At 41.5% G+C, this 109,999-nt stretch overlaps 7 protein-coding genes and 1 non-coding gene across 11 annotated transcripts; 2 read left to right on the top strand and 6 right to left on the bottom strand.

Annotated features, from left to right (window-relative positions):
• Positions 1 to 22,839: 22,839 nt before the first annotated feature.
• On the bottom strand, positions 22,840 to 26,363 carry sec22c (SEC22 homolog C, vesicle trafficking protein). Its single transcript, XM_085362917.1, has 7 exons — positions 26,171 to 26,363; positions 24,719 to 24,930; positions 24,329 to 24,492; positions 23,993 to 24,172; positions 23,719 to 23,837; positions 23,278 to 23,343; positions 22,840 to 23,177 (listed from the first exon to the last, which is right to left on the bottom strand). Exons 2-7 carry the CDS (start codon positions 24,898 to 24,900, stop codon positions 22,977 to 22,979), a joined length of 912 nt encoding a protein of 303 aa, XP_085219043.1. The 5' UTR covers positions 24,901 to 24,930; positions 26,171 to 26,363; the 3' UTR covers positions 22,840 to 22,976.
• A 149-nt stretch (positions 26,364 to 26,512) lies between these two features.
• nktr (natural killer cell triggering receptor) lies at positions 26,513 to 44,915 on the top strand. 4 transcript variants are annotated; one of them, XM_085362914.1, is made up of 17 exons: positions 26,513 to 26,581; positions 29,729 to 29,807; positions 30,357 to 30,431; positions 32,736 to 32,843; positions 33,348 to 33,392; positions 34,767 to 34,854; positions 35,664 to 35,693; positions 36,346 to 36,491; positions 37,213 to 37,432; positions 37,616 to 37,783; positions 37,904 to 37,991; positions 38,183 to 38,331; positions 38,436 to 41,093; positions 41,793 to 41,876; positions 42,079 to 42,138; positions 44,033 to 44,134; positions 44,373 to 44,915. In XM_085362914.1, exons 2-17 carry the CDS (start codon positions 29,750 to 29,752, stop codon positions 44,440 to 44,442), a joined length of 4,149 nt encoding a protein of 1,382 aa, XP_085219040.1. In that variant the 5' UTR covers positions 26,513 to 26,581; positions 29,729 to 29,749; the 3' UTR covers positions 44,443 to 44,915. The 4 variants fall into 4 exon arrangements, with proteins under 4 accessions (XP_085219040.1, XP_085219039.1, XP_085219041.1 ...); XM_085362913.1 differs by having other exon boundaries at positions 38,412 to 41,093; XM_085362915.1 differs by lacking the exons at positions 26,513 to 26,581; positions 29,729 to 29,807; positions 30,357 to 30,431 and adding an exon at positions 33,671 to 33,694 and having other exon boundaries at positions 32,825 to 32,843; positions 38,412 to 41,093.
• Positions 44,916 to 47,824: 2,909 nt separating this feature from the next.
• zbtb47b (zinc finger and BTB domain containing 47b) lies at positions 47,825 to 80,224 on the top strand. The gene is made up of 6 exons (XM_085362911.1): positions 47,825 to 47,998; positions 66,493 to 67,875; positions 70,349 to 70,496; positions 70,944 to 71,059; positions 71,881 to 72,025; positions 72,639 to 80,224. The coding sequence occupies exons 1-6, from the start codon at positions 47,996 to 47,998 to the stop codon at positions 73,085 to 73,087; spliced, it is 2,244 nt and encodes a 747-aa protein (XP_085219037.1). The 5' UTR covers positions 47,825 to 47,995; the 3' UTR covers positions 73,088 to 80,224.
• klhl40b (kelch-like family member 40b) lies at positions 79,412 to 83,516 on the bottom strand. Its single transcript, XM_085362912.1, has 6 exons — positions 82,234 to 83,516; positions 81,911 to 82,071; positions 81,704 to 81,811; positions 81,386 to 81,571; positions 81,055 to 81,204; positions 79,412 to 80,800 (listed from the first exon to the last, which is right to left on the bottom strand). The coding sequence occupies exons 1-6, from the start codon at positions 83,362 to 83,364 to the stop codon at positions 80,689 to 80,691; spliced, it is 1,848 nt and encodes a 615-aa protein (XP_085219038.1). The 5' UTR covers positions 83,365 to 83,516; the 3' UTR covers positions 79,412 to 80,688.
• A 1,468-nt stretch (positions 83,517 to 84,984) lies between these two features.
• hhatlb (hedgehog acyltransferase like, b) lies at positions 84,985 to 92,461 on the bottom strand. The gene is made up of 12 exons (XM_085362329.1): positions 92,306 to 92,461; positions 90,256 to 90,399; positions 88,890 to 88,957; positions 88,688 to 88,801; positions 87,546 to 87,740; positions 87,256 to 87,465; positions 86,823 to 86,994; positions 86,462 to 86,606; positions 86,341 to 86,376; positions 86,055 to 86,256; positions 85,820 to 85,961; positions 84,985 to 85,745 (listed from the first exon to the last, which is right to left on the bottom strand). Exons 2-12 carry the CDS (start codon positions 90,359 to 90,361, stop codon positions 85,534 to 85,536), a joined length of 1,602 nt encoding a protein of 533 aa, XP_085218455.1. The 5' UTR covers positions 90,362 to 90,399; positions 92,306 to 92,461; the 3' UTR covers positions 84,985 to 85,533.
• Positions 92,462 to 93,257: 796 nt separating this feature from the next.
• LOC146625612 (glycine--tRNA ligase-like) lies at positions 93,258 to 100,368 on the bottom strand. Its single transcript, XM_085362328.1, has 17 exons — positions 100,324 to 100,368; positions 98,835 to 98,936; positions 98,587 to 98,689; positions 98,314 to 98,455; positions 98,155 to 98,243; positions 97,474 to 97,550; positions 97,246 to 97,391; positions 97,013 to 97,162; positions 96,776 to 96,938; positions 96,476 to 96,640; positions 96,259 to 96,366; positions 95,321 to 95,466; positions 95,150 to 95,235; positions 94,914 to 95,023; positions 94,736 to 94,829; positions 93,465 to 93,655; positions 93,258 to 93,371 (listed from the first exon to the last, which is right to left on the bottom strand). Exons 1-17 carry the CDS (start codon positions 100,366 to 100,368, stop codon positions 93,258 to 93,260), a joined length of 2,031 nt encoding a protein of 676 aa, XP_085218454.1.
• A 1,844-nt stretch (positions 100,369 to 102,212) lies between these two features.
• Positions 102,213 to 109,215, bottom strand: LOC146625610 (glycine--tRNA ligase-like). Its single transcript, XM_085362327.1, has 17 exons — positions 108,956 to 109,215; positions 108,413 to 108,514; positions 107,574 to 107,676; positions 107,325 to 107,466; positions 106,907 to 106,995; positions 106,226 to 106,302; positions 105,978 to 106,123; positions 105,743 to 105,892; positions 105,483 to 105,645; positions 105,224 to 105,388; positions 105,029 to 105,141; positions 104,785 to 104,925; positions 104,612 to 104,697; positions 104,425 to 104,534; positions 104,044 to 104,137; positions 103,767 to 103,957; positions 102,213 to 102,711 (listed from the first exon to the last, which is right to left on the bottom strand). The coding sequence occupies exons 1-17, from the start codon at positions 109,205 to 109,207 to the stop codon at positions 102,586 to 102,588; spliced, it is 2,250 nt and encodes a 749-aa protein (XP_085218453.1). The 5' UTR covers positions 109,208 to 109,215; the 3' UTR covers positions 102,213 to 102,585.
• On the bottom strand, positions 107,073 to 107,209 carry LOC146625611 (small nucleolar RNA SNORA84). The gene has a single exon (XR_014906523.1). It is a non-coding gene; the product is annotated as a small nucleolar RNA SNORA84 (small nucleolar RNA).
• Positions 109,216 to 109,999: the final 784 nt, after the last annotated feature.

Here is a 109,999-nt window from a genome sequence, read left to right as displayed (position 1 = left end):
TTTGCTCTACATGGGCCTGATATCCACTTACGAGGACATTATACTGCTACTGTTCTATCAAAATTTTAAACCAATATCCTCATTTTTCTTAAAAACATAAATAATGTATAAAAAAAAAAATTGGTCATTCTTTTTTTTAACATTCATCGGGCCCAATATGCCCAAATATCAAAGAGAAATTAGGCGGTTAAGTCACTTATTTCTTTATATAACTCTGAGGAAGACTCACTTAAAGCAAGTTTTTCATGCAAATATGCTAATGCCTGCAATAAGAACAAAAATCTGCCCTCCTTTCCTTGTATATTTAAATATTCACATTTTACACCCATTTCCTCTTTGACCAGCAATTCTGATCATGTTTAGCAAATAAAAATGTGTCTATTTCAGGACAAATTTCAGCTAATATGAGTGCGTAATATCATCACAAGGGAGTACATTCGATTCTTGTGGCAACAGCGTGTTTGTAGCAGACAACCCAATGGGTTGAAAACACTCCCTCTCTGCACCCCACACAAAAGTATTATCCCATTAAATGGCTGTAGTTTTTCCCTTCATTATGTGCCGTTACAGGTCACAGTGCCCTGAGAAGAACAAAATATCTTAAAACTTACACAATACACTTTTTTCGCCTCCCGGGGCTTCAGCTATTCAGTTAAGCAAAGAAAGAATAATCAGATTTACATAAGTGGGCGACATATATTTATACATATATTTAGAGAGTATCTTCCACCAAGGGCGGGCCAGTGGTTTACAATGGAAGAACTCACTGAAATCTCACAAATCTTGAACAATCCTGACAATATAAACTTCTTGACATAAAATAATCATTTATGCCAATAAGATTTGTAAAGACTTGAAGAGTTCAGTTGTTTGACATCTGCGTCATCTTTCCACTGCCTTAAAGATGACAGTAATGGTCCCATGCGTTAGGAGCTAAGCAGAACAAACAGTTAATTATTGCTGGTGGGAAAATGGCTTTAAAATTCATTTTTAGCGTTTCATGTAGAAAATGTATTCATTATGTTTGTAAGATGTTGTTGCTCAATTTGGATACCCGGGTTAGTAGTACATTTCTGCACCTCACAAACATTTACACCTATTAAAGATGACAAAAACGTGAAAAATACAGGAATTTTGCAGAGGTTTGTCTTATGGATTTTGATTTTCTTAATCGAATTAAAACAGCTGATTGGCTACTGTGTCTGATTTTGTGTTTGTTACATTGTGTTGCAACATCAATGAAATAAAATGCTGCATTAAAAAAATCACTACAATTTGGCCCTCAGAGATATTTTTCTTTAAGTAAAAATATACATATATGAATGAAAGTAAAGATTCGTGCACCTCAAACTGATTTTCAGTATTTGATAGATATGACTGACCCTCAGAGTTTGCTTTTGTGTATAAAACTTCAGCTATTAAAGTTCATCCTTATGTTGTCCCTCATTTTAATTTCTACAATTCACTGACTTGAGTGTGGGGCACCTCGTGCGGAGTTCAGCAACATAAAGAAAAACAAATTCAACAAAGACAAGGCTCTGTGTGCCATAAAAGATTAACAACTACACTGCTTCATGCCCTGTTCCTCTGATCAGCTGCTTTTGGGTCTCATTTTTCATTAGCTCTGTCCATGAAGGCAAATTGAGCTTGCATATAATGTGATTACCAATGCACTGGAAAGGTAGCAAATGTAAATAAATGGATTAACCGGTTTGGAGGATTCTGCATGAAATTCAATGCAGAAAATAAAAAGAAGAACCTTGAGGCTTGTGTGTGATCATCTTTGTACGTTTATGTTTATGCTCTGCTGTTGAATATCGTGCAGTCAGATGAAATGTTTGGACTACTTTTGGTCTAGACTTCGAAATTTGTCAATGTAAGGTCACAGCTGTGAGATTTCATGAAGACAGCGTGGGATGCAGACAAGACAGAAGACGGATGAAGTTATTTTCAGATTCCCTGTGACTCTTAAAATGCGAGACAGGTGTCTTGCCTTTGAGCATCATTCAATATTCATAGCACTGGTTAAATATTCATGTGACAAATAAGGAGAAGCTTGGAAAGGTGAACGACTGAGCAAACAAGTGAGCTCTGTGAGGCTGTTTTGATCACATCTGCTGATTAAAAGAGACATTGTCTGCCAAATCCAACCTGATCTGTGGCTGAGAGTCAGTAATAAATACTGAAGGTTTGCCTACTTTCCACAGGTAGTGCAAATCTAGGACTGAGTTATTGTACCCCGTGTATGGGATGGCTCCAGTAACTGGCTGTAATTCACAAAAATATACCCACTAACTGATGACAAATGTTAGACTTTCTATGTCATATGAGGAGCAATAGCAGTGATTTGCATATAACAGAGAGTGTTACAATAAACTTTGATTTCTCACCTTGAACTTTATGACCATTTCACACATTAGCATGCCAACCATGACTTCCAACCAATGCATGGTGATTTTAAAGAACACAGTGGCCCTGAACTGACCCGGCTCAATGACCCCCAAAGATATTCTGCCACGTAAACTCCCCAGTAGTTTCCCTCAAGCAGCCACCTCCACACACTTGAGGCAGGACTGAGAAGACTGCCATGTGCACACACAGCAACAAAGCCACTGTGGACAAATCCATGAATTTGAATAGATTTATTTTTATTTACATGGTTGCGTGGAGTGTGGTCTGGGTCTCCGATGCAGAGGAAGGGTGGTGCAGTGGGTTCAGGGGCCAGTGCTGGGGAGGCTGGCTGGGGCTGATCTGGTAATCAGCCTCTCCCTATATCAGGAGGTCACTGATGAGAGAGAAATCACTGTAAATAAAATGTCACCAACCCTTCAATATTGTATACATGACAGGTCCTTTGGTCACAAACACGAAACTTTATTGTCATTTTTTTCAGGTAAATCGCCTAATAAATAACTGTATAGTATTACTTTTAAACAACTTTTTGACAGACATAAAAAAATAGTGTTTTCTTATTTTTATGACAGGTAGTCTAATAAATCAGTTACAGGTAAATTACTTATGTTGCATAACTGCCCTTACATCATAAATAAAGGCCATTAGGTCACTCTTTTGAAAACTCAATCAGTGCCACCGCCTGACCCCCTCACAACCAGCTGATTCACTATTTATTTATTTAATTAATGTAAAATAACTTTGGCATCTTTAAATAAACCATGAAAACTTACAGCACATATGGGTCAAAATTTTGCATTTTTTGAGTATCTTTGAGTCCTTGTCACTTTAGAAACACAGAAGATATCCACCTGAAATTCGTAAGGAGATGTTCAGTGCTAAAATATCTTATTTTTTTTCCAGCACTGTTGCACTAACATTATAATAATGGGATATATATTAGTTTAAAGCAGGGGTCTCGAACTCCAGGCCGGGCCGGTGTCCTGCAGATTTTAGATCTCACCTTGGGTCAACACACCTGATTCAAATGATTAGTTCATTAGCAGGCCTCTGGAGAACTTCAAGACATGTTGAGGAGGCAATTTAGCCTTTAAATCAGCTGTGTTGGATCAAGGACACATCTAAAACCTGCAGGACACCGGCCCTCGAGGCCTGGAGTTCGAGACCCCTGGTTTAAAGTAAACCTCCACCAGTGTGATGTCAAAATGCTGATTTAATGCTAAAAGTGCATTTTGTGTAAACTTATATCATCATGTGGGATACTAAGTGGTCGGTCAAAACAAGTTGCAGCACATGAAGGGACTCTTTTCATCTACATTTTGAAACCAGGCTCTATAACATAGAGTAACAGAAACAAGCAGATCGATCACTGAGGTCAAAGTTCAGTTTGCAACCTCTGACACCTGTAATGTGAGGTATAGGATGTCATTTTTCCTTTTGATCTCTATGGCTGCCGAGCTGCTCTTTCATCTTGCTTTTAAAAAAATAAATGCTCAGCTATGATTAAATCACACCCCAGTTAATTAGAATGAAACACATGTGCTCATATTCAGTATACATACAGTGATTTATCACCACCAGCACATTTGCCTGGTTGGGCATGAATCATGCCTAACCAGGCAGGGTGTAAACAAGCTTGGGAAATTACACCACACATTTATACAATCACGGGAAGCTTGATCTCACGTATGAAATGAATGCACAATTCATCAATGGAAATTATTACTCACATAGCATTTAAAGTCTTGTCTGGGTCAAGTATTTGTATTGTTTGAAAGTTCTTGTGCCTTCATGTGGAATTTCTTTGCCGCTAAATCAATTTAATTAACTCTTAACGCACAACTGTATCCAAAAATAGGTTTTTCTTGCATTATCAGATTTAGATTTAAAAGCCCTGCAGCAATGTCGTGAATCCACCAAACGTCCAACTTCAAATTAAAAAAAAGAAACTAAAGAAAAAACTAAAACACCTGTTTAAAAAGCAGACTGTGTTTTGAAATAATGACCTTTCATCTGATTGCTTTTCTAATGTTCATTTGCAGCAGCTTTGTAGATAGCTCACACAGGAGCGGTTAGTGTGGGACTGATAGAAGAGCCAATTTCTGTCTATCTCTGTGTTCTTATAAAAGGACAGGAGGTGGATGAAAGCAAAAAGAGTAAAGTAATGGGATTATGGGGGGTATTTTTTTAAAAGGCTTTACATCAACACCAGAAAAGGGCAAATGAAACACACAGAGCTCAACGCGTGCTCTTTACATGCATGAAAAGATGTTTAGAAAAGTGCAGACTTTCAGCTTTAATTCAAACGCTGTAGCAAAAGTATTGTAATAACCGTTTAGGCTTTACAGCCGTTTTTATTCGCAGCCCCCCGTTTTCAGAGGCTCAAAACCATCAGTATGCTGAGAAAAATGTGAATAAAATGGAACGCAACCCAAGTTTTATTCACAGCAGAACATAGAAATCATATCAAATGTTTAAACTGAGAAAATGCTGCATTTTAAGAAAAATATTACTTCATTTTGAATTTGATGGCAATAACACATCTCAAGAAAGTTGGGACAAGACTAAGTTTACCACTATGAAATATGCAGGGCCTTCTGCTTGTTAGGATGCCTGGGTCGTTGACCCAGGGTTTTGAGTTTATTATATTATTTATCATTTCTATTCTTTGGTGTCTTCGTTAGAGTTATGTCTTATGGTTTATGTCGCTGTGTAATCCTTAGTTGCTATATCCCCGTGTCCAGTCAGTGTCTGTCTGCCCTGGTCTGTTCCCTCTGTTGCAGTGCCTGCATGTGAGTCTGTGTCTTTAGTTCAGTCTGTGTTATGTTTTCTGTTTTATTTTTAAGGTCCATGTCTGATGTTAATGTATCTGGTTTTGCTTCCCCTTGTCTCGTTAGGCCTGATTTGCCCCAGCTGTGTTTCCCTCCTGTTACCAATTCCCTGATTGCTCCCTCTGTGTATTTAAGCCTTGTGTTTCTCTGTGTCCGTGTTGCGATCTACCCTTATCTTGCTGTGTGTTCTGTCTGCGTAGGTGTATTTTGTAGGCTTAGTTTTGTTACCCTTTTGAGTTCAGCATTAAAGCTGTTTTGAGTTACTTTCTGTCTCCGGAGTCTGCACTTTGGGTCCTTCTCCTGCCTGCACACAGCCGTCACATAACACTGCTGGGTGGGAGCAATTGTTGCTCCAAAACTTGAGTATACCTTCAGCACTGATGGTGCCTTTCCAGATTTAGAAGCTGCCAGTTTGATGAAACGTACCCACACTATACATATCAGTCATGCAGGCTTTTGAATTGAGTGCTAATGACAAGTGATGGTCCTTCTCCTTACTACAAAGTGATTTCAATGACAGAATCATTCCTGCTTTTAATGCAGTGCTATCTCAGGGCCTCATAATAATGGGCTTCCAATATTATTTTCAACCTTGCGCACAGAGATTTCTCCAGATTTCTGAATCTTTCAAAGATGTTATGTGCTGTGGATAACGAGAGATTTTAAGTCTTCATAATTTTTTTTTTTTATTATTCTGAAATAGTTCCACAATTTGTAGACACTTTCATTGTTGTTTTTTGTGTGTTGCTTTTGTTCTTTTTGCAGATTGCTGAACCTCTGTTCATCTTGAACTTCCTCTGATCATCAACTCCCCACGCTGCCACCTACAGAAGTTCTCTGACGACTCTGCCATAGTCGGCCTCATCACAGGTGAGGACGACTCAGAGTACAGACAGTGGACTCTGGACTTTGTTGACTGGTGTCAGCAGAACCACCTGCTGATCAATGCCGGGAAAACCAAGGAGTTTGATTGACAAAATGGCGCCGGTGAGGTCGGCTGCCGTGCTGGATGCTCTGCCCTAACTTCTCCACTTTTTGCAGTACACGAACATTTCATCATGTTTAACTCCGGACCCAACCTGGCCAAAGGAGATCCTGAGAGAGAACAAAGGACGCGACCCTAAGCGACGGCCTCGAGGTAAAAGAGCCGGCATCAGGAACAGGCTACGGGCTCGCGCACACCGCGCACCCATGCCCAGTATCCTGCTAGCCAATGTTCAATCCATCGAGAACAAGCTTGATGACCTCAGAGCCAGAATCAAGTTCCAGAGAGACATTCGGGACTGCAACCTCCTCTGCTTCACCGAGATTTGGCTGAACCCAGCGATACCAGACCACGCCGTGCAGCCGACGGGGTTCTTTTCGGTTTACCGCATGGACAGGACAATGGAGTCGGGGAAGAAAAGAGGTGGTAGAGTGTGTTTGATGGTGAACAACAGATGGTGCGACAGCACAAACATCTCCCCACTCACACGCTCTTGCTCGCCCAATCTGGAGCTTTTGATCGTTAAGTGTCGCCCTTTCTATCTCCCTCGGGAATTCACTGCGGTCATTGCCTGCACTGTTTACATTCCGCCTCACGCGGACTCGGACACTGCCTTATGTGAGCTACATGAGGCTCTCACACATCAACAAACACTTCACCGAGATGCCGCACTCATTGTTATGGGAGATTTTAACAGAGTGAATCTCAAACGGACATTTCACAACCTTCACCAGCACATCAACTGCCCCACCCGGGGCGCGAGGACATTAGACCACTGCTACACCCCGTTCAAGAACTGTTACAAGGCTCAACCCCTGCCGGCATTTGGAAAATCGGACCATTCCGCCATCTTCCTCATACCTGCTTACAAACAAAGGCTAAAGCAGCAACCACCAATCAGGAGGGAGGTCGCTCGCTGGACGGACCAATCGGTGGCCGCGCTGCAGGACGCACTGGATGACGCAGACTGGGACATGTTTCGGCGCAGCTCTGATGACATCAACATGTTTACGGAAGCGGTTGTGGGATTTATCGGGAAACTAGCGGACGACACAGCAGAAAGAACTATCATCCGAACGTTTCCCAACCAGAAGCCGTGGGTGGATAAAAACATCCGCGACGCTCTGAGATCACGCACCGCTGCCTACAATGAAGGGCTTGTCTCCGGTAATATGGACCTATACAAGGCTGCGTCCTACAACGTGCGCAGCGCGGTCCGAAAGGCAAAGCGGAGCTACGGGGAAAAACTAGAGTCACAGCTACGACAGTGCGACTCTAGGAGCCTGTGGAAAGGACTGCGGACTATAACGGACTATAAACGACCAGCTTCTTCAATGATGAATGCCGATGCTTCACTGGCTGATGAGCTGAACACGTTTTATGCTCACTTCGACGCCGCAGCAATTAAAACAACAAACGGCTGCGCGCGCTTGGAGTGCACCAGTGAAGAAAATGCATTCGTCATCACAGAGCATGCCGTGAGGAACACCTTCAGGAGGGTGAACACCAGGAAGGCAGCAGGACCAGCTGCAATCCCTGGCCGGGTCCTTAGAGCCTGCGCTGATCAACTAGCACCGGTGTTCACGGAGATCTTCAACCTCTCCCTGGCCCAAGCTGTGGTTCCCACGTGCTTCAAACAGTCCATCATTGTCCCTGTTCCAAAGAAACAACAGCCCGCTTGCCACAGTGACTACCGTCCAGTAGCACTGACTTCAATTGTGATGAAGTGTTTTGAAAGACTGATGAGAGATCACATCACTTCTTCACTTCCTCCCACCATCGACTCACTTCAGTTTGCTTACCGGACTAATCGTTCCACAGACGATGCCATATCTCACCTGCTCCACACATCCCTGAGTCACCTGGACACTGGCAGAGGGAATTATGTTAGGATGCTGTTCGTGGACTACAGTTCAGCATTCAACACAATAATTCCCTCTAAGCTTTTCACCAAGTTGACGGATCTAGGACTCAGCTCATCACTGTGTCAGTGGATCCTCAACTTCCTCACAGACAGACCCCAATCAGTGAGGGTAGGAAAACAAGTCTCCCCCTCCATCTCACTCAGCACTGGAGTGCCTCAGGGCTGTGTTTTAAGCCCCCTGCTGTACTCACTGTACACTTATGACTGTGTAGCCACATCCGACACCACCTCCATTGTCAAGTTTGCTGACGACACTGCTGTTGTGGGCCTGATCTCCGACAACATCGAGACGGCCTACCTGGAGGAGATTAGGAACCTGGAGACCTGGTGCCAGGAGAATAACCTCCTCCTAAACATCAGCAAGACTAAGGAGCTGATCGTGGACTTCACTACAAAGCAGGCGAGGAATTACAAACCCCTCATCATCAGTGGCACGCCAGTGGAGAGAGTGGACAGTTTCCGATACCTGGGTGTCCACATCACTCAGGACCTGTCATGGTCCTGTCACATCAACACCCTGGTTAAGAAAGACCGTCAGCGTCTCTTCTTCCTCAGAAGACTTAGAGACTTCCATCTGCCACTGAAGGTGCTCAAGAACTTCTACTCCTGCACCATCGAGAGCGTCCTGACGTCAAACATCTGCACCTGGTTTGGGAACAGCACCAAGCAGGACAGACGAGATCTGCAAAGGGTGGTGCGCTCGGCAGAACGCATCATTCAATCAGAGCTCCCTGACCTGCTGTCCATCTACACCAAGCGGTGCAAGTCCAAAGCTAGGAAGATTATGATGGACCTCTCCCATCCCAACAATGGACTCTTCTCACTGTTGAGGTCTGGGAAGCGCTTCCGCTCCCTTAAGGCCAAAACAGAGAGAATGAGGAGGAGCTTCTTCCCCCAGGCTATTCGGGCCCTGAACCAGGTGTAGGACTGGACTCTCCCAAACACGTCACTATAAGACTGGACTCTCACACACGTCACCACACGCACCACCACACATTTCCTATAATCCTATAATTCCTATAATTTATAATCCTTATCTTTATAATCTCTTCTGCTATTTGCACATTCTTTACTGTAAATTCCTAAGTTAATTTGTAAATTTTTGTAGTAAATTGTAAATATTGTAAAACTTTTCTTCTGTCATTTAATGGTCGGGCATTGTACAGCTACAAGCATTTCACCCCCATGTCATACTGTGTATGGTTGTGTGTGTGTGACAAATAAAATTTGAATTTGAATTTGAGTTGGTGGTGGACTTCCGGAGACGCAGACCCACCACACTGACACCGGTGAACATCCAGGGAGTGGACATTGAGATAGTGGACTCTTATAGGTACCTGGGTGTTCACCTGAATAATAAACTGGACTGGAGCCACAACACTGATGATCTTTACAGGAAGGGTCAGAGCAGACTCTACCTGCTGAGGCGGCTGAGGTCATTTGGAGTACAGGGAGCGCTTTTAAAGACCTTCTATGACTCTGTGGTGGCATCTGTCATTTTTTTACAGTGTGGTATGTTGGAGCAGCAGTTTATCGACAGCTGAGAGGAAGAGGTTGGATAAACTCATCAGGAAGGCCAGCTCTGTTCTGGGATGCACCCTGCACCCAGTGCAGGTGGTGGGAGATAGAAGGACTCTGGCCAAAATAACATCTCTGATGGACAGAGTCTCCCACCCCATGTATGTAAATGTTGCTGAACTGCAGAGCTCCTTCAGTGACAGACTGCTGCATCCTCGATGCATGAAGGAGCGTTTCCGCAGGTCCTTCCTCCCTGCAGCTGTCAGACTGTACAACCAGAACTGCTCCCAACAAACATAGATGTTTACATCAATGCTGTAACTGCAATAAGTTAATTAACCAATTCGCACCACAACCTGGTTTGCCTCTTACCTGTAGTTATTTTTATTTAATTTAATAACTGTACAGTACTCTATAGTAACCATTGTCCTTAATGTAAATATGTAAGAAATTTTGTATGTTTCTGTTCTGTGTCCTGTGTACTGTGTGTTTGTATATGTGTCTTTTTGGCTGCTGTTACAACCAAATTTCCCCTTGTGGGACAATTAAAAGATTATTCTATTCTATCTTTACTTCTGAGAAACCCTCTGGCTGTTTCATTTTAGCACCACTTAGTTTTCCAGCCTTTTGTAGCCCCTGTCCCAAAAATTCACAAATTCATCAGGGAACAATTAATTGAACAAGCAAATTACGATTTCAATTCACTAAACTCTATCACCATTCTGATTGCTCCAGCAACAGATAACTTGACTTTGTGGTGAAACTGGTTCTCATCCGCTGTTTCTAAAAAGTCAAGAATGAACTTTGAGGCTCAGCTTTACAGAGAACATCTTAAAGTCCTTAAAAAAACTGAATATTTGTCAGCTTCATGAGTTATAATATCAATCCATGGCAGACATGGATCCTTAGTCAACTCTGTCTGATAGGCTTCAAATCCAAGTGGCATAAAAATAAACTTGTATGTCTATATTATTCTGTGTAGAAATGGCCAAGCTGGATCCCTGAGCAAGGAACATCAAAGACTCAGGGCTTCTGAATTGTTGAACGTATGATAAGCATGAGGAAAATGTGGTTTTGCCTTAAGGTTTGGAGTCCCAGACTTAGATTCACCACATCACAGCTGGAACATGATGAGAATGTAAAACCTTGGCCATTATTTTTTGCAACAGTAGACATCTAAAGAGTGCAGACTGCAAAACTGAAAAGGTGTCTGGATGAAAATAATAAGTGCTTCCTTACAGAGACTCCAAAATCTAAAGACATAGGGTTTGAATTCGACAGTGTATCATGGAGGATTTAGATGATTTTGTGTGTTGATATGCCCCTAAGCAACCAAGAAATCTGTTAATTTAAAAACCTGCACTGTAGTCACAAATACAATAAGGAAAATGTAAGCTTTAAAGGTGAAGTTCATTGCTGCCCACAGCTAATAAAATAAAGAGAGAAGGAGAAAAGTTCATCATATTTTTTTACACTTTTGATATTGAAGGCCTCCACAGGGAGACTGTAACACTCATGGCACCTGGAATGAAAGATGAATGATGCGTCTGAAATTAATGGGAAAGGCTGTAGGCTGTCAGCTGAGCAGTGAACCTGAGACAAAGATTAAAAGGATAGAAATGGCTGCCAGGGTGACTCACCTTGATTAAATCTGAGAGTAATTTCATATAGTCCTACTTCAGAAGACCGGACCCTGCAATCACATTAAACAGGACACTTCTGAATAACGTTTTTTTTTTTGGTCATGTTAACCCTCTCGGACTGAAAAACTAAATTTAACCAAATCATGTCAATAATACACCTTTGAATGTATTTAAATGGACGTCATTATAAAAGTGTAAATCACAATCAGAACCTCTCTAAGTAATGTTTCCAATCCCACTGCTGATGTTAAGGTGGGTTTGGCCAGGTTTTAGGGGAAGTCAGATTTTACTTACTTATGTTTTACTTGTATGTTTAGAATTTATCAGTTTCAACTTATGATTCACCTATTTTCAGCAGTTTGATCAATACTTGGTACTCAAACCTTTTTTTTTATCTATACCTAAGAACACATACATTTTTTCAGCTTAAATAATTTAGTCAATAATTTATTTCAAATAATTATCTATAAGGGGAAAACAATTATCCATTATGTACCTTCTTCCTTTCTCTGCTTGCGATTTCTGACACTTAAGTACTCCCACAGTTCAAAGAAATGGAGTTAGTGGGGTTAGGTTAAATGATAATTCCAGATTGCCCATAGGTATGAATGGTGATCTGTCTCTCTGTGACAAACAGGTGACCCGTCCGCAGTAGCCTGCATTTCCCTCCATGACAGCTGGGATAGATTCCAGCCCCCTACGACTCTGAAATGGATACGAGGATAGATGAATGTATCTACTACTTTTGGGTTTTCTGTGTGAGCTATTTCATTGCTCTATCATTATTCTTCCTATTTTAAAATACACTCAACAAAAATATAAACGCAACACCTTTGTTACTGCTCCCATTCCCCATGGGATGGACGTAGAGACAGTCTGAGGTACACCTGTGCACTACTCATGATGTCAGATCAGCATCCTGATGTGGCACACCTGTGAGGTGGGATGGATTATCTCAATATGGCAGATGTGCCCACTACCACACATTTGGACTGATTTGTGACCACTGTTTGGGAGGGATGGTTATATTGTGTATCTGGAATGAATTTTAGGTCTCTACGTCCATCCCATGGGGAATGGGAGCAGTAACAAAGGTGTTGCGTTTATATTTTTGTTGAGTGTATATACATTACCTTCACAATACTGAGACAGCTTACTTCAACACTGTATCCACATTGTCCTGAAAAGTTATGCGTTTTTACTAATCTTCTATTATTTATTTGAATTTTGGGTTTTCAAACTTGTATCTATTGCCCTTTACTTATACTTGTTCAGTATATGCGATTATGGTTTGAATCCTGGACAAGCCCCCATTTGTTATGCCTGGCTTATTTAGGATGTAACAACAAAAGTAGAGTTACAGAGCAAAAATGTATTGATCATAATTCAAAAATGGTGAACAAAAGAAAACTGTCATGGTCCTGGGTCGGTGACCCAGCGCTTTTAGTTTATTATCATTTTCTAGTTTATTAGATTGATGATTATTATTGTTTGAGTTCTATGTGGTATATTCGGTCTGCCTCTGAGTCTGCGTCTGTGTCTCTGTCTGTCTATGGTGTCACCCCGTCTGTTTGTGAATCTGTCTGTTTAGTTCTGTGTCTTGTTTGGTTCCCCGTGTCTGAGTTTCCTGTTTTATTATGAAGGCCTCTGTCTGATGTGAGTGTGTTCAGTTTACGTTTCCCCTGTCCCGTCAGCTCTGATTCCTCCCAGCTGTGTTGCCCTCCTGTCTCTCATCCCCTGATTACTGGTGTGTGTATTTAAGCCCTGTGTGTTCTCCTGCCTGTTGCCGGTTTGTCTGTGTTACTCTGTGGTCCACGGTGTCCTGTCCCTCGTCTGTGGCGCGCTGCCTCTCACCCCATTCTGGTACCCTCTTGGGTTTGTCATTTAGCTTTTCCAGTTTAGATCTTTAGTTTTGTCTTCCCTCTTGCCTGTTTTGCCTTCTCACCACTGTGTAAATAAAACATCACCAGCATTATCATCTACTGCCTGCGTTTTGGGTCCTTTCTCCCTTCAATACCACACGGCTCGCCTCGGCAGCCGTGACAAAAACGAATCTAAAGCTACATGTGGCTTAAACTTGGAATAACTACAACACAGTCAAGCCAAAGCAAATAAAAAACAAGTGTTCCAGGAAGAGAGAGACACATTTCTGAAGGAAATCAGCTTGCATATGCTCCCAATCAGGTGAAGTCATTTCCTTTATTAGATGGGAGAGCTGCTAATTAGAACCTGCAGGAGAAAACAAAGGGCAGGCCTACTACTGAAGGCATAGGACAGTCAAAATACAGAAAAGCACGTAGCATGATTACCCCTGTCATTTGCAATGGAGCCTAAATGAGGCCAAGAGATAGCTTCTGATATACCCATCTTTCACACAGTGGGGAAAAAACATTTTTCTTGGTGTATATATATTTCTAATGGAGCTACTGACATGAAATTTTCAGCAGAAGCTGGTGAACCTAATTGATGACATAGAAAAAGGCAGTTATTAATTTGCACTGATAGAGGGCAGGATTGCTTTCTAAACATAGAAAGATTTCAGCTGGTTTCTTGAATTGCCCTTTTGCACATGCTTTTCTTCACATGTTCAATACTAATTCACTGTATCACTCCACTTTATCGCACATAACTTAATTTATAGAATTATTTGTTTTGATTTCTTTGCATGTGTGGATTACTCTTGTTACCAACATCTGGTGAAAAAAACAACTCAATAGCTTCCTTAGAGATACATTTACTGAAAAAATGTTTATATGTTTTGTACTTATTTTCCCCACTGTATGTGGGAAACAGGACAAGTGGGAAACCTACCAAACACTAGACATGCAAATAAAGAATAGAAAACATTAGTTTAATATTTACTTACCGTATTTTTCAGATAATAAGGTGCACTGTCGATGAACGGGTCTGTTTTCATACATAAGGCACACTGGATTATAAGGCGCATTAAGCAAAACAAAGCAGTCAGATAAGTCAAACAACTCAACTCATTCTTCTTGCTTCCTCCACTCCCGTAACATTGATTCATTAATGTTGAATTCTCTCGCAGCTGCTCTATTCCCATATTGTTGCAGTATATTAATGACTAACCTCATATTGTGGATGGATTATCTCAGTTGTTCTCCTGACTGAAGTTTGGTCCGTTTACAGCATCCTGCCATGTGATTGCATTTGTCCCTAACCATCGGGAATCCTCATGTTAACTTTTATAGAGTGAAAAAAAGTTAGCGTTCATCCTTCAGCTTCACTGTGCTAATGTTATGCTAACGTACCTGTGTCTCTAGTGATCACATAGCACATCATTATATACCAGCTAGTCCAACTTCAGTAACCCTATAAAAGTCACTGCTGTGCAGTTTTCTGTCTTCATTTATATTGGAAGTGATAGCAGAGCTGTAGGTTTTATTTTCAGAAATCTCTCAGTCAGAACATGCTATATCATGTTTAGGTGGAAACTAGCGAGCTAACTTTCTGTTAACTTCTAACTCCGTTAAATTTAATAAATTCTGTTTTCATGGATGCCTGGATGTTAAACTTAATTGTTACACCTGGTAAAGCAGCAACGCTGATCATTTTATTAAAGACAAAATAATTTAGACAGTTTGTAACTCTCAGTGATGCCGCAGTGCTCGTTTGACTTTGGGACCTGAAGAGGACAGAGTTTTGGACCCAGATTACTCCGTGAGGCTCCTGACTACAGTGGCCATAATGCTACAACAATCCATCGAGCGGTGCGGCTCCGTAGCTTACCAAAGTCGTACTAAAACATTTTTTGACAGATTTTTGAGCACCGTGTACCACATAAAATCGGTTCGAGGTCAGTAAGCACAACCAGAATTCGTACATAAGGCGCACTGTCGATAAGTGTGCCTTATAATCCCAAAAATATGGTAGCCTACTGAATAAACTGAAACGAGTCTATTGTCGATCAAACCACTAACACCCCCAAACTTACCTGTCTTTTATCCAAAAAACTAACCTAATAATGGAACTAGCACACACATCAGAAGGAATGTTTTTAGTGAATACTTCTGCGCTTTAGGTACCTGTGCAAAGGTTTCACAAGCCATGGTTGTTCCAACTTATTTGGAACGCTCCACTTGTGGCTCACATTTTACATGCACTCTCTCAACACATGTGTTAAACCAATTAACATTCAGATTTTTAAAATGTAATTCCATTTATATAACAATAAGGATTTTTAAGTACCCTGTGAACAAGTGCTCCTGGGATATGCAAACATACACTGTGCAGCAGCAGTACCTTCTTCAAACCACAGCTTGCCTTTTTTACTCTGTAAACTTGTTTATCACCCAAAGCGGATAAGGCAAACAGTGCTGCTGTTCTGTAAACATGTAGGAGGAGAAGTGCAAAAGAAATGTGAGCCATAAACACTTCAACAAGACCACCCAGCTGTTACGTCTATTTGTTAGGGGAAAGAGAGCTTCTCGACAGCAGTAGCCCCCGCCAATTAGGATAAAAGGGGTTAATCTCTGCTAATGAGGATAACATCTGACACTCATTGTTTAATTTAGATGCAATGTGGCACTGCAGGATTATATGTGAGCTCCTTTCTAGGTTGCAACTTCAAATATTTCTTTCTTTATTTGATGCGAGAACACTGATAAACACTTAAAAGACTGTGCTTTACAGAGATAACACAAATATGTCAGTGCTTTTGAATTAGTGGAAACAGAGACAATCTGTCAGAGTTGTAGGATACTTTTATGGGTTCAACTCTCAGATATTAAATAGACACTTGATATAGTTTTAGGCTAAAGATCTTTAAAGACCAATGCACATTTCAATGAAACTACTTTAGCATCACTCCCATCTCTGCAGAGCCTGGCATCAAAGGCTGAATATGTTCTGGACCAAATGTTAAGATTCAGACACCAACAACAAGAGAAGAACAGATACAAGACACTTTATTTTTATTTAATAAAAGACTGACAGCTTTTCTCATTACTCTCAAGGCTGGTCCTGTACCTTCAGCTGCATAAAGATTTAAACCCCTGAAAAGCACATCAATGACTCTGAACACTGACCCTAATGTGGAATGCTTAATTTTCCCAGACACAGCAATTTACTGTAAACAGCTTCTTTTTAAAAATCAATTTACATTTAGTCAAAGAAGCCTGATTTTTTTGTAATATTCTAAAATATTCATTAGAAACAAAGACTCTGAGGATTTAATATAAACATCCTATACAGTGCGTTTACACCCTAATCTTCTAAGGCTTCTTTTATGGCATAAAAAGCATTTTGTTTGTTCGAGTCAGCACCAGCTAATCTGAATCGACACATTCATAAGGTCAGGCTGGAGATCCTTCTGCATTCTGAATGGCCTTTATTCCTCACTAACACGTCATTGGAAACATTCATCACATAGGTTTAGTCCATGCTGACATAATAGCATCCCAGTTTCTGCAGATTTGTTGGCTGCACATCCATCCGTGACACAAAACACCCAAACCCAAAGGTGCTCTTTTGGATTGAGATGTGGTGATTGTGGAGGCCATTTGAGTATAGTGGATTCAGTCATGTCATGTTCAAGTAACCAGTCTGAGATTATTTGAGTTTTATGACATGTTGTGTTATCCTGCTGGAAGCAAGCATTACAAGATGGGTACACCGCAGTCATAAAGGGATGGACATGGTGAGGAAGGATACTTATTTATGCTGCGGTGTTTAAATGATGCTCATATTGTACTGAAGGGCCAAAGTGTGCCAAGAAAAATATCCTACACCAGTACACCACCATCAGCCTGAACAGTTTATACAAGGCAGGATGGATCCGTGCTTTCATGTTGGGGGCACGCCAAATTTAGACTGTACCATCCAACTATCACAGCAGAGATCAAAACTCATCAGAAGTTTTTCCAGTCTTCTGTTGTCCAATTTTGGTGACCTCGTGTGAACGGTATCCTCCGTTTCCTGTTCTTTGCTGACAGGAGTGACACCCAATGTCATCTTCTGCTTCTTCTTCAAGGTTTAAAGTAATATGTGCATATCTTGGCTGTAATGATCGGTTATTTGAGCTAGTGCTGCCTTCCTATCAACTTGGTCATTCTCCTCTGACCTCTGGCATCAACAGATAACTGTTGCTCACTGGATATTTTCAGACCATTTTCTGTAAACCCTAGAGATGGTAATGTGGGAAAATCCCAGTAAATCAGCAGTTTCTGAAATAACCAGACCAGCCCGTCTGACCCCAACAACCATCCCACATTCAAACTCATATAAATCACTTTTCTTCTCTATTCTGACTCTCAGTTGGAACTTCAGCAGATCATCTCCAATACTAAATGCACTCATTTGCTGCAATGTGATTGGCTGATTAGATATTTGAATGAACAACAATATCATAAAGTGGTTGGTAAGGATATATGTGGACTTTATTTACTCCATGTTTAACCCTTGTGTGGTGTTCATATTTTTGTTACTCAGCCAGTGTTCATGGGTCTGGTGGACCCGCTAGAGTTTTGGCTTTCCAAATTAACACTATCAAACAATTTTATGTTAAATTACTCAACAGATGTTTACTTCATCCCAATTACAAGCCATATGAACAGCAAACATGGTTAATTTTTTCCCTTTACCTTTGTTAGATCACATTTATGAATTAATGTGCTTCTCGTTTTTTTTTGTTTTTGTTTTTTTATAAAATGTTATAAAAAAATAAATCAGTTATAATCAAGTGGAGTGAGTGGAACACATTTACACGTGAAGCAATATGTTTCACAACTAAATGGGATCAGCTGCTCATCAATGGTGACATTAGGCCCAGGTTTGTAAAACAGGGGGAGGTGGTGCACACACTTATCCCACACTGTCCTGATGGCAGCTAGCTTGTCTCACTGCCGTCGAGCTGGTCTGTCGTCTCGGTTATCATAACGGATAATCCTGGAAATTTTGTGGAAGTTTTCCAGAGACACTGATGAACGGAAAGGTTCTTGCCGGTTTCTGCATCCCACAGGGATTCTGTGGATTCCCCTTTGGACCTGAAAACTCCTGCAAGGATAAGAACCCCAAAGTAGGCCTTTGAATTGAATTTGGTCCATCTCCTTCCACCTCTCTCCAAAAACACACCTTCCTTCTAGATTACTGCAATCCAGAATAATTTTCTGGATGGAATCTGGGATGAAAAGCTCAAATGAAGACTTGATGTCCTGCACATGAGTAACTGTCAGCCATGTTGGCCCTGGCTTATCACAGTAACAGCTCTGCAGGGTGGCTCATTTCTTGGGCAAGAAGACCATTCAATTTCACCAGTTATTGACATCCATATTTCTTCACTTGCTGTCTGGTGGGCTTGTTCTGGTCCTGGAGCTGGCAGCAGATGGGGTGCTCGTCTTCGTTTTGTTACTAAATGATGCTCAACCTCATCCTCTTCTTCAAAGTCACTGTCAGACTGAATTTTCAGAAATGTGAAATATTCTGAAACCTCTTTGTCAACATCATCATCCGAAGCCCCTCTTCCAAAATCAATTGGATGGCCCTCGCAGCAGATAATCTTTTGCCATCTTGATCAGTTGTGATAAGGAACCACACTGGCAAAGTCTTATTTATAGTATTATGCCCCTAATTTGCAGGTGGGACAGGGTATGAGAAAATAAAATTTGGATCCCTCAAGAAAGAGGGTAAAATGTGTGGGAATGTAAGAGCAGACGGTGTTGATAGTTGAATTTTCAACAATGTTGCAACTTTGTGCGGGAGCAGGAGGGGAAGAAAACACTATCAGCAGCACCAGAAAGGAGGAAGACAGAGTGTGGGAACACAGGACCTGCACTTTCAACACTTTTATTAGACCTGGGTCCAGTGGACCCGAACACCTTGTATGTAATGTAAATGCGTGGGGGGAGGTACAGTATGAGGTCATTGAAAATTAGTTCGGATTTATGTTCTTCACAGAAAATAAGCCAAAGCCAATGAATTTCAGGTTGAAAAAATAATTAATTGTTTAATTTTTCTTTTGAGAAAAACTGAAAACGGGTCTCACAGACCTGAACACCATACAAGGGTTAATGTCATAACTTTAAAGCTTCTCTATCAAGTGTGTTGTGTAACCTGTTGCAACACTAGTAGTTTTATGCACATTTTCTCCCTTCCCAACAGGCTTTATTCTATCTTTGATGTTAAATACATAAATAAAACTATATTTACTATATTATCTAGTGTCACAGGGCTGTTCCACAATATTCTCCATGTGTTTAAAAGCTTCAAAACATTTTTGAGTTTCATTTGTTTCTGTCAGTGACTGCAAGTCTCTTTGACACTGTAAGAGCTCCATCTGGTGTAATATTTGGAAAGTACACTCAGTGTGGTCAGTGTTTCAGGTGTGCTGTGGCATATTATTGGCATATTATTTCTAATTTGGTTACTTGGCCAAAATCTTTTTTGATTTGTTTTGCATGCAATTTCAGATTTAAAATTCTGCATATAGACATATATAAAAGTTAAATGGGCCCATTAGTCAAAGTAATTAACATTTTTCATGTTGGTACTGTTCAATCACTGCTGCAGGTTTTCCTGCCATGAACTCACAAAGCAAAAATAAGGAAATGGAAAAAAAGACACTATTTATTAATGAAATGTCAGTTTTACCAGATGGGGAAAATGCCCTGTAATCAAAAGCGTTTTTGGCAGTTACAATAAATGACACAGTTCCATCATTTTCAATCATTATAAATAGAGTCACAAAACAGTAAACCCACAATTTATACAAATAACTGTTCTTCATTTTAAAAGAGAAACCATCCAAGGATTAGAGACTCAGGCTGGTCTCGCGAACATAAAGGGTTTTCTAACCTGCAAACTTGAAAACTGTCACATTTCAGTTACAGGCTGCATTTGTACTGTATGTTTTCTTCTAAAAACAAACTTTATCCTTCGTTTTCATTTCAAGAGGAAAAAAAAAATGCTCCAAATGGTTTGGTTCAACATCTTAAAAACATTTTGTTACAAATCATTTGGTCAGCAGTGTATTTAAATACAGTTTCTCTACTGGAAAATGCTGAATCAGTAAAACCTCCTACATATCAAAAATATTAGCATCACCAAAATCCTACGCACAAAATATCCAGTAGCGGCTGACAGGCATAGGATTTTTAAAACCAATACCGAACAATATTTTTTCTTCTGGCTTCACAAAACATAAAGTTCCCGAACATTTGTTATCTGTAATTTCTTTATGAGTCCTTACTGAGATATCATGACAGCGTACTTTAAAAATAATCTTGCTTTATTGTCACAACAAGTTGCAGATTACTCGTTTATGCTCAGCCAGACTCTACTCAGATCAGCTGGTTGTGTTTGTGGCGTTCACACTAATGCTGCCCACAGAGATGTTGCAGAGGGTCCTCTGGTTCACACACTACACCAACATTCATACCATGGATGAAGGGCGTGTTCTCCATCTCTCCTTTACTTTTAAATTTTTATTTAGGATGGTTATACATAGATGCCGATATCAACAGCGAACATACCCGCCGCGCCAATATAACAGTTGGACTCAATTAATCAGTAGCATAACAATTAAAAACAAAATTATGTTGTTTGAACAGTTCACTATTCCCTAATCTACTTGAAACCTCGCAGCCCCAGTGAACTTCAGTGAATCTAAAGGCTTTTCATCAAGCAAATGCCAGGAGTTCAGGATAAAACAACCTTTTTAAGAAAAAAGTAAAGTCTAGCATTACTAAAGGGCACACATGTGTAAACTGAAGCTACTTTACAATAAAACTAATGAGCTTTTTTGTCCCTCTCTAACAGTGCAATAAAGTTAAAGACCTTCGGATTGATGTAAGAAATGCAGCCTTTAAAAGTCCTCGAACAAGGGATCAAACATTAAAAAAGAAAGGATGGATTTTACATAATTCCTGATGCTACATGTTTAACTAACTCTATAAAACTAACGATCTACTTCCTCTGATATTGAGTGCAACTTTTAGCCATTAAAAACGGAGTGCGTAAGAAAAACAAAAACTGACAGTAAAATTATTCTTAGTCTACTTCTTCAGCAGCACAGCAGTGGTATTTATCTAGATTTCTATGTTTACATCAATGTGAGAAACAAATATTGGATCTACTCCACTCCCTAGGAAATAGAGGCTTTTGAAACAAACCAACAGGTAAACAGAAAACAGGAACATATTCAAAGGATAATTTCCATAACTGTCTCCATAAATAGTGCAGTTTTTCTAACAAACTGCAATATAATCAGTGCTTTTACACGTTCACATACTTTCTCATATGTGGAAACATGAAATAGGAATTACACTGGAGAAGAAGGATTACTTATTGTTGGAAATGCGTACATTCAATACAAAATATGCTGTTTAATATCCTGTTATAGGTAGTTAAAAAAAAAAACCTTTCATGTTCTTGTCTATGAATTTTAATAATACCTTTATAAGAAGGGCTTGCTTCTTCTTTTTGCATCTTTGTGAATGCTATACTGCCAGCAGTTGTCCACGTTTGTGATTGGTCAGATACTGCCAACACCACCCCTTTCAATTGAAGGTCCAAAGGAGACCCTGGGTTAACTTCAGGGAGTCAATAATTAGCTTCACGTGACTGCTGAATGCCAGCGTTAGCAAAAGTGAACAGGTAGCATAAAGACACCCTGGTATGTTGAACTTTCTTCATAGTACAGGCCTCAGGAAGAACAGCTAAGGCCGACCTTAGCAATAGCTTAATAAAACAAGCATATTGATATCATCACAATTTAGAGATCAACAGCAAGCTTATTTTGGAGATGAGGTGAAACAACTTTCTTCTAACGAGGGGTCTAAAATGAGTCGTTGTTAAAAAAACAAACAAACCTCAAAATCAAACCACAGCTGAACATATGATTAACACATTCCCTTTCAGAACAGACTGTGAAGTTGCTAAATAACGAAGCCCTTAAATGTGAACCTTTGCAACGAGAAGCTGAGCACTGGCTATAAAATATATAACAAAATAAACCAAACCCATCAACCATATTTGCACTGCCACACAGAAAGAAGTAGAGCAACCATAGCTTTATATTTACACATTTGATTTTTTTTTTTCCTTTTTAGGCTATAGAGTAATTCAGTTAAGCTACATTAAATAATTTAGTTATCATACGCCTACCAGCGCAGGACGGACTATCTTATTTTCTGGGAAAAGTACAACTGAAATCAATTTTAACTTGATGTCACAGAGTGTAAAATGATTATGAAAAGCTAATCAGTGCTCTGTGACAACAGAAATACTGAGCTGGGTGTGAGAACAAATGCATTCAATTATAAACCCACCAACATAACGGGAAAAACTTTGACTGAAAAAAAGCTCTTCCATCTTCTTTCAAAACTTTTCCCAAAAGTTGGGCTTGACTGGGATTCATCAGTGTTGTTCTTCATATGCATTTTTTCCTGGTTTGAGGTTAATCGGAGCATTTTAAGAATCCAAAAATCACTGCATTTTCCGATATTCTTGTTGTACACAAATGTACAGAAAGTTGGAGTACATACTGCACATGAGAAAATACGAGCCTGTTATTGTACTTTTTCAATCTTTTGTTAAAAATCCACAAGACATCTTCGTTATCGTGGATCGAGCCGATTACGTCCTCGCTCTTTCTCGCCTGCACTGAAAACTGCAGCGGTGCAACAAATTTCGCTGTCCTGCGCTCCTCAGACGCCACAGTCGCTGGTTCTGTCTTGGACTTTGCGAGTCAGGATGAGCACGGTAGACAAGGAGGCAACGGAAACGTGGAAGAGGAGCTGCCACGCGTTTCTCAAGCCGAGCAGGTGCAAGTTGCATAGGACGATCACACTTAACAGAGTGAAGCACTTCAGTTTCTTCACAGATGAGTGGAAAAGGTAGAGGTGGCACTACGGAGCGATTCACACGGAGAAGCGTCAGAGAAAGATGGACGGCAGCATATTTCTGTTTGCAATCAAGAGTCAAGCTACTATGTGAACTACTATTTACCTGAAAAACACAGCAAGCAAATGCCAGGAGAAATGCCACAACATTCCAAATGCTTTCATAATCATCCTGCGAAAACAAAAATAATACATAAACTTTTAAAAAAGTTGATTTGTTTTCCGGTCTCAGTCGGCTTGCTGCGTTTATTTCTGATTAATTCACCCAATTTGTGCACACCTCATGATAACAACTCAGCTTTCACCGTAAAATGCTAATGCACAGCGGTCAGTTCAGCCAGCTTACCTTATCTGTAATTAAAATTAGCTTACGCAAGCCTATTTCCAAATATCCCGACTTAAACAAACAAACAAACAAACTGGTTTGCTATGCAAGAGAGAAAGTTACAACTTATGATTGTTTTTCACATCATTTAGACTCCCCAAATAAACAGCACCATTAATAATATTTGAAATGACAGTAATCAGATGCCAGCACTAATTGTACCTGGAACGTGTACTCCATGAGGTGAACCCCACGGATAACATTCAAAGACGCACACATGATATTGAGGATGAGAGAGAGGATGCCCGGGGCCGTCACTGGTTCCAGTCTTTGATTTTGACCTGTTAAACACAAGAAAGCGACAATATAAACACTTCAAAACAAGAAAACACAATGAGAAGCAAGAAAATATCCTCATTCCTGCATTACAAAGAATTCATACTGGCTGTCAAAGGCAGGAAGCAGAGTGCTCTGTTTCAAGTGCTTTTAGCCTTACCAGATCCAGGACCCTGCTCCATGTGCCCATTTGCAGTGCCATTGGTTAGCTCCACCTCATCCAGGTTTATTACTTGAGGTGGATGGATCCTCAGCTCCTCCTGGACTTCTGCCAAAGTCACCTCTAGGGCCGGGCCACCACTGTGGTTGTACTGCTGCTTCAGCTTCTGAATAATGCTGTCTGTCAGTTGGCAGCAAGATTCAGAGGTAAATTCAAAGATTTAATTTATTTAATTGTGTGTTAACACATCTTAAATTTAAAGCAAAAGAAAGAAAAAACTTTTGCAATCCCAAAAGACACTATCAAATCTATATGAGGCAATTTCGCTCCCCTCACCAAATTCCAAAAATGGATATGGCCTGGCTGCCAAGGCAACAACAGTGCTTTTGAAGCATGCTGTGAACTCCCAGCGCAGATCTTCCAGGAAGCAGAAGGCTTTAGCAACAGGGAGGCTGCAGTGACACACAGTCATGTAGGATACACCCTCTGAAGAGACGAAGCTGAACAGGTGAGAGGAGAAAAGGTGTTTAGTAAACAAACAGCCTGAAGCAGCGTGACGTGGATGCCCCTCTGTTCACATGGACAACACTGCGTATGTCGACCGTACCACAAAACCAAATACGTGCCGATTTGCTTTAAGGCTGTGTGTTGTGCATTTTTGCAGTTAGACAGGTTCTTATGAATCTGTGTGCTGCTGCTGCTGCTTTTCGTTTGTTGCGTGCTTACTATATATTGAGCTCCTGGCCCTTAATGGTCCCTCTGTCGGGGAAGCGGGCCAGCGCCTTGCTGATGGTCTTAATCTGCTGCTTCCTCTGCTGGAGCTCTCGGTTGTGTTCAAAGTCTGTGGAGGCTGACAGGGGGAGTCCATCCCTGACCCGAACCACAAAGGCAAACAGGATCACAGACATTATCCACTCGGTCCATGAAGCACACACTGCCTACGCAGAGCACAAAGCAAGATCAGATTACTGTTATCATATTGATTGGAATAGCACATTTAAGTTGGGGATATAGTGCTGATGATAGCTGTTATATAAACTGTCAGTAGTATAAATAAATACAGCTAGTATCATGCTAATAACACATAAAATAAACTGAGCTGTTAGTCTTACACTCAAATTTAGTATTCTATATTTTTTACACTACATTTTCCTTTCTTATCAAATTGTGTGTTATTATTCTATTATAATAAAATACTTCATGTAGAATATTTTGGTCACAATATTTCTTCTTCTTCTTCTTTCAGCTGCTTCTGCCCCCATCGGACCCTATCCTCAGAATTGTCCTCTGGCACACCAACTCTCCGCATGTCCTCTTTCACTATACATCAACAAAGCTCCTCTATGGTCTTCCTCTTTTCCTACTGCCTGGCAGCTCTGTATCCATCCACTACTCCTGCTTTCCACATATCCAAAGCATTTCAGCCTTGCCTCTCTAACTCTCTAGCTCTAAACCTAAACAAAATAAACCTAAACCTAAATAAAATCTTAACATTCTCACCTCTGGCACCTCCAGCTGTGCCTCCTGTTTTTTTGTTTGTTTTTTTGTCAGTGCCACCGTCTCCAAACCATAAATGAAAGGAGGTCTAACTTGCAAACCATCTAGTAAAACTTCCCTTTCACTCTTGCTGGTATCCTTCTGCCACTAATCGCCCCTGACATTCGTAACACTCCCACCCTACCTGCCTTGTTTTGGATGGTTGAATCCAGGTATGTAGCCCATCGACATTCATTACCTTTCCTCTCCCTCTTAGTTTACTAACTTTCATTCCTCTTTTCTCCGGACAATACCTGCACCTTTTCAGGTTCTCTCCCACTTGCTCTTTCCTCTAAGTACAAATCCCAACGTTGTCTGCAAACATCATATACCAGCGAGACTCCTGTCTGACCTCACCTGTCAATTTGTCCATCACCATTGGTAACGATATTTGTCTACGTGAAATGTGATATTGTTTTCATTAATTCTCCTTACATTAACTAACTAAATAAATAACTTTCCGAAAAAAACTAAACACTGCATTTCAGACTGCATTAGGTTTAGTTGGTGTGAATAGATGGTAACTGAACAGGGAAACTGCGTAGGTTTAAAATCTCTGTAGTCTCTGTAGTTAAACACCACTTAGAAATCTTTGAGCTAAGACAATTTAAACACTCGTGACAACATCTCGTTGCAGCTTACCTCATTATCATGGGTTTCATGCTGCACCTTGTCCCTAAGCTATTGTAGTTGAGCTGACTAATGCATCTTATCACAAACAAAAACACGCCATAAGCAGGCAGGAAACCCGCCCCAGCTTCGCGATGCAAAAGCAATCAATGATCGATAAAGAGAGCCGTCCTTAATAACGACTTATAATAGCGAAGTAAGACCTTAAATCAAAATTAGTCCAGCGAGCTAACTTCAAATGTGCTTCCTGATACAACAAAACCACAACAAATCTTCTACGGCAAGCCGAAAGGGACAAAACTACTAAACTGCCCACCCACCAGTCGGCTTTCTAACCAGCACTCGTCACTCAAAAAAGGGAACTCAAATGCTAAGTGGCGACCGTCAGTGACTAGCTGATTCTTGGCTAGCTACTGTACAGAGGTAAGTTACATAGATCAAAGCTTTTAATAACCTTTGGTAGGATTTTCAGCGTTGAAATAAATGCTAACAGTCTCTGCAAACGAGTGATTTTTTTTTTTACGTAAGCTGCTTAGCTAACTTTAGCCAGCTCCTAGCTGTTAGCTCCGCCGCTTTGGAAAAGCGCCTAACATTTGTGTGAACAGTGTTCTCGTTGTAGCCTGGGGAGATTTCACACCGTTTTAATACTCGCAGCATGGCTTAAACCCTCAGTAACCTTAGGTCGTTTTCAGATAAACCCGAGCTACAAGGTGTGCCGTGCTGGCTGCTAACGTTGTACAAGAAATGCAAAAGGACATTCTCGGTTTCTGGGTTTACAGCATTGTTTTAAGGTTTTGTGTTTTGTTTTTTGTTTTGTTTAGTTTTGTTTTGGGGGGGGGGGGGGGGGAGTGCGCTTTAGTGGTTACTGTAGTCTGCATGACATGCAAGGTAAATATCTAAAGAGCTCAGTGGAGGAGGGACTTCTCCAGAAGTTGGTTATTGTTTTCTATTCGTAGCAGCCACGATCTAACTGTTCATGCAGATGCCATTCCTCGTTAACCAAACATAGTCAAGGCTAGTAATATGACACGAGTTCTGCTGTAAATGCAATGCAGCTCTGCTTATCTGAAAAGACAGGCCTCTTAGGCGGCTATGTATAGATTCAGTATTATCATCTTGACACCTTGATATACTTCCTCCTGTGCAGTAATGCCAGAAAACACTCCAACTTAACACCAAGCTCACTTCTCTTCTTGTGTTCTGGGGGAAAGCTAAAGTTAAACTATAGCTAATAACACAAAACACTGCAGCTCATGTTCACTCACATCTCTGCACAGTTAAAAAAAGAAAAGAAATATTGAGCACATACCATGGACATGAAAAGAAGAGAATTTGATGAATGCACATTGCTGAGAAGTTGTTGTGATTTCTTTTTTTTTTCTTTTTTCCCCCCTCTTCCGTACTGTGTTGCACTTTCATTACTCGTAAAGCTCTTTGGCAGTTCAGTCTGCTCACCCACACAAATTCCAGATAGACCAAACATTTCCTTGTACTGTAGCTGTCATTAAAACTGCATTGCTCAGACTAAAAACATTGTGGTTTTCCAACTCATGGCTCAGCAGTAAAGCTCTTCAACAAGTTGGTGCATGGTTTTGAGGAGATTTCTTTTTAATGTGTGTGTGTGTGTGTGTATATATATATATATATATATATATATATATATATATATTTATTGTCACATGATGAAGGTAAACATTGGGATCTATTGATGGTGCTTGCTTTAATTGTCTGCTGGGTGCTTGTCCATATATAAATCAAACATGCTCAAACTAAAAGCTGTAAATACACTTCCAGGTAGGGCTGGGCCATATTATACCGTTCACGGTAATACCGGTATAATGTTAGGCAACGATAGGAAAATGAAATATCGCGATAGAATATGAGTAAAACGCGCATGCGCAGTGCCTTTGTTTTCATACGCACATGGCCGATTGTTGAGTGAAACAGATGAACCAGAATTGGTTTGTAAAAATGGTGCAACTTCCGTGATGTGGAACTGGTTTGGTGTTTGTCCGTCAGATACACAACAAAGCACATTTTTTTGCAGAACATGCAAGCGGCCGTTCTAAGATGCTCTTAAATCTGGGAGTAATCTGGGTCCTAAATTCCGTATTCTTCAGGTCAAACAACACTGCAGCATCACTTAGAGTTAAAAACTGTCTAAATTCTTTCATCTTTAATAAAACGATCAGCATTGCTGCTTTACCAGGTGTAACTATAAAGTTTAACTTCCAGGCATCCATGAAAACAAAATGTATTACATTTAACGGAGTTAGAAGTTAGCAGGAAGCTAGCGGAAGTTAGCTCGCTAGTTTCGCTAGTTACCTAAGCATGATATTGCATGTTCTGACTAAGAGATTTCTGAAAAAATTCAAACGTACAGCTCTGCTATCACTTCCAACATAAATGAAGACAGGAAACTAAACAGCAGTGACGTTTGTAGGGTTACTGAAGTTGGGCTAGCTGGTATATAATGATGTGCTACGTGATCGCTAGCGACACAGCTATGTTAGCATAACATAAACAGTGAAGCTGGAGGACGAACACTAACACTTTTCCACTTATAAAAGTTAACGTGAAGGTTCTTCATGGTTAGAGACAAATGCAATCGCGTGGCAGGATGCTGTAAACGGACCAAACTTCAGTCAGGAGAACAACTGAGATAATCCATCCACAATAGGAGGTTAGTCATTAATATACTGCAACAACATGGGAATAGAGCAGCTACCAGAGAATTCAACATTAATGAATCAATGGTACAGAAGTGGAGGAAGCAAGAAGAATGAGTTTAATAAAGTTTGATTTATCTGACTGCTTTGTTTCGCTTAATGTGCCTTATAATCCCGTGCACCTTATGGTCCGAAAAATGCGTACTGCACACTGCAGTTTAATGTTGCAAAGCACCTCTTTTTAACTTCAGTGGATATTATACATGGTTATGCTCAGGATATGTCAGCCCATTTCTACTGGAAATGCCTTTTGGTTAAACTTTCAGCAAGGAATTTGCATTTGCACTGTTACATTTTTATAAAGCTTTAATGTACATAAAAACCAGCTTCTTGTTTAAGTGAAAATAAATGGAAGGTTGTCTTTTTGCGCTAGTAATGTTGTGGAGTTGTATTTTGTCTCACATCAATTATATCGTCGGTTATATCGTTATCGCAAATTTTCAAATATATATCGTGATAAATATTTTTGGCCATATCGCCCTGCTCTACTTCCAGGTTATTGTTAATGTTACAAAGCAGGCTCAGCCAGAGTGGTGACATTTCAGTGTTTGTCACAGAGCAATAAATATACAGTAAGGAGTCTGTGGTGCGCTCTGCTCGGATTTGCATAGCCTCTGTATGTCCCCACAGACTTCTCTCTCTGTCTCTCCCCTACCATTGCTCTCTCCTCCCCTTTCTGTTTCTTCCTCCTTTGCTGTCATTTAGTTTCTCCGTTGTATACAGCCTCTTTCCAATGTGCTGTGTCTCTGTTGGCTTAAACATACGTATAAAAAAGGGGGGGGGGAAGCATTGTTTTTTGTTTTTTTTTTTATGCTTAGCTTCTTTTGTTTTTGCATTTTAGGTCATCTGGACTTTGATCGCAATGGGGGTGAAAGACCGCCCTCAGTGTTACTTTGATGTGGAGCTCAACCGGGAGCCAAGTAAGGGAAATCCTTATCAGTTTACAGGTGGAGGGAATAGTTAGTTAGAGCCTACCTTAACTTCCATACTTTGAACTGATATGTAAAAAAAGGATTTTTAAATTAATGTTATGTATAGATTTTGTTTTTGGTGTTCAAGCTTTTCATTGATATTCATTTACAAAATGAAAGTGGCTCACTCAGTGGTGAATAAACTTGATAGACTGGTTTAGCGTCAGCTGTATCTGTGCTGAGAGGTTATATTTCTATATAACCCCTGATAGCTGCTCAGAATGGAAATATTGACCAGACTGTTTTAGTGACTTTATCCTGAAAGATGTAGCTGATGCCCTTCTTCCACAGCTGCCCCTCACATAGTATCAGACTTGCCATTAGCTACAGAGAGGTTTCTGTAATAGAAACTTGTAGCTTGTAATAGAAAATGTAGCTGTGAACTATTAAAGATTGTTTCCGGTTGTTTACATGTTGTTGTTTATATGTGATTTATTTTGACTTTGTTTAAAGATGATACTTTTAGTGACTCTTCTTTCCCCCTTATGTGTCTTGTAGTTGGGCGTATAGTCTTTCAGCTTTTTTCGGATATTTGTCCCAAGACCAGCAAAAACTTCCTCTGTTTGTGCACTGGTGAGTAATCCTCATTCAGAGATATCTTCCAGTCAAATGTCATGACCTTACAGCATTTCGTTAATCGCATATTTGAATAATTCTGCTTAAAAATGTGATTCAACATGGCAAAACCCAGACTAAAGTGCAAGATTTTCACTACTTTAACTCTAAAATTTCAAAACTACTTGATTAACATGGAAAAACACATTTCATTTATGTAGCTTTCTTTTCTGTGTATTTGTTTAAATTCATTTTTATCAAATGTCAAATTGTCCCCAGTGGTTTCATAACGATGCAGGTAAATAGTGAATTGTAGCAGGTTTTTAAATCGCCAAATAAATAATCCACCAGATAAATAATCCACTTTGTTGACAAAAGGCTGTTTATCGATCAAAGTCTGCACAGCATTATCACCACAGGCTAAAGACTGAAGAGTCGGCAGGATCGCTGATGTGGGAATTATTGTCCAGCGGTAGTAGTGCGTCAGCACTCGTTGGTAGTCCGTTGAGCCACCTGCACAGATTGTCCGTTGTCAGATAGGGGCAGTGTCAAAAATCTCTGGGGTACTCTGAAGCTGCAGAGAAGAGTGATGGCACTATTGCCATTGCCATTCATGGCAGATTGCACAGTGTTTTAGTTTCATTTAGTTTTGTTTCTGCAACACTGAGTTGAAGACACGTATGAAGTGTATGATAGTCAGTTTTTAATTGCCATTTTAATGATATATCCATACACAAGCTCATAGTTTGACACACTACACATGGAGGGAAGCTACAGCAGTTTGAAAAGATTAGACTTTCTTGAATAAACACACACGGCAATGTCTTTGCTTCCAGTTTTGACTTCTTTCCTTTATCAGCACTGACGTGGCGACACCTAACCTTCAGGAGAATACTGCACACACTACCTGCGCTTTAACAGTGAGCGTAAACAGAAGTGGTTCTGTGACAGTGATAACATCAGCGTGCAAAGCGACTAACTAAAAGCTGAAGTGAGGGGAAAACAAAGTTAAAAACAACAAAATTCATTTACTGCACCACACCAGTCCGTAGTTTTCACGCTGTATCTTTTCATCTGTGATGGATTTTTTGGGGGGTGCTTAACTTCCTGTTGAACTTTGAAGGAATTTACAGAAACATATTTGCAGTGGTTTAAACCTCTTTCCAAAGGCTCGTCTGCTTGTACAAATGACCATAAATAAAGTGTTAAAGGGGCAAATTTCACTCGCTGACTGATCGAGTCACAGCTTTAGAGAAGAGGTTTTCTCTCACAGTCGAGAAGTTTGCTGAAGTTTAAGCGTCAGAAACTGTTCAATAAAATAAAATTTCTGACATAATTTTGAGAGATAACGTCCTGTGATGTGCTGCATCACAGATGTTGTCAACCTCATCTGTTTGGCCTTACAGAAGTGCAACTTAACAAGGTTTATCCAAGCACTGCAATACAATAGCAATGAGAACGTTATTAAATAAGTGAAATAAAATGACAATAACGTAATAAAAAACATACACCATTTTATGACTTATGTTGTGGCTGCTCTGTTTTCTAGATATTTCATCACACAGAGCAGTGTAGTGTACTGTAGAGGCAGTGGTTTGCCTAGAGAAAGTCATAAATCTGCAGACACATAGCCGAGCAATCCCCCCCGTCTCATTTTTCACCCTACCTGGCCAACGGGAATGCGATGGCAGCAAAGGCAGACATGGGAAAAGGCTCGTTAGTCTGTTCCTGAACCAACACATGCACAGACAGCACACCAGTGAAGCAGTAATACACACCCGCATTCAGCTGGTGCAGTTTGCTGACTTTCTCAAAGTTTCTAATGTGTCCTTTTAGAATTGGATCAGCTCACTCCAAAGGAAACCAAACCCCTGGAACAGTGCCGAAGCCAAAGAAGTAAAATACTAAACCCTTAGCTTAGCTTTTCAATAGGACACACAGCCTCTTTCTGCTGAAAGCCACCTTCAACACATCACCACATCTAATTAAATCCTGCCTTCACGTCATTTCACCCCAGGAGTAAGGTGACTCTGGAGGGTAATAGCTTTGGGCCAGTATTGTGTCCCCGGTTAGTATTGGTCCAGTGGAAGATTTATTAATGAATTTGGCAGTCCTCCAAGGGAGTACCAGCAGGATGCCAGACCAAAGGCATATAGCTTACTGAAAGCCACCACCCAAATGTGGTTTTCATTCCTTTGTGGCAATATTAAAAGCCTTTTGTTTCTTAAAACCATCTAGTAAACACAGAAGCACTTTGTGTATTAGCAGGTTGAGTGTTTTTGTTTTTTGGTGAGAGCTCAGTTAACATGAATGTCATTGCAGGTGAAAGGGGAACTGGGAAAGTCACAAGGAAAAAGCTGTGCTACAAAGGCTCCACGTTTCACCGAGTTGTAAAAAACTTTATGATTCAGGGAGGCGACTTTACTGAAGGTAATGTTATAATCCCCCGTTTACCTAAGAACGTGTTCACAGTGCTCCACCTTTTTCTAATTTGCTAGTTTGTTCGTTTCAGTCCAAAATCTAATGAAAGCCAACAGAGCGTAACACAGCTTATGTGAGCGGGGCGAAAAAACCTCTCATTTGGGTTGTTTTAAAGATGGATTAAATGCTCTCCAGGTGGGAAATGTTTTTCAATAATAACATTAATTACAGGCCAAATTAAAATGGGTAAAAACTGATCAAAGCTGTTAATCTCATCAAAGTGCCAACATACCGTAAACATGCTCTGCGGCTTTGTTGTGGGTGTTCATGGCAGGAATCCAGGAGACTACAGTTTCCTGAACATGGCAGCCACTTCAAAAATGAGCCCAATAAACATGAATCACTGCTGCCTTTGCTGATGAGGCAGCATCTTTTTCAGCGGCTACACACAATTACACTGCTGCAATATAAAGAAGCTGCTGTGAATTTATTTGACTTTATTAATCTTTGCAGGAAATGGAAGAGGAGGGGAATCCATATATGGAGGCTACTTTGAAGGTATTTGGAATATCAAGTTATCTAATAATCTAATAATAGTGATGCATATCTATACTAAAAAAACAAAGCATGCATATAAAGTTGCATAGATGGTTAATGGGTTTTGTGTGCGAATTGTTCTATGTTTGACTGCGCTGACCTTCACTTTTCCATTGTGTAGTTCTTCTATGTAGTAACAGCAGTAGGCTTTATCAAATCAAGATGGAGAGTAGGCATTCTCTTTACTGAAAGCTACAATCTTCCTGCCTAAAATTTTCAACATATTCTCTTATTTATAGAGTGGTCTTTTGCAAAATGAAAAGGTAAGAGATGTACACAGCTCCGTAACACCATGCCAACATCGTCCCCACCACCTTCCTCAGTCAGTGAAAGCAGTGCAAATGCTCGCAGCGTCACAGATTCACATTTGTACTGAAAGGTCCCCCCCCCCCCGCTCAGATTAGGGTTTTTATGTTAAATAGGTGGAACTAGCAGGACATGGAGCCAGAACCAGACGGGTGGTTTTGCTCATTAGTAAGAAGATATTCCACTTTTAACTTTTATATTGTATATCATCTCTTTGTTAAAACTGTACATTACGGGGACTATTTTGTTTTTGCAAAGCACTCATTAATCTCCAGCTTTGAAAAACCCCTTGAAACTTGAAGTGATCCAACAGCGTCGCACCGCCTTATGTTACTGTTACAGCCGTAACTGCTTTTTCTAAGCAGGGCCCTCAAAGTAAGCACTGTCAGTGATGGTGCTTACTTTTGAGATGGACCAGACCCTCGTTGAGAATCTCCTAAATCAGTGGTTTGGACATTTTTCTCTAACTTTTTAAAGCTTTTAGAAACAAAGCTTATGTCACCCTGCTAAACCCAAGGGTGAACTCCAGAGCAATATGTAAACCAGACTTCTAAACACAACTTGCAAAGTTCATTCCTGGTAGCTGTGCAAGCAAAAGCTAATGGTTCCTTTTATAAATTCGACTGAGTGTGTTTTCTGGAACTCCTACAGCGGATTAACCCTCGAATATATCAGAATGCAGCTCTGACTTGAAGACTGTGATGTAAGGTTGACTTTGAGAAATGCACGTAATATATTGCACACATCAGCAAGCAGATCTGCTTGTAGCTATGATGTGAACAGAAACCAGTGTGGTACCTTTTCATCTGAAAAGTGCAAGTTGTTGAAAGTCATTACTGGTTTGGTACTTTATAAACAGACTGCAGTAATATTTGGCCCAACAGAAACCTTTTGTTAGAGCTGACTTTATGGAAGGATAGGTTGGTGAGACAGCGAAAAGCTTTAATGAATTAATAAACCTTTTTGTTTTGTTTTTTTTAAATGATTATTTTTATTAACACTTGAATCCTCTGCATCTGCCCCCGACAGATGAGAACTTCACTCTCAAACACGACAGAGCCTTCCTGCTGTCGATGGCCAATCGTGGGAAGGACACCAACGGCTCACAGTTTTTTATGTGAGTAACTTTTAAATTAAAACATTGCTTTTAAGAACTTACCCCCCAACCACCATTATTTTACTGTCATTCTTAAGAAAGTTTCTTATTAGTTTTTGCTTTCTATCCCTTTTTTTTTCCTGTTTTGAGATTTTAGAGTAGAATTTGTCATTAAGTGTGACCATCAGCAGTCCCTTCTTCTGTGTGCAGTTAGTTTCAAAGTGCAGAGAAACATTGGATTCATTCTTTTTCACCTACAATTGTTACATTTTTTCTCTTGCCGTTTTTGTGTAAAATTTACAGAAACTCTAGCATCCTGCTCTTCCAAGGTAATGTGTCTCAAAGGCTGTGTTTCTCTCTCTCCTGACTGTATTTATCATTGAGTAGTTTGTCTTTGCAATTGTTGGACTTGCTTAAATATTTCACAAATGGCTTGAGGTGACTCAAAATGTTATTTTGGCTTCCGTTGTCACAAAAGCAGGTTCTGAACATACGATTGACATTTTCCTCCATGATTACAAATTCTCGAAGGAGGAAATGTAGATATGTAGTCTTTGTGCAAATTGATTTTTATAACAGAAAAAATGATAATGTAATTTACCACACTCTGCTGTTGAGTGTTTTCCTAATTGAGTTGCAATCAGATGTCATTAAAGAAAGGTTTGTTGCACAATTCCTTTTGAGATTTTCCCTGTGGTACAGTAGCATCCCCGCTTTGATCGAGGTATTTGTTTATTGTTATTCTTTTCTCTTTTTTCCCACTTTCATGGCCCGGCTTCCACCTTTGGTTGACTCCCCACCTCACTTACTGCTGGATTATCCATAATCAGCACAACTAAGATGGCGCCTCATCTTGATGGGTAGGTACATCTGATATTATTATTTCACATTCTAATTCTATATAGAAATCTGAAAATGAGACTTTCAGTGTATTGATATGAAACTTTTTGGGGAAAAAGAATCCCAACATCCCAACAACTATTGTTAGGTTTCTATGTTACTAAACTGATTATAGCATGTTTGGCGTTAGTCACACAGGCTGGCAATCACTCAGCAAGCACCTGTTGCTTAGGAAAGATGTGTATTCCTTGACCGGTTGCTGAATATTTGCTGGCTGTCACTAAGTGAAATGGGTTGCAAATAGGTTGGTTCACCAAAAACCCTCCTGGTGGTTCCTTTGGTCTTTAGCAGATTGCCTCGGTCACTCGTAGTTTGCATGGAAGACGCTGTGCAAACAACGTAAACGGACAATTTTACCGAGCATCAGGAAGCAACCTCCAGCAACCACTCGCAGTTGCTAGCTGTTAAGCAGGCCTGTGTGAGTGGGATTTTAATAGATTAGAACCCTTTTGGTAGTTTTCAAACTTTAGCTCAATGTACTGTGCTAATGTAGGATATTCTGTCATAGGAAGTTGATTGAGGCAAAACCTAAATGCTCTCCAGGGCTTAAAACTAACATAATAGTACATTTAATGTTGCTTTTAGTTTCAAGTCTGTCTTGCGTCTATGCAGAGTCCACGTCGTCTTTGGTCTGGTCATCTCCGGATTTGAAGTGATAAAGAAGATTGAGGGGCTGAAGACTGATTCTGCCAGCAGACCGTACGCTGACGTGAGAGTGATCGACTGTGGTCAGCTGATCACCAAGTCTGCAAACGATGGTACGTTCAGTAACCTTCTTAATTGGAAGGATTAGCTTTGTTGTATTTATTCATTTATTTTTGATAAGTAAATCTGATGAAAAGGTCCCATGCATCCTGGGTACTGTAGTTTTTGGAGAATTGTATCCAAATTTTTTCTTTGATCTTTTAGAAGATACTATTAGACAATACCCTTAGACCCACTGTATGAAATCTTTGGGTTTGTTTAGATTAGATGTGTTGCCACTCAGCCAGTGTAGTGTGACTGTAAGTTTTGTTATAATACAAAAGCTTTAATAGAATATCTGTAGTGAAAGTTACATATTTTATGCTCATTTGTTTTTGTTTCCAGTGAGGGATAACGTGTGTTGCCTGTGATTATAACTGGCTCGTATTTCATGCTCATGTTCATTTTGTTGGCGTTTGGATGCCAGCGTCTCCCCCCGCCACTGGCATTAACACGGGGCGTGTAACTGGATCTTCTGTTTAATGAGGATCAGCGAGGTGATCTCTGTGGAGTTCAGTTGGCTTCAGCCCACCTGACACTGCCAGGGCTGCTTTCATTGCCTTGAACATACCAGGAAAGAACAGACAAAGCTTTTCTTGTACTTGTACCATCATGAAAATGACTCCTGGCGTCTGAGCTTTCCCTCTTCTTTTACTAACTATACGAGTCAAGTATTCTTCAGAATTAGCACATTTTAATTTATTTCCACACGTTCTGTTGTATTTCTTCCTGCAGTGCTAGAAGGCAAGCGGAAAAGAACTTCCCATTCTGCTGACTCGTCCCTGAGCTCCCATGACTCGTTCTCCCAGTTCTCCTCAGTGGAGTCTGAAAGTGAACTTGATGAAAAGCACAGGCGTTACAAGCAAAAGAGACATTCGAAAAGTAAACGGCCTAAAAAGAAAAGGAGACTGTCAAGGAAGGACAAAGATGCAGATAGTCTGCCTTCCAAGCAAAGGTGATTTTTATTTATTTTATTATGTAAGTTCTTGTTCATGATCACATTATAACGTTTTTTAATAAATACTTACACATATCTTGTGTGTTGTCAGTTTTCACCAATTGACTGTATAGACTTCAGTACTGACATCTGTAGGAGCTTTTTGTTGTTTTCTTAATAAAAATATAACTGCTGTCACAGCCCTGTGGGAAGAGAGCTACGAGAGGGAGAGAACGAGGTGGAAGAAGAGAGGGAGCTGGGTGGGAAGAGAGAGAAGCCCGTTGTTCGGCCAGAGGAAATACCACCTGTGCCAGAAAACCGCTTCCTGCTGCGACGGGACATGCCATCTCAGGAAGATAAAGCAGATATGTCAGTTCAAAGTTGTGCTTCATGTATATACTTTTTTTTTATTAATGAGCAACCAAAACACTAATCTAAGTAAACACAGCAAGTGCTGCAATTTGATTTCAATTTCAAATTAATTTTCAGAGTTGAAAAAGAAGAAGCAACTCTTCCAGCTGACCCGAAACCAGCTGTGTCCAAGTCTGGACGGAAGATCAGAGGCAGAGGAACGATAGTAAGCTCACCTCAACTAAGATCAGAGATTGCTAACATAATGTATATGTAAATATTCAAATTTTTGGATTTCTTTTTGAGTCACAGGAGTGAATTTTGTAAAACGTGTTTATCTAGTCTAACTCTTATGCAGAATTAGTTTTAATGAATTGTTTGCAAATGCACAGTTTTTACTTTTTTTGTCTTTCGCAGCGGTATCACACTCCTACGAGGTCTAAATCACGCTCTGCATCTGTAGAGGAGCGTGGAAGCAGTGAAACTCCACCGCACTGGAAAGAAGAAATGAAGAGAACCAAAATTTATCAACCCCCAAGCATCGAGCGGTGGAGCAAAGGAGACAAGTATGACCAAGTGTTTTCCTTCCTAACTTTAAACACTAGTTTTCCTTCTATTTGCTTTCATGCGTCTTTTGGCTTAACAGATTGAATGACCATTCCTCAAGCAGATGGGACAACAGAAGCGACTCTGCGTGGTCCCAGTCTGCAGAGCACTCCTCAGACCACAGCTCGGAGAGGTCCAGCCAGCGCTGCCAACAGAAGAAGGCGAAGAAGAAATCTAAACACAAGAAAAAGGCCAAAAAGCGGAAACATAACAAGAAGAAGAGTTCCAAGAGCAAACATCAAAACCAGTCAGATGGAGAAAGGTCTGTGTCTTCAGAGAAAGGGTGCAGAAAATCTCATTCGCTAACTCGTTCTTCTTCGAGTCAACACCACTCTTCAAACAGAAGGAGACGCCGATCCTCGGGGTCATACGGAGATTCCCGATCCTACTCTAAGTCATACACATCCAGTCGATCCAGATCTCAAGGAAGGTCCCTGTCTTACTCAAGATCTAGAAGCCGGTCTGGATCTAGAGGGCGATCTTTCTCTAGATCTAGGTCTTGGTCCCATTCTCACTCCCGGTCTAAATCAAGGTACAGATCCAGATCTTTGACGCCACCCAGAAAAAGGAGTTTTTCCAGATCTCCGAGAAAGAAAAAAACAAGCAAACCAGCCACCATGATCCCTGTGAGTGAGAAGCTTCAAGAGAGCAAAGTCGCACCTGTCCCCAGACTGCCAGCTGTCCCGGCTCCTGAAAGTGTCCCTGTGATCCCATTGAGCGACAGTCCACCTCCCTCTCGCTGGAAACCGGGTCAGAAACCATGGAAACCCTCCTACATCCATATTCAGGAAATTAAAGCTAAAGTAGCTCCCAGCAACATTTCCTCCACTGGGCAAGCAGTCGATAGCGCAGCAGATAAAGCTCAGACTTCAGCTACGCCAAAGTCTCTGCCAGGTGACTCTGAAGACAACACAGCACAAAAACCTTCACGGCGCTCACGCAGCAGGTCATCCAAGAGTAGATCTTACAGCCGTTCTTATAGTCGCTCACGGAGTCGGAGTTACAGTAGGTCCAGGTCCAGGTCCACTCATCGGCACAAGAGCAGGTCATCGTCCTACAGCAGATCAGAGTCTGAAAAGTCCCCAAAAACAAGTAACGCAAAGAAGGAGTCACTAGACAAGGAGTGGAAGGAGTACTACAGTTCTCTGAGCAGAGTAAAGAATTTGGATAAGTTAATTTCAGTAAACCTTAGTCAAGATGGTCACTCAGGATCGGAGAACAGGACAGACAGTGAGCGCAGCCCTGGTGTCATTGGCTCTGTGGAGCAAATAAAAGACAAGGGAAGCTCAGAGGATCTGGAGACGAAGCATTGCAGTTCAGTGCCAGCAGAGACTTTTAATAACAAGTCTGAATGGGACAGTGACAGTGATAAGGTGAGCCAGAGCAACAGCGCTATCCCATTGAAAATGCAGATAAGGGTGGCTCAGTATGCCGAGTCTCTGGAAAAGAAGTTATCTTCGATCTCTGGATGGAATTCAGAAAGTGACTCTGAAAATTTAACAGCCAGGACATTAGCTATTTCTGAGAAAGAGGAAGGGGAAGCTAGTTCAGAATCGGATTATGAGATTTCCAGAAAAACATCTGATGGAGGGAATGCTCCGGCAGCTTCTGGTCAGTCAGAGGAAAGCCCAGAGAAAGCGGCAGAGCCAGAGAAGCACAAGAGCAAGAAGAAAGCTAAACGTAAGCATAAACATAAGAGGAGAAGTGAGAATAAAGGCAGTTCCCACCACAGTAAGGACAAGGCCAAGAAAACTAAGCGAAAACATCAGAAGCTGAAAGAGACTTTTCACTGGCAACCACCTTTAGAGTTTGAAGAGGAGGAAGAAGAAGACGAATCCAAAAGGGAAAGACATAGTCCTGGAAGAGTTGTTAAAAAAAGTGCTGATGTTAATAACCTCAATGCAAAGGACCAAACTGCAAGCTGTAATCCTACTAAAGAAGAAGAAAGGGGGCAACAGAGGACAAAAGAAAGTATCAACAAAAATGCAAAACACACTGAACCTCATCTAGAGTCATCCAACAGGAATAGCGCCAGCGATTCTCACTGGCCAAGTGTCCAGGAGCCGGAGACATTAGATGACATGGACATTTGTACTCCGGAGCATGATGCTGAAATTGTTGAACCTTCAGTCTCATGTCATCCTCACAACAGCGTTCCTAAAATAACCCTAAAATCTACCTCAAACTCTTCTGAGATGGAAAACAATGACACTGCTTTATCTCATAGCAAAGAACAGTTTGCCGTTAGTTCCACAACAACAGCTGGCGGATCGCAAGACAAAGGAACCGCTGGCAAGCCTGCTGCCACTGTAATCAATTTAAAATGGAGGCCACTGAAAGGAACGTCAGCTGTACAGACTGTGAATGCTCCCCCTGTCACTGTGAAAAATGTCCAGGCTCAAGAGAACCAGACCGGCAACATGCAGGGAGTGAGAATGGAGATAAAAAGCAAAAGCCGGGTCCGACCGGGATCTCTGTTCGATGAGGTCCGTAAGACCGCGCGGCTCAACCAGAGGCCGAGAAACCAGGAGAGCTCCAGTGAAGAGAGATCCCCCTCTGTGGGAAATGCAAAGGGAACGTCACGCACACGGTCTCCAAAGACGTCCAGGTCCTTGTCTAGAAAGTCCCGCTCTGTTTCCAGTCACCGGTCACGCTCCCGGGGGTGGTCCCACTCCTACAGCAGGTCCAGGAGCAGATCCCGCAGCTCCAGCTCCTCCTCCAGGTAAGTGAGAATAAAGCACTGCGATGATTTACAGACGCCACCTTTGAATCTTAATAAATTGTTTGATGTGAGTAGGAATGGTAATCAAGGACCGTTTTTTGTAGAAAACCGATTCCCAGTAGTCCAATTCTTTGGGACTATTAGTCTGGCTGCTTATCGATCAATCTTGCACTCACGCTACAATCAGCTGACTTTAATTCACGTGACAGAGGAAAATACCAACTTAGTCTAGAGCGTGGTTATGTACGAGATCAATGGTAAAGTGGAAAACTGCATCCAGGACAGAAACAACCGCATTATGCTGCTAACACAACTTCAGTTCTTTGCAAACAGCATAGTATAACAAATTACTTGTCCCAGTAGTAATTAAGTAACGTGCTGCATGACTTTTAAGAAAAGTGTTGTGTGTAACAATGACTTTTTGAGTAACGACTCTAACACTGATCACAACAAAGAGGGGAAATCTCAACACGCACAAACATTTGACCCACAGCATGCATTTCATTTAGATGAATGTAATTTCTTTACTGCTGTTTAACAATGGCATTGACTCTCAAAACTGAGCCAGTGAGAACCCAATAACAATTGATAAGAGAATCGAATGGATAAGTGATGCTGATAATGGAATCGCTAAATTCTTTTCAATTTCCATCCCTGAATGTGAGTGAGATGTAAGTTACAGCATCGTTGCTGTTTTAGGAGCCGTAGCCGGAGTTGGAGGAGACGTGGGAGAGGACGATCTCGCTCTCGCAGCACCACGTACCGCAGTTACAGGAGTCACAGGTACACTATGAAACACTCATGGGACAAGTGCAAGATCTGATAGGGAATATTCTGTAGTTGGCATTTTAGATTTCTGTGTTGATTCCTAAGAAGAAAACTCAAAAATGTCTTTATAAATGTGCCCACAATGTTTTAACAGTTACTAATCTATGATGTTGAAGTTAAACCTCTGATTTTTGGTGTTTTCTGTTGTTCCCGTCAGCCGGACGTACAATAGAAGTCATTCCAGAAGCCGCTCATATATTCGCCGGAGAAGATCCAGGTGTGTGAGGACACTTAAGTCACATTTAGAAATGTGGAATTGTTCATAGAAACGCAATGAAGTATGTTGAGCTTAAAAAATGGCAATATAATTGTAACTGAGAACACGTATAAGTTTGTAAGAGATCAGTTGATTTTTTTACAGCCCTCATAATTTTGGCCAAATATCGCTGAGGTTGTGAATATTTTCTGCTTCGTCTTATTAAGCAGCAGGTTTACCAGCAGGACTGTTGGTCAGACAAAGAAACGTTTAGACTTTTGATAAATAGTATAGATATTTCAAAACCTAAAAGCATGTGCAGATCCATCAGTATTTTCAATAACATTTCATGTGGCACCACAGAAGATGAATGCTTGAAACTGGAAAAACAAAACTCGGTACAGTCAGATTGATGGGATTGTTGTAATGATCGGACTTTAGACCAAAAACAGGATCCATATGTCTTAAGATGGACACAAAACTTTGAGCTGAAGGTCTTTAAACAGGGCTTGAAAGGTTTTACAGTAGGGCTGTGCGATATGACCAAAATCTCATATCCCGATATAAGACATCTATCGTCCCGATAACGATAAAAATCACAAAATCTTCTGTAAATTCTGTGAATCTCGGGCAGCTCGACTTGTGTGAAGTGTTTCCAGCTGGGCGTCGTGTACCTGGAGTCGAGTGTTTTAACTGACGCGTGAAACTATATATTTTTAGACATAAGTTGTAACGGCCGCCGTTTCTTTGTGAGTATTTATTACACGGCGTGCTGCGGGGAAAAGCCTGTTCTAACGTTTGAGTCTAAGGTTTATTTTTTAGCACCTGACGGCTCTTTTTTGCTTCTCATCCCTAAATACTCTACATACTATTTCACGTGATTCAGTTTATTTTGAAAAGTCTCAACAGGATCTTGAGCTTTATTGTGAAAGGTTTATGTGGAAAATAAACAAGCGGACACGCGATGCTGTTACCGTTGTTGTTGCTAACGACAACGCATAAAAACAGGCGCTTGTCCGTTCGTCGTGTGGTTATATTAAATATAAGAGAAAGAGAGAACTTTAAGAAATTAATATAGCCACTACAGTGACCATCAAAACGATGAAAAAATATTGCTGTAAACAGTTTATTTTGCGACACCACGAAACAAACGATAGCGTAAACTGATCCGATAGACGTTTTTATATCGTCATCCGATCTATATCGTTATATCGAACAGCCATATTTTACAGGGTAGTAAAATTAATACTGAAAAGTCTGCTGTTGGCACTAAATGTCACCTTTTAAAATACAGTGTGTCAAAGAGAATCATCAGAATTAAAAATATATTATATTTTATAGTAATGGACATAAAATCTTGAAGTAAATGGCTTAATATAAAATTTTACACACAAAATTGAAAATATCCACAAGTGCTCAATGTTAACACACGGCATCCATACGATAGTCAAACTAGTCCAGTACTTTTGCAAGCACATCTGGAGCCACAGCTGTTGTTACGTATCAGAAACCACATGAAACTCACCAATCCGCTCTTTCTAACAGTACATTCTAACAGCCGATTCCCTGACACATTGTGTTCCCTTATACAGTGATCTGTTTACCATTGTTGAGCTTGTTTTTCACCGATTACAACTATTAAAATATTTAAATTCTCAGTGATGTTGTTCTTGTTTGCTCATATCTATTATTGTTGGACTGCATGTCCTTTTAAAATGATAAGTAACCCACTTTTTGCTGCTTAAAAATAGTTAAAGTTAAGCTTATGAAGCCCTGATAATTACTTTTGAGCTGTATTTGTAACCATGTCAGAAATGGGTCTTAAAGCTCTACATGTCATGACTGAATTCGGTGTCATTCTGTTGCTATTCCCAAAATAATATCTGTGTTGTCACCTGGCTGGATGTTAATGCAGGTCAGACTCCTATGACAGCTATTCCAGTCGGAGTCGGAGTGTGAGCAGGAGACGAGGGCGCAGGCGAAGTGACAGCTACAGGAGCTCAGACCGCCGATCGCGGTAAGACTGAGTTCCCAGGTGAACTCTGACAGACACTAACGATGTGGCCAGTCTCACTTCAACCTTTTCGCCCTCTCAAATCTTTCTGTCCTGTTGAAAATCCTTGTTTTTTCACATGTGTTTTGGTGTATTTAAGATAAAAGAAGCCAAAACACCCCACTAAATGTTCTCCACACGTCTGTGCATTGTAAACACCTCTGCAGTGCCTCAAAGGTGAAACGTTTTCTTTTGTCTGCAGGTCGTATGGCTCGTCCAGTCGCAGTTCTTCTAGGCGCAGGAGCCACAGTCGCAGCAGTCGGTACAGCTGAGCTGCGCCTTAAGGCAGCCTGCTGGTTTACACCCGATGAAAAGGATCAGAACCACAAAGTCTGGACAATGTCATATATTCAAAGATCAGCTCCTAAAGCTCTAAGAGGAAGAATTAAATCCAGTCTTATGGTCAGTTTAACATGGTTGTGTATGTCCACCTGGCACAAGCTGGCATTATAATTACTGAGGAAATGAATGTAAATTTATAAACCACTTTACAAGCTGATACAAAGGCCTCCTTTTTGGGGCTGTCACAACAAGTGGCTGAAAATCTGCCAACACAGTCCATCAAACAGAAAGTTTGAAAGTGAAATATACTCTATACTTAATACTAATATTATGACAAATATGCTCTAAATAATTAAATAATTTTATATTCATGGATTGTGTTTTCTACTTCTTTTATACACTGAAGTTGTTACAGTTTAAGAGTCCAATCGTCTCAGTCTTGATGTGTTTTTGAGGTTTTGCATTAAGCTTTGAAAGTTTTCCTAAAGTCATCACTGAATGGAATAATTTGTTTTTATAACTTTTTTTTTTCAGTGCTTTTATTTTATTGTATCATGAATGTTCAAACTAAACTCAAAGTATGGTACCACAGATGTAGGTTTATTCAGTTCTAAATGTTTACATTTAATAAATACCAACACATCTTGAACTCTGGTCTGGTATTTTGTGTTTTTCTTTGCTTTCTCAGGATCTCTGAATTATTTGTACCTCAGCAATGGTGCCATCTACCTTCAGTTTATATCTGTAGTGTGTTTAACTATGTGTGCTTAAGAGAACAAAACAGTAAGCCCCACCATGAAGTGCTAACTGTGCCATATTCAGTCAAACGGATGATGTGGATTCCAGTTTTCTTTCATTACAAATAGAGCAATGATTCCAATCATGTGTTACTTGTTCTAAGAACTGTCCATGAGCTACATGTTATGGTCAATAACCACTGTATTAGGTAGTGCTACAGTTTGCCTTTAGGACTGCTAAATTCCTGTAAACATTCCTCAGAGATTTGTCCATATTGACATGACATCATCACACAGTTGTCGGCTGCACATCCGGGATGAATCTCCCGTTTCACCACATCCCAAAGGTGCTCTATTGGATTGAGACTGTGGAGGTCATTTGAGTACAGTGAACCCACTGTCATGTTCAAGATTGTGCTCAAAACAGCCTGGAGAATGTAGCTACACTATGGTCATAAAGGGAAGGATGTGGCGTTTAAACTATGTACAGTCGGTTGGTACTAATGAGCTCAAAGTGTGCCAAAAAAATATCCATCACACATCACAGCACCACCACCAGTAGCTTGAACTGTTATTATGATGCAGGATGGATCCATGTTGTTTATGACAAATTCTGACTCAATCATTTAAAAAAAAAAATAAAATCAATCTTGTCCAATTTTGGTGAGTCTGTGTCAACTGTAGCTTCAGTTTCCTGTTCTTTGAGTGGTGCTGGGCGTGGTCCTCTGCTGCTTCAAGGTTCAGTGTATTTTCAGAGATGCTCTTCTGCATACTTTGGTTGCGATGAGGGGTTATTTGAGTCACTGTTGCCTTTGCCTTTACATAAAAAACGGTCATTTTTCAATGTTATAGAAAAGCTAAGACATCTCCCAGATTAAAAGGCGTTAAAGAACAAAAGGAAAATAATATATTAAGCTATATCGCTTGTTCTTTTCTCTTGGTTTGTCTAAAACGTTGAATTCCTGGTTTACCTGAGCAACCTAAACAGCATAATGTGTTTGTTTATGCCTCCTGAACATGAATTAATACAGGTATGGGACTTTCTCCATGTTGTAATTCTTCCCACCTTGCTATGATTCTACAGACAGGATATTCAAAGGAGGTGCTGTGGTGCAGGAATCTCACAGGGGGCCTCGAGACAAGCATGATTTACCAGAGGAAACCTAGCCTCAGCCCAGGACTCCAGGGATGTCAGGAAGTTCCAGTGAGTCGAACATGAGAAAATACAACTTTTGTTGGACAAAACATGAAAGGTGAAATCTTGTCTTGTATAAGAAAATGTGTTTAGTCACTCCTTTCTGACCACTCAGTGTGGTAAAGTCGCCCTGTACCCTTAGCAAAAACACAGCCCAAAGCATGTTTCCACCTCCGTGCTGGACTGTGTGGATAGTGTTCTTTGGATCATACTCAACATTTCTCTTCCTCCAAACATCAGGTTGAGTTTGTGCCAAAGAGCTCAATTTTGGTTTCATCTGACCATAACGTTTTCTCCTAAACCTTCTCTTATTCATTTAGATGTTTACTGGCAAACTTCAGATGGGGCTTCTTGAGCAAGGGGAGCTGCAGGATTTCAATATATAGTCTGTTACTAATGGTGTTCTTGGGACCACAGGAGGAGCTTGTGGGTGGCTGTGGCTCAGGTGGTAAAGCAGATCAGCTACTGCTTGGAAGGTTGGTGGTTTGATCCTTGGCTTCTCTAGTCAAATATCCTTGGGCAAGGATACTAATCCCAAGTTAGCCTCTGATGTGTTCATCGGAGTGTGAATGTTGGTTAGTTTGCACTTGAGTTTATCCATGTTGTATACAGCGCTTTGAGTACTCTGGGAGATTAGAAAAGTGCTATATAAGAATCAGTCTGGTCCATTTTGGTCCGATCCGCCACCTTTCTCATGAAAGATCTTGCATGGAGCTCCAGAGTGAGGGTTTGGAGCCCATTCCAGCCTTGTGCAGGTCCACAGTCGTGCCTGGATGGAATTGAAACTAGCATGAAAATGAGAGACTGTTTATTTCCTTTGAAGGGAGCAGACCACTGGGTTCTTCTTGTATATAAAAGATGGGCGATGTGGTTCCGTTAAGTGTTTCAAAGCCATTCTTGGCCCCCAGTAGCAGGTAATGGGGCCCTTATGTAAAGAGGGAATTGCAGTGCGGATTTTTACTTGAAATTTTGCACATTTTGTGGATTATCTCTTAGTTACCATTTTGCACAATGTGCATAACATAACCATATTTCTGCGCTCTTAGCACGCACTCAAAAAAAAGAAAGTTACGATAGCGCACATGTGTGGCGCCAAATGAAGTTAGGATGACTTCTGTAATATGGGAAACCGGTGAACTCGCTGACCTCCGCATCTGTCTGCCCGCCCTGACGTCACACCGTTACAGGAGCGCACAGTGAGAGAAAGCGCACCCGGGGCTTTGCGCCATCTACGCCTGCGTCTGTATTCCTCCTCCTAGCTTTAAAACGCTCACGTGCAGTACAAAAGGAGGAGAGAGAGAGAGAGAAGCGCCTGTCTCGCAACTCCAGCGTTAAACAGTACCGTGTCCCTTTAAAAACGTCTGACAAAAAAGCCCATATGATCCCTGAGCTCCAATCACCAATTCCTTCTGCAAAAGCAGCCTCTGCATTTTTGTCTGTCTGAATGCTACAGCAGCACGGGGGGGAAAAAAGATTCAGGATAAGGCAAAAAAAACAAAAAAAAAAACTGGAGAAATGTGACAATCCAACGGTCATTTTCATGGCGAGGGGGAAACTGGTGCGAAAGGAGTTATTCTGGGACTCCTTTGAGCCTCGAAACGCTGGATCAAAATGGTAGGCTACAGAGCAGAGCTGCATTTTTGTTTATTTTTTTCCCTCTCCCTCTCTCTCTGTCCCTTCTTGATCTCTTGCAAATTTGAGCTACTTAGCAGGCCGATCAAACTTGCCACACTTGCGCGTCGTCGCGATCCCCTACAGCTGGCTGTCACACGCGTGTTTCGTGCTTTGTATCGTTTGCGGTGAAGTTTGTAACTTGCCGACATGGCACAAGTTGAGGGGGCTGGTGGTGGCGGTGTGGGGGGGTGGATCGAAGCAGACCCCCTCTGAAAGAATGCGATGGCTACAATAGCCACATTGATGCGGAGAAGGAGTTAAATTCCTTCATATCGGACGCTTCTGCAAAGCACTCAGGTCGTGACTGGTGCGAGTGAAAGTGCCACCTTTCCCTTCCTTCTCCAAGCGAGCCAGACAGCCGGTGCAGGACAAGTTAGCGAGGCTTTCATGAGAGATGCCGCTCTTCTCGTCTCCATAACTTTATTTTGATTGCGGCTGACACTCAAGTAGAGGTGAAAAGAGGTGGAGATGGAAAACATCACCAGTGAGATCTGATAGAAGAAGCTGCCTGGTTATAAATAAATAAATAACGAAAACAAAGTCCAGCTGAAGCAGAAAATGTGCAATATTTTATTGGCTTGTGACGAGTTTTCTAGGCTGCTGCATGAGGTCAGTCGCTTTAGGGAGACGACTAATTCGTATTTGTACTGACTAATGCTCTCCTCGTCCTCTTGTCAGCGTGGATAAGTTGTGTTTTCCTCCACGCGTTAGCAGATCGGAGGGTGATTGTGACGGAGAGGCTGAGTTGTGGGAATAGAGGCCGACAGTACAGAGGCAGACAGTCCGCTCTGTCTCCAGGGTCATTTTAGGATGCCTCATTAGGAAAGCATGTGGAGCTTGATGCAGCGGTGGCGTAATCCCAGTACGCGTTCACATCTGGAGGCTTGGGTTAATATCTGGGTCAGGTCAGCGGGGTTAGCCCTGGTGCTCGCTGGGTGGCTTCTGGTGGGAGCAAAGAGGGTGAGGGAGGTCTGATTGATGTTGTATTTATGTTCTACTTATTTATTTTATTTTTTTCTCGTTTTTTTTCTTTGCAAGTGCAGAAGAATAAACTGAGGTCAAGTGCACAGTGTGCATGGCGAATGCAATGCACCAGAGATCAGACAGAGTGAATCTTTTAATTGTTTTGGTGATTATTTCATAAATTAGATTGTTGATATATCCAAGGTGGGTTAATCTGGGCTTATGTTGATTTTAATCAATACCGAATGGCTGGATTACACAAAGGGTTTAGCAGCAAAGACAACAGGTGCCCACGGTATCATGGGGCCCATGCACCAGATCCTCACTATGCAAGTGTCTCTTAACATTATTATAAAGTCGTTCAGATGACCAGAAATAGAAAAATAACTCAGTGGAAGGGGCAAAAAGTGAAAACGACAATAACAAAAGCTACACCTATGGGACAAAATGTGTAAGGTGACACACGACAGATGGAAACAATCAACAGGGACTTTCAAAATTAGTACAGAGACACAGTAATAAATAAAAAGATTGAAAGTGACCACAAAGATTAGTTGAAAGGGGAAAAAAAGAGACAGAAATCAACCACAGAGGGACATAAAACATCCTAAAAAAAAGATGCAAAATACAAATATGAATGGGCGCAAGAGGTGCAAAGCTACCGCAAAGTGATCTTTAACCTGTTGAGGTGCAGTGGTTAGTGCTGTCACCTCACAGCAAGAGGCTTCTGGGTACTATCCTGCTCGTTTGGCTTGGCTGCGATGCTTCTGAGTGCAGCTTGCGTGCTCTCCTTGTGCCTGCGCTGAGTTTAGTTTGGTTCTGCTTCTTTTTCTCCCACAGTTCAAAGGTGTGCATGTCAGACTAGCTGCTGATTGTTAATTTGCGTGTCCAGCGTGCACTCTTGCTCTCTTCCCATCTCAGCCTAGTTAGACTTCAGCTCCACCCCGACAGGTTTACTGTTGAAAATGAATGGCTGGAGTCTTTTTTTTTTTCCCCATATACTTTGCACTGAAGAGGGCGTTTGCATGGAGATCCTCCTATTCAAATGAAAAGACTTTATTTGGCTTTTTTGTCTTCATTTATTGTGAAAATGTAAATCTGCCTTAGTTTCGCACACACTAAAGACACTTATACTGTACGTTTCTGGCCCCGTGATACAGTTTGGCCTCAGTCAGCATTGTGAGGTCCTAAGCAGCTCCTTCTCTATCCTCCCAGGGTGCTGTGAGTTTTTACGTAACTGCCTATTCAGGGCATTCTTGCCCACCCTTGACTTTGAGGCTTCACTGTCTCTGGGTGCTGAGTGAGAGAGCTGTCTTTAGTCTTTGTGACAAGTGCAGTCATTCCCCGAGACCCAGCAACAAACTCCCGCGGACTTCTCCGCTCTCTTGGAAACTCGGAGCATGCTGTAGGTGCTGCTAATTTATGCCCCTGAGATTAAGAACAGTGGACAAGGCTGTGCAGACAGCAAGGTCAAACTCACTGGGCTTATGTAAGGTTTCCTTTGTTCTCGTTGGTTCAAGTGGCACCAGCTTGCTTGAAGTACACTCAGGTTGTTGTTTTATTTTTTTACGTTTTCAAATAAAGACGTGGATTTATTCATTCTCAGCAGTGCCACCCAGTATTGTTGTCTTTGTATCCAAGGGGGGAAAGTTACTCTAATTTAACACTATGGCATTAAAAAAAAAGAAAAAGACATTGAACTCCATTATCAAAGAAGCCAGACAGCTTTTTATTTTCCTAATGCTCGATATGAGGATTTCTATTAGCCTTTCATTGTCAGGCATTTAAAGATATTAAGAGAGTTTAAAACGGAGCGGGCTTCTAAAGTGTTCTTATAGCTTTTAGCAAAATTCAGGTCAGCGAGAGAGACTTAGGAGAAGCTTTAGTGCAGATGAGTTTTTGTGCTGTTTTCAGACACTTGCCAAGCAGAGAAGAAGGGATCCTTGATCTAGCAGTCATAAAAATGTGTCATAGACATAGATTAATGTTTGGATTTTGAATGGGAATGACATCATTATCCGTTTTAGCTGCTTATCTGTATTAAGAGTAGTATAAATAATGAAAATAATGCACAGAACTGATTTGAAACGAAAAAGGTCAAGTTAAATTAAAAACCTTGTGCCGCCTTAATATAATATTTACTTATTCAGGATTAAGCCTTAAAGGAACAATTTGATGCATAAATGCATCTAGAAAAAGATAGAACTTGATTAAAGTATGAGCCATGAGATGGTGAGCTGAAGCTGGGCCAAAAGTATGAACTTTTACCGGCATCATCAGGGAATCGCACCATTGTTCTCACCGGTGGCCTCACAAATCCATGTTTGAGACCCTGAACTAACTTCATGCTAGATGTAGCTTTATATAAAAACAAGCGTATGTTTTCTTATCTCACAAAGCAAATGTGTACATTTGCAAAATGCGTTAACTGTACTGCTGCTGGTGTTCCTTTAAGATTGCATTCATTATTTCCCTGCTGTCCACTTATTGGTTGCAGCTATAGAAAGCTGATGCTCCTACTCTACCTTTTCCCCCCTCCTTCTCTGTCCTCTCTGACCTTCTCATCAAACACATCAACGCCCAATGCGAACACACACGCACACGCACGCACGCGCATTTTGCCACAGCAGAGAGATTCCTGTGATAAGGAGCTCTTTAGAGGCTTGTGTTTGCCTCCTCTCTTTTTGTGTCATGCTATGAAAGGGATAATGAAGATATCAGAGTCTCAGCCTGTGTAATAACCCTCGGGTATGTCTGCACCTGCTCTCTGCTGCACATCAGAGTTATCTGTTGTCTCTAATAGATCACTTCAAAGGTGCATCTTTCAGCCAGTGTATCATTCACATGGACAAATTTAAATTTAGTCTCTTCGGACCTGATTTTCTTTTTTTCTTTTTTAGAAATTAAAATATCTCTGCAGTTTTTTGGGGTTATTTGGTGCCACAGGTATTTGGCGTCACATCCCTGCGTGTATACACGCATGTGCACCCGTGTCGTGCACATGTTATGACTCCAGTGGGGCGGTGGTGTGCGAACCATTGTAACGTGTGTGCGAGGAGGAGATGCCAGCACCACAGGCCCCTCTCTTGGCCGGGGTTCCTGACTCAGCGCTTCCTCTCCCAGCTCATTGGCCCAGACACAAACTTCCTGGCAGAGCTTCAGTGCGGACACTCTAACCTCATCACCCCACCTCCCCCCCCCCCCCCCCCTTTCACCCAGTTCCTTTGATTATCCCAACCGCTCGTCATCTCAGTTCCAAGCCACCGGCGGTTGATGTCTTCTTTCAGCGTCGCTTCTGATTGGGCAATGCAAGCACTGTCTCCAGCCTCCCCCAAACCGATAAAACCCGTCATCGACCAGTTCTCAAAGGACTGGACGCTAAAAGGACTTTGCAAATCGTGCGGCCGAGGCAATCCCGCTCACGCTGTCAAATTTTAATGTACTGTACGTCGCCAAGATGCTGCTCATGCCGTGTTCTCATCCTTATTTTTGTTTGTGCTCCCCAATTTCATGCTCGGGTAAACGCATATCAGTTGTAGATTGGCTTGTCACCTGTGGTTGCATTAACATATAGATGGAAATGTATTTAAATCCAATCAAGGAAGCTGGTGGAGATCCACCAGGGCAAAGCTGGGGCAAGTCCAAACTGCTAGATTAGGATGAGGGAGGGAGGGTTGGGGGGGCAACAGTGTGAAGGGGAGATTGGATGTCTAGGATTAGAGCAGCGTTAATGCTGATAATATTGTCTTTATTAATTGCAGCCAGCAGTGAATGCTGTGGTTAAGAAAGTTAAATGTTTTAATAGGCTAAAGGGAATAAAATAATTAGCTAAAGTGGTGGAAAGAGAAACTGAATAACCAGCAGCAAACTGTAAAGTAATTTGGAATTTACCTCATCCTATATCTGGAATCGTCTCGCTGTACATTTTACCTGAAACCTCATTTAGCTTTCAGGTTGTTGATGAAAGTTGTATAGAGTTCATTTGACTTTTTCCTCTTTGGATTTGAGGCTTCGTGCCTGCAACTAACAGTGATTCTAATTACTGAGCTTTGCACTTGGACTTTTCCAACAGAAGATCTGCTGTTCCCGCATCAGTTTGACAGAAGACATTATCCTAAAGCCAGAAATGTAAAAATACAATCATTTGTGTCTTTAATGACAAGTAAGTGAACCACTGGATAATCCATCCATCCACTTTCTGTTGCTTATGCAGGGCCATGTCACGGGGGCAACAGCCTAAGCAGAGAAGCCCAGTCCTCTCCCTCCTCCAGCTCATCCGGGGAATACCAAAGCGTTCCTTGGCCTGCCGAAAAATTTAATCCCTCCGGCCTACCCCTGGGCGCCTTTCTCATACTAAAACATGCCCAGCACACCTCACCAAGAAGGCATCCTCGTCAGACCCACGGTTATTAAAGTGAACTAAAACTAAACGAAAAACTACAACTAGATGTGAAAAACCTAAAATAAACTAAAATTAAAACCAGGTTTTTGAATAAAAACTGAAATGATTTTGTGAACTTGTAAAACTATCTAAACTAATTATTTAAAATATAGAGAAAAATAGATTTAGTTTTGTTACAGCTTGCCTGTTGAGGCATTGATGAACATGTTTATTGAGACTGGAAGTCTCCAAGACTGTGATTCATCTGCTTTCAACAAGTTTTTCTTGTAATACCTGTGGCTGAGACACATGCAAAAACAATTAAAAGACTAAAACTAACGCTGAGACTAATAAAGACTAAACTAAAAACTAAACTGAATTACAACATGCACAGATGCAAGCAAATATTTAATAAAAGGTAAGCCGAGGAGCTGGCTGAGGAAGGCTGTTCCACAGGTTGGTCGCAACAACCTCAGGAGAACGATCATGTGGTTTTAAAATCAGAGCGAGGGGAAGTCAGGAGACCCTGGTTAGATCGGAGAGACTGTCTGTAATGATAAGGTCTTAAAGGCCTGTCTATGTAGAGCTTTATCTTTAGTAACAGGATTTTAAAGTGGATTTTGAATTTCACTGGAAGTCAGTGAAGGGATGCAGGAGTAGGTATAAGTTCCAGATGACTGAATGACAGAAAAGGTTTGTTTTTTTTTGCAATATTTCTTAAGTGAAGGAAACAAAAGTGGGCGAGCCAACGGCGTAGGCCCTGCCGGTCCAATCCCCGGATATTTAGTTTGACTCCTCCACCCATGGATGAATATTCTAATAACCTCAAATCACTGCAGGATCTGCTGATGAGACCTACCACACAGTTCAGGTGAATGTTGAGCCATTCATCTGCCTCAGCTCAGACGTGTTATTTGGATGTCTGGTGTGAATAACTCTCCTGGGGTCATTCCACAGCATCTCTATTAGGTTAAAGTCTTGGCTCTGACTGGGCCTCTCCAAAAGGTAGATTTTTAATTTGGTATATTAACTCGTGCGCCTCATCCATCTTCTGTTGAGCTTCAGTGGGCAGGCAGCCACCCTGATATTATTATGCAAGATACCTTGATAGACTTGGCAGCCCTGAAAACCTCTATGCTCCCTCCATCGTAGTTCACTCTGGGACTGTGTTCATGTTTGTAATTAAGCTGTATCCGGCGCTGGATGTTCTTCACGAACAGCTCGTTTCATTAGCCCTCAAAACATTTTCTCAGCAGAGTTTAGGAAAGAGCTGCAGCTTTCTCTGTGGTGTCCTGCCACGGACAGCGTGCCTGTTCGGTGATTTTCTCATGACATATTTACAAACAGTGTTAACTACCTCCAGTGGTTCATTTAAGTTGTTAGCTGCTTCTCTGGTCTTCTAATTCACCTCAATGAGCAATCTGCAGTATGTGTCAGTCATCTCAGCGGAGTGCCTGCTCTTAGGGAAGCTCACCCTAGAACTAAACTGAAAGGATTTCTAGACACTTTGGCTGTGGTTCTGTCAATAGTTAAACTGTTCATGTGTGACCTTTACCAGCTGTATGCAAATGAGGAGTTTTTGATTGGAGCTCTTCTCGTTCAACGTTCACAGATGCTTCTTATGAGAGCTTTACCTCACACCTCCGCTATCGTCTTGATTGTACTCCAGGTTGCTCACTCCTGACTCCAATTAGCTTGAGTTGATGTCGTTAACCTCAATGATCGCATGTTTTTCAAACCCGCGCTGTGTGTCTTTTTCGGTGTGGGCGAGAAAGTTGAAACATACTAGGGTTTGCTTTTGTTTTTTTTTAAGTACTGTAACTTTATAAAAATCTGAACATGTTTTGAAAAAAGCCCCAAATTATATGTCACTGGTGTTGTTTACAACTGATGTACTCACCTTTTCTTGCCATTGCCTAGTGCGGTAACTAATGGCATCATCCAGAAGTCATAATATGCTGACTGAGGAAAGTGTTCCAGAAATTACATGCGTACTGAACAATTTTGCACCATGCAATTACCTTGAAACACCAACCATCAGTGCCAGTACAGCCTTGCATATCAAAGCAAGAAGCAACACTTCCAAAAAAATAAGCATGTCTTAATTTATGATCCTTATAAACCATAGAAAAAAATAAGCTTATACATAGGTTCAATAAGGAGATCTGTAATCACTCATCTTCCTGCTTTCCTGGGTTTTAAGCTTCTGTTCTTTACATCAATACCTCAATGCTGACATCATTACTCTTGTTATTACTCTGGAAATTTGGTTCTGCCATGATGGGTCATCAGAGTCTAATTACCAAATACACTGTTTAATTTCTCCATACCAACAAATCATATATAATCAGATATTCACTGGCAAGCAAGTCTTCTGTCCAGACCCTACACCCCTGCTGGACTATATATATAAAACTCTTGTGTTATTGCCTGTCTAGTCTGGACAGATGTGGGCAGATACTTTTGCACTTATTCTGTTTTAGCTGCACAGTGAGTCAGTAGCTCTCCATTGATAAATTCCGACATTATGGCCCTCATCTTCTATGTTGAAGCCTCTGGGCTTAACATTTCTTCTGGTGGACACCCTGCACTGTGAGTAATCTTACACATTTGGATGTCTTTGTAAGCTGTTGCTACATTTGGAGCTTTGGTCCTACCAGAAGAAACTTTGCAAGTTAAACATCATGCTCACCCTTCATTCCTTAAATCTCCAAGAGTTGTCTTCAGCAGTGGAGCGCTACTCCAATGCTTTCTCTTGCTTTCTTTTCTACGAGTTAATGCTGATGTTTTTATCTTCCTGTCATGTTGGACTTGGGGCCAGCTCGATGCTACGTTGACTTTGCGCACCGTCTTGTGTTGCACAAAAGTATGGCTGGGCCCCATTTTAACTTCCACTGATATCTCAGTGCCCAGCTTGGTATCTTAGTGTTTTGGAGACAAAGTCATAGTGGTTTGTTCTTCTTCTTTTGAAAGCTTTACTTAAGTTAGAAAAGTTGTAGCTATTTTTAGTTTCCAGTAAGTTCTCTTAAGGCCCTTCCATAACCAGGTTTCATAAGCAGCCTGTGGTTCATAGTTGTAGTGTTACCATTAACTGTCAGAGTTTTCATTGGAGGACAATTATATTTGTATTTTTTAAGGATTGCCCTGCAGTTTGGTGGAATGGTTGGAATCGTTTTTGGCTTTGAGTTTGTAAAATCGCAATTTAACACCATCATCTTCTATTGTTCTTTAAATGTGGTTGGAAAATAGCTTATAGGTGGATTACTAACACTACCAGTCTTTCCTTAGATTTGACATTTTCTGTAGTTTCCATGCGCAGGTATCATAAAAAGCTTTAAAAAAAAGTTTGCATTGCATCTTAATTAGTATGTTGTCTAAAGATTATTTTTTGTTTTTGTTTTATATATTGTGTACCGAGAGTAGTTTTTAATATTCTGATATTTCTGACCACACAGCTGTTTGATTGTTTATGATGGCTGATTTAGACTTTTTCCCAATCTGCCTACACTCACAACTAGTTTTCTGCATTATATACATAATCCCTTAGTCTACTATCACAAGGTGTAACTGTCAGCCTTAATACCATTATTATCCGATAAACAGCGCCTGCCTGGAGAGTATTAAACTCCACTTTAATGTGGCTGTGCATGTGACCGTGCCGTATGTGTGACCTTAGCAATGAGCTACCCGCTGCTGTGGCTTCCCCTTTAGTCATTGAACACTGATTTTTATTTGCATTTTTTATCATAGTACTGTAACGATCACCACAGGGCTTGTTAAACGCCAGACCTTGTCACTTGTGCTATTATCAGTCTGGCTCATTTGTGCAAGAGCAACACGTCTGATGAAGGGATAGCGGGAGTCCGGTTATAGTCGAGCCTCACCTTTATTTCTGCAGTGTCGTCACCTATGCCAAATTTCTTTACTTCCTGTTTACTGAGGTAGGAGCAAATGCATGTTTACAATGAAGGAATGCATGCAGAGTTGCGGGCTCATGGTTGGATGTGCTCATGCATCCGCTACTGTATATTCTTCTGTCTCAAGGTCAGCGGCAGGTCGCTGTGCTGATTGGATTTAGAGAGCAGAGGAGGGAGTGCAGACTGCAGACAGATGTGATATCTTCTACTCGACACAAGGATGAATTGCAAGACAGCAGGCCCACGGCACAGACATGTAAAAGGTCCAAACCACTCTCAAAGAGCCGTACACCAGAGAATAACATTCATTTTTGTGCGTCTTTGTGATTCATTGGTGGTTTGCAGCTATTTTGTTGGGTGATCATTTTAATCATTTGGCTTCCCATATGGTTATTTTGCATCAGTAGTTGTTCTGTGCCCCTTTGTTGTTGTTTGAAGTGTATTTATTAACAAAAAGACACAGCTTTAAAGTTTTTGGCTTCAGATAAGGTCCACAACTTCAGGTCTTAGGGGGCCTAACGGTGGACTGCGCCTTGGGGTCTGAAAAAAAAGCTAATACTAAAATGCCGTAAACCTGAATTCTTTCTCGTGGTCAGTAGGGGGCATTCTCTGTTGAAGCTTGTTTTCTGCCACTGAGACAAAATAAGGAAAGCGCAATCAATAACTCGAAGTTTCAAGTTGGGTATCTCAAACTTTTGAGTTAATAAGCTCTGCCAATCAGAGCTTCCTGATTGGCAGAGCTTATTATCCTTGCTAACAAGTAAAGCTTCCAGGAAAGCTTCCAGCCAACTAGGATTTCCTTGTTGGCTGGAAGCAGAAGGCGCAGATGCAGGTACACTCAAAATCAGGTAGTGGCAGCACCAGTGAGCTACCAGTGTAGTGCAAACATGAACAAATTGGCGCCAGATTCTCCAGCTTTGAATGCCTTCTAGCAAAGGATAACTTCACAAAAGATGTGAAATCATTGTGGTCATGTCGAACTATTGGACTGCTAAAGTCTTCTGCCTTCTGCTTCAGAGTAACAGCAAAATGTGTAACTTCACAGAGTTTCCTGATTGATAGAGTTAAAGGCGCTAACTTGATTGTAAAAATCTGATTACAAACATAAGCGTTGTATTGAAATCTCTGGGAAAATTACTCTCACCTAAGTTGGTACACATCCACATTAAAAAGTCTCCCAGTAAATTGGCTCACTTGCTTGTTTTAAGTCTTATTGATTACAATGCGATATTTTTTTTGTTAAATCGTGGTTCTTGGTGGCAGTCATAAGACAATAAAGCAGGGTTTGCTATAGGGTGGGGCAACTTATAAATAAAAAGCAACTGTACGAGCGAGCGGTTTCTCTCGGTTTTATCGACGCCACGCTTGTGCAGAAACAGGAACTCATAAATGAATGGGTGATACAGTGGCTACTTCCATCTTTTTTATACAGTTTGTGTTGGTAGACCTATTCAATAATCTATCCACAAGCTGACAGTTTTGCGGCAACTTTCTGTCCGTACTTTCCACGTATCACGAGCAGATTTCACCAGAGGATTAAGCCCTGCCAGGATATTCGCCCAGAGAGTCAGAATTCACCTCTCCTGATCAGCATCTCTGGGACTAAACCTGTTGTTTGGCGTCAGCAGCAGGGACCGGTCTGGTGAGCACACAGAGGACACAGTGTCAGTCATTACCCTGATGACTTTTTAATGGCTGTCTGATTGGACTCTGCCAGAAATGACATGCCCTTGTCCCGTTCTGTTTGGTTTTGTTTACTCGTGAGCTGATTATTTTCCCGCCACATACAAGCGTCTGACGTTACTGGGAGACTGAACTTGCTGCTAAAAAGTGGGTGATCCGTCTGTGGGGACTTTATAATCAGGCCTGTCATGCTATGCTCCCAACTGACGATGACTCAGGGATAAGAGTGTAGGGGGTGGGCACTGCTCTCCTGCCATCTCCGTGCCAGTGAGTGAGATCTGCCCTGACACTGTGCCCACTCTCCTTCCTCTGGGTGTCAGTCACGTCGAGTCGTGCGCCGGACCCCTCAGCAGGAAGCCTGGCTGTGAAGAGGGCTGCTGAGTGTGCTTTTTAGTGCAGGTTGATGTGCTCTGCGGGTGGAAGTGGCATGTCAGACCCCACAGCCGTCTATCGTCCTAGTGGGCGACAAAGGAGCCGGGAATGAGCTCATGGGATTGCTGTCGTCATGCACGCGGATGGCTGGCAGATCTCCTGCATCCCTGATGCTCATGTACAAATGGAGAGACTTCACCGTGCATATGGAGAGTTTAGCATGCACTTATTTGTAGATCCCTTCAATGAGCTTTTTGTGAGATTTGTAGTGAAATCCTGCTGAGATTAGCAGAAACACTCTAAATCATTGTCATTGGCAGCAGCTTTGTGATCTGATGAATTATATCTCTGTTATTTGAATTAGGGCCACGTTAAAATGTCAAAAACACAATCACATTTCACATTGTTTTTTTGATTTGTTTGTTTTTTGTTCTTTTAGGTCAAGATAAAATCCAAAACTGATGTATTCAGGTGGCCAGGATCACATTTTGCGTATGGACGCTTGTGTTTTTGTAGCAGTAATTTCTGTTGTTCAACAGTTGTTTGTGGCCCGGCTCACACTTGATCTGTTTGTCTCAGTCACTGTTATTTGAAGTACATGAATCATGCAATACAGTGTCAAAGAGATGCCAGATAGCTTTGTCGAGGCGTTACTGCAGAGTGAGACAAAGTGAGAGTGCAGTTAACTTTGATTTTGGATTTTATTTCTACAAAGAAGGTCTGTGCCGCAACCTGGAGCTCTCTATTTTGTGTGTGAGTCGGACTGGAAAAACGTCCTCTGGCACTTTCTCCAAGTCTGCAGATTAAAGTTATTTAGCATTTTAATATGAATATGATTTTAATGTTGTACTGGGACAAAAACCGCAAGTAATCATGTATTGTGTCAATTATGGTTCTTAAAAAGAGACAAATTGCACAAAAAATTGCGATCCAGCATCCAGCTGCACATGAGATGATGTAGTATCATCACATTTAAAATGCTGGAACATCAAGTTTTTCCCTTTTTTATGCTGTGAAAATTCTCAAACAGTCAGTTATTATTTCTTTGCTGTTGATCAATTTTCTGTTGATCTCTTTTCTTCCAATTCGTGTCTGAAACACTGACAAAAAGTAATGACCATCTACAAATAGATTGTCTAAGGCAACAGTAATATTCCCATTGAAAATAAATGCTCAATAATATCCTTTGCTAATACAGTCACCAGCCACTTCAGCTCCTTGTAAACACAAATATCTAATCTGCCAGGGACATGGCAGCATCCTTGTGTCTTTAGGCGTGCAGACATGGTCAGGACGACCTGCTGACGTTCAAACTGAGCATGAGAATCAGGAGGAAAGGTGATTAAAGTGACTCTGAATGTGACACAGCTGTTGTTGGTCTGAGTATTTCAGAAACTGCTAATTGGCTGGGATTTTCCCACACGGCCATCTCTATTGTTTGCAGAGAATTGCCTAAAAAAGACAAAATATCCAGTGAGGCACAGCTAACTGCTAATATCTAATCAGCCAATCACATGGCAGCAGCCCAGCATATTTAGGCATGCAGACATGGACAACATGAGCTTTAAACTAAGAAGTTTGGACAGAAAAATTCCAAAAATTAGGAAACATTCTGGGAGCGGCGGCTCTCTTGGAGAAAACGCCTTGTTGAGACAGAGGTCAGAGGAGACTCCTTCGAGCTGATAGGGAGGCAACAGTAACTCAAATAACCGCTTGTTACAAACAAGGTACACAGAAGAGCATCTCTGAACACACAACCTTGAAGCTGCAGCACACTGGAGCACTCCTGTCAGCTGAGAACGGGAAACTAGAATTTGCAAGGGTTTCACTAAAATTGGTGATTGATCGGCCCAAACCAGTACCAGTAAGGTGTACCTAATAAAGAGTCCAGAGACTACATGTATTGAATTGTATGTAATTTTGCAAAGCTAGCTTTACATGCTTATTACTAATGTGAGCCACAGCGCTCAGACATGGTTGTGATTTAACTGGTGAAACAGGTATTCAGTAAGATAGTACAATAACAGATACACAGTAGTGGTCATTTTTGCTCTAGCCAGACTAGTCCCTTTTGAAACGATGAAGAAGCTGATGTAAGAGGACACTGAGTTCAGTCGAAGCAGTCTGTGGGCAGACTGAGAGAAAGCTTTAACCCCCTGCAGTGTTTTCCCCCTGGGACTCCCTCCTGCCTGAATACAACCTGCCCTCCCTCGCACTATTGATGCATCCGTGACTCGGTGCTATGCTCTGACATTGGCCCCTGCTAATGGCTCACCGGTCAGCAAGCAAACAAGACAGCCAGGGTAGATGTTGTTTGCCTCTCTCCTCGTAATTCAAGGTGTGTGTGCAAAACACTGACTGAATTATGTAGATTTCTGGAGGAAAGCACACGTCTCTGCTTTGTTTTAACACAACCAAAAATGTTAAAAGGGGTGAACAACACTGAGTTTTACTGTGGATACGGATTAAGACATGCATGCGCTCCCCCTGCTAGTGGCCTCGCGATCGTTTTTAACAGATAAACATCATCTGCGTTGCCTGAATCGGACTGGGGAACCTTTAAAATGGCAGCTCTGCAGAGGTCACGGAGCAGTCGCAGCCTGTAGTCAGACCGCGCAGTGATCGAGACTTTATAGAGCAGTAAATCCACCCAGACTATCCGTGAAAAGGTGTGGGAGAGAAGGAGCATTCTCACCAGAGAAAGTCAGATTAGAAAGAAGGGTTTCATCCTCACGCTCAGCTCTGTCTGGCTCAGGTCCAGCTGCCGAGGCGCTGCCAAGAGCAGACCATTGGCTCTGACGTGGCTGAGCCGGGTGAGGATTCAACACTTCTGATTTTTTTTAATCACTTTGACTGACATATTAACTGTGGGCTTGACTTGCACCTTAGAGTTTGACTTCTGTATGAAGATAAATAATTAAAGCAACACTAATTTGACAACAATAATTGGTTTTTAAAACAATGCTCTCATGAAAGATGCAGGCACCTTTTGGTCCAACGTGACCCAGTTCCTATTCCATCACCTCTTTATCAAAATAAAATTAATAATAAAGACGTTTAAAACCACCAGTTTCTATTAAAGCATTGCTACTGGCAGTTTGACACATGCACACATACTTGGGTGAATTATGTTTTCTTTAATACAGCATCCCATTATGACCATTAAACAGTAGCTGGCTGTGGATTTGTATAATCTGTTGCCTTTCAGATTTTGACATTTACAGTCATTCTAAATCCTCCATCAGGTCAATTAGTGTAATCTTTAAATGGGAAGTACTGTGAAATAATAGGTGTACAATAACAGTACAGCTGTGGTTGAGTTAAATATCCCAAGTAAGTCTTCAGTGGATGGAGTGTTACCTTATTAACCTATGCCAACAACAAAAAACATGCTTTATTGCTTCTATGGGGCTAAAATGCATCAGCCCTGAGAGCAACCTTGCAAAAGACAGACCTGCTAAGCCATGGGTGGGATAATAATTTTTCCAAGGGGCCACATGAGAAACTAGGAATGTTGTGGAGGTGTGCATCAATGAGCTAAACTCATTATTAATACTATCTTTATAAGCTTATTGATGCGGCCCTCCACAACAGTGCCAGTTTCTCATGTGGCCCCCGGGGAACATGAAAAGTCCACCCCTGTGCAAAGACCTCTACAGTGCAAAAGGATCCTCTCAGATTGTTGTGTTTGGCAGAAGATGAAATAAGCTGCGTGTAAAGGGTGCGCAGAGCTTTGATTGAAGCCGGTTTAAATGACGCCTCGTGTTGGGCGCGTCAGTAAATCCCCCTGGCGGTGGGTTTTTCGCAGGTCAGGCCACATATGAATAATGTATTGGGAGACATCTGACTGAGAGGCTGGTTAAAGGTGGCTCTCTCTCTAATGACAGCAAACAAGCTCTCTCGCTGACATTTCCAAGGAAAGGAGTGAGACGGAGAGAAAAGGGGGGTGAGCGAGGGAGCTAATGGCAGACAGGGATCAGGGGAGTCAGATGAGTCTTTCAATTCAAAGCACTCAGTGAATTTGTTTGGATACAGTGTGTTGAAATGTGACAGATAACTTTGTCTTTGACACACGGTGTGACATCCACGGCAGCCGTGTCGTAACTACAGCTATTGGCAGATAGATTAAATAATTTAAAAGCATCTGTCAAGATGAAAATAATGGATTTGTTCGCTGATTTAAACCTCTCTGTCATCTAGGAACTTTTAATAAAACATGTAGACATCCACCTGCAGAATGATGAAGTTATGCACAACCAGTTACTACAGATGAAAGACTTTATCACTAGTAGCTAGCTAGGTAAATTATACCAACTCCTTGAGTTGGCTAGGATCTCTTTTTGACTTTCTAGTGTTTTGTTTTGGGATTAACGGTTATGAAAGCGGTGAAACAAATCTCCATGGTGCTTTGTTACCTCCCACCTGGGCTGACCTGCTGCCATAATTACTGCTGTTAAGGTTTCCTTTTATTACTAATAGAAGTATGATAGGAAGTTAAGGAGGTGTTGTAAACGTAGAGCGGCTCAGTGCTTAAAGAAAACAGAGATGGTGAATCAACATTTGGTCAGACCGCCTTTATTCTTCAACACAGCCTGAACTCTGTTAGGGAATCTTTGTTGTCATTTCTTTAAGGAGTTCCAGGAATGAACTCAGATTTTTACTGACAGCTTTCTAAGCTCTTCTTCTTCTGTTGGCTGCCTTTTCTCCTGATTCCTGTCAAAATGATCCTACACTGCTTCAATAATGTTGAGATCAGAGCTCTGGGGAGGTCAATCCATGCCTGATCATGTTGCATTGTGTGTTTTTTATTGCACTGGCAGTACAATCAAACCTTAAATGTACATTTGGAGGCTACTTAAAGATGGACCACAGACCTTAAAAGAGTAGCTTGGTCTTCTGCTATACTGACGGCCACATTTTTAGCCAGATGAGTGTAAGTATAAATAAAATCCACACATTAGTCCATAATATCTCATTCAACATTTTAAAGCAAGTTCACATCCTAGGTAACAAACCTAAGCGGTCGTACGCTCACTTTTTGTGAGTCAATGTGGAAAACGGTATGTTCTGCCTTATAATTCAAAATATAGTTATAGAGAATAAACGCAATCTTTAAATTAAAAGATGCTGTTGGTTCTTTTATTTTCAGTCGTGGATGTATTTGAATGTATTGGTGCTCCTCTTCTAGAATTTAATCTTTGACCACATTGTCCTGTTTGAATCCCAGAAGAAGAAGCCGATCGTTATCACCATAGGAACATAACTTCCAGTCTGCAACTTATACTTGATCTGATTAAGGCTGCTGCGTTTTGCCCTTGGGCGATGTCTGTAGCCTTGCATGGAGAGAGATAACCCGATCTCCTCTCCTCTAGCTCAGAGTCCAATTTAGCAGCTCAAAACTATGAATAAATCTAACACTCCATAATTGAATTCTTCAAACAGAGCAGATTTTCAAGGTTAGGCCCCAATGCAAATCCATTTTTCAGGCTGCACAATGAAAAGTCATTTTCAATGATCTTAGGAATAAAATATGTCGTGAAGCAAGGAAAACAAAGTACTTTTACAATAAAGGAGACGCACAAACATTGTAGGAGACATGAAGTGTGATTCATGCCCATTAAAAGTCTGTCTGTTACTTAAATACCATAGTTGTTATTGTCTGACAATGAAATGCATTATGAATAAAATGTATTTCCTTCTTTTCTTTGTTACATGTTTCGCTCTGCACATGCAGCTGAAAATACTCAAAAATGAGAGGTGTAGAAGTGTAATTGGGGCTTGCTGCTGTATCGTCTCTGGCAGTGTGTTAACCAAAACAAGGCTTGTATCAATACTTATCCTATTCTACCTTCAAAAGGTGCCCTGAATTATAATTTCCATTAATTGTTTGGAGGGTTAGTTAGTATTTATTCAGCATGGTTTCCCTAATTATTTCTCCGGACGTGTTTTGTCGTGTGCATAATTCGTCATTCCTCTGGGACAGTGTTGTGAGTGGGTGTGCTGAGAGAGCCGGCTAATAGGGGGGAAATGGCATTGAATACCAATGCACAGAGCAGTCAGTCCTTGCAGAAGAGGCCAGACACTCTGTTTGTGTTTGTTGTGTTCGGCTGTGTGTGCGCGCGCATTTCTGCTGTCTTTGCATGGATGCACATCACATATCCGTGTGTGTTAGAGTGTGTGCGCGGTGTTTGCTGTTCTGTCCCCACTCACATCCCGTCTGGATCGAAACCCTGCCCTTCCTGTGCTAAAACAAACCCACCTTGGGAAGTTGAGGACCTTGCACAGAGCGCTGAGTGTTACACCTTTTGATTTTTCACTGACTTGTGTCTTGCTTCTTAGATGCGGCGGGTGAATTTGTGCCATACGTCACAGTAAAAACATAAAAGTTTATTTCAGCATAATTGTAGCTCTTGTTACATTTCTTCTTATTTTGAGAGAGATCATTTGGCCAAAAACGTCCATTTATTATGGTTTATCTACATTTAAAACATCTACCAGTACCAAATACAAGAGCATTTATCTGCTCAGATCATTTGCCCTCTGTGTTTGTATATGTTTTTACAACTCAATAAGAAAATACACCCAATGAACTGATGAAGTGACCTATAGCTACATTTCAAAAACTGTCTCAACCTTGAGTTTTAAACGATCCCATTAATGATTGACTTTGAGTTCTGCGGGTGAGGAGATGCTCGTATTGATCCTCTAAAAGGAGAAACCGTCTTTCAAAGGAGGTTTTATGAAAACACAAATCCCTATTGAGCCAGCCTAAGTTACAGAGGCCTCACGGGGTTTCTCCACACCACTGAGCAATCCAGCAGCCTTTCTAAAGTTACCTTAGTGAACACAACTCAGCATATTTGCATAAGGAAACCTGGGCACTTAAAGGACTTGTCCTTCTTGGCTTAAATCCACAATTGTATGTTAACTGAGCAGACTCACTCAGATTAAGGTAATGTATTATGATGAAAAGCTCCAGAACAGTAACTGAAGGGGACACTGTCGTGGTAGTTTTGATGGTGAAGTTTAAAGAGCTTCTTTACTATAATATTTATTGGCTTTTGAATGATTATGACACATTTTTCTGTCTCACTTCTTCCTTTCACTTTCTCTTACAGCTCATAGTGGAGAAAACAACAGACTTCCCCTCTGCTGAGTTCTCTCTAGTGGAGGATGTGGCTCTGCACTTTACCTGTTTGATGGACAGGCTGAATGAGCAGCGCCTCTTCCAGCCTGACCTGTGTGACGTTGACATTGTTCTTGTGCGTCAGCACAGCACCTTTCCGGCCCACAAGGGTGTGCTGGCAGCTTACAGCCCTTTCTTCCACTCGCTTTTTGCCCAAAGCAAACAGCTGCGGCGGGTGGACCTGTCGCTGGATGCCCTGACCTCTCAGGGCCTTCAGCAAATCCTCAACTTCATTTACACCTCCAAACTGCTGGTGAGCAGCCGCACTGTTCGCGACGTGCTCAACGCCGCTACCCTGCTTCAGATGAGCGACATCGCAGCCTCCTGTCACGACCTTATCAGCAGCCACTCGCTGAGAACCACCTGCACAGATATGGCCAATCAAGAAGGGCATGCCAGCAGTGAGCCGGCTTCTGTAGCGATGCCCCCTAGCCAGATGTACCGTGAGATCAAACAGGAGTCAGAGCTCGGCAGGGTGTACACGAGAGAAGGAAACAGCCCTTTTTCTGTCAGAGTAGAAGAGACAGGCAAGACGGCTTCTCAGGCAAAGCAGTACTACCAGAAGGAAGAAGGCTCGGGAAGCGGGGCCAGCACAGGTGTGGCTAGTTTGTGTAAAGTGGAAGGAAATGGAGAGGAGTCAAAGACAGCAGATGGCCACGCCTCCTTCAACAGAGATCAGATCATCGTCGAAGTCAACCTTAATAACCAGACTCTTAACGTCTCAAAGGGATCAGAGGGCAAATCGGCCACTTCTACAGAGACTTCCACCATGTTTGGCCGCTGCCGTAACAACCAGCAAGATTCAGAGGGCGATGAGGATAATGAAGTGGAGAACGATGATACAGATGGAGAAGAGGATGTGGAAGATTTGAAGAGGGGTGACATATTGGGGCAAAGTAGTGAAGAGGAAGATGAGGAGGAGGATGAAGAAGAAGAGGAAAACACCCTCAACATTCCAGGCTTGGAGCAGCCAGCTATGATGGATCGACCTCGTCGGGGCACCAGAGCCTTGGCTATGGCTGGTACCACTGCCTCTCTGCGGCAGACGCTTGCAGAGGCCACGCTGGCCAACCAGCGGCAGGGTGGGAAGAGGGCGTTGGACCTGGAGGGCCTGGGCCAAAAAGTGAGGCTGGAGGAGAAGCAACATTACCCATGTAAAAAGTGTCCTCGCATCTTCAACAATCGCTGGTATCTAGAAAAACACATGAACGTCACTCACAACCGCATGCAAATCTGCAATAACTGTGGAAAACGCTTCCTGCTAGAGAGCGAGCTGCTGCTGCATCAACAGACTGACTGTGAGAAAAGCATCCAGGTACGATTAAACCATAATCATTGTATAACTTATATGCTTGGGGACTATGTCTTTCAGCTAACATAATATAGATCTATGAGAATTGTTTTGGGCAGTCCAGATGTCCGATCCCGGACAAGCCCCCATTATTATGCTAGGTCTAGCTCAAATACATTAAAGTTAATTGAAAAGATAAGTCAATAGGATGAATGTGGCGTGAATAAGGCACGGCGGGACCACGGAGCAACGTTCAGAGCCATCTTTATTTAATTCACGTCACACCACAACACACCCAAACCCCTGAGTCCCCGTGTTTTTAACTAGGCGGGCGTGATTAAGGATGCCATGCAGGTGCGTCCGCCCTCCCTGCACGGCACCGCAGACCACGCCCCACTACATACCCCCATCGCCCGATTGAGGCCGGGGAGCCATCCGGTCGAACCTACTCCCCCACCGGGAGAGGGAATCAGCCCGGACAGCTGGCGCCCCCAGGCCCCGGCCAAGCGACGGGGAGGTGCGAGTTCAGGTGGCCGCCCGCGAATCCAGCGGCGCAGGCCAAGCTGGTTCGGAGGTCGGACGCGTGGCAGGTGCACCCGGCGTGGCCGGCACAGTAGTGAGCCCCAGCTCACAGGTGGCTGGGCAGAGGTGTGGCGTGTACTGGCCTCTGGTGGTGGTGGTGGTGAGGCCGGTCTGGCGAGCACGGCGATCTCAAGCGTGGCGCACGCCTCGCTCGCCCGTTCCACTTGAGCAGGCTCCCTTGGCACGGGGACCTCCAGCTCCTTGCGCGGCCCCTCCGTCACCGCCGGAGCTCCCCGCCGGAGCAGCCCATCGCGCGACTCCTCCATCACTGCTACTCCCCCCGCCGCCACTCCCAGCTCGAGCAGCCCCTCGCGCAGCTCTGCTGCTGCTGCTGCTCCTGCTTCCGGCTCGAGCAGCCCCTCGCGCAGCTCCTCCTCCCCCAACCGGCGCAGACCCTTGTGCGCCTCGTCTGCCGTCTCCGGTTGGAGCAGCTCATCCACCGCTCCCGGCAGGAGCAGCCCTTCACCCGGCTGTTCCCCCTCCTCCGGCAGGCGCAGATCCCCGCGCGCCTCGTCTGCCACTTCCGGCTGCTGAGGTGCCTCACGCGGCTCCTCCACCGCTTCACTGTCCTCGGGACACACCTGTGGGGGTGGCGCCCAGGCCCAGAGCAGCGCCGCCAGCTCCCCAATCCTTTCCTGGTGGCGCTTGGACTGGTCCTGCAGCTCTTCCTGCTGGCGACGCACCTCCGCCGCCTGCTTCCGCTGGGTGGCCGCTATTTCGGCCACCATCTCGGCCAGCTCTTCCCTTCCCTGGCTCTGGTCAGTACCCGCCATGCCGCCTCCTGGGTTTCGGCACCAATGCAAACATACACGGCAGACCCAGTGGCATTTTGATGCTTTTTATTAAAGCTTTGACGGTTGCTGTCCACAATACTCACAGAGCTGCAGCTCTCCCGCTGCCCGCTCAACACTATCACAACAACCCAACCACAGGACCCAGTACAATATTTAATTCGGCGGGGCGTGATTGCGGACGCCGTGCAGGTGCGTCCGCCTCCTCTGCATGGCACCGCAGGCCACGCCCCGCCACAATGAAAAAGTGGTACAAGTGACCTCAAAGGTGCTGCAGAGTGGACTGAGAAAAAGGCAGGGAAGGACACATAAACAAGGAAGGAACCCATATAAGCTCAGCCAACAAGCTAGCAAAGGTGCTTGCCCATCAGATTGGAGCTTGGAAAACTAAACACGTAAATAAAGCAGGATGTAACACCAATAACTAACCTTAAAACTTGTTACTTCCTGGCAGTGCTAGCTACAGTTGTCAAGTTATATGTTTTGCAAACACTACATGGGTAAAAAAACAAAACCCTAAAAAACACTATTTTTGATAAATTAAGGTTTAGCTAAAGGTGTGAAGCCAAACCTATGTGTTGTTTGAATCAGTTAAACTAAACAGGAATTTTGTTTGTGGTTATTATACCTGATTTTTGTCAGTCTTTTTTGTAAGACAGCCCTCACTACACACCAGAACTGTTCCTTTAAGTCCTAGCAGTGCTACCTGTTCTGACATCAGTTTTATTTTAGGAAGTTGTTTTATAGAAAATAAAATAAAATGTTTTTTTAATGCATAATTGTTATTTTGTTTCTAATTAATATATGCATAATTGCAATCACTAAAACCAGTTGGAGTCAGTAACTCAGTCAAATGGCAGTCAGTAATAATCAGTTCTGATATGTCTCACTACCTCCACTATTACCCCTCGGCACCGAGCAGCTGGACTCCTGCTGTGGTTTTGAAGATCATTTGCTTCTTTAATCTAGTGACTCTAATTGCTTTTTTGCTACAGTGCATGCTCAAGTGTCTGTATAAACACACACACACCTGGATTGTATTTGTAAAGACTGTTCCAGATCACAATCTGTTTAATATCTCATCCCCAGTAATCATTCCATGCTCGCTCTCTTGTTTCTTCAAGTGTGTGACCTGTGGCAAAGCCTTCAAGAAGCTGTGGTCGTTGCACGAGCACAACAAGATCGTCCATGGCTACGCCGAGAAGAAGTTCTCCTGCGAGATCTGTGAGAAGAAGTTTTACACGATGGCCCATGTCAGGAAGCACATGGTCGGTGAGTGACAGTAAAATCAACTATCCTGGTTGATCACTTTGTTCCCGTGTGTTTCTTTAGGCTTCCTTTTTCCACATCCTACTGATTGTTTGGCAGGATTTGTTTTGGGTGTTGCTTTCCTTTTCCATTTTCTGGAGAGATAAGCATCTTACTTCCCAGATGGGCTTACCTCACTCTATGCTACTGCAATTTAAGGAGTTCCTATTATCGAAGGACTATTAATAATATGGTCCTAATTAGCCACTTTCTAGTATGGGAGAGATTGGATAGTCATATTCAGACTTAAGATGGAAGAAAAAGATGAAATGGACCCTTTGCCCTCAGCATTTATTTAGTGAAAAATAACCTCAGTGTTGTTCCTTAAATGCTTAGTTTAATTTCAGACATGAGTGGCTCAGTATTGAATCACACAAACTAAGCATGCTCTGTGTTTGTGCCTTTGTGTAGCCCATACGAAGGACATGCCATTCACCTGTGAAACGTGTGGGAAATCATTCAAGCGCAGCATGTCCCTGAAGGTTCACTCTCTACAGCACTCAGGAGAGAAACCCTTCAAGTGTGAGGTTTGAGCTCCTTTTATACACTGCAGCTCTCCACTTTACTTGAGTGATGAGGTAGATTTAAAGATATTTAAAATTATTGGCGCTGGGAGTGTCATTTAAATCTGAGAAATTCACAGGTTGAGATCAAGTAAACCAGAGTCAGATGTCCAGATGTGCCGGTCTCGATTAAAAAACACTGATCGTTTAAAAAAAACCCCACATAGATCTAGTCAAAGCCTCTCTTAAGAAATGAGAAGTATAGATGAAATTATTTCAGTGAAAGAATGTCTGTTCAAGTTCAATTTGGGAGTTTTTTTTTTTAAACAAGACTGTGACAAAAGACCACCAGCAGGTAGTTATTCAATACTGAAGCGTTTCGCTGGGTGCTTATAGTGACATCATAAATTAGTTTAGGTTGGCTGAGCATAAAGACAGAAAATGGGGAAAATGCTACTCGATTAGATCAGTCCTTGATGATAGAGGTCCCAGCTGGCTGCTGATTATGTCTAAGGTTCACCATACAGGCATGAGAGTGGTATTAAAATCTACTTGTTTAACCCTTTGCAAGAAAGCCTATTTTTAAAAAATATCCACTTTTTTTATGAATGAAAACTGAGCGCCATGTCTAATAGGTTCACAGGAAGGTAAAAAAAAGGGCAGTTTTGATTTAGTAGTACATTTTACAGCCTTGCTCAAGTCAGTCCCAGTGTGCTTTGTTGAAAACACCATACACGACTTCTGCTTTTTCTCCACAATGACTGAAGTACAACCTGTCGAGTCCATCTTTGACAACCAGCTGTAAAACGACTTTGCGTAAAACTGTTTCCTGTGCGCCTTTTCAGAACTGCAGCGAGCGCTTCCAGTACAAATACCAGCTCCGCTCCCATATGAGCATCCACATCGGACACAAGCAGTTCATGTGCCAGTGGTGCGGAAAGGACTTCAACATGAAACAGTACTTCGATGAACACATGAAAACACACACTGGTGAGTCCCTTTCTTTTGGTTGTGTTCATGTTGCTTCAGGGCAGAGCAACATTTATTTTAAAGGAGCATTTAAAAAAGAAAATATTGCAGAGCTGCAAACACTGACACCTTTGTGTCTTTGCAAAGCTTATTTGCACACCCAGCAGATGTGAAGCACTATTATCGTTCATGTTGGAGTTTTTGTGGCCTCCGTGTATTCTTTTGATTTAACTCAGCTTTGCTCTTCAACAAAACTGCTGAAAGAAACACGTGACTCTTTAGCTGCTTGATTGTTTTTATCTTTTATCCGTTTGTTGCCGTGCAGGTAACACCAATTGGACTGTTAGAGTTCTTTTACTGGAAACAGCTGCCTGCCACAGCTGGAAGAGATTCTGGTGGAGAGCATTCAGAGTGAATTAAAACAGTCAAGTCACAGGCCACAAATCAAAACTCTGTTCTGAAAGATACTGAAAAGGTCAGAGGAGAACTGCAGAGTTACTGCAACCAGCCACCCTCCACGTCAGAATCATTTGATGTATGGCGAATATAAAAACACTGATTCTGTGGCATTAAACTTAACGATGCATGTTGAAAACGTATCGAGCAGGCGTCTTTTGTGTCTCCCGTTTTGCAGGAGAAAAGCCGTACATCTGTGAAATCTGTGGGAAGAGCTTCACGAGCCGGCCCAACATGAAGCGCCACCGCCGCACCCACACCGGAGAAAAGCCATACCCGTGTGAGGTGTGCGGCCAGCGTTTCCGCTTCTCAAACATGCTCAAGGCCCACAGGGAGAAGTGCTTCCGCGTCACCAACCCCATGGTTCCCGACGGCAATGGTGACCCCCTGGGCCTCGACCGGCCCTTGGCGCCACCCGCTGCGGACTCTTCCGGTCAGGCCCAGCTGGGCACGGCACTCCCTGCCACGTCCGTGACTACACCCGCTGCTGCCTCTAGCCCCCACCCCCTCCACAGCACCCAGCTGTCCCTCCCCCTGCTGCACTCCATGGGGGGGCTGCCTCCTACCCCGCATTTACCCCCGCCGCCTCCACTGTTTTCTGCTGGTAGGATGAACTCCAACAACTAACAAATCTCTGTAGCATTGAAAGCACTTTGTTACTTTTTGTTTTATTGTTTTTCTTTGAGCTTTTAAGAGGACTCCTGCAGAGGGAGAGTGATGCGCCTCAGTGACATTTACACAGAGGAGAAGAACAGAAAAAAATGCTACATGGAGGCCTCGTCAAAAAAAGGAGAAAAAAAAGAACAAAGAACACACACACATAGTAATAAATAATAATTTTTTACTCTATTGAATACAATAGATAACCTCAGAGTCCAGTAGGACGTTTCACCGTTACTTTTCGACTCATAAATTTCACAGATGTGTCCTGCTTTCATTTGGGATTTTTTTTCTGACAACTCGCCTCTCTCCTGAGCCTTGCACAATGTATTGATTGTAGCATCTTTTACGAAATGGTAGGAAGCGCTTCCTAAATCTCCACTCATACTGGGATCATGAGTAGAGGGAGAACCACGTGGTAACGAGAAGAAATGATTTATTTTTTGTTCTCGGCCAAGATGTAGCGAGCGGTTCTGGTCAGACCCAGCAATAACCAAATGCTGATTTGTCTTTGAGCGTATACATGTATATGGCGTTGCCAATAACCAAATCCTGTTAGCTCACCTGCTATAGTTAAGTAATGTAATTCAGCATTTATAATCGATCCTGCACCTTACATTTAACTCCAGTGATATTTAAAGTGTACTCCTAACCGTCTTCGTTTTTATTATTGTGAATAGTGTGTAATTCGTGGCACGTTACGTCATTTCTTTTCATTTTTTTCTAAGGACTTAAGGAGAAGTCGGCCGTGCAATGCAGCGTGTGGCGTTCGTGATGGTGTGTGTGCGTGTTTGAGATGTGAGGCAGAGACTTGAGATAACAATCGTCAGATCAACGTTTAGCTAATCAACATGCGAGCTTTCCCGAGTCAGGAGATGGAGTAATTTGTCGACTCTAATCTTTTTTTTGTTTTTTGCTTTTTTTTGGCTTACATTAAGCAGGCGTGCATCGTCTCCTGCGAGATCTGGCTATGAGATGTTATGGCACTTTTCTGTGACTTGTTAGTAAAACCTGATGTACTCTGACCTACAATATACGTGTAGGATGAAATTGAGTGTTACTGCTATTGTTATTTACTGCTTATTTTCCCAACTAAACACTGTCTGTGTGTTAGATGAGTGTAGGGAGAGCAATGTTCACAAAAACGTGCTTACGTAGCCGAATCAAATGGCCACATTTCATTGCAATCTGATGTAATCCGTGTTGTGAAGTGATAAATACTAAATTATAATCTAACAATTAAAATTCTTAAAGAGTACTGGCAGAGATACATTTTTGGCACATCAGATGTGGCCACTAAAAGGAGCCCTTAGTGTTGAATTATATTATAACAGAGTGATTTATTTTTGTTAAAACAGTAACGTGTAGCAGCTAATTAAAACTGGGGAAGCACAGCGTAATACCCCTGAAAAAAGGCTTTGGCTCTGTGTACACTTTTGGCTATTGTGTGTCATAACCATAGTAGATCTGGAAAAAAAAAATCATGATCCGAGTATAAACTGCTTAAAGGAATAGGTTGCAATTATCTTTATTTGCGTTCTTGTTGAGAGCTGAACAAGAAAATTGGTACCACTCAAATATCTTGACTATTTCTTAACCTGCACACCATAGTGACCAGAAATTGTAATTTTTTTTGTACAAATTTAAGATATTTTACTTGTGATTTTTGCGTCGAATTTCACCGACCACTTCATTAGCTACACCCGTAAATTGGTCATTCATGCAAAGAGCTAATCAGCCCGTCACATGGCATGTAGACATGGTCAAGACAACATGCTCAAGTTCAAACTGAGCATCACAAAGCTGATTTGAGTGACTTTGAACATGGTATGGTTGTTGGATTCAGACGGACTGGTCATAGTATTTCAGTCTGAAAAAGACTATAACATGAAAATATCAAGTGAGCAGCAATTCGAGCAGATAGCACTCAAATAAGCACTTGCTCCTAACAAGTTGTGCAGAAGAGCATCTTTAACATATTAGCAGCAGAAGACCACACTGGGCGGCACTCCTGTCAGCTAAGAACAGGAAACTGGATACACGGGCTCACCTTTGCCATTTGGATAGCAGGGAAGAATTAGGGATAAGGAACATGAAAGCATGGATCCATTCTACCTTTGGTGCTGGTGATGTAATGGGATGGTGGATATTTTCTTGGCACACTTTAGGCTCCTTAGTAGGAACTGAGCATTATTTAAACACCACACCCTACCTGAGTATTGCTCCTAAGCATGTCCATTGCTTCCAGCAGAATAACATGCTGGTTCGAATGATCTCAGACTGGTTTCTTTAACGTGACATTGAGTTTACTGTAGTCAAATCCACAGTCACCATATCTTAACAGAGGTCCAATAGAACACGTTTGGGGTGTGGTGCAACAAGAGACTCATATCATGGATGTAGAGCGAACAAATCTCCAGCAACTGTGTGATGCTGTCATGTCAACGTTGAATCTGTGCCATGAAGATCTAAGGCGGTTCTGAAGGCAAATGGGGTCCAACAACAACTAGCAGGGTGTAACTAAAGAAGTGGCTCGTTAAAGTATTTGCACAGAAAATGCAGAATCTGTAGGCAAGTGACGAGGCTTTCGGTACCAGAATCATTCTGGTTTTCTTCCAGTAGTCATCAATTCCCAAGAAAGAAAGCATATGCCAAAATGCAGTTTCGGAACCTTTGTCTTTTATCATTTAGTCAACCTTTAGGAAGCCGTCACCTAGATGTGCTGGAAGCGTCAAAATACTGTCAGTTTTCCCCAAAGGTTAAGTTAGCAGGCTAGTTTTTGGTTTTCCTGACTGGGAGAGTATCACTATCCTCGGTTTTATATCAAATCAATTTAAGAGTGGTGCCAATCACTTCATGTAACTCCTATTTGAAAATTAAAATAAGAACTCTTGTTTGACACTTCAGTCGATTTTGCATTCGTATCGGTCTCTGAATACGCACTATCATTCTGCTCCCGCTCACTTTATCTACTTATAGCCTAACTGTAGTATGGCATTAACCTGTAAATATTGTTAAGATGTGCTTCTTCCTTGTGATTTATTCCTCATGTTTACATTCGGAGAGTCAGTTGAATGTGCCCCAAAATGTGTCCTGGCTGGTACTACGGAAAGTTGGAATTTGTGGACATGCTTTTGTAAATGTAATAAGCTGTTTTATATTTAAAAAAAAAAAAGCACCTTCATGTAGTCTTATGTCTAAGCTCACCCCCTATGTATTTCTTCAATTTCCACGGTTAAACCGTTAGGGCCACGTCAGACGTAATTTAATAATGGTACACTTTGTGTTTTTCTTCATGTGTCCGATACCTGTTTTGTATTTTGGTTTGCTGCTTTTGTACAGAGTCCTGTTTGAGACTGCCCTTTAAATGATTTAAAAGTGTAGAGTTCTTGAACTTAATGTAACTGAACAATATTCTGGCTGTGATTACAGTGAACTCCAGGATTGGAAGTGAGCTAAAAATGAGACATTTGGAGCACTGTGAGGAGGTAATGGCCAACACTGTCAAAGTCAAATGAAACTTTATTGTCATTCGTGACCATACAGTGAATAAAACTCCTCGATTAATGTGCAGAAGAATCTAAAGACATAATAAGACATATAGACATATATGAAACATGCCAGTTAAGATTTAATCTGGTAGGCTGATTGTTTAGTGCTGTTGCTCTCTTGTGGCAACTCGGTAAACTGCACTCCAACCCTTAGATGTACATTAATGTTCATAGTATGTGTCTCGTTATCATCGAAGAAGCATGTAAAAGCTCAAAATTGAGATTTTTCCCACTTCCCTGTTTTAAGAAGCACTAGCCCAAGAGACAACATTGAGATACCGTGGTTACAGGTTGTGTGTTTGCCTTACATATGGAGGGATTTGAATGTTTTTGCGTTATGGATAGTGACAGTAGCTGACAGTAAAGGAGGAAGTATAGTAGTTTATACTACTGATTTATGCACTTTTGTTTTGTGTTTCCAGATACAAGGTGAAAATGGGTAGCAGACATGTATAAATTGAAGTAAATTCCAGCATTAAATTCCTTTTAGGTTTTTTTTAAGGGTTTTTTGTTCAGTGTTGGTCTGAGTTTGTGGTTAGTAAGTTGCACCTTAGTTTTGTTTCCCTGAATAACTTTACTTGCTTGTGGTGTGGCATGTGGCACACCGAGGATGACTCTGTGTTATGCGTCAATCCGCTGGTGTTTCTGCATTCTGGTCAGTCTCTTTAATACTGTCCCACTGTTTAACAAGTATCCGTGACTCTTCCTTGAGGGTGCAATCAGTGCAGGCGGTTTCTGACTGGTTTGCTCACTTCCATTATCAAGAGAAATTACTCTTAGGTGTTTCCACTTTGCCTCTGTTGAAGGGACTTAATATGTGACTATTCTTTTTCATTGCATGAGAAAACATAAGGGAAGGACGGAGTTGCCAAATTCAATTACGAGAAAAACTTTTAGTGCACTTTATCCTTCAATCTAGTGGAGATACAGATATAGTAGCAGTTTCCTTGATCCTTCCTTTCCTTAAAATACTTCCTTGCCTTAAAATGGGAAATGATCAAAATGCAGTTATTGACTAAATGTGTCCTTGGCAATGTTCAGTCCTCTGAAGTGAAATTTAAAGAGAAAAGGGACATCAAAAGTGTACCTGTGTGGAATCAGACCAAGAAACCGGCTGTAAATAAAGGCTTCCAAGCATGCATAGGATAGGAAATCAAAATTCATCATACTGCTCATATTTGAAATGATTTGATGATATTTAAAGCTCAAAATAGTGTATTTGTGCTAAGAATATATTTCTTTTATAACACTTGCACATTGTATCAAATATAGTATAAAGTGGAGGACACAGTAACCAGAGGAATTTGGGTATAAAACTCTAAATTGACTTGTTAATCCTCCTTTGTTTGTTTTTGTGAACTAGTCTTCCTTCAATCCAGCTGCAAAGATAAAGGCCATCTGTGACATCAGAACAAGACTTCAATGAGTTGTAAAGAGGAAATGTATCAGATATGGACATTTATTATCCCAGATATTACCTAAATTGTGAAAAATGAATTAAACAGGCTGTTTTATTATTTTTTTTAAGTGTTTTACAGTGAAACGGCAGTAAAGCTACGATTGTTAGACATGAAAAGGGAAATGTTGCACAGTGTGCAGGAGTCCTGTATTCCAGGCAGGTTGACTCTATGTATTTTGATTAGCCAAATTCTAATTTACTAAGGCTAGCAGCCAAAGGCTTGTATTAGATTAGGCAAAGGTGGACCTGTCCTTGTCCTTAAATGAAGGTTTGTCAGTGATTAAGTGGGTGCCTAGACACCACGGTGACTGTGCATTCTGCAGTGCACCCAAGGTTGCCACATAGCAAACTGTGAGAGTGGCACTTCGGAGAGTGCTCATGGGATTACTAAGTTAGGTCTCTCTCTCTCTCTTTTTTTTCTTTTGAAAGCTGCTAATGATGAAGTGTGTATCCAAAAGAATTTTATTCTGTGGCCTTCACCTTCAAGAAAAGTGTTGGAAATATTGCTGTCTTATTTTAGAAACTGAAACTCATGATGGATATTGGAGAGAAAGTATTGTATTTCTTTTTGTTCTTGAGTAAAGAGTTGATTTTTTTTCTGTTAAATCTGTTAGTGTTTGGGTAAACACATGGAGCCCCAAAACTGACAAATCTAATGATACCAAAAAGTAGCATTGTTAGTGCAATACAAATGAGATTTTAAGAGGTTTCACTTGTTCGAAACCACTCGAATATGGACAAAAGTAATTGACCACACACAAGGTGTAATGTGTAGGTTGCCCAGTACTTCTGTCCCAACAGTCTATATTTGGTTGGGTTCTTAAATTTTTTGATTGAGATGAAGCTAATTACCTCCTGGTTTTCACTAATGCCGCACACATTTCCACTAATTGTGAACAAGAAATTGTGTCAAATTTGATTACATTTATAGACAAAGGATTCATCTATTGTGGAAAAAAATGACAAGATCTAAAGCTTTTTATAAAACTTCAATTTACTTGGTTAAACTTTGAAAAGCTAACATAACAGTCTAAATGCTAGCACAAAAATAGTCTTTTGCAGTCTGTTGTGATGTCAAATGGCAAACTGTAGATTGACTATTACTAAGAAACTTTGTTTTTGAATACCTGTTGGCAAAAGAATAGATTGATTAACACTACTGTATGTAATGCTGGCTGGCATAGTTTCATGATAGCTGCCTAGCTAGCCAACAATCCTTGTGGGCACTGTTTTCAGCTAAGCTAGCCACAAAGCGCTCTAAGTTACTCCACAAGTATTACATGAATTTCAAATTAGTCACTGCCATTAACAAATACTCATCCATATTTATTATATATGCATTAGGAGAATTTAACACATGGTGAGGAAAATGAAACATCAGTAGGTCAAAAAGCCTGAATGAAGAAAAACGAGCACGTGATTTGGCAAATAGTAACTGCAATAGTAAAATGAGAAAACCACAGAATACCTGACTGAATTAAATAACTTTGTGTTTGTTTTACTGAATGTTTTGTGTGTGTGTGTGTGTGTGTGTGTGTGTGTGTGTGTGTGTGATATTCCTCAATTCAGGTTAAAATGAATCTTTTGCTACCTTTTGGCAGTTTGAGGGCTCCATATGAACTAAAAGTGGGAAACAAGTGTAATTTTTGCATGAGAAAGTTTAGTTGTTGTTGTTTTTTTTTTTAACATATGTTTTATGGTGGCTTTCCCCTGTTTTTGAGTGAAGCTACATGTGATGGTAACCATAAGCATCAATGCCATAGTCTATTCAAAGCTGTATTATTCACATTCGCATCACATTGCATTTCCCTTACTCATACTGCAGCGGTGTTAAAGAAACCATAATGTGTACTGTTATTTGCTGACTCTCTATAATGTTAACACTACAACTTAGTTAACTCTGGTGTACAAAGCCCATGTGTAGGCAGTAGTCGTCACGTTCAGCTATGATAAAATACTAAAAACAGTACAAGGACAGTAGTGTCTAGAGGTGCTAATAACATTAGACTGTATTTTCTGTCTTTTATTGTATTATTGACTAGTGTTTACTGTCTGTAACACAACAGAGCGTAATGAAATCATTTCAATATTAAACAGTATAGATATATTATTGCAAATTCAGATGTGTCTTTGTGTTTTGTTTTTTATATTACAGTAGTGCTTTTTTTTGGCAACTTTGCTGCCATCTGTTGGGAAATGCTTATATTTTCCACTCGGATTTAGACACTTTAATATTTTGATTTATTCCACACAGTGCAACAGGTGTCTTTAGGTTACTGACTCTGTAGTTTTAGTCTGAATCAGATTTAAACTTGTAGAAAGACATATATAAAATTATTATAGATCAAAAAGAAACAAAAAAACAAATCCACAGTATTAATTTGTTATAATTAGAAAAGCTACAACAAAAAATCTAATGCGTAAAATAAAACGGAAGAGAACAATGAACACATTGAGCTGAACATTGATGTCTGTGGCCCTGAACCGTTCTTTGGACTCTGGTACAACAACTGTGAACTAAACAGGTTCATGTTCATAAACGGGGACTGGAGGGGGTTTTACATCTTGGTGAGACGCAAGGTATTCAGTCGCACCCCCAAAACTGAAGCCCCTGAGGCGTACTTGATTTCTTTCAGGATCCCATTCCACTTCTTCTCCATCTCATTATACCTGAGGAGGTTAAGAGACAGTCGTCATTGTTTTTCCCAGGGCTCCTATCTCCCTCATTTGCGTTTAAATTTAAGTAATTAAATATCCACTATGAACTGAAGCAGGACGGTGGCATCTTATGTTGGGTTCACTGAGTAACATTTTAAATACTAACACAATTGAGTAAATACTAAATATAATTAAGATTACAGTTGTGCAAAGACAATTTAACAGTTGAAATAACTTTTTTTTTTTTAAAGTCTGTTACGATCTACCTCCAGATGTCGTTCATCTCTTTAGGAAGAACCTCTTCGCTGTCCTCTAAAGGCATCATGGCAAAACCTCCAACGGCGTAGAGGGAACCAGCCAACGACACGAGATTCAGGGAGCTACGTTCCTGAGGAAACGGCACAAAGTCGGACCACCTGCACCGCGTTAACACACACACAGAAAAATGTTCAGTTAGATAAACCATTTAGCCACAGTTTTATTACATTTATTATGATGTGTTGTAACTTTACACTGACTGTGTGCTTTACAACAGATAATTAGAAACAAACTAAACTAAAAAATAAAGTAAAAGAAATATAAATATAGGAAACTCACTTGTTGGTAGCGATATCATACACCTCCATAGTGTCTGTCAGGCCGTTGTCAGTGACGCCTCCTGCCACGTATATTTTGTTTTCATGAACGGTGGCTCCACATAAGGAGCGTGCGTGCTTCATGGGCGCGAGCTCCTTCCATTCAAAACGCTTGGCGTCGTAGGCACACATCTTCTTTAGACAGCTCCTTTTTACAAAAGGGACAAAGACTCACAATAGTGACCTCTGAGATAAAGAAAACCCTCCTTTAAATCCTGAAGCCTTTTAGGGTCACACTTTTAATATGAACATTAATATTTTGCTTGAAGCATGTACTCACTTGTTGTCTCCCTTTCCTCCAATCACGTATACAGTGTCATTATGAGATAATGTTGTATGGCCGTAAACTGGGTATGGAATCGGCTCTGATTCGCCCCATTTAAAGGATCTGTGAATGACAAAACACATTATGTAGTTAATTATTAAGGATGACAAACTGAGTGCTTTTTCCCTAAAATTTCATACATGAACTCAAGGCTGTACTCACTGTCTGTCGTATACCAAGACTGAATCCAGCATGTGCTCCTGCTCCTTCAGCTCCTTTCCTCCCAAAACAAAGATGGAGTTCTCAGCCTCGCCCATTCCAAACAGAAAACGGGGAGAAGGCAGGGGAGGCATGCCGAGCCAGTCGGCACTGACCGGGTCGTACTGTGGTCACAGGAGTCAAACATTTGTAAATGTTTACAGTGTACAGAACTACAGTGTAGAAAAATATTTGCACTGAACTATATTTGTATGTGTACCGCATGTAATTGGAAGTTTTTCATCTTCTCTTTTCTTTCTACAAACTTTGTCTTGACGTTCTCCTACCTGCAGGAAGTATGAGCACAGTGGATCATCCTTGTTCTGTTCATCAAAGAATAATCCTCCGGCCACAAAGATCTGGTTCTCCTTGGTCACCAGGCTGGCGTGGTTTTTGGGAATCTGTGTGGAAAGTGATGCCAGAAAGCAGTCGTTCCCCGTTGGGTCGTAGGCCACAGCGCCAGCATCATTAACCATCAGGATCAAGTCTCTGACAAACATCCCAAATCGAAGATTATCATTCAGGATGCTTGGGAGAAGGCCCTCTTCATCATCTTTATCTTCACTCTCTCCATCATTCCCTGCTCCACCATCCTCCTCCTCCTTGCTTTTTCTTTTTTTAACTTCTGGCATTTTCCCAGCGTGGGCATCCTTAACCAGCTGGAGTTTCTGCTGCAACTCGGAGTTAGAGGAGATAAGTTTGTGTTTCTCCACTTTTTCTCTCAGATAGTCCTCATTGACAAGACGCAAACGAATGCAGTCCAACAAATTCGGCAGCTCTTTCTCTCTGGTCTCTTTGTTCCGGGACACCCAGTTCATCAAAGCTTCAAATACCTCCTCTTCTGTCTCTACGTTTAGATTGTCATTTGATAAAATGGCTGCCAGCTCACTGGGAAGCAGCTGGAGGAATTCTTCATCTCTGGAGATGAGCTGAAAGCGCTCGCAGGCATAGTTTCGAGCAGAGATGGCCAATCTGGGACAGTCCAGCATCAAGCCGAGCCTGAAGATAGCCAGACAGTTGCTGAGGCTTAGGCGCTTTTGTAAGAAAGACACACATACAGTGAAAATTGAAGGGATCTGGTACATATTAGCGACAGCAAAGATATCCTGGACATTCTGCTCTGTCACATTGATCTTGGAGGTGTACAGATACTTCACGATGAGCCCCATGACACCTGGCTCCACATCCTCCAGGATAATTTCCCTCTTTTTGCTCTCGTCCAGGTCAGAAAGAAAGATGGAGCGGAAGTATGAGCTGCAGGCACACAGAACGAGCCGGTGGCAGGGAAACTCTTTGTCTTTGATCTTCAGCACACAGTCGACCAGCTTATCATTCTCCAGCAGGTCATAGAGGCCATCCTGGAGTAGAGTCTGCTGGTACAATCTGGGCTCATCCGCTGGGTTTATAGGCAGAGCCATCGTTCCTGGCAGAAGAAGTATGAAGAGCCTTTCAGGGGCTAAAGAAATCAAACAAAATGTATCTCCTCTATAACTAAGCTGTTCTAGTTTCTAGCCTGGAAAGAGGATTTAAAAGAGTATTCAGACACACCAGAGACAGCCCACTTCCTCAGCTGTCCTGACCCTTCAACTGAACTCCAACTGGAGGTTTATTTATAGACTGGGTGCTTGGTGTAGAGCAATGGGCTTTATTCTGGAACTTGAAATGTAATATCCATGCTTCCCCTTGTCCCACCTCGAAGTCCACACCGACCCACTCCCAGACAGCTGACACACTGCTTAATGGGAACTGTGTCCAGCATGAGTCATGGCAGACCCTGGAGTACATGGTTTAGTAGGCTTCTCTGAGGGGGTCATCTTAGCATTTTGTAGCATTACATACATGTGACGATGACTCTGTGGAAAACAGAGGAAACTCTGAAATGACTAATAGATTTATTTTAATACACAGAATGTTTAACATAGTGTTCTTGTTCATTTCAAAGAGAGAGTTATAAATAAGGATTTGGCAATATATTTGTTCAGCTGCTCTTTTAGACCAGTCTTTTTGCTAAGCTAACAGTTCTCAGTTTATTGGTGATCTGATAGGCTGCCACTACCACTATGAAAATTATTGTTTTCTAAAGAGCTGAATTAGTTTAAGTGTTGTTAAGAAGCAATTTATTTTATTTGAACAGAACCAAAACACTTTCATTAAAAAGAAAGGCATGTAATAACCCAGGTAAAATGGGCCATTTAAGGTTTGACTGTCTTAGCTCTTTAAAAGCTGTCTTTAAAAGTAAACAGTACTTAACATTTAGCATTTGATGTGATTCGTCTGAGATTGCAAGGATGATGGTTCATTTTGCCACAGAAAACTCCATGGTGAGTGACCTGACTTGTTAAAACTTACTCTTCAATAATAAGGTGAATAAGAACCAAATGAACATCTAGACATTTTGATTCATAATCCATGTTGTGCTGTCCTCTGCCAGAAAAATGCAGATAATTTTCTAAATTAAGCAAATTTGTATGAAAAAACATTTTTAATTACCAGCCCAATTTACCCTCATGTATTAGATAAAATGGGTGATTCATTTCAGGTAAAGTGGGCCACCCTCTGAGTTGAGTTTTTTAGATATTTTTAAAGTTCCCCATTTTAAAAATATTTTGATATATTTCTTATTCTATGTCTTACATTCCATTTTCACATTACACTACCTGAAAAAAGGATGAAAGAAACATGTTGATATAGAAGTGATAAATGTGACAGACATCAAAAGTGTTTTAAAAATACAACTAGTGGGTAGAGGAAAGGATGAGAGGGGCTTTGGCTGAGTACAGTGGGACATTTTCACTGATCAGCTGAACCATTTTACCCTGAACACTGCTCGTGTCAAAAAACATGGGACAGCTAATGTCTCAAAAGCTGTAGAGGCTCAAACACTCATGTTTTATTGCATCAGTTTAACACAAAAATATTAAAAACATTTCAGGTAATCATGAAAACACAGTTAAATGTCACACATATTTTTTTTCTTAGTGATTTGCCAAAATTACCTGGTAAATTTACCCTAACAAAAAAAGGGAACCTCCGCCGTTTGATGTTATTAAATCCATTTTATTGCCTTGTTCTGGTCAGAGCAGTGATTCACCACAGGTGTCTGTAGCACTCCCTCCCAACAGTATTCAAAGTGTTTTCCATGTGGAAGCAGCAAACAGGATTCAGTGACAAAGTGCTGATGTAATGCAACAGAAATGGCTCACGGTACTATGACAAGACTCAACACTGACTCATGTAGTGTAAAAAGCGCAAGCAGTTTCATCGGAGAGAACAAAAACCTGCATAAACACACAAAGTACAAATGTTTTCACTAATCTTTACTTTTGCTCTAGACCAATCACAGTCCCGACAATGTAGTTTTATTGTTAGTCCTGGTTAGTATACAGGTGAACTTCACAATATGTTACAGTAAATATTCATTTACTGTAATTTTTTTTCATTAAGTTTTAAATTCTCCCTTAGGTAAAAATACTTAAAATTTTATTTACAGCGAGCTTGTCTGCATCCATTCAAACTCATAATACTGTTAGCATTTGGACAGAACTCACAATTTTCATCATTGTAACCATTCGTTAAAAATTAAATATCTACTCTGCTTTTTCTTTGCTGGGATCTGCGACTGGCTGAGCAGCAGTGGGTGCAGTTGCAGAGGTGGTAGGACTGGTGGCAGCGTTTGGAGGCGGTGCCGGTGGGAGTGGATCGGGATCGTCTATGAGTGCCTGTCTCCTCTCTTGCTCCTTGATCACTTGAATCAGACAGTAGGTCACAAACATGACGATGATGGTGGTTATGGGGAAGCCTGGGAAGGTAATTCCTTGTTAATAAGCTGGTAAGAAATGGCAAAGTTGCCTCATAATTAACAACCAAAATCACCTTTTAGAAGCAGCCGTTTGGCAACCAACTTTGCAAAGTCCAAACTGTTCAAGGCCAGAATGTTGTACAACACAATGCTCCAGAAGTTAAAAGTGTTGAAGATGGCTCTGATGCGCCGAGACATCGCTTCTGACATTGCCATCTGCAAATCATATTTATATACAACATGCACGTTAAATCCCTTATCCTTTATAAACTGCTTATTGATGTGTACAAACAAACTCATCTGACCAACCTCAAAAGAGCTAAATGGCTCCACGGAGAAGAATTTGCCTGTCCACAGCTCAAAGTTGAGACCAAAACAGTTCAGGAAAGCCCAGACCAGGACCACCTGACAGGGTCCCAACCAGAGGATGGTGATGCCGAAGGTGCACAGTGTAGCCACAAGCTCCTCCACCATGTTCTCGTGCTTTCCACCCAGGTAATTATACACATACCTGTGGATTAGGGCTTCATCAGAACCTTTGCTTTTCAAATGATTAACATGACTTTAATATTGGTGGCCTTTTGGAGACACTCACTTGCACAGCCAATCGTTGATCCCTCTGTCGAAGTGACTACAAAACAAAATCAGCTTTAGTACTATAGAATTATACCACATGTACGCCTAGAACCACTCACTTGTGTTCAAGCCTCACTCACGTTTCAGCAAACACATAGAGCATGGTGATGCATTTTGGTGGTTTAGGAGGGTCAAGGTGATCCAGTCTGGATACCGTGTTGATGACTCCAAACATCACAGCTGCTTTCACCCAGTCATACACCAGGTTAAAGTAAGCCAGCCCCACTGGAAACAATGCAGTGACATCAGTTCTGCTGCAAGTTTCCTTTCATCTCAAATAATTGAAATTAAAACTGGAAATTTTTCATGTTAATGTTTGTTTGCATAAAGTCAAAGCTTTTAATTATATGTTAATGTTCAGTCTTCATTTGTGCTTTTTTTTTTTGCATGCCGTTGGGTTTAAAAATATTAAAACGGGAATTTTCGTGAAGTGGCACAGACCTAGAGCCCAGTCAGACAGGTGCTTCATCAGCTTCAAGTCAGTGGGGATGGTGAGGATGTACATGAAGTGGAAAAGGATGTCCACTACAATGATGACGATAAGGTGGATCACACCGTGCAGGTTGATATTCCACATCTCCCGCTCTTTCCTGGTAAGGTCACACCTGTTGACCTGCAGAGGGCAGCAAACACACATCACAACTACGGAGAAAGCCAGAAACTTTCAGCCTCTGCAGACAACAGGCCCTGTTATTTAGGGATATTTTAAACGTCAGATTTTTTTTACTGATGGCGACATAAATGCATGTAAACTTTACATTGTGTGTTCTAAATATCTTCATGAGCAGTAAAGAAAAGTAAAAGAAACCATCAATTTTAGGTCACACGATCGTCATACTTAATAATTTTGTAACCTGTAAAGAATCAAACTTACTTGAACATAAAATTTATCAAAAGTCATGATAGGCCCGAAATAGAAGAAAGGGAGGTAGAAGTTGTACTTGAGCAGCTCCAAGATGTTGTAGTTGCCATCTTTTCTTTCACAGTTCTCCAGAGCAAAACTCATACAACGCATGATTGTAAACCCACATCCTCCATAGAAGAAAACAGGACGCAACTCAAAGTCCCCTTCCACAAAACCTGCCTGTTTAGAGAAGACATGGGGAATCGACCATGAGAAATGTATAGACAATACACTGAGGTGTTTGGGTGCCAGCAGCTTACCTGCCAGGAAATGAAGGGTTCACACTTGAATGTAGCCAGCGTACAAAGACCAGTGACGAAGCAAAGCCAGCGGATTTTCACTAAAGAGATGCTGTAGAGCAGGATACAGTGGGAGAGGATGAGGGTGACATAGGTCCAGCCCATGCTGGTCCACACAGCAAGCAGGCCATACACCATATATACCAAGGACCGATACTGTGGGACAGAAAAATGGTGTCACCCTTGTGGTTTAAAAGTTTTCATACATTCATCATGGGCATGAATATCATCTTTAACGAGTGAATGATACATACAGGGTCACTTAAATCTTTGAAGGTTCTACAGTGGTTTTTAACTTGATGAACCCAAGAGATATAAACTTGCTCCAAAATCAACATCCTCTAGCTCAACTGAAATTTACAGCAGCCCACATGGACAAGCCAAATATCTCATGGAGAATAGTTTTTATGCTCAAATAAGAAAAAGATTGAGCAATTATAACACATATACAAGAGGTATGTTAGGACGAGTAAAGTTGAGGCTTTCAAACCGAAGAACAATGTCCCAAGTGTCAAGCATGGTGGTGGCAGCATCATGCTCTGGGGATGTTTTGGTGCCACTGGTACTGATACATTGCACAAAGTGGACGGAACAATGAAGACTGAGGACAACCTCCAAGTTTTTAACCTTCACCTCAACAACCAAACGGTTAAAACTTAGAAGCAACTGTGTTTTATAATGGCTAAAGCAGGCTAACATTAAGCTTCTGGACTGGCCTTCCCAAGGGGTTGACCTCAACCCTGCTGAAAATTTTTTAGACCACACTTAAAAGGCAGGTTCATGCAAGGAAATCAGACGATTTAAATGAACTCTTGTGCACCCAGTTCTTGTTTTTAAGGTCATTAAAGATGTATGGTGTTAGATCATACCACCCTGGGAAAAGAGCAGCTAAAAAAAACAAAAAAACAAATAAAAGCTCAGCTGTGACAAAGAAGATTTTGAGGTTGCCAGATAATGGTGAGAAATAAACTTGGGTTCATTGCAGTTCAGTGCTTCACTCAGATTATTAACACTAGCAGTAAATATTGGATCTGTCCTATACTACATTAATCCGCCTACAGAAGCTCAATGAAAACAATCCATCAATCTGTCAGGAGAAGCACCTGTGGAGCCAGCATGGAGCAGATCTTGGCAAACAGCACATGACCAGAGAGCGCAAATATGATGTGGTCTCTAAAGGTGGAAAACCACATCAGCCACTCGAAATCTGCAGTTTCCTGTAGACCAGCGAGCACAACAATATTAGAAATATGAGAACACTTCTGCAAACAAATGATGACAAATGAGCTGCATTCATTTTCTTACCATTTTCCTCCCAAAGTAGTACCATCCTGGCTTCACGCTGGTTTTGAAAGTCTTTCTGTTTGCACTGGCTAACAATGGGACAATTGGGGGGGGGGGGAATACAACATTTTATAGTTTGGTACAGAAGCCAAGTGTTTCTGTGCACCGTGTTTTCTTTTCTTGCCCTTGAGTGCAAATGACAAACCTTTGCTAGATTGACAGTGAAACAAATGTAGGCCAAACAGAGGGACTATTTTCTTCTTGTGCTCGGTGGTATTAATACCGACACCTGTTCTCCTCAGCGTGGTCTACATAGCTCAGACTCCTCAACCTTACACTGTGACACTTCCCCCATATGTATACTTCACAGTGTATTGTCTGTACGTGACTGTGCTACAGTCTCAGATGAACTTTGCATTCGAGGAATCTAATGTATGCTGATCAGGAAAAAGAGGAAAATAATTTAGTCAAGCTTTGTTTTAGTCCTTTTTATGATTTAATTTGCAAGATAATTTGTTTATAAAGTATAGATAGTCTAGGATAGAGTCACGGAATTAATATATGATTAACTAGTACTTCATAGGTATTTCTATGCTATAAATATAAATAGATATCCTTTAAACAAAATGGTCTTCTTAGTAGTTTTCTGTCACCTAGTCCTGTGCTGGTTCATCATATTCTGTACACGTTTAGTTGTTGGTCACCTCTGGCTCAAACATCATTCAAGAAACACATGTGACCAACAAGCAAGCAGAGGGAACTAACCAGGAGCTAGATGCAGATCTCTGGCGTGTGGCATCGACCGACAGGTCCACCTGGACTTTCCAGTTTACCTGGGAAGAGTACTCACCCAACTCTAACACTACACTGGTCCTTTTGAAGTTGAGGTTCTGATTAACTCTGTGTGTGTCTGTCTTAAGCTACCCCAGAATATGAGAATTGACAGCATGTGGAATGTTGCACATATTCCAGTCGAAACCCACTTAGTCCAGTCTGTTGTACCCCCTTCCAACCCCCCTCCAACCATCTGGGTCATTGATGGACAGCTTCCCTACACAGTTAGTAGCATTTTGGATGCTTCTGTGCAGAAACTCTTGAGAGAAATTTGCAAAATTTGTTTAAAGACATTCCTGTGGGAAAAATTAAGCTGTGGACTTACCTGTTAACCTGACATCAGACCTCGTTGTGTTAAAGCTTTCAGATACAATTCCTGGTATTTCATTGTTGTAAATAAACCTGTGAACTTTTAACTCAGAGTCCTAAGTTTGAATCCACCTGCACCACCAGTTAGGACAGTTTTCATTATAAATGACCAAATACAGTAGGCTTAATATTCGGATGCTCTTTTTCTGTGTGCATGTGTGTCAGTGTGTTAACTCATACTCACAACTGGACACCTCAAAGATCCAGCTAGTGGCCCAGAACATGGCCAGACACAAAACAGTGTTGTAGAAATAAATCTCATACTTGGGAAGAGCAGCTTTGAGCCCCATGGCGACGCAGTCAGGACAGCACGGAGCTCCGGAGGCTCCTGAATATAAACCACAGAGAAGTCAGAGTACTTTAATCTGTCTGTCACACCTAAAACAGGCGGTGCCAAATAGCATTCCTGAGTTATCCTGCCTACAGTAAGACACATATGCCAGAGGTTCATCCCCTTTCCCCTGATGTTATCTTTTATTTTGGGGATCCTTTGGATCCCAGTCACTGCTGTACTACAGGAAGGGTGGCACATTATTCTTCATGAACAGCTGTAATCCTAAAAATAAACTGAGCCTCACAAAAAGTGTCACAGTCCTACTGCAGTATTTGTATGAGGGCATTTATTACATTATTTTGCATAACCCAACTAAAATAGACCTCTAATCCATCGCTGATTCTAAATTTAGGTAACTGTCATCCGTGAACTTTCTGTGACACATTATCAGAGATGGAAAGTAACAAAAGCCATTTGCTTCCTCTTAACCTGTGACTATCACAGAGGACTTTCCACATTTTTATTGTACTTATCTTTGTACATTTATCAAATGGATTAATAACTGCTAATTTTAAAGATTATTAGTCCAGCTGTCAACGAAGTTTCCACATCCGTTATTCAAAGGAAAGCAGAGCAGTAGGATTTTTTATTTTTTAACACCTCAGAGTAAAAAACCATCAGTGTTGCTATTAGATCACTCTTACTAACACATCAGATTTTAAATAGTACTTTTAAAATGGTATGTTGTTTTTTCTGGTTTATTTACACTTAGGTAGTTTAAATTGAGCAATTCTTAAGCTTTTTGGGACCAGGAACCACTTATAGGATTGCAGTTTTTGACTTAACCGATGATTTACTCAAGGATTTCTCTATGCTCACAAGCTAGCTAGCTGGCTAACAAGGTAAGCTGTGTATAGCAGCAGTGGCTGATTGCACCCTGAGATCTACGAATGACTTCATGACATGATTGGTCACGATGCTGTTGTATCAGAGTTTCTAATAGTCCAGTGATAACATGGGAAGAATTAAGTCACATGACATGCTGGTTTTACTGGCATTAATTAATCACACTTTTCATAGTCGCCATGTTGAGAGGGGTGGAGCTGACAGAGGAACTGAGAGACACTGAAATACCATAGGGGTCATGACTTTTCTGTTACATGGGAGGCCTGCCCTAAAACATATTGTATCATTATTATTTTTATTATTGTTAATATTATTAGTAGTAGTATTTTGACTCTAATAGGTACCAGAATTTGCTTTAGTAAGACTAGAAACTAGCAACTAAGGAACAGTCAGAGTCAGCTATAGCAAAAAATCAGTTAAACCTAAATGAACTGTATTAGTAGGCCTGGTCGGATAGTTTAATATTTGACGGTTAAACGTATCTTACAAGATCATATTTGATTTGATTTGATTTGCATCTGCATAATAAACTGCATAATTCACTATAAGCATGCCCTCCTATTGTGCCAAAGAGTGGTTCTTTTCACTATTTATCTTTTGCTTTGTGGATTCTGATGCCTCTTCTTTGGTACAATAAGAACCTGCTTTCTCCTCCTTATTTAATATATTCTGTTCCAAAAACCTTGCTGTATAATGCCTGATTTTAAGCTTCAATTATTTAAGAATATTGTTTCTTTGACTTGTTTGACACATTTCTCATTTCTCATAAAAAGGTGGAGGGTAAACTGACCGATTAGAATTTAAAGTGCAGCTGCTGCTATTTTTAACTAAACGATTTCTCTCTGATGAATTGCAGCTTAGGCTTGCACACAATGAAACAGCTACGTGTTGCTATAAGAGAAAAATCAAACTCAGCTAAATGAAGCAACAATGAACTACAGTAAAACCCCTTCCTGCTTTCTCTTCATGGTGTCTGAATGAGATGCATGCTGTTGAAATGCCACACGGTCATGCACTTCAGTTTGTCCTCCACACCACCTGTTGTGATACTGACCTTGATCGCAGTAAGCCCAAAGTAGTTGTTAAAGAAAATTCAGATTGTTTCAAAGGCACTTTAAAATGTCACATAAAAAAAGAACATGGAAGGAAAGGTAAAGTTTTGCATCTGCTGTGCTTCCACAGAGTGCAGGTCAAGCTGCAGGTCCCTCTGACTCCCTGAGAGGGAGCTGCCACCCGTTAAAGGTGACATGGTGTATTTGTACTTTGTCCACTGACACAGGGGGGGCGGAACGGGAGGACTGCTAAAACAGTATAATAGACTATGAGCCACACAACATTGGACATGTATTCAGGTCGCCTATATTTGCTAATAAGCAGCAAATAGTTAGCAAAACTCACTCAAGCCATATGTCGATATTTTCACATTTAATACTGAAAAGTCTGAAGTTGAAGCCCTCATTATATTTACATAGTTACATGTACTCATGTCTGCATTGCGTCACACTGCTTAACATAACATACTTTGAAGATTTGAGGAACTATTTTTACTGTCAAAAGAAAAAAGACCCAGATATTTTATCTGTAAAAAAATTTTCCATTCTACATGTTGCCAGGTCTGTTTTGGGATGGTCTAAGCCTCCTGCAAATTTGAGCAGCCTGAAGCTCCGTGTCTCAGATTCTAACAACAGCTCACTGGGAGATATAAAACAACACGCAGTGCCAACTAGTGACAATATCTCAAAATACAATACAGTTTGTCATTTAAGCGGCAAATGAAACGAACTGTAGGACAAATATTTTGTTGTTTATTTGACAATCAAACGTGACAATGTAGAAAATTATAGATTATTAAACCGTTCTCCTCCTTCATAGGAACAGTTCAACATGTCAGTTGGTGATTTGCTTGAGCAACACTGTTCTCCAAATGTTATCTCCAATTGGAGATAGGTTTTGGGGACCTGTACAGAGTGTGTCCCACTTCGTGAAATGAATGGGTGGATGGATGGTTACTCCTTCTTGCTGGACTCCTGTCCTTCAAAGATGGGGTACTTGTTCTCCACTTCAGCCCACTTCAAGGTGTCACTAGCCAGATGTTGTATAATGTCTGGCAACTCTGTGATCTGTGATATATTTTAGTAAATTAGTATCCAAAAAACCAATGAAAAAAAAACAGATATGGCACTTTCAAAAATCAAAACAGTTAACTGGTTTACCTCGGCCCTGATTTGCCTCATCGAGTCACGGTCTCTCAGAGTGGCCGTGTGAGGCGTCTTGTTCACTGTGTCAAAGTCGATGGTGATTCCAAAAGCCACTCCGATCTCATCTGACCGCGCGTAGCGCCTCCCGATGGACCCTGAAGAGTCGTCTACTTTGTAAGACACACCGTTTCTGGTCATAGCCTCAGCTACAAGGAGGAAGATGATGACAAAACCATTACATTTGCTTAAGTATGAATATATAGCTATTAGCTGGGTGTAACATTAAGACTATAAATAGGAAGAGACTATTGCCAACCTCTAAAACTTGCTAAGTAATACTACATGTATACTCAGTATTCCAAGCCCTACCATGACTTATAACCCTGGCAAAGTCACTCAGTAATCTGAAAAAGAGAATGTAAAAGCAGATGCTTTGGCAGTTTGTTGGTCTGGAGCACTCAGGTGTGTAATAACACAATTCCCAGCAAATTCAGCCCAAGGTCAGACCGTGCAACATGCACAGGAATTGCAAATGCCGCTGGAGCTATAGCTGAGACTCTGCAAGCCTTAGCATGTTAAATGTTAAACTTCATAACAATACAGACTAAACAAGTATGACTAGTTTGGAAGGTTTGCCAGGACAAACATATGCTATGTTTGGTGAAAACAAAACACAGCATGTCAGCGTGTGCACCTCATAGCAACTGTCATGCACGGTGGTAGAGGGGTGATGATTTTGGCTTGTTTTTAGCTAACGAACTCGGACACCTTGCAGTCACTGAAAATCAAATATGAGGACATCTGTCTGACAACTAAAGCTCTGCTGAAACTGGACGATGATCCCAAACCAGCAGCAAATCTATAACAGAATGGCTCAAAAGGTAAAGAATAAAGGTGTTGCAATGGACCAGTCAAAGTCCACACCTCAACCTGATTGAACTGGTGTGGCAGGACATTCAGAGATCTGTGCATAAACAATGCATGAGAACCAAACAGAAAACAATTAGTTAAACTAGTTACTGGAGAAAGCACTGGGAACAGAGATACACCCCATGATTCATGATGGGGTGTATCTCTGTTCCCAGTGATCAACTAAGGGAAATAAGAAAATCCTCTATTTAATTTGGCCAGGCTGCAGACAATGTCAGACTAAAGCTAAACCAAGCTAAGCTAACTATATCCTGGCTCTAGTATTCAATAGTATTCACCAAATACTATTGAAAAGAGCATTTGAGTATTTAACTGTAACAGCCAACACTCTACTGAAATGGAAAGACTATACTCACCTAACTGGTGGATGAATGGCACAAAGTTCTGGTTCTGGCTCAAAGGCAGGATGGAGCATTTGTATGGAGCCACAATGGTAGGAAAGCTGAAATACTGACCACAGAATAAAGCACCTTAAATCAAAACAAACACGTAACTGTTACTCAGATCTGTTTTCTTGTTGTGGAGTATTCTTACCGTCCTCTGTTCATCCCCCTCCCGGATGTGGAATGAGTGCTCGTAGATCGAGTACATGATTCTGCCGATCCCAAAAGAGGGTTCAATTACATTGGGAATAATCTCCTCCACTGTGACAGGGTAAAATAGAGACATTTGAGAGTTGTTGGTTTTTTTTGTTGTTGTTGTTTTTGCCACCCTTCCACAATAACTTGCCTACTCTGGCATTAAAAAACAGGATTGATGTCACCTCTTACCATGCAGGGTTTTCTGGAACCTCTTCACACTGACCATGTCTTTAGTGAGTTTGAAGGTTTTGCCGTCTGTCTCAAAGCTGAACTCCCTACAGACAGAAACACAACATCAAGTCACAAAATGCTTCATAAATGAACTTTATGGTTGTTAAGAGCATGAACGTCATTAATTACCCTGTTTCACTGAGAAGCTTTTCCTGATCGCTGATGTAGCAATCATCACAGACAGCCAGGTACTCCAGAGCCAGCTTGGCATCCTTTTTGTAGGCCATTCCAATGGCACTTTTGTTGGGCTCAAACTGGATGACATTTACTGTTTTGTATGAACTAATTAAGGCATAAAACTTGGGAAAAAAAACATAACAATGAAGAAAGGATGGATAAAGCCACTGAGACATCAGCCACTGGTTGGTGAAGCCTTGGCTTAAGCATTTTGGCCATCGCCATCTTGTGTGTTTGAAAGAAGACCCGGCTGAGAAACACTCCACATCCTATACATGGTTTAGGTCTATTTTACTCTAAATAGGACTTTAATTTACAATATAAACACTACATCTATATCAAACAGGGCTTAAAACTGGCTACTCAGATCATAAACTCATAAAAAAAAGTGTTTACTGAGATCATAAAAGTGTAGTAGGGTTCTTTTCTCAAACTATATTGCCTCTTTTTGTAACCATGAGCCCCCTGCTGGCCAATACAAAGAATGCAGGTTGAAGACAGAGGCTTCATTTTTCAAACCTGTATCCACAGCCTGAGTGATTTTAGCATGAAATCTAACACTCCTCCTCACCCCCACGCAGTCGCAGTAATGACTCCCCCTGCTTGAGCTGGTTCTACTGGAGGTTTCCTGCTGATAAAAGGGGAGTTTTTCCTTCCCACGGTTACCAACTGTAGGGTCTTTACCTTTTAATATAAAGCTGTTGGTGTGAATTGGTGCTCTTTAAATAAAATTGAATTGAAACGAAGGAAAATTGTTCAAAGGCAAAAACCTATATTGTAAATAAATAAAGTTGGATATTTAAAATATTTTATTAATAGGCTATAGGTCTGACCTGACACATTTAGTGTAATTATAGTCAGGTTGTTGGACTGGGACCACAGAAGGATATGGGCTCTTTTAGCATCTTTTCTGCCACCAGAGGGACTTTGGTAGCTCTGGAGTGACACGAAAGGTCGTAACAGGAGCGATCCGCACAGCCCACAATTTCAATCCAACCCTGAAGAAGAAAAAACACAAAGGTGCAACTAAAATATAAAACTGGACGCTGTCTTTATAATGCTTTAAATGGTTTTATAAGTCTGTTAGTGGAAAGAAAAAATATTTACATAGGAGGTTTTGGACTCAGCATCCCAGCAGTCACATGCGTAATGAGCCATCTCGTTTTCCATGTGCTGACGGAAGCGCACTTTGTCTTTGGATAGTCCCACTTTGATCAGATACAGGTAGATTCTTCCAATGAAGTAGCCCAGCACAGAGTTGTTGATGACTCCCTGCAGCAGAGAGACAGTGAATGTAAAGATGTGCGTCAAATACTGAATTAAATACCAAACTTGCTTCTAACCATTCATCTTTCATCTATGCTATAGTTTTGGTGCTCTAAGGTATGTCAGTAAAACGACACCTACCTGCTCCACAGCATCTCCCAGCCTCATCATTTGTGCTGACTGTCCGCTTGTCTGAGCCTGGGAGGAGAACAGCATGATCTCCAGGTCGGCCACATTGGAGAATTTAGGGTGGACCTTCTCATTTGGGTCCACAAAGTGCTCGATCTCAGCCATGGTGAACTCCCTGCAAGCAGGAAATGCTGATATTTCACCCAACATCCCTTTTGGAAGGCAGCAATAATTCATTCTAAGCATTACCTAACACGAATGAGTCCAGAGCGAGGAGATATTTCATTCCTGAAGGAGTTTCCGATCTGAGCAGCAGCAAAGGGAAGCTTTCCCTGGTTGAACTCCAACAGACGTTTGAAGTTGAGGAACATTCCCTGAGCTGTTTCAGGTCGCAGGTAGCTGCAGAAATACCAACATGCACAATTTCAACACAGCAAAATAATAAACCTTGAAAGGAATGTTGCAAGTGCAGATATGAGTACCCAGGCATGTTCCCTCCAGGCCCGATGGACGTCTGAAACATGAGGTTGAAGGAGACAGGAGGTGTGAGGTCATTTCCTGTGGCAGGAGACTTGACGTTGTATTTCACAAATAGATCGGCCAGCTCCTGCTGAGCGTAGTTATCCATCTGAAACAGAGGGACCACAAATGCATCACAGGATTATTTCTTCACCAACACACCGGTGCATGTGTGTTTGCGAGGCACACACCTGTGTGATGACATCCTCCAATTCATTCACCTGCCCCGCTGAGCACTTCTCCTCACACATCAGTTTCTTTAAGTGAGCTGTGAGGAATAAAACGAAAAAGAAGATAGATGCAAGGATTAACACGCACATTTTTAGATTATTGTTTCATTGATGCTGTTTGTCTGTTTGGTTTTAGCCAATAATGAGATCTAAGAAAACCAGCCAGTCAATAAGTCCTTTATATAAAATGTACAATATAAAAAGGTTAAATGTCATACAAATAAACCCATAGACAACACAAAACTATCTTCATGTGCAAAATCGCTCGAAATATCCCTTTAACTAAGAGTACAAGGTTAAAATAGGTATTTATTACACACTCTGTTTAAATGTTAAATAATTATTCTCATTTTCTTTCTTTTTTAAAAGGTCTGTTGAGCTGCTTGACCGATGTCAGGTGGAAGAAAAAACTTATCAGTTATCTGTGCAGCTCGAAATCAATTCCTCAGAGGAGATACTAAACAGCAAGGCAGGTAAAAACCTGTTCAGAACTCGCTCTGCAGGGAAATAAATATCACCAAAATATGTCTAACATCAGCAAGATTATGATGCTACTCTGTATTTCTCATAGTTCCTTTAGTTTTCTGTCATTTTCTGTCCATGTCATGAAATCTGACACCTTGTCAGAAAGTTTAAAGCCACCTTTGAGAAGATGATCTGCCCGGTAGCATTCGCCTGTCTTGGCATCTTTCACCATGTAGTCAGCAAATTTATCCACATGCCCAGAAGTCCTGAAACAAATGGGGAGCTGGTTATAGGACAAATCTATTAGAAGCCAAACTTGAATTTGTGCTTACCTACTTGAGGACGGGCTCGGGGGTCAGCATGGTGCAGTCGATCTCCAGGATCTGCTCCTCCTGGATGAAGTGCTGCCTCCACACCTGCAGGATGTTGTTCTTCAGAGCACAGCCCACAGGCCCGAAGTCGTACAGGCCGCTCACACCTGAGGGACAAGTAGTTTTTTTTTAATAAAATAAATATTGATTTAAAAATGAAGCATTTCCACAAGTGTTTTCTTGGTTTTTCAGCTTTTCCTGTATCAGCTTCTGTTATCCTTCCTTTCTGCTACCTTACCTCCATATATGGCAAATGCCTGATCATAGAAGAACCTCCTCTTCAATGTATCTTCCATCTTCACTCGATCCACTGTGTCCTCTTTGGGCTGCAGAGCCAGTTCCTGTAATGGGAAATGATGGTGTGAGGCACTATTTCTTAATCAGAGTGGGGGTCATAAAAGTTAGCAGAGAGGCACGCGAGGAAAAACATGTCAAACTGAAAGCAGAATCAGTGCAAAGGCCAATCAGGAGCTGTGAGACTCTCACCTTTGCTTCAAGAGGCTTTTTCCGTGATTTCAGCTCTGCAGCAGCTTTGCTCACCTCCTGCTCCGGAGCACCTTTCTCCCTTAACTCACGGACCAAGTCACCCTGCAGAACAGAACTACACTTTACCTCCTCTCCACACTCGAATTAAGTGGTTTTTCAGTTTCAGTAACAAAGGCTGAGCCAGGGGTCGGCAACCTGCGGCTCTTTAGTCCTTATAGTGCGGCTCCGCGAGGTTTGGGAAAATAAATTAGAAGTATTTAGCTGAAGTATATTTTATTTATGTTAGATCTTTTTTTAACTTGTAGTTCTAAATTGGAAGATTATTGTGATATTGAAATATAAAAATAAAATTATATTCCATTATTTTTTTCATCGCTCAAAATAAGCGTCACACCCGCGGAAACGCGGTGCATTTATCGAGACTTTCAACCCCAGGTAGGCCAATTATGGATCTTCGGATCCACATTATGTAAGCAACTATTCTCCACCGTGAACTATGTTAAAAAGAAACACCGCTCACGCCTCACAGATGACAGCTTACAGTCCTGCATAAAGATGAAAGTGACTTCGTACAGCCCTGATTTGCAGAAGTTCGGGAGCAGAAGTCCCATTGTAAACACATCACGGCCAACACCCGACGATGTTTGTATGAACACGCTTTTCAGCATCTCTTTATTGACCACTTTTCACACACGGTTGCTGTACGCATACAGCCGGCTGTAGCTTTTCAGCTCACACACCAACACACACCAACACAACAGCATAGAGAGCACAGACCGCGAGGCGTGACTGCGGGTGCCGCTCAGGTGCGTCCGTCTCCCCTGCAGCGGTGATGCAGACCACGCCCCGCCACACACATTGACCAGGTAAAATACATATTTAGGCAGAATATTGCAAATATCTATTTTTCATTTTTTAGCAGCATAGTGCTTTTTTTCCAATTATTTTTTAAAAGCCAGGTCAACGCTCCAAAAGCCCAAAGGCGATATAAGGGCGGCGGCTCACAACGGTTTTTGTTTGCTACATGGATCATTTTCGTTCAGCTGGGTGTCTTTCCTTTTGTTATATTTCTTTAAGAGTTCAAAATGTGTTAATTACATAAATAAAATGTAATTTTCTCATTAGCACTTAAAGGATTTCATAAACACACCTTAGTTGTTCACACAAAGCACAAAGGTAAAAAACAATATATACAGTGTTATCTTCATTTTAGATGTCAAACAGTATTTGCGGCTCCCAGTGTTTTCTTTTGCGTGGAAACCAGGTCCAAATGGCTCTTTGGGTGTTAAAGGTTGCAGACCCCTGGGCTAAGCAATGCTCTGATACATGTGAAAACAGAAATGGCAGATACTTGAAATGATCATGATCTATTTAGCGAAACCAACTATGATTAAAAAGTAACAAGAATAACGCATGTTGAAGAGCTGCTGTTGTTTGTTTGAGAAAAGAAATCTGGAAAACGAGCATGATCTTCAGATGAAAAACCTACCTGTTCCCGCACAGCCTGCCTAAAAGGAGCCAGTAATTCTTCCATGCTGACACTCAACAGGTTGCTCTTGTTAAAGTCTGCTTCAAGCTTCCTTCAGTCTGAGACACAGAGAGGGAAATGTTTTCTTCTCTTTTATAATCCGACTCTGGCAACGAGGTTGTTGTGTTGCATCATCCAGGAAGCTCAAATTAATTCTCCATTCCAGGTTGAAAACGAAACCACACTGGTCCTGACTTTCTGTCAACAGTATTGTTTAGTCATTAGCATTAACAGCCTAGTAATACATACACTGTGCAGAACAATGGCCCCAGGATAGAAATAACATGATGTGGCTCTTTTGTTCCTCCATCCAAGTATGAGCTCTGACTACAACACTAAAAGATGTTTTCATTTGACATGACACATTTAATAAATAAATAGCATGGGGCATAAATGCACAACGTGAAACTATTTGATTATTGTACACAGTGAACTTGAAGCCAGTGTGCTTAACTCTGCAAGAAAGTGTTTTGGAAAATTTGTCCTAAACAAGTATAACGGAACATCAGTGATGCCTGGAAGTCAGAAATCTCATCCTGCTCACTCTCTGTGTCTCTGAGACGCTTTATCCTTAACAATTATTTAGTAGCAAAGTAACATCTGGTGTGAACATGTCAGATCAAGTCTGACAGTCAGTGCACTGTGATGACCCCCTTTGTGAACGAGGAAGCAGCTGAAAGAAGCTTTGGTAGAAGGCACAGTCTCATGGTTAACTGAGGTGAAAAAGGCTCCAAACTCTTGATCTGTACATGTGGCAGAATTATTAGTTTTTGGAATAAAGAGGCAAAGTAATCTGACTAACTAGCTAAACAAATATCCATTTAGGATGTTTGTGCATTAGGCCTTGCTTTTTCTAAGTAATAAATGTAGTAAATAAATGCAGTAATAAAGGAAGAGCCCACACTTTAAAGCCTTTGTAACTTCACCTTAACAGTGGTGCCTTATTGTGCATGTAGGATCGCAAAAACCTGTTTACCTTTACCCACCTTTGAGAATTTAACAGGCCCTTAATAGAAAAAAATTAAATAAAAATGAGCTAGTAGTGGAAGTAACAGTGAATCAGTGGTGCCAGCTAATGGTGAAAAATAATACTATCAGTCCTTTATTTTCCACCCATCTTCTTCCAATTCTCCAAGCATCATGGGGGTGGAGGGAACACTGGAGCATATCCCAGTTGTCACAGGGCAGAAGGCAGGGTACGCCCAAACAATTTAGAATAGGTTAAAAATCAACTTTAAGTGCATCTTTGGAAGTAAACCGGAGTACTCATACAGAAAGATCCCAGGGAACCAGTGAATTTGAACCCAGGACCTACTTACTGTTAGGCCTGCTAATCACAACGCCACTGTGCCGGCTGCTGCTTTGCTTTGAATTCTCAGATATGATGTTGAGCTATGAGGCAAAAAAATAAAAGAATCCCACTTTTAACAAAAACAATATAATCATGGTAGGAAGCAGAATATCTGTCATACACATGAAACATGAATCGGTACGCTGCGTTAAACACATCAACTTGTCACGTGCTAAAAACAATTTCGCTGACTATTCTGTTTTTAAATCATACTGGATTTACTTGTTTCATTCATGTTGGCTCTGATACACCGTTTATGTTCAAAATAATAAAACTGATGCGTTGGACATTTTTAGTCCACATTTTTTCCACTGGAGGGGAAAAAAGCAAACATTCAAAACATGGTTTTAATTTCCGAGCATTAAGATTTTAGTTTTGGAGGTCATCTTAAAAACTCCTGAATTACCGTAAGCTTAAGAAGACATTTTTGAGATTAAAAGCAATCGCTGAGCAGCAGTGGCTCAAAAACAAGAAGAAAATATCACAGCTGTTTGTCCGTGTCCTGTAAGTGCCGACTCTTTTTATTGAAACTGTTAAATATCTCAATCAGATCTGCCTGAAACTGGAATGGTGGACGCTTCCTTCCACTGAAAACACCCTGATTACATTTCTCCCTTTTAACATCGTATTGGCATGGTCGTGCATGGATGAAATGCTGCTCGTCAATGAAACAACAGTCCTGTGCAAGCTTTACCACAACTGTTAAGATATGATAAATACATGACAATTTAGTGATTGCAGTGGTGTGGATCACAAAGAGGGCTCTGTGCGCCACTACAGCTCGTCACAATCCAGTCGCGGCAATCGTCGCGGCGGTGCATAAGCAACGAGTCTGTGGATTTATTATGAAGTGGCTGGCAGACAGGAGAACTCTACTCTTCGCTCGTGTCCTTCTTGCTGGTCTCCTGTCCTTCGAAGATGGGGTACTTGCTCTCCACTTCCGCCCAGGTCAATGTGCCGCTGGCCAAATCCCGAACGATCACGGGCAGCTCGCCGACCTGTGAGGAGAGAAAAAGAGGAGCGTTTTTACTTAATGGTGTTATATGGTGTGTGTGGAACTCGAGGTGAAATGCACTTGGAGTAGGGTTAAGTCATGTTGCAGGTAATTTTACTGTCGAAAGAATTATCAATCAAGTCCAAAGATATGTATGGCTCGTGTCTTGGCATCACTCTGAGCCCAACACAAGTGTAAACCAGAGAAAATGGACTTAAAGCCTAAAAACACAATTGATTTTGTTGTTGTTGCACAGTTTATGCATGCAGCTGTACTGATGAGTAAAAGAGGAATCTCTGTTCCATGAAATGTGAGTGAAACAGACTGAAATACATCATCTGCTGCCACACTAAGAAGCTCAGCCTCGTTGCAGCCATGCATGTCCTCGCATCTTTCCACTCTGTTATTCTTCTGTCGAGGCACATTTTCAGTGTTTTTGTTTGCTTGTTTATCCCTTCTTTTGTTTCAACATGACAATCAAACAGCACCAAGCTGAATTTCATGAATTGTGGAGAGGTGAAGCACAAGCAAAGGATGAAACTCATTGGGCCTTAAATGTATTTCTCTTTGGTCGTCACTTATAGAATCATTTGATCTGATTTTTTTTTTTAAAGTAACAGACATAAAAGCTTACGGTAAATTTTAAAATACGTGGCTGAACAGAAAGGTTTAGGTGGGAGGTTTAACGCCATACTGTTAATGAAAAATCCTGCTGCACAGCTGTCACAGACTCACACAGAGAGCTTTCTCTTTATCGGTCGCCATCATTGTTGGATGTCATCACTTACAATCAACTTCCTGCAACTATCCCATGGATGAACAGCAAGGCGCTATATAAATGGAATACATTAAACACCAATTCTACTGTACAGCCTATGTTTTGGAGACCATTTTTCATACCAAACCACACAAAATGAATGAATGAGCTGAAAGGTTATGAAAATCACTACCATGGTTGCTCAGTTTTTTATGTTTTTCTGTGCTGTGACAAAAGCACCGCCCTAGAGTTTACCTACGCAGCCCTAACACATGTAAAAATGGAGTGAAGTGAAGCAGTACCTCGGCCCTGATTTGCCTCATAGAGTCACGGTCTCTCAGAGTGGCTGTGTGAGGCGTTTTGTTCACACTGTCAAAGTCAATGGTGATTCCAAACGCCACTCCGATCTCATCCGTCCTGGCGTAGCGCCTCCCGATGGATCCTGAAGAGTCGTCCACCTTGTGAGATACGCCGTTTCTGGTCAGCGCCTCCGCTAAGGAGAAAAGAAAAAAGCAGTTGGAGAAAGTGCCATTTTTCTTCTTTGACTGAAATAGGATGTTTGATTTTGGAATCACTTACATAATTCCCTCACAAAAGGCATGAACTCTTGGTTTTGACTCAGAGGCAGGACGGAGCACTTGTAAGGAGCGACAGTAGCAGGGAAGCTAAAGTACTGCAGTGAAAATGAAGACGCATCATTAAAGAAAACCAGCAAAAATAAAACAAAGCATGCAAAAATACTCAACTCTGTAAGGAGCTACAACAATATAACAAAATCAGGCAAATGAAATTAAGTGCTACTCTTTAACTTGTTAGTAAAATACACATAAATCAATCACAAGGATTCAATGTTCCAGATCAAAATCTAATCATAAAGAAATAGATGAAGAGGATGAGTGCAGCAGCACTGAACATGGTGTCATTTTGTAAGGGCAGAAACATCGATGTTGTCAGACTTACCGTTCTTTGTTCGTCGCCTTCTCTGACCTGGAATGTGTGCTCAAAGATGGTGTACATGATCCTACCGATGCCAAACGAGGGCTCGATCACGTTGGGAACAACTTCCTCGACTGTGGATGACAGAGACATTATAAAACCGCTTGCTCCGGTATCATTTCCCCTCACGTTTCTCTTGAGTGAAACTCACCGTGCAGAGTCTTCTGGAATCGCTTCACGCTGACCATGTCCTTTGTGAGTTTGAACGCTTTGCCTTCTGTCTCGATGGTGAACTCTCTGAGGAGCACAAATTTGAAAAACTAACTCTTTCCTGAAAATGTACTTGAAACAACCATCAGTATGATGATTAGCCACAGCACTCACCCACTCTCACTGAGCAGCTTTTCCTGGTCTGTAATGAAGCACTCGTCACACACAGAGAGGTACTCCATGACTATCTTTGCATCCTTTTTATAGGCCTTCCCAATGGCTCCTTTATTGGGCTCAAACTGGACGACATTTACAGTTTTGTGTGGAGAAGTTAAGGAGAAACACCGATCACTAACATCAAAAGGCTCTTTCGTGTTTTGGGACTTTCTCTGAAGTTGTGTTTCTACTTTGATTTAAGGATATGGGTTCTTTTAGAGGCTTTTCAGCAACCAGAGGGACCTTGGTGGCCCGTGCGTGGCACTGCAGATCGTAACAGGACCGGTCAGCGCAGCCTACGATCTCGATCCAGCCCTGCAGGGGACAAACATTACTTTGAGCATCAGCATACAAAGAAGCTGATAAAGCTGTGAGGAAACGCTGCAGTGGGACGTACGTAGGAGGTTTTGGCTTCGGCATCCCAGCAGTCACAGGCGTAGTGAGCCATCTCGTTGTCCATGTGCTGTCGGAAACGCAGCTTGTCTTTGGCAATACCAACTTTAGTAAGGTAGAGGTAGATCCTCCCGATGAAATATCCCAGGACGGAGTTGTTGATCACTCCCTAAGTGAGACAAGATACATTTTTTGTTGCTTTTCATCTTAAACTGACTATTTTGGATTTGACATCATCATTGGTGTTCCAGTGTTATGGCCACCTGCTCTACAGCGTCTCCCAGCTTCATGATCTGTGCAGACTGGCCGCTGGTCTGAGCCTTGGAGGAGTATAACATGATGTCTAGGTCAGCTACGTTGGGGAATTTGGGATGATCCTTTTCATTCGGGTCCACAAAGTGCTCAATCTCAGCCATGGTGAACTCTCTGCACAAAAATATATATCACACAGTCACATTCCCGTTTTCTCTCTCAGCTTAAAAACAAAATATTATTTGAACCAGAGGACACACCCCCTCCTCACCTGACACGAATGAGTCCAGAGCGAGGAGAGATTTCGTTCCTGAAGGAGTTTCCTATCTGAGCAGCAGCGAATGGCAGTTTTCCCTGGTTGAATTCCAAAAGACGCTTGAAGTTGAGGAATATTCCCTGAGCTGTTTCAGGCCTCAGATAGCTGCAAATGCAGATTGATTAAAAATCTAAATTAATGACACAAATGTGAGGAAACGTTTCTGCACAGTGCTGAGGAGTCATTTTACCCTGCCATATTCCCCCCTGGTCCAATGGACGTCTGAAACATCAGGTTGAAGGAGATGGGAGGTGTGAGCTCGTTTCCTGTGGTAGGGGACTTGACGCTGTATTTTACGAAAAGGTCAGACAGCTCTTCTTGGGTGTAGTTGTCCAACTGGAAACCGGTAAGCCCAAAAAATGCAAAATCAGTGATTTACAGCCACGTCAGAAACAAAGGTTTTTCAACATGACTCATTTTGTCTCAATTAACACAGACCTGGGTGATGACGCTCTCCATCTCAGCCTTCTTCTCTGCTGTGCACTTCTTATCAGACATCAGCTTCTGAAGGTGGGCTGTAACACACAGAAAAACCAGACAGTGGTGTTTTTGTTGTTTTTTGTGACTTCCCACCAACATCCCAGCCTGCCCCCAGCGCCTACAGCGAGTCCTACAACAGTGCTCAACGTAAATATAGTCATTATAAAAAGTATGAGTGAATGCGTGTGTGCTCAGCTAACACTGTGCATTAAAAGAAGCACAACAAGTGAAGTCTAATTCCACCTGGTAGGAGACCGCGGGGCTAAGGCACCCAACAACCCCTGAACCAATCACACCCCACAGACCCAGAGGAGGCCTTATATGTCCTATATATGTTAATAAATATTACACACTTTTGTGTTATCTGGGAAAATAAAAAGCCTTTTGGGACACGTCCTCAGTCCATCACAAGCTCTTGGTACAGTTCCAGTGTCTCGGATTCTAGCGGCTGTATTACTTTGTAAGCCCTGCGTGATTTCTGCTGGTCCAGCCACTTCCATCCCCCCCTCAGGCACAACAGCAATACTCAGAATAGGTGACGAGCAGCAGTTGCCCCTCCTGTCTGCAGAGTCCCATTAATAATACAGATCCACCTTTAGTTTACACGGTGCTGGAAAACTAGAAGCAAACCATGCTCACCTTTGAGGAGGTGGTCAGCCCTGAAGCATTCGCCATTCTTGACATCTTTCACCATGTAGTCTGCAAATTTGTCCACATGTCCTGAAGTCCTGGTGGAAGAAATAACGTAATAAGTGTATTAATGCCAAGGATTTAAAATGCATCCCAAAGAAACTCGTACATTCAACAGTGTATCTGCAACCGGGCTATGGAAAGCTGCTATTAGTGGCAGCTTCCATGCATAAAATCGCAGAAATCAATGTGCGCCCGTTAACAAAAACCCACAGTTCAGCACTTTGGAGCTGACTCTAGGAACCACTAGGCGCCTTTTTTTTTTTTAGCAGTTTCTGAATGACCCTTTATTAAATATAAATAAACAGCCTATTAAAGCCTAATACAAATGTTGAGACCACGACTACAACAGGTTCAGTGCACCTACTTGAGGACGGACTCGGGGGTCAGCATGGTGCAGTCGATCTCCAGTATCTGCTCCTCCTGGATGAAGTGCTGCCTCCACGCCTGCAGGATGTTGTTCTTCAGGGCGCAGCCCACAGGGCCGAAGTCATACAGGCCGCTCACACCTGAGGAGCATTACTGCATGGTAACAGAACGCTTAAAGACGCCATCATACGCTGGCTTAAGCACTAACCGAAAGCTTAATTTCCACTGCTGGCTATCCAGGTCTTACCTCCATAGATAGCGAAGGCCTGGTCGTAAAAGAATCGCCTCTTGAGGGTATCCTCCATCTTGGTTCTGTCGACGATGTCATCTTTGGGTTGCAGTGCCAACTCCTGCAATTTTTATACAAAGTGCCAAGATTAAAATCACAACAACATCTGAGCATTAAAGTCTGTTCTTGGCCTTAAAACACAGAGCCTTCCTGGCATGGATATTAGAGTTAACTAAAACTAGATGAAAATGCTTTCAGAGGGTTGTGTGTTATTATTGTCAAATCTGTGATGATTTTCCTCAATTTTGGCACTGACATACGCCATCCACATATTACACTAAAATACATTAAACACTTCCAAACAATAACGACACTGAATCACAAATCTACTCTGGAAACAAACTGACACTAAACTGAATTAAAAACAAAAAGTCAAAATAAAATAAAAAAATAATTAGAAAATACAAAACCATAATAATAGCTTTGCTTCCAGGACCCTCTTACTTGCTTTCGTTTACCCGTCAGGTCTGACTCAGGTATCATTTTGTGAGGCATGTTAAGATCTTTTATAGCTCAGTATCTGATCGTCTTATACAGGAGATTGTGAAAAAAAGCTTAAAAATACTCAGAGTGATCTCAAAAACCCAGATTTGATCATTCTTTGTCATTTTGATATAGTTTTCACAGCATCCCAGCCAGGTGGACTGATGATACACTTCTCAGCTTTAATGAAAAGCATCGTATTTTCAGAGTGGTCTGGCTGTCTGGGGGTGTATAAGCACTTGAAGAGCATATCATATATCTAAAGTTTAACTACTCCAGAGTACCATGAGCTCAAGTGGACTTGATTTGCTTACCTTGGCCTCCAGAGTCCTCTTCCTCGCCTTTAGTTCTGCTACAGCTTTAGTAATATCCACATCTGGAGCTCCATCCTGTTTCATTTGGCGAACCAGGTCCCCCTAAACAGAGAGTGAGCTGGCTTCAGACACAGATAAACCAACAAAACCATACTACACGAGTATGGGCATGCTTACAAAAAATATGCTGAAGGATCAGTGTTGTGTAGGTTTTTTGTTTTGTTTTTTGTTTTATTAGCAGTACAAATTTGGCTTCCAATCATAACCACGCCCTTTCCACAAGTGTATGCAAAAGCAGCTGCAACAGCAGCAGCTCAATGAAACGTGGCAGAGAGCGCAGACATAACTGACAGTTAACTTTAGCAGCTAGCTAGAAAGCAACTGATTCATTGACAGCGAGCAGCCGGGTCGTGTTAGCCGGCTAGCCTTACGAGCGAGAAGGCTAATGTGACAGAGTGGGCGGTACTAAAATATATTTAATCACACTGAGAACAAACACTCTTTATCTATAACGATAAAGATAAGGCGATAAGTCCCAATTACCTGTTCTTTCACTGCAAGCCTCAAAGGGGCGAGAATCTCTTCAATGTTGCCGTCCATGGTTTGTCCTTCCGCCAGCTGCAGCCACAGGCTTGTTTTCTTCTTCTTACACAAGCACACCGACGTTGAAAACGGCCGGTTTTTACGCGGGTAGCGAAGCGACTGCCGAACAAACCGGACCGTGGACACCGGGCAGGAGCGGAAAATCTCAGTGGTGGTCCTCAGCAGTGCTGATGCTGTGCCGCGAAGAAGCATGGACCGGAGTAATGCGAGAAAGAGAATGATGAAATCTCTGAGAGCAAGTAAACACTGCTTCCGCCGCCGGGAAGCACTTTCTCTACGCCACACGTACGCTGTGTGCCCATTGTACACTCTCGGCAGATTCGTCACACATGCTGAGGGGTAAAAAATAAATAAATAAATAAATAAAATAAAAAAAACCCATTATAAATAAAATTTTAAAAATGAATAAAATAAACTGAAATAAAAATTAGTTTAGATCGATATTTTTTGTCAGCTAAGATAACAATTTAATTCTAAAGTATATATTCTGGATTACTGTTCCATCACCCAGTTATATCCGTTGCCCTTTTGATCTAGCTAATTAATATGTGTGCACAAAATTCAATTCAATTCACTCCAGTTTTATTTATTTGGCGCCAAATCACAACAACAGTTCCCGCGAGACACTTTCTATTCCAAGCTAAAGACCATACAACATTACTAGGGTTGCCAACCGTCCCTTAAAATACGGAATCGTCCCGTATTTCGAAACAAAAGTACACGTCCCGTATTGAGCTAATAAGGGACGCACTTTGTCCCGTAATACAGTGAGAATCAAAAGTAGTCTATAAATGTTTATGGAATTAACACTTTGTTTGAAAACATAATTCCCAGCCCCTCTCCTGCTTTGTGACCAATGAGCTGACAGCACACTTATGACAATTCGAGTATGACAATTCAGATTATCTCATTGGTCGAGGAAAGGTCGCTTGCGGAGAAAATACCGGAAGACAACAGATGACCACAACAAGAAGCATGGCCAAC

Source organism: Diplotaxodon limnothrissa, linkage group LG9 (assembly GCF_057381915.1).
Source record: "Diplotaxodon limnothrissa isolate DT_005_m linkage group LG9, D_limnothrissa_male_GT1.1, whole genome shotgun sequence".
Taxonomy (NCBI): domain Eukaryota; kingdom Metazoa; phylum Chordata; class Actinopteri; order Cichliformes; family Cichlidae; genus Diplotaxodon; species Diplotaxodon limnothrissa.
The sequence above is the reverse complement of the archived record's forward strand: the minus strand, read 5'-3'. Positions and strand labels throughout refer to the sequence as shown.

Bases quoted from the DNA above. Each gene is read 5' to 3' on its own strand.
- sec22c (XM_085362917.1), bottom strand. From the start codon at position 24,900: ATGTCTGTGATCCTGTTTGCCTTTGTGGTTCGGGTCAGGGATGGACTC. The intron at 24,493-24,718 runs GTAAGCACGCAA...TCACCTGTTCAG, and splicing joins GGCCAGGAGCTCAATATATA to CTTCGTCTCTTCAGAGGGTG. The intron at 23,838-23,992 runs GTAAGGCTAAAA...TGTGTTTAACAG, and splicing joins GGAGCAGGGTCCTGGATCTG to GTCAAAATCAAAGACTGGAA.
- nktr (XM_085362913.1), top strand. From the start codon at position 29,750: ATGGGGGTGAAAGACCGCCCTCAGTGTTACTTTGATGTGGAGCTCAAC. The intron at 29,808-30,356 runs GTAAGGGAAATC...TGTGTCTTGTAG, and splicing joins GGAGCTCAACCGGGAGCCAA to TTGGGCGTATAGTCTTTCAG. The intron at 37,992-38,182 runs GTAAGCTCACCT...TGTCTTTCGCAG, and splicing joins TCAGAGGCAGAGGAACGATA to CGGTATCACACTCCTACGAG.
- zbtb47b (XM_085362911.1), top strand. The intron at 70,497-70,943 runs GTGAGTGACAGT...GCCTTTGTGTAG, and splicing joins TGTCAGGAAGCACATGGTCG to CCCATACGAAGGACATGCCA. The intron at 72,026-72,638 runs GTGAGTCCCTTT...CCCGTTTTGCAG, and splicing joins ACACATGAAAACACACACTG to GAGAAAAGCCGTACATCTGT.
- klhl40b (XM_085362912.1), bottom strand. From the start codon at position 83,364: ATGGCTCTGCCTATAAACCCAGCGGATGAGCCCAGATTGTACCAGCAG. The intron at 81,572-81,703 runs GTGAGTACATGC...TTTTGTAAAAAG, and splicing joins GGAGGAAAGGGAGACAACAA to GAGCTGTCTAAAGAAGATGT. The intron at 81,205-81,385 runs GTGAGTTTCCTA...AACGCGGTGCAG, and splicing joins TATGATATCGCTACCAACAA to GTGGTCCGACTTTGTGCCGT.
- hhatlb (XM_085362329.1), bottom strand. From the start codon at position 90,361: ATGGGGCTCAAAGCTGCTCTTCCCAAGTATGAGATTTATTTCTACAAC. The intron at 87,466-87,545 runs GTAAGCTGCTGG...TTCTCTAAACAG, and splicing joins AACCCTTCATTTCCTGGCAG to GCAGGTTTTGTGGAAGGGGA. The intron at 86,995-87,255 runs GTAAGTTTGATT...TGCCCTCTGCAG, and splicing joins TTGATAAATTTTATGTTCAA to GTCAACAGGTGTGACCTTAC.
- LOC146625612 (XM_085362328.1), bottom strand. From the start codon at position 100,368: ATGGAAGAATTACTGGCTCCTTTTAGGCAGGCTGTGCGGGAACAG. The intron at 98,244-98,313 runs GTAGGTAAGCAC...CATTTGTTTCAG, and splicing joins ACCCCCGAGCCCGTCCTCAA to GACTTCTGGGCATGTGGATA. The intron at 93,372-93,464 runs GTAAACCAGTTA...AATATATCACAG, and splicing joins TGAGGCAAATCAGGGCCGAG to ATCACAGAGTTGCCAGACAT.
- LOC146625610 (XM_085362327.1), bottom strand. From the start codon at position 109,207: ATGCTTCTTCGCGGCACAGCATCAGCACTGCTGAGGACCACCACTGAG. The intron at 106,124-106,225 runs GTCTGTGTTAAT...ACCGGTTTCCAG, and splicing joins TGGAGAGCGTCATCACCCAG to TTGGACAACTACACCCAAGA. The intron at 105,142-105,223 runs GTACGTCCCACT...TGTCCCCTGCAG, and splicing joins CCGAAGCCAAAACCTCCTAC to GGCTGGATCGAGATCGTAGG.